Source organism: Pecten maximus, chromosome 10 (assembly GCF_902652985.1).
Source record: "Pecten maximus chromosome 10, xPecMax1.1, whole genome shotgun sequence".
Classification (NCBI taxonomy): domain Eukaryota; kingdom Metazoa; phylum Mollusca; class Bivalvia; order Pectinida; family Pectinidae; genus Pecten; species Pecten maximus.
In genome coordinates, this window is record NC_047024.1 from 26,583,232 (window position 1) to 26,707,500 (window position 124,269).

At 36.3% G+C, this 124,269-nt stretch overlaps 2 protein-coding genes across 7 annotated transcripts; both read right to left on the reverse strand.

Annotated features, from left to right (window-relative positions):
* Positions 1-12,174: 12,174 nt before the first annotated feature.
* On the reverse strand, positions 12,175-22,227 carry LOC117336084. Of its 2 annotated transcripts, XR_004534531.1 has the most exons (7): positions 20,828-22,227; positions 20,400-20,499; positions 19,921-19,971; positions 19,034-19,222; positions 17,525-17,716; positions 14,475-17,049; positions 12,175-13,335 (listed from the first exon to the last, which is right to left on the reverse strand). XR_004534531.1 is itself a non-coding variant. In XM_033896457.1 (6 exons), the coding sequence occupies exons 1-6, from the start codon at positions 22,046-22,048 to the stop codon at positions 15,950-15,952; spliced, it is 2,853 nt and encodes a 950-aa protein (XP_033752348.1). In that variant the 5' UTR covers positions 22,049-22,227; the 3' UTR covers positions 12,175-15,949. The 2 variants fall into 2 exon arrangements, 1 of the variants encoding a protein (XP_033752348.1); XM_033896457.1 differs by having other exon boundaries at positions 12,175-17,049.
* A 7,051-nt stretch (positions 22,228-29,278) lies between these two features.
* Positions 29,279-108,132, reverse strand: LOC117335592 (sodium/hydrogen exchanger 10-like). 5 transcript variants are annotated; one of them, XM_033895693.1, is made up of 30 exons: positions 107,875-108,125; positions 85,513-85,640; positions 84,654-84,914; positions 84,070-84,207; positions 83,650-83,766; positions 79,485-79,646; positions 77,621-77,729; positions 76,726-76,869; positions 76,136-76,307; positions 74,864-74,945; positions 73,819-73,921; positions 73,281-73,359; positions 71,003-71,143; positions 70,447-70,544; positions 70,215-70,275; positions 56,061-56,315; positions 53,469-53,663; positions 52,487-52,688; positions 49,297-49,445; positions 48,936-49,061; positions 48,143-48,241; positions 45,743-45,772; positions 43,727-43,798; positions 41,362-41,538; positions 40,714-40,969; positions 40,404-40,486; positions 39,495-39,677; positions 38,646-38,675; positions 37,016-37,116; positions 29,279-33,172 (listed from the first exon to the last, which is right to left on the reverse strand). In XM_033895693.1, exons 2-30 carry the CDS (start codon positions 85,637-85,639, stop codon positions 31,666-31,668), a joined length of 5,259 nt encoding a protein of 1,752 aa, XP_033751584.1. In that variant the 5' UTR covers position 85,640; positions 107,875-108,125; the 3' UTR covers positions 29,279-31,665. The 5 variants fall into 5 exon arrangements, with proteins under 5 accessions (XP_033751584.1, XP_033751586.1, XP_033751585.1 ...); XM_033895695.1 differs by lacking the exon at positions 43,727-43,798; XM_033895694.1 differs by lacking the exon at positions 38,646-38,675.
* Positions 108,133-124,269: the final 16,137 nt, after the last annotated feature.

Consider the following 124,269-nt stretch of genomic DNA (forward strand, 5'->3'; position numbering starts at 1 on the left):
GCTAGATTTAGGATGTAATGGTACATGTAATTGTTTTACTTGTTATTGTTAACTCAGATTGTCGGAATCGCAAAAATGTGCCAGCTGTATGTGAAGTTGTAAATCTATTGTAAGGCATGATTTATATGCACTATCGAATTCATATCTAAAGGTGATATTCACTGATGTTGATGTCAGATTTGTAAGTAATCTGCTGAGGTAGAAGACACATATCATTTTGTGTTAATTTGTTATATGTACAAGGACATAATACTTCGTTTTATCTGTTACGAGCCAGAGAAACGTTCGAAGTTAACGTATTAACGAATAAATCATTACCGGGATTTATCGAAAAGACAGAAGATAACTGGGTAGGAAAGCAGCAGACAAACCCCTGTGACGTAACGTGGTTGAGTCATACATACCAATATCGTCTATTTGCGGAGGGAGCGGGATTTCACATTTAACATGCATAATAGCGTTAGTACCTTGGTCAAATAGATTCTAAAGACTTCGATCGTATCAATTGTAAGTAGCGTCTTTTGTTTTTACGTTAGAAATGACTATTTTTGACTCATGGTAAAAAGCCTCCGTCTGCCAGCAATAACAAAGCATTGGATTTGTAAGCACGGCGCTGATTGGTCAATAAACCGAAGGGGCATGAAAGCGGAGCGCAGATTAACTGACAACAAAAACTTCTGCATGCGCTACTTTTCCAAGTAGTTCCTACTGTATTAACCCCGAAAATCAGATAAATATTGCCATTCGTTTTATCAAAACGCTGGAGGTATATTGACCCTTCAAACCAACTTGGCAAAAAGGAAATATTGGTAAGCTTTACAGCAACTTAAAAGTAGGTCGGATTACAAAGTATCCACTTTGGGAACTAATGAGAAAATATATTTTTTAAATATACCCTAAGAGAAACATAAAAGTTCCATGTGGCACTGACAGCAGAGATATTGAGATCTCAGGGAAAATAACATTTAAACCCGTTCATATATAGTTATAATGGTTGGATAATACTATCCTTAATATATTGATATACATATTTTAGTCAATTGATCTTGGTGGAAATAGTTTATTCCCAAAATTAAACAAGTAATGATTTTCCCATATCTGGGAACAGGGACGGTTTTTCCCATATCTAGGAACGGAGATAAGTCTCCCATACATGTATTTGTGTATTTGGATAAAAGTAGGGTTTTCCATATCGAGGAATAAATAGCCTATATAATTATCATATCTATTAAGTTATCAAACTCATTCTCTGTACTTAACTAGAACATTTAGCACTGTAAAAAAAATATATATGAACTAATATTTTTATTGAAAGTATAAATAAAATGCTGAATTTTATCATGTGTATTGCTGGTTTTAAATTTTGGTCACGAATGCAAGGCTTGAAACGGACCTTATGGAGTTTATGATAATCAATTTCTCCCACAGGATAAGCTGTGTCAGAAAAACGTAACATATCAAAACATATCATTGGTATAAACCTTCTCTACTTTACTTCATTTTTGCTGTCTCGATCTTGTGTATGTATATGATGTGCTAATTGTGCTAATGGACCGTTAGCCAAAAGTCAATAAAATAAATAAGATTTGATTGAATTGACTGTTGTACAAATTTATGAATTCAGTAGGCAAAGTAATACATATCGTATTTGAACCCTGTTACATGAAATAAAGTAGACCTATTAGACAAACGGGTCATTGTAAAATAAAAACAAAGCAAGTATTTTTCAAACTCCAAAATCTTTAATTTCTTTAGTAAAGAATACAAAGAAATATATTGTAACATACTTTCACAATCTCACACACATCTGCTCGACTAAACTTACCTGCATGGAATACCATGGTCCTGTTCATACTCAGGCTTGGCTAAGTAATGTGGACCGTACTTGGGACTCCTTTAATAAGTGGAGACTACTCCCAGGCATAGGATAAGGAACCCCTTTATCTAGCAGATATTAGAGTAAAGGCTTCAATAACTATCAGGAACTCTGATCGTGTTCCTTTAATTTATATTGACTCTGTCAAGGGTTCTCATATGTCAAAATATATGTACATGTCACTTCTCATGAAATGTTTACTTAATGCATTCTGAGTAAACTAAACAAAACTAAATGGGTGTCCGACGTCGAGATATGATATTTACAATTAGCAAATAGAACAATGAATCTCAATTTCAGCTTGGACGTTTAATAAATAAGTTCTTACATTTTCAAATATCCAATGAGTCTTTCAGACATGATGTAATGCCCAGCACTGTGCTAGATTTTCACCCGTGTTTGAGCTAGCATAGAGGTACGAAATTTGCTATACACTCTGTATAAATTTTGACATCTACCGAGAATGTTAGTTGAAGATATACCAAAGTGTCCGTTCTTAATTGCCTCCTTCAACATCAATACAAACCGCCAAACGATTGGTCGAAATACTATATCAGGAAGTTATAAGGTAGAATCATTGTATTTACTGTCGCCACAGTTCAATAGTGTTATTTTATCAAAATAAAGGGATGTAACTCTTGCAGTAATATCCTCATTGTGCTACATGTACATTTAGGCCAAAAATTGGACATGGTTTCTATTTTGTTTGAGTTATTAATCACATCCGATAAATTGATATATTGTTGATAACCTGTTAAACAATTACCACACTTAGAATGATTAGATAAATCATATATATATCCATGTATTACAACATATGTATTCCCCAGTTGTTGGTGATCATCTACAGAATAACGGGTTCTTATGCTTATGAAGTTTTTATGTGTCATGTGTTTTCTATAATTGCGTAACTTACAAGAAGAAACCATATAAAATCGAATCCTCCACCTGTGGGTCGCGTGTTCGAAACCTACGTGGGGCAATTGCCTGGTACTGACCGTAGGCGGGTTGATTTTCTCCGAATACTCCGGCTTTCCATCACCTCCAAAACCAGGTACTCCGGTTTCCGCCCACAGTAAGACCCCTCGCGCGCTTCTATCAGGGCCAACAGGCGCGATTAATATCAGTCGATATAACTTGTTCTGCAATTTTTGTAAAATAGATAAAGTTTACAGTTGTTAAAAGGACGTTAAACAGAATCAACTAACCGACTTATATCTTGGGCATTATTAAAAATCATATATGATTTATATGAAGAAATATACATTAAACAGACTCGTGTGTTGTTATTACAACAGAAACAGGCCAAATTAAATCAAATTTATTATCCATATACCCATTTACTGATGAAACCACAAATTCAACTAAACCATGCTATCTATCTAAAAAGGTTTTAAATAGATTACATGAGTATCGCATAAACTGCATGTTTCTGCTGCAGTTGGGATTTTAAAAATATTATTCTGATGTAGTGTCGGGCAATACCTTACTAAAGAGTAGTTATGCTTCATCACAAAACTACAAAAATTCTTTGTGAATCACTCTCAATAAACAGTTAAACACCAAGTGTTGCCTTTTCCAGCGAATTTGATGTTCGGAATACAATACAATACAATTCTTTATTAACGAATTCCGGCCCACATGGTGCAATATAGGAAATACAATCACAAAGAGGTAGAGTGGCCAAAAGACAGATGAATGGACATGCATTTATACTAATATAAATTACAAACACATAAACAAAATTGCTTGTAACATGCTCATGTTGTAACCTATGACTTGGAAGTCAGCTAGATTAGCTATCGCAAAATCATTACACAATAGATACAGAAATAGTTTGTTTTATTTTAAATTTGACATAATGAAATTAGACAACAACTTTAAAATATCCCCATCTTCATTATTCATCAACCAGATGTATTTTTGCTCTTGATCTAAACTTGAAAAATAGAGAGCTTTCATACAACATAAATTAAATAGCTCCTTCCTATCAGCATTGTATTTCGTACATGATACTAGAAAGTGAGTTTCATCTTCGATACAGCGAGGTTTCACAGTGTGTACATAAACATTCATTCCGGGGAATGTTTCTATAGCGACCCTGTTCTATCATGAGTCTATACGCAGATATGCGAAGCTTAGCAATATGTTTTCTTGAATGCAAATTTGCTATAATAATAATAATAATAATAATAATATCTTTTATTTAACCAGGGTAACATATTTAGACAATGTCTAGTTTACAACATGGCCCTGCATCAAATATATTTACACAAGCATGGCATAATTTAAAACAACGAATTGCTACAGAACTAGTATAGGATTCAACCCCAAAATTACATTTTAGCTTAAGGTAGCTTACCAATTTCCCATCTAATATTTTTTCCCTATTTTGTTTCCATTTTTCAATGTAATATTTTCTCAGGTATTTTCTTATGAAACCTTTAAATTGAGTAGCACTGGAAAATCCGTTTACCGTGTTCTGCTGTATGTTTAAAGTAGATAACATAAATCTGATACAATTATGCCAAGAGTGATTATTATTTTGGCTTAGGAATTTTGAGCAATTTACAGCTTCTTGCAATAGTGGGAATTTATCTACAGAGTGTTCCAGATGAACCAGTATAAAAGCATATTTTTTAAGATATTAAAATGTACCGGGAATCTTCCAAGTTCAGAACGAACTGCAAAATTAGTACTTTTGGCATGAACTCCCAATACCAATTTACACAGCTTCATGTGGAGAATTTCACTTTCCCACTTGTTATAGATATCATCAAAAGTTATGAACTGATTACGCGTAAATCTAGTTGTAGTAAAACAACCCCATATTTCAGAGGCATACAACATTATTGGATTGATAGTATGATCAATGACGTTCAGGCTAGTTCTTACAGAAGGATCTAAAGTTAAATATCTTTCCTAAGCTTGAAATAAGCTTTTCTTGTCTTGTTGGTACAATCCTTTCTGACTCCAGAAAAACATCCAGAAAAGGAAAATATAATACTTAAGTATCTGTATTGTTGAACACACTCCACAATATGATTGTTGAAGTAGAATGGATATTTGATAAATGTATCAAGACTATTAAATATTGGAACTTTCGTTTTATCAACATTGACTTTCAGGCACAAGTCTTTACATTATTTTTGTAATATGCCAAGTTTTTACTGCAAGCCACTAGCAGATGAGGATAATAAATCAATGTCATATGTATACATTTAAGGATTGAATCTTAATTTGGTCGATTTCATGGGGTCATGAATTGAGTTGCTCTTGAGACAAATTTAATGAACTGCGAAGCAGTTCATGTTGATTTGTCTCAAGAGCAACTCAATTCATGACCCCATGGAATCGACCAAATCAAGATTCAATCCTTATATTTCAATTGTTTTTTTTTTCGAATAAAAAAAGTCGGTCTAGATATTAATGTCTCGAAGCTTGTGCAAGTCCAAATGGGGAAAAGCCCGAGGAGTTCCGGATTGTGCATGTCGAGTCGGTCGAGTAAAATAGTCTGCCATTTTAGGATTAAAAACAGCATTATTTTGTCAAAATAGAAGTATTTAGCACATCTGGTCTTTCATAAAATACAAGAATACATTATGAATTTGATAATTTTAATAATTATTCCATGTTTATAATAACAATGTAGAAAAAGTTAAATCGTTCCGCGGAAGGATTTTGTCTAGGTATTCATACGCACTTATCAGTGTTAATCTGGTCAAATTCATGGGCAAATGAAACAGATTAAGTGTGGTAGTTTCATTGAGTCCAACTTGAGTAGAAATTGAAATATTAAACAATCAAATGGAGATGACTTGAAATACACAGCGTCACGATATTCATCAAAGTAATCTGTAAGGTCATTTAAAACATTCTGGAATAAATTGGGACTCAGATTATCTCCCTGGCGAACCCCTAATTCGCATCTGAAATTATCAGTTAGTGTTTGGTTGACCTTCACACATGATTCACTATTGTTGTACATATCTTTTATTAAATCATAGAACTTACTGCCTATTTTCATATTGAGTAATTTTAGCTTTAGGCCTGAGTGAACAACACTGTCAAAAGCCTTACGACATCCATAAAACAAGTATGTAGCTTCCGCTTCTCTGATTTACAATATTTATATGAGATAAACAAGCGATCAGCAGTTCTAGCTTTTTTTGTAAAGCCTATTTGACCATAGTTTATAGTTTTATTTATTTCTAAAAAAATGTCGAGTCTGTTGTTTAGGATGCTATTAAATAGTTTATCCATGCAACTAGTAATTGTAATGCCTCTATAGTTATTTGGGTCACTGGGATCATTACTTTTATAGACATGTGTAATGTAACCCTTTGTCCATGATGTTAGGTAAACACTATGCGATAGACATGCATTAAACAATTTATGTAGACACGATAAAAGTTTGTATTTAAGGATTTAAAGTGCCTAGCTCATGGAACCAATCTCACACTGGCATCAATATTGTTATGCTTGTTGGATTTAAGTTCTCCTATTCGTATTCGATAGTAAGTCAAGTTGATCCAAGATATTCTTTTTAAATGATCTAAAATTAAATTTCCGGAGTTTATTGTATTCCCTATATGTTTTGTAATAACACCCCTATAAGATAATGCAGTGTAAATGTGTAAAACCTGATTTGCTTTTTTTCAGTAATAGTTAAATCAGTTTTTCATTTATATAATATAATATACCTGTAGATACACTATAACTATGTTACAATGACTTTCCTTGCAATTATGCAACAAACAATGTCTTATAATTATGCACACAGTTTATTAAACATAAACACAGACACGGAGACAGTGACCTGAAATAAAAAGAACAATACCTAGAATACATACGGACACGTGTAAACGATGCCGATAATTACATTATTCAATACCGAACGCATTAAATATTCATTTAGGTATATTTTATATGTTTATATTATATTCTATTTTATTTCATAGTTACTTGGTTTGGTTTGGTTTGGTTTATTTTGTTTAACGTCCTATTAACAGCTAAGGTTATTTAAGGACGGCCTCCCGTGCGTGCGACATGCATGCGTGTGGTGAGTGCGTATGTGTGTTTTGGGAGGCTGCGGTATGTTCGTGTTAAGTCTCCTTGTGATAGGCCGGAACTTTTGCCGATTTATAGTGCCACCTCACTGAAGCATACTGCCGAAGACACCCAGCAGGACACCCACCCGGTCACATTATACTGACAACGGGCGAACCAGTCACTTTTAACATTATACATTATTTTTACGATAACTTTGACCCTATGGAGCCCGACCACGTGTATGTCCTATGTTAAATAGTTTAACATTACGGGCAAGATATTTAAAATGCAAATATATTAGTTTAATGTATTTTATCTATAGTAAATAGCTAAAACATATTAAATAATGTATTTATATTATTTTAAGTTAAATAAGCTTACCTTGAAGCACTGTGACCGTGAAGCACACAGGCTTATCTTGTTACAGGCTTACTGTTGTGGTTGCACTCACCTGGGCAAGGCCCAGGTAAGGTTTTCACGTGCCCAGGTAGAGGGTCATGCAGGGTCAAAATGACACTCAACCAATCCTTGCGCTCACCTCTCATACGTCACAATAACAACTACAAATGTATATACACAGGTACATGGGACATTATATGACACAGGGACTTGTAAAAACAGTATACACGATACACAGAGGAAGTATCTATATACACTTTACATGTACGGATGTACACAAGTTATTCATCTGTCATTTCGCCGAAGCATCTGTCATCTTTCTTTAGTATAGGCTTTCCTTAGTACATACTATTATTAAAGTCGCACATTGATATGAAATAGATTGTCGGAATCAATAGCTAGGTAAGAAGGAATTCGCCCCTTCTGTATCACATATATTTGTCTCTGTGTTTCATCCAGGTTTTGTGATATGGAATAACGTTATCTTACATCATCCAGTAAAAACATAACGAAAATCTTAAAGCAAAAATAATTTATTCGATATACATTAAATGAGATCATAGATATAGAAAAAATATCGATAAAATATGGAACAGCTGGTAACATATAATTGGAACCATTTCTATATAACATAAATTAAAAATATAATGGACAAGCTTACTGATAACTGAGATAAAACAATTAACGTTTAATCGTCGATATATCAAAGGGTATCAGTTGTGTACAGCTAATGACTTGGGGTAAGATACGTTTCGGTACTGACTAATTAGAACGGTAATTTCATTCACTATTTTGAGATTCGCTATTTTTTCAGTTCAGGTGTAAATGATGCGATGAACGAATACGTAATAATTTTGATGCGCCTTTTTCAAACTTCATATTAAAACAATGTTTTAATGAAAAAAAAAATGAAAGACACTTCTTGCGGGTTAACAACGGAAAAATCTGTGTATTCATGTGGTGAGCAGCCCATCAAAACAGCATTGTCTTGTCATGTACAACGGCATCAGGAATCATCACCAAATATTGTGGTACTTGTATGACTGAATATAGAGATATACTTAATTGATTTTCAGCAGTAAACAATTTATCATTCTCTAAGTAACAATAACAGATTAAAAAGTTACTGATGTCGAAACGGTGTGTCAAAATAATGGATTTTTAGGAGATTTTTCGCTAGATGAGAAAATCTTAGCATGCAGAATAAACAAATGTCATAATGTTATTTCTTCCCATGTTAATTTGTATTGGCAGTACAGTTACATATATAATTTCGTTAATTTGAAAATACAAGATAACATAATATATAAGGTATATTGATACACCAATTCTAGTCTAACACTGATTCATTGTGAGATTTATAAGAATCTTCTAAAATAAATTTATGTTCTTAATCTACTCTATTATACATTAAAGTCTAATATTAAATATTAGGCAGGTTTACACAGCAGATATGGGGCCTGCCTGTCATCCAAACACAGTCAATTTAACATACTGCATGGCTTCACTTGAAGCTTTTGGAGATTCATGCTCCTCCTTGCTGACCAGTACAGGTCATGCCAAGGCTAAATAAACTGTATCAAAGGACATCTCATGTCCGCTTGTCAACTGCACACATGTGCAAATATATACTCAAAGCACCTGCTAGTCTTTATGTTCTCTGTCTCTCAGATAAACAAACCTTATCAAAGCAACTTCCCAGTCTGAATGTAATGGGCACAGATAAGACTTGCATGCAGATGTTATCTTGGGGGAATCTAATTACCCTTATCACTCAGTCTTGACCAGTCTGGCTCTATCCATGACCTCCCTGACCCTACGGTTATCTATGAAGGGAGGTTTCACTCCTGCACCTAATTTACATATTCTAATTAAACAGCCCCTTACTAACAAGGTAAGGATGTCAAGAGATCCAATCAGAAGACCACGCTCGGTCACATGGCTAATGTCAATTTCTCCTCAGAAATTCTATCCAAATTGCCATTGTTGTTCTAACTGCTGGAACAAACAGTCATATTCCAAAACTCTGTGTTTTGTTGGCCTCTCATCAGAGACTGCTACAACTTCATCCATTCACCGAAATTGTCACAACTTAACAGACACATCCTCAGCAAGACATTCTTCCAAAACACTCATCAGTTATAGATATGTCAGGACGTGGAAAAGGTCAACCTCGTGAAGACAGTAACGATATACTCTCTATTCTGCTGTCAGTACGACAGGTGGTAATGTCAGCAACTGGGACTCTAATAAGCCAGAAAACTGGACTATAGGTGAAATAAGGACACGACTGCTGGAGCAGAACATCAGACCACCAAGTGGTTTTACCAAAACTATGCTGGTCAAACTGTACAAAGAAAATAATACCAGTGTTAGTGATGGTAACAGTGATGTGCCGCCACCTACAGATAATGACCTTACACAGCCTGGCTACCACAGCAGGAATCCCTCATCAAATGAGGCAATGAAGGCTCTACAAGCACATGTAACCAGGCTGGAGCAATTAATACTGCCAAAATACAGTAGCAGCGGGACAGTCCCCAGCTGTACCAGGTCATGTCCTGACTGCGACCTCAATGACCTCACCAACCTCACCGACCTTAGAGCCCCCAGCTGTAGCAGGAGGCATACCAAACAATTATGTGCCTCAGCCTGATGTCCTTCTCGACAGACAGGAATTTCATCAGAATCTCAATAGAAGTCATACCTCAAGCCATACGCCAGCAGATAATAGAAGGTAAGGACGTCAACTTAGCTCTACTATTACTGCCATCTTATGACTATGATTGCACACGCTACAATCGATTCACTGAAGTTGGGGTGCGTACTGTCCCGCTCCAAACAGACCCATGTCCATGTAAATCTATAGGAGCATCATGTGTGAATATTACCCTAATCGCAGACAGGAGACATAGTAGAACTAGCCACAACATATCCTGGTCCTGTATTCTATGAATACCATAAAGCTTTCGCCACTAGGGCCGCAGCACTTTTACACCAGTGTGGCATTAAGGTCAACTGGGCGATTCGGGACAATCAACTTTACACCACGATATGTTCCGGATTTAGGAGTAACAGCTGCAAACTGTGCAACAACATGAATCATACCGAAGACTTCTGTCCTCTCATTTTGAATGCCCTAGGATCATCAGCAAAAAACCATAAAGGAAACAATAGGAATGGGGACAGCAACACAGACAGTAAAGGAAGGACCAGGGTCATTCACCATGGTAAAGAGGTCTGCAACAATTACAACGACCAAGATGGCTGTAACCGTGACAATTGCCCCTACCTTCATATCAAGAAATCTTCAATTAAATCAACTAAAACACATAAAACAAACGAATCAGCTAAACAATGACAAAAGGCCAACCTCCAGGATTTCAAGGCGTCAACTCCTATCAATATAGCAGCACTAGAGAGAGACCTAAAAAACCACCCTGATAAGAACTTTGTGCAGTCTTTGATTTCTGGATTATCAGACGGCTTTGACACGGGAATGTCTGCACTACCAGACACATCTCTAATCTGCAAGAACTTAAAAAGTGCCACTTCTGAACCAGACATTGTCGATGAACTTATAACTAACGAAGTTAACAAGAAATTCTTAACTGGCCCTTATACAGAACCACTTTTTGATATATACAGGATCAACCCAATTGGAATAACGTCAGGGAAGTACTCTGACAAGAAACGCCTAATCGCGGACCTTTCTGCCCCCCATGACTCCAAAGGTAACAGCATCAATGAATTAATCGCTAAAGAGGAATACTCATTGTCGTACATTAGTGTTGAGGATGCCATAAATCAAATCCAGCATACATGAAGACACTCCAAGCTGTGTAAACTGGACATAACAGATGCCTTTAAACTTATACCTGTTTCTCCAAAACTCTGGCCTTTCTACGGTATATATGCTGGAAACAACAATACTATTTTTATACCAAACTCACTTTTGGGTGTCGTACCAGTCCTAAGATCTTTGACCTTTTATCAACCGCTCTCTGTTGGATTTTATCAAATAACTATCAGATAGAATACATAATTCACTACCTGGATGACTATCTTACAATCGACAGACCAAATGTGGTAGCTGAACGAACAATGGCAGTTTGGTGCTTTTTATGACAGTCAGTGGTTCCACGGTCACTGGCCACATCAAATATCCTTGGACAGTTCTTAAATGTCAATTGCTTTCATGGAACTATATCCTATCGTACTGGCCTGTATGATATGGGGACACAAGTGGTCAGGTCTCAGAATTAGACTACACTGTGACAATCAAGCAACTGTTGATATCATCAGGAAGGGCGTTCCAAATGCGCTTATATCATGCCATTTATGCGACGTTTAACTTGGTGTACTTTTATCCACAACTTCGTTCTCACAGCCATGCATATCCCTGGAAAACAGAATAATATTGCCGATGCCTTATCTCATTTCCAAATGGACCAGTTCCACGACTTGGCACCAGCAGCAGAGAAGAGCCAAAAATCCCATTCCAGATTACGACAATGTGCCTCTATACTAGAACCAGCAGTGCGTGACCTACGGAATGCTGCAGTGGCTCATTCGACTAGAACTACCTACACATCAGGTGTTTCCTGTTTCAAGAACTAAATCATCCTCATGAATGGTATAAACAACCAAGCAAGTGTGTTTACCAATGTTACAGAAGAATTATTAATACTCTTCGTGACTCATTGTTATCATAACCTCAGATTGAAATATTCTACAATTAAGCTGCATCTATACGGAATTAAGTTCCATTGTACTATGCAGGGGCTCAGCAACCCGCTTGTGAATACTCATGGGTTACCACTTTACCGACTCCAGACCATGCCTGCTGTGTGGCCTTCTTCTCGTTCTTACGGTGTGGAGAATTCACATGCACCACTAACATATTTGATTCTTCAATTCACTTGTGTATCAGTGACATACAAGTAGCACCAGTAACAGCATGTCATTGCGCCTCTAGGCGTCCAAAACCGACCCCTTTCGACAAGGAGTCACTATTCACCTGTTCCGCACCCATCACCATGTATGTGCTGTAGCCACTGTCATCAGAATGCTGACAGAAAGATTTACGAACGGTTGTCGTCCTTCGGACCCCCTATTTTCCATTCATTCTGCTGCCTTGACTCGACATGTTTTCATCAACAAACTAAGACAGACCTAATGATCCGACTAGGTCTAAATCATTCACTACACACAGGACATTCCTTCAGAATAGGAACCGCAACTACTGCCACCCAGTCAGATGTCCCCGATCACCTCATCAAAGTGCTCGGACGCTGGCAATCGGATAGCTACTGTCGATACATCCGCACCCCTCATCATATTCTCCGGAAAGCTCAAGCAGAAATGTGCAAGATTTCACCTGATACTTAGTAGCCTAGTGGCTGCCTTCTGTGTTCAGGAGTGTCTAAGTGTGTACTCTTTATAGGGCGAGTATATCTATAATGAGTACTATATATTCTACTGGATTAACAAGTATATTGATGTGCTAATCTGTCATCATTCACACAGGATTTATGTGCATATTCCATTGGATTTATATGTGTGTAAATGTTCTTATCTGTCGCCATTCAGATGGGATATATGTGTGTATTCGTTTAGGGCGAGTATATCTAAACGGTACTATTACGGCCCTCATACTCAACAACTAACAGAAACGAAGGTAACAGAACACTTTCTGTAGCCATGCAGGCCAGCATTCTTGTAAGGATTACATCTGGACATTCCGAATTGGGATACAGAACCAAACTAAGGTTTACTAGTCTTTGACATTAGGACCCTGTTTTCTTTTACACCTAAGTACCTCTTAGGACAATAACTATATTCATTACTGAGGCATTCTGCCAGAATTTGTCTATGACTTGCTGTATATCTTCTCAATTATGTCATATTCTCCCGGTGGCGCCGGGGATAAAGGTGTCTCATACCCTACATTCCCTCTTTGGGGTCCTCGTATCATCACATGCTTATAAACCATGTCTCTCATACTCCTTTGGGCCTATGGCAGTAAACTGACACCATGTAATAACATAATAACATGGACTATTAATGATGCCAGACTACTGCTATACACCACAAATCGGTCAATCCAACCCCAGAACCAAGGGTTAGCTGGACTGCATACATCAACTCTATCTGGCCCAGGGTAAGACAGCAAGTCGAACCCCAAGCCTAAGTGATGTAACTCCCAACTCTTGCCGACTCCTGGACACTTGAGCGACCAGGCTATGGTACCCATGAGCTTCAGGTCAGCCATACCTCCAAGTCATGTTCTCAACGAGTTGTTGGCCATACCTTTTCAGCACCATGCTCTTCAGCATTACGGGGTTCAAATAGCCCACGGCTATACCCCACCCGGTCCAAGGGAGGTAACTGCTAAGGTGATATGCACCCCTTATCTGCAAACTTTTTAATAAATACTGTAAATTTATCTTACATCGTTTGTTATTTTGTTGTGTAAATTAAAGTCTAATATTAAATATTAGGCAGGTTTACACAGCAGATATGGGGCCTGCCTGTCATCCAAACACAGTCAATTTAACATACTGCATGGCTTCACTTGAAGCTTTTGGAGATTTATGCTCCTCCTTGCTGACCAGTACAGGTCATGCCAAGGCTAAATAAACTGTATCAAAGGACATCTCATGTCCGCTTGTCAACTGCACACATGTGCAAATATATACTCAAAGCACCTGCTAGTCTTTATGTTCTCTGTCTCTCAGATAAACAAACCTTATCAAAGCAACTTCCCAGTCTGAATGTAATGGGCACAGATAAGACTTGCATGCAGATGTTATCTTGGGGGAATCTAATTACCCTTATCACTCAGTCTTGACCAGTCTGGCTCTATCCATGACCTCCCTGACCCTACGATTATCTATGAAGGGAGGTTTCACTCCTGCACCTAATTTACATATTCTAATTAAACAGCCCCTTACTAACAAGGTAAGGATGTCAAGAGATCCAATCAGAAGACCACGCTCGGTCACATGGCTAATGTCAATTTCTCCTCAGAAATTCTATCCAAATTGCCATTGTTGTTCTAACTGCTGGAACAAACAGTCATACCATCCACCTCCCCACCGCCACCTTTATCTAATTGGTTGCTTGTGACTTTATCGGTTTCAACCTTTGGGCCTATGGCAGTAAACTGACACCATGTAATAACATAATAACATGGACTATTAATGATGCCAGACTACTGCTATACACCACAAATCGGTCAATCCAACCCCAGAACCAAGGGTTAGCTGGACTGCATACATCAACTCTATCTGGCCCAGGGTAAGACAGCAAGTCGAACCCCAAGCCTAAGTGATGTAACTCCCAACTCTTGCCGACTCCTGGACACTTGAGCGACCAGGCTATGGTACCCATGAGCTTCAGGTCAGCCATACCTCCAAGTCATGTTCTCAACGGGTTGTTGGCCATAGCTTTTCAGCACCATGCTCTTCAGCATTACGGGGTTCAAATAGCCCACGGCTATACCCCACCCGGTCCAAGGGAGGTAACTGCTAAGGTGATATGCACCCCTTATCTGCAAACATACATCCAACGAATATATTTTAAACAATAAAGCAATGTTTAGCACTAAAACTGTGATCAATGGCGGGATGAATATAATGAGGGCTATAGAAATGTAACTGTGCTAATGTTATGATATAGATGCAAAATATATTGCCAATATATTCTCATAGTCGTACTGGGTTTAAACATTGCTGATTGGAATTATTTAAATCAGATACAGGCAAACTTTGTAATCCCGAAATCAGATAATTTTAATACCATGTAAAACTTGAAGTAAAAAATTAAAGTAATTAAAATTATGATGTGAATTATATCCGGTTAACTCGAATACTTGGTATATCTCGATTTTTCATGACCCCACTGACGTCGAAGTAACGTGCTTCGCCTGGTTGTAATTTTAAGAAATTGACAAATCACTTTGTCAAAAATGGAAGCTTTCCACTACTTTGTAATGTGAAAGAACATAACGCAATAATGTTCAAAGAAGAAAAAATACAAACAACTTTAATTAATTACATTATTTAGATATAAAGAAAGACATGTTACTTCAGTTAAGCTGATGTGAAAAAGAAAATAAAGAGAAAAAACAAAAACTACTAAAGCCACATATTCGGACGTGGAATGAAGTCATCAACTTGAAAAATATAAAAGAAAACCGGGCAACGTAACAAAATTGCTATGCATGCTTAAGATAATTGAACACGTCAATTGCACAAGGAAAAAGATTGCTTCCATAGGATATCATGATGGTAGCACAGACATTATACAAAAAAGACAAGGTGAAGAAAGTAGAGATATATCCCTTGAATAAACAACACTTATTTACATGGTCAAGAGATGGAGAGACGAGTGAAGACGAAGAAGAACAGGAATTAAGACAACAAGTCCGGTTCATTTCCGGTTAACTTTGCTAACAGAACTCGGCCATACGGAATTTGCAGGGAGGAAAATGTCGGTGTTTTATTTTCCCCTGTGCATGTTTCATAAAATTGTTTTTTTTAAATCTGTACTGGAGGCCGCGAAGGAAAGAGTTCATTGATCAACCAGCTGGACTTCTAACGTCATTTCCAGAACAAGCTAACGACAGCAAATATTTCTCTTCATTACGGTTATCATATCCAGTAGATTTCTTCTATCCACAACTATCAAGAATATCCCTAGACCAACCAGAATTATGGAACCAGCATACCCAGTTGCTTGGGCTGAAACACGAATGTCCTCTGCCGAAGTTAGGCTGCGTTTGTAACGACTTGTCTGGTTTCGGAAGATTTGTAATTTGGACTTCAACTCTTCTACCATTTTACGGAGTTCGTCTATGCCAGGCTTGTCACAAGAATACCAATTGCAACCACAGAACACAGATGTTGATGCGGTAGAATGGGATTGGTTGGAGACATCAGTCACCGCCGAAATGTTTGAATCAGATGGTATGACAGGTGAGGTTTGTTGGGTATTCGTTATCAAATTCATCGGTGAATAAACAGAGGTAGTCAGTAGTTGTTGGACTAAACCAGACGTCATGGTCGCTGTGGTGCTAGATAACGAGTTAGAAAAGGAAGTAAACAGGTGTGTGTGAAAAGAAGCGGAAACGTCATCAGAATCTAGAAACGATGTCATTGGAGTTTGAGAGCTATCAATGATAGGTACAGCAGCCGACAAGCCATTGGTGTTGATATAACCAGTCGAAATGTCCTCCGAAACAGAATTAGTACTGGGTATGCCATAAACCGCAACTAAAGTAGTAGACACGTCACCATTGGCAATTGTGGTTGTAGACACGTCATCAGCGACAACTGTGGTAGTGGACATGTCACCAGAGGCAACTGTGGTAGTGGACATGTCACCAGTGGCAACTGTGGTAGTAGATACAACACCAGTGGCAACTGAGGTAGTAGACACGTCACCAGGGGCAACTGTGGTAGTTGACATGTCACCAGTGGCAACTGAGGTAGAAGACATGTCATCAGCGGCAATTGTGGTAGTAGACACGTCACCAGGGGGAACTGTGGTGGTAGACACGTCACCAGGGGCAACTGTGGTAGTTGACATGTCACCAGTGGCCTCTGTGGTGGTAGACACGTCCTCAGAGGTGGTTGTTGTAGTGGACACGTAATTAGTGGATATTTCAGTATTGGATACGGTGTCAGCTTGTATGTTCGTAGTGGATGCCACCTCAGCTAAGAGAAGAAAGATGACTTTATAATGCATGAACCTAATATTTCGGATCACCTGATGATATCCACTGAAATCTGCAAATTATTATTTGTTTGCCTGCTTTATACAAAAAACTTAACGCATTTGAAACAAATCATTTTCACTGTGTTAGTCTTCAATACTGATTCTTCAGAGCTAAGAGTAAATCAAATTTACGTGGAAATTTATGTTATTAGCATCAATTATCTTAGTATCAGTAACACGCAGATGAATAATTATTATGACAACATAACGTTATACCTGCTGACTACATGACACCAACACGTCAGATATGTTTTTCAGTTGACATCGAAATGCATTGCATGTTGTCCACTTGACACTTGACATCAAGACGTGATGCATGTTGGGCACGTGCTGTCTACGCGACATTAACACGTAGTTCATATTGTGATCGTTACATAAATACGCCAGGGATGTTTTATGTAAATGAGTACTTACCGGGACACAATGACTTCTGAAGACAACTCAGTTGTTCACTAGTTGATCCTGAGCACGGTTCTCCGTTATACTGAGGACTGGGATTCGTGCATCTTCGTGATCGTACTTTCACGTCCGTCACTTCCGATCCGTCCACTGAACATGTTACTGAGCATGCGCTCCATCCAGACCAATCTGTCCAGCCTCCGTCAACTACAAGTATACCAGTAGAAGAACTAATAAGTTACCGTTAATGCTCAGGAGAGTTAACCCAGCGGTCAAACGTATGGAAATCAAGTATAAGATAGGAAAATTTGTCTAACTTCCATCTACTAAAATTACACCGGTAGAATAACTAATAATTTGTTGTTAATATTTACGTCGGTGAAGCTAGTATGGAAATCAAATATAAGGTTGTTAAATATTCTGTTTATTATATATTATAGCAAAATATACCGAGACAGCTCAATCTCTACCCAAATTCATTGAGGTCCCCTCTCAACGGCTCACAAATCGTGACGTTATGTATTCTATCTTGCATTATGAAGTCATATAACATGACAAAAAAAGGTTTTAACCGAATATCATAAAAAACAAAAAAACAAAAAACAAAAAACCAAAAAAAAACCAGGGAAATCAGATGAGACGTTAGTTACATACAAAATAGAGAAGGATGTGTTGAATGAAGAAATGTAAAAGTTTATCGAAGTAGGACGTATTAATGATAGCCTAAAATAAATATGTTCAGAATTTAACATACCCAGGATTCAAACACAATTCTATTAAAATTTAATCAATCTGAGGTCGTTAAATTCCAAACGCACCGTTTAAAGAGACATTCAATATGCAAGCATTGCCATTTCTTTTACCGGATATGAGTGTATAACATACTAAGCAATAATATCGTTTTAACATTGAAGAGCAAATGCGGTTGTGAATACTATCAAACAAATAGATGACATAATATATCAAAAAATATTATTCAGGTCTTATAGGTTAGGAAATGTAGATTTCTGAAAAAGGTCCAAACACCACAGTCACACCGTTTACATTTCAATTTCCAAATATAGTCAATGAGTACGCTATAATGGAGACATCGCCGTCAAACAAATACCCCTAATGCATTCAAAAAGCACTTATGATTAAGCAAATCAACGTGATTGTTTTGTGCAAAATATGTGATCAACATGAGCTATACATGTTCTTCTGAAACATGCATTTCCCGCACATTTTGGCAAAATACAAAACAGCTTAGAAAATTGCAACGCAAAAGAAATGTCCGCTCTATAACATGGTGGATACTGGATACCAAGAATTGATTAAGATATTGGCCCGAGTAGCAATATAAGTCTCATATAGATTTAACCCTTCTTCAGTTTAGAAACCCCTGAAACATTCCATTGTTTTCCTGTAAAAAGTTGTTTAAATTTTTTTATGTAAATACATATAAAAAGAGATTACTTAAAGTATTCTGCCACATACTAATGTAAGAAATGTATCATTATCTACTTGTGCAGAAATTTTACCTACTTGGACACCGGAAGTCCTCAGGACAAGGTGCTGTTTCGAATACGTCTCCCTTACACCATTTCCCGTCACATGTGGCAGGAGCTGGATTTGTACATCGTCGATATCTACTCTTAGTTCCGTAGGTCCACCCGTCAAAACAGGATCGGGAACAAGTAGTATAATTGGACCACGCACTCCATTGTCCATCAACTGTATAACGGAATATGATCAATCGGAGTTCATCGGTTGTGCCTCAAACAATTTTGTCAAGAAATTGTGCATTTTGTTCACGGAAAAGTATTTTATTCCCAAATGGCACAGAGGGAAAAATGTCGGTGTAGTTTATGAATCATGAATAGAATGAATTTTAAAACAAACCCCATTTCAAACATTAGGATTTATATATGAGAGGAATGATTCCCTGACAGTATTACCACTGAATACAGAACTCGTTATGTAGTTCTCAAGTTACAAAATGGACGTCATCGCGTCATGTGGCGGGAAACACATTTGCGGAGCTCCGAGTGGGAATATTGTGGAAGTTTGTTATTTGTTATACCGTCTCTTGTCCAAATACCAGGAAAACTAAGAGAGCAGTATCTTGAGATTCGAATGTTTCATATATATCAATACGCTTCCCATCATTTATTTACTCATCCTTGATTAAACATGAAAATTACTGTATCTGGTTAAGTAAAGATGAACATTTTTATTTATTTATTTTTTATTATTATTTTAATTTCCAGAACGACATTCTAAAGGAAAAGAAATTTATTTCGTCAAGTTCAAAATATAAAAACGCACCTTCCACGAATACTTTAGTAAAAACCATATGCATATAATTATGTCTATTTGTTTTTGAGGTTTGAAAACAATATAAAATATAAGACTATAGATGACATTCCTACCTTCAGGGATTCCGACACAGTCCTCGTTAAAATGTCCATCGCCGTCAATATCTGCGGCAAATCACAGCATCAATATATTAATACTGGCGTATGTAGGGCAGACAATATATTAAAGTTAAATTCAATGCAATGATAATCCTTGCAAAGGAGTTTCTTTTAACAACAGGTATAAGAAACACATTCTGATCTGCCAGAGTAACGTCCCTTCATGTAGACTTAACAGCCGATGTACGAGAATGAAGAAAAAAATATACATAAAAAAGAAGAAAGATAGGCAGTGCCATAACCAAAAGACAAAAGATTTTTTTTTTTTTATAAATGACAGTTGTGGAGTATTCATTCGTACTTACCCTTAAACGAATACAGCCGTATAGAAAGTGTGCCTCCATTCATCTGTATTCTGTCAATGCTGCATAAAGGCCATGTGTACTTTTCATACACAGAGCAGACATTTTAAAAACTTAGACATGCGCACTTACCTGAAACGTTTCCACCTACGGGACAAAACTCCTCATCGATCCTGCCGTCGCAATCGTTATCTTTTCCATCTCCGATATCAGAATCAGACTTTAAACATAGCTAAAACAGCAAGACAAAATGAGTATCAAAGAAAAAATACTAGCTATTTAAAATTTACAAAATGCGACTAAAATGTAAACAAACATTGCACACCGTTTAAAATGAAAATAAATGACAAGACCAGCTGTTCCTGAATGGGACGCGTCTTCTCATAATACAGAAGTGTGTACGTATTATATTGGCTTATCAAAATCGGAATGGCCGTTTCATTTATTTGAATAAAATTTTTAATTCACTTAAAGAATTAGATTGAATTTGATCTATATATGATTCATGATATTTTGTAGTTAAGATAAATTACTCTAATAATGAAATATTGTGTATTTACACTGTTGATGGCGACCATCCGCATTCCAATTGGAATTCCGTATGTTTTATATCCTTGAGCAGAGCCATACAGGAATCCACCAAACGTCACATAAGGCGAACTATGACGCACAATGTGAGACCCAGTAGATATAAAGATGCTTCCTGTCACAAACTCACTCTCAGGCATGGTCTTCAGATACACAGAGCTGAGTGGAAAATTTCCTCCGTCATACTTCAAACCTTCGTAATCCTCTTTTTTTATCATGAAAACGAAATAGTTAGAAACGCTGTTACTGGGTGTTCCGAACGTGTAAGTGGTGGCGAATTGTTCGATAGGAGGAATTAAAATCATCGTGGGGTTTTTAGACGAAAATAAATCAGTGTAGCCTTGGGAATACTCAAAAACAGAAATCGGCTTGTTTGCAACTAGGTGACCGATACGGCTATACGGAAATTCTATCTGAATCGTGTCCCCTGCATCAACGTCATAATTCATGGATTCAAAATCACCTGTCACCTGTATTGTAGTTCCATCTTCACTTGCTAAGAACAAGAAAAAAACTGATACATAGGTATAAGGGATCGGTGCTAAAATAAACGTTCTCCCCCATGTTTTCACTGGTGTCAGCTGTTCAACAAGGTGTGAACCCAGATGCGTTTTACTTCCGACGTAGGTGTTTATGTTCCCACTGAATACGGCGACGTCGTGGTTCGAGATGATGCGAGTCCCGCTAAGGTCTCCCGAACTTTGCAATTGAAACATTTCGAATCGGTTCAGAGATACATTGATCGTACTTCCGGCAGCATATTCAACCGTGCCATATGTGACCTTAGCATCACCTAGAGCCGATCCCAGGGTGACAGAAACATCTGTATCATTGTTGACGCCTACGACTAAGACTTGACAAGCCTGGACACTAGGAACGAACGTTACGGCAGAATAGTTTGTACCAAGTACGTCTGTCGGTAACGCCATGAAGGAGTCATACGATTCAGATTCAGCGTTTGAACCGCTTACTACCACATCCTTGGTAGAAGTAATGAGAATGCCTTTAGATTCTTTTAGTTCGTCAGCATCAGCTCGAACATTACTTGATAGATAAACCGTTCCAACTGTGTGGCAGGTTACAGTTATTGTTTGTGTACCTGTTACTTGAGACCAAATAGAAACCCTTACGTCGGTAGAATGCGGATTGCTAATGAACAGCTCACCTCCATTTTCAGTACTGGCTGTAGACATGAACCCGACAATGAATTCTGTCCCTGCATTGTCTGGAAAACCTGTTTTTGTTTTTTTAAGAAAGAAAAAGAGAAACTCTTTACGAATGAATATACATCTATTATAACAAGATGGCACAGATAAAGATTAAAACTGAACCATTGAAAAAAAAAAAAAAAAAACAGGCATGGGCGAGGTGTTCCGGAAGACATGCTTCGCTTATATATTTTAGTTAGTGATAAAAGCGATTTGTTAATGGCTTCAATGTGTTGTAAACTTATGATTTATCTCCAAGCAGGTAAAAGGACATCTGTATAATTATTCTAAGTCTAATTATTTTAAAGTATCGATACCGTGGAAGCGACACACGGAACAACAAAAACATGCTGAAAGAAATGTTAAACCTTGATGTGGAGGTGTTATAGCCTAAAGATATCAATAGATAGAATAGTTTGGCTCGTATTCTTTCTACAGTTAGCAAATAATGATGGTCTTGACATGATGAGATGACAACAAGAGTCAGTGGGAATAAAACTTGTGTTTAGATTTAAGAGAAAAGATCATATGAATTTTAATGCCATTTTAAACTATGTGCCATTTACGTCTTTCACTCATATATACCCACTATTGCCTCAATGCTGTTATGCTTGAATTTCTTTTTTTATGGTTGTTGTAGTTTAAATTGTCTACAATCAAATATTGAAACTGTGAAAAATAAAACTAAAAATTCTTGGATTATATAAAAAGTAAGAGATTATGTTGTTGCTCATCGGAAGGCAATGTCTTGGTGCAATGAACGTTCCGTAATATAAAAAATTCCTCAGTATTTCCTTGCAAAGTGTTATTATACATTTGCCGAATGTGTTTCCTACACATTACTTTCATAATAATATTTCTGAACACTACGTTGTACTATAGACAAGAGATTTGAGTATTTTGAATAACAAATATACATTAGTTAATCAATCGAAATCGACATCTATCGTATCCTATAATTATATCAAATCAACGCATACCTGAACCTACCTTATTGAACACCGCGTATTCAAACGTATTCCTGCTGTTTGTTACTATATACACATATGTACCAGCGGAAAAAGATACTCAAGTTCGGTTTTTCTAATATAGCTTTTATACACGTGGTCTAAATTCAATTTAATTTCACACTTCCTCCGTGTAGTTAAAATCTAGTCGACCGTGACCCCGCTCGACGTTGCATGCTTTCAGCAGATTTCTCAAGAAAGCGTGCATCCGAAGTACTCTTGCACTTTATGTACAGAACAGTACAGAACAGTAACACAACATTTCTATTCAAAGCGATTTTACAGCGAAATGCCGCGAATGAGTGATGTCGATAGGGGTTAGGGCCATTGGTCGGGTTTACATGAGACAGCATGTCCCATTTAGTTGGGCGTTTCAGAGTCACAGGGTGATTGGGTGACATCACAGGAGCGGACGCACGCGTATTACGTCTCGACGTCAAATTAGATGCATACGTCTCTCGCACCTCCGTAACCTTTTTTCAGACGGCGACGGAGACAGCAAGTCAAGATGTCAGGCCTCATGATCGGCCAGTGTGTCCAGGAACGGTTAAGAATCGGTTGCGGGAGTATCATTTAAGGCCACGACGTCCCTCAGCTGGTCCAGCACTCGCGCAGAGGTGACACCAACGTCGAATGCAGTGGCTGCTTGCAAATGCATCTAGTCTGTTTCGTTTGGTCCATTTGAGACGCGTGCTGTTCACTTATGAGTCTCGATTTACGCTTTACAGGTATGATGGATAACAACGCGTCTATCGATGTCATGGTAAGCGATTTTCTGGCGCTTGCGCAACGGAAACCAACAGATTCGGAGGAGGGTATGTTATGGTATACATAGGGATATCTTAAGGCGTGAAATCACCTCTCGTGGTTATCCATGGTAATCTTTAAGAAGTTAAATAAACAAAACCTTACGTTAAAACAGGACAACGCGAGACCCCATGTTGCTAGGGTTTGTCGTGACTTACATAGGACCTTATCCAGAGTGGAATAATATCCTTCAAAGACCAATAAACACCTTGATAACATCAATGTTAATGAGAATAGGATCATCGACTGATACCAGGGTGGGTACACACGCTACTGATTTGGATCGGGAAACGCTGTAGGGTAGCCTTGTTTTAACTGTATTCACTCCAGCACCGTGTGTGATAGGACAACACAAATCATCAAAATGTATTCAGCAATGATGAAATAATCGAAAAACCCACACCATGAACACTTCATCAAAGAATCGTGTAAAATAAGAATTTTCGAAAATAAACTTGCGTTTCTTGTTTCTGTTAGTATAGTAATTAACTTTCTGTTACGCTTGGTTGACTTATCAATAACACCACCGGATTATTTTATTGCACCATGCTACAAAATATAAATATATAATCCTATGAAGCGTCAATATAAGGTCTGCTGAAGGTTTATTGGCTTTTTAGATGAAAAACACAGCGACAAATGCTATAATACTGACAGGTTGCAAACGTGAAGCCATGCATATATCTCGCAGTTTAAGTAATGTAGGTATGCGTCTCATTCAGGTAAACATGTCGTGGTATAGGTAACAGGCCCTATTTAATGAAATTCAACGTCCATTTAATGCGGAGACAATTTACTTCCCTCCGAAATAACATCCTTTGTCAACTTAGAAAACGACCCAGATAATTTCACGTATATACAGTGAATGATATATCTATTGATTATAGCCTGACATTTTTGTTCGCTTATTGATGAGGCGTAATTCCGTTGCCCCCATTGTATAATGCGTTTGATACATTTGGAATCTTTTGTTCTCTTTTAAAAACATTTCTTCAAATGTCGTCTTGACACTTTTTGACCATTTAGTTGAGCATTCGACTCTGTGATGACAGTGATGAGATGTGTCCTATGACAACTCTAAGAAAGTCTATATGTGTACGCGCTGCTCTCGACTTGACGCTCAGCTTTAAAGTTGATGGTAGGGACTAGGTGGTCATTGTCAGTATAATGTGACCAGGTTGGGTGTCACACTACCGTTTCGAGGGATAGAAATTTATTGTATTGACATTATAAGCTTCAGTCAGTGTCCCCGTCATTAGTGAATTCCGTCCTTAAAGTCGTATGGTCTAAGATATTCATATGGAAAATATATTACCAGTTTTCAGGGTGACGACTCTCGTGTTGAATTAATGAATTTAAACAAAATGTTTTCACTCTCATAATCGCTATTAAAGAGATATTGATGATTGTGTTCCACCAACTCAGTATTTTCGTACCAATAATGGTTACTTATAGATTTTCAACATAAAAAATATCGTATTTCTTGTATTTCAAGACATAAAAAAACTTCCATACGTTTATTCACTACACATTATAGTTATATCAATTAAAAAAGGACGATGTTTTTGTGAGGATATCGCTTAGGTCCTATACTTTAAAATTAACGTATTGTGCTGAAATGAATATAGCACGATACCAAAGCTGTAGTTAAAGATTTTTGTTATCACCTTTCAAATTCTAAGAAAAAAATCCCTTGCTATGCCTTCGGATTAAGTTTGCTACAATTGAGTCGCCAGAGCAAAAATATGATGCACATTATTTATGCTTTTAAACACTTTTAAATCAAAAGTTAATAGTCGGTTTGTTACAATGAAAACTATAATTCGATTTTTTTGTTTATAACTAAATACTAGTTGGTTTGTTACAACGAACACAATTATTTGAGGTTTTTGTTTATAACTAAATACTAGTTTGGCTTGCTACAATGAACACAATCATTAAGGTTACCCTTCTTGTTGAATATTTGAAAGTTGCTTGTCTTAATGTTTCAAGTTTGTTATATCGAGTAGCTGTCTAAGTGACTTCACGTTATTAATAGCGACGAACTGATTCTATCAGTTCCATCAATTGGAAGCTCAATATAATTGTGTTAAGATGTTAATCTGAAATATCCCGTCTCAATTTTTTTAAATGTGCATAGATATGGTGTAGCTTACCTTGTGAAAGGGAAAACAACAGTAACACAATCAGAAGGTTAAATGTCACTTTAAACGACATTTTGTTGAAATTTACCGCTGATTGTTATCTTTATCATCTGGACGCTGGAATGTTCAGGTCTTACAGTTGTACCACAATATAGGTCATATATATAATGGTGTTACAGATATCTACATCATTTGATGTTCGGTTATGTTGTCATACACCGATGTTAGCCGCATATAGATTCCTGCTTCATTTAATGTCCGGTTATGTTGTTTACACCGATGTTAGCCGCATACAGATTCCTGCATCATTTGATGTACGGTTATGTTGCCATACATCAATGTTAGCCGCATACAGATTCCTTCATCATTTAATGTACGGTTATGTTTACACCAATGTTACCCGCATACAGATTCCTTCATCATTTAATGTACGGTTATGTTGCCATACACCGATATTGCCCTCTTCATCCTTTGCAGAGTCTTTGAAGCTGACATACATTAGTTTTCCAAAGACGTCAAATGACCTTTTCAACTTTTACGGCTGCTGATATTTTTCTATGTTTACCGTATGAAGTCATTTCCGTTTACCTAAGATATGGCGTTCTCGCATCCAGGTGTTATTCCCAACCTATGACCTTCTTACGACGTGCCTCAATGGTGCCGTATACATAATGCATCATAAATTGATATAATCTAGATATCTTTTTGAAACTAATTAATACTAAGCAATGCATAAGGCTCCCGGGATGTAGTCCCTTGTTATATTAACTTACAGGGTAATTTGTATGTAATAATATTAACTTTAATATGACCAATTACGTCTTCATTAAGAAAGATATTGCAAAAATAAGTGATGCCGTTCAGGGTGTTTTAATTGATCCTTATCGAGAACGGTAGTAACAAGCTTCATACAAGTAATCTATTCTTTTAAAATTACTTCTAGGATATTAAGACTAACGGAAAAATGCAAATGACTTAGAATTTTAATCAACGTTACATTATAGCAGTATGACAGTACCTTTATATTGTAGAACTGACTACAAACCGTCCATTAAATGCATACTATCCGCACTTAAAATCTTGAAATGAATATTGAATAGAAATATATTGATAATTCAATAGCAAATCGATATTCAAATGAAAGTTAAATTTACTGCCTGTATCTGAGCCTGCATACGTCGGATGTGAACAAAACAATATAAAATTCGACGTGTTGAAAAGGCACCAACGAGTATTTGCGTTATAAACAAAACAGTTTAAGTGCGTAACATGCTTTTGTCAAGGGATTGTGCAGAAGACACCGTTAATTCTGAATTAAGCATAGCATCGTAGATACAGCAGTTCAAACTCTACCATACAGTTGTTACGTCTTTCCAAGAATCGTGAGTGATGCCAGAGGTCAAACATAAGGAAGTAAAGAAGAGTCTAAACGGATTTTAGAATGTCGATGAAATAGTTCTCTTCACCAGCTTATGACGTTTAACAATCTGAATGTAACGTCCTATTATAATCGCACAACATCGATGAATACATAAATGTACTTGCTACAGTTGATAGTAACGAAAACGTTCATCTGGTAGCATACTTTGTTATTTAAGTCATCCCTAATATGGGATCTGGATATCTGAAACCATACATTTCATCATCTTTTTCCTAAAATCTGCCTCATAAATACCTCGCGCATTTTATTTTCATTTAATTATTTTCTATTGTTAAATTTGACGCAAGTCTTCCATTACAATTGTTTTTCAAAGCTATCTGGGCTGCATCAATGAGTGCATAGGCGATGTCTAGATCACCTGACGTGATTTTTACTCCATTTTGATCAATGTCATAGAAATGCTTCGCGATGCACTATGGATGATTCAAACGTAGCCTTTATTCTGATTGCGAACCATTGCGTTAATATGACGTCAATGTCATACTAAGTTGACCATCTTCATGGTAAGGCTGTGTACTGTTTGTAAAATTGGTTGCGAATATCAATCCCAAAAATTATTTAAGATTTTTAAATTTTATGAAAAATATAGAACAAATATTATAAAGGAAAGACAGAGTTTACCCTATGTAATTATAATAATTGACTGCTTGTTGTATTGAATCTATTAATAATAATTTGAAGTTCCATATTCACAATATCACAGCAATATAGCCGTTTCAAAGCGGTCCACAAATTATCATCTGTTGATATTGGACTTAAGCAACCAGCCATTGTCTTTCTCAACTCCATGGGTAACATATAACCGGAGCTGCTAGTTCAGCGCTAACAGCTTACAAATGTATTGGACTGCGCTACAAAGTACTCATTTACATAAATCGGAGTAAAGTATTTTGTTGAAGACAGCGCCGGTACTGGATGTCGAATTAGTGATGTTTCGGTTATGTAGTCTAAGTTTAGAACAGGAGAAAAACACTTTCCTGTCGAGTTCACATTCATGATATCCGGCGTAATTTCAACGACGCTGAGTCAAAGAAGAATTCTCTGTCAAATGAATGACACTGACTATATTCAATTCTATCACTGACTATCCAAACGCATCTTTCGTGGTTTGAGACATGTGTCGATCGAATGACCTCGAGTCGATCTTTGATGGCTTACAATTCAAGCTCATGTCAATAGCTGCGAACCTGTATGAGTAATCAGTGTAATAGATGTCTTACCTAATTGAGGAAAAAAGTTAACAAAATAAATGCCTGCTCGATTTACGTATGATTAGACTACTCAAATGAACACCCAAAATCAGATCTGTAATAATAGAAATTAGCATTCGTCCATGTAATATCGAATTTAATAAACTCGTTTATTGATTTCTCGTTCAATAAGTTGACCCTCTATAAACGATATAGAGACGAACCCCAAATTCACCGAAGTCGGTGTCGGATTCATTGTCAGAGGTGATGTTAGAAATGTCAAGTGTATAAACGCGCCTGTGAACGGTCCCTTCCCTTGGAATTGGAAGATACATCCATGTATAGTGTTGAAGAAAAACAGATAGGTTATTCTAACTTTTAACAAAGAAACCATTTAACGGCTAAAGGAAATTCCCGTTTGAAAAAAAAATCAATCAATCATTCAAAGTTCATAATCTACTCAGATTATTTTTACGGTTAGGGAGTGGAGACTGACATAGAAAGAGGGGTTTGACGGTTTTCTCTTTAGTTTTTATTATACTTTAAAATTCAGATATTAAACTCGCAAATATATTGCAAAACGACCTTCAAACAGCAATATATATATATATTAATTTACATCACTGTCAATTTTTCATTTGTTTTATTTTGTATTTGCTAGATTGGTTCTTAATAATACACAAACTGACATGAGCTTATTAATGGTGCGTACATGACCTATTTCTTTATTGTATATGTAAATATGACCCATGGGAACATGCTACATACAAAATGTAGATACTTGGGTTCTTAACATGATATTAAAGAAAGAAATCGATACACTTCTACATATATGGAAATATATGCAAGAAATTATTAAGTTCGTACGACTACCTATAACTACTATATTACACAAATTAATCACGATACATGTTAAAAATAATGGTATTAACTTTCATTTATATCAACAAAGTACTATTAATCATAGTAACTATGAAACACATTACTAAATATATAAAGGATATATAACAGTGTCTTCAGTAATACCATATAGATTTCACGAGAAAATACTGTTAGACATTCTGTTTTTTTTTTTTTTACATTTTTAATCAAGATATATTTAGGCTGTTCAATCTCTTCAAAATTCATTGCAGTCCTCTGTCAACGTCAAAAGTACGCCATATCGTGATGCTATGTATTCTATCCTAAATTATGACATCATATAACATGACGGAGAGCTAAATGCAAATCTTAATTTCCCCCAATGTCGTTTTGGGTTCTGATTGGTCAAATGAGGAAAAAAGTGATATCATTCACTTGAGAAAATGTCACATTTATACAATGAATAATTTTCAATATATATATAAATACTGTACAAAAAAATAATAATAATAAAGTCAATCTCCAATAATCAACTGTACCGGATAAAAACTGTATGGCTGAACAGTAACAGACTTTAACGGAAACTTCAAAAACATTAAATCTTTGATATCTTTTATATCAAATATAGGACATTTTACCCTATGATATTGTTTAATTATCTAATATCACAGTCTGACAAATTTGAGTCTCGTATGATTTTCTTATTCATGTAGATGTATAACGTTTAACCATCACTACATGTAACCATTAAGTACCTTTGAAAGTTAATCCATTAAGCACATTTAATGTATACACATGATGCAAATTCAATACAATACAATACAATACAATATCACAAAACGATGATAGGCATTGATATTAAGTAGAGGTTACACAAATGTAATAAACTTAAGCGTACAAAGTGACAGGTGTAAAGTTAGTATACGGTGATATATAAAGTTCCTTCCAAGGAACAGTACAGACATACATACCGGTATCAAAATGTAACTTTCTGGCACCTGGCTTTGTTCATTGTGGATACATATGTATGTAACAAAAAGGATAACGGTAGACAAAATGCCAGACAACAAACAGAGAAAAAGATTTAAAGAAATCACACACAAAACGATAGACGAAAGGACGAAACACAATAAGACACAAACAAAGGAAAGACAAAACAATCTAGACAAAAGGACGTGACGATACAGGCAAAGTAAACAACCAAACAGAAAGTCAGAGAGACAAATACACACAAAAACAAAGACAAACAAATAGTTACATGAGACAGCCAGAGAGATAAAAAGGCAGATATTTCAGATAGACAAACAAAGACATACAGACAGACAGACATCCCCGCCAACACACACACACAGACACAGAGACAAAAGGACAAACAAAAACGATACTTCACTAAAGAGACTGACTAAAGGACGAAGAGAAAGACAGGCAGACGAACGGACAGACAGAACAACTTAAGGACATACACAGGCTTTAGTCAGACAGACAGACAGACAGAGGAAAGACACACTACAGGACAGACATACATACAGACAGACAATACGCTCCATTGAAGTCATCTGTCAAATTGAGACAGACAGACAAAAAAGAGAAAAAGAAAAAGAAGTATACAAAATGACAATCAGAAAAAAACAGACAGACAAAAAGACAGATAAAACAATTCACTGAAGATCCAGCAGTCAATTTATAACAAACTTTCAGGTTTGAAAGGAAAAAGCAAGACAAAGACATACAAACGTCAAAGAAACAGCAAAATGCAGAACAGTTGGTGAAAGAGAATGATGATTAGAAATATATCAGATACATTGTGCCGATATAAAGACAAATGACTGTTTCACATAATCCCAGAAATATAACGCAGACAACAGAATGAAAACAAAATGAACACAAAAGACAGAAGACAATAGGATCGATATATCAGAAGACATAAAAGGTAGGCAGGTAGTTTACAAACCTTAGTAAAGCCACTAGACAATAATGCATACATCTGATTGCTTTGATACGTCAAACAAATGTTATACAAAACATGCAGAAAAACACTCATCGCTCATACTGACAAGAATCGATGACTCTTTTCTTTCAAAACGAGATCAGTATCGTACGTAGCAAAACAAACAGCACTTTCAATCCGTCATGTCTACCTTGTTATAGTATTTTAAAGCTTTGTATCAATGGTTTCACTAGATTCATCGACATCGTCATTCATCGGCGTGCTTGATTCACTGCCTGTTCCGCTGATCTCAGGGATTTTCTCCATTGGAAAAGGGTCACGACTAGGTCGCATACGCTCGATATCGTCATTCAGTGAAGTGCTAGAAATGCTAGTCGACACACTGTCGGTTCCACTGGCCTCTGGAATTCTCTCCATGACAGGAACAAACGAAGTCATAGAGGAGGACCCCCACTCCTCAGCAAACTCATGCCTACCTCGAGCAATTGTTTCGGATACTAAATCTTCATCTAACCGTGCATTATTTCCAGTTGTTGTAGGAACTTCAGCAAGCACACCAACTGGATTAGGCGCACAGCCAATATTATCAATTACTTTCAGCGGTTTGTTTTTCTCTGTAACATGTTTTTCATAAGTAATAGGCGGTGACATTTCATCGGGTCGCTTTAATCCCTCTCGATTCTCCCAATTTAACTCCTTGGAAGACAATGATGAATTTGATTCAGGGAGAACTATGGAACAGGATGACGGATTGTTAGAAAAAGATTCGGAATAAGACTTTGAACTATAAGACCCTGATATTCCACTGTAGGATCCGCGCAACACATCCGAAGAACGTGTTGATCTTGATGACATTGTATCCCGTGTGACAGACGACAGGCTATTAGATTCTGGAGTACCAGTTGACAGGATTTCATTCCTGCTTCCAGATGACACACTCGCTAGTCTACTGTCATCTGAGGCACGTGCATTGTAGGAATCAGTATCCGTACTCCGTGTTCCAGAAGAATAGTGAACGGGAAATGCACCTGACTCGTCTGTGACTGGTGACAGTCGACCGACACCTAAGTAGGTCGACATTCCATTGCTATGTTCATTCCAAACATCTCGATTTCTAGGTGAATTACTGCCTGGTTCAGTTTCTCCTGATTTTCTATATCCGGAGCCTCCTGGTAATTCTTTAGTTTTGTTGGTAGAATGATGTGCAGGAAGTGTCATATCGACAGGGTTGCGTTTTACGGACGAAACCTCACTGGGTATGTGGTGTGCAAGTTGCTCACCAAATGTATCAGTGAGTTCAGACGGTAAGCCATTAGATTTGAATGTATCTGACGGTATAGTACTATACCTACGTCCTGTAGAGGGCTTGTCATAAGTTATGTCCTCTGTTCCATAGTCTTCCCTATAACTCCAAGACGGTTCATGGTAGGATACGCGTCTTTGACCAAGATTTTGAGTCTTTCGTTCGTTTTTAGGGCCATAACATCTACATTTTTTTCTGTCGGCTCCACAGGCTTCACATGCATCCTGACCACTTTCCGAACCACGTACCCAAATAGGATACGCATACTCTTCCCTTAGATCTCCATCCTCATCCTCCTCCTCGTTGCTCATGGTCTCATTCTGAAATGTCTCCAGCTCGTGTTTCCTTAAAGGTTTGGTCTGTACTCGGCCTGGTGTAGAGGCTCTTGCTCCGAGAGGGTAACATTCCCTGTGGAGATAAAAATTGCAATTAATCAATAATTGTTGAAAACACGATTGTTAAAAACTAACCCTTTATTCCTTTTCTATGTCGACAAAGTATGATTTAACATCATTAGCATATTCTCTTTTAGTAAACTTTCGCCCAGTTTAGTGTTTTATATAAATGCTAAGCATGCCGTGTGAACACTCATTCAAAAGAATATAATGACTTACCTGAAAAAACGACTGTACGTTCAAATCAATAGAATCAGAAAAAGCTCATGCTTTATAGCCAATACGCAAATCTAGCTGGCATCTAGTAGCACAGATGACTTAGTCCTATTAAAATTATCTAAAGTAGGATTGTGTGAAATACATGATGTTTAGTCTGACAGCATTATTAAACATCACAACTTTAATTCCATGTCAGACTTTGATCTAACACGGTTTCTAATATTTAACACTATGACGTTGACTCAGGCAAAAGTTAAGATCAACATACTAGAAAACGATGCGATGACGACTGCTGCGATAAAAACAAAATAAAACTAACATTTTTAGAGTTAGAAAGCCGCTCTTCGTATGGTCAGCTTCGCAGTTAGGAAACCACACTTACCCCGTAAGTGCCAACATGAAAGTATCCTTGACCAATTTACGAATTTTTATAACAATTTGCTTTTAAATGAAGTCGTCAGAGCAACGACAAAGATTTTCTAAATATAGGATTGACCTTAACCCTTCCTGAGGCACTCAATCATTCCAGGTATTCTCACACCTGACCAACATATGGAGTTTAATCCGAATCACCTTCAAAATGAAGATTCTAGAGCGATGGTAAAGATTCTGGGTAAATATTAGCTGTGGCCTTGACCTCGACATTTAAACCCAGACACCATGAACGAGTTCAAGGTATTATCATACTTTGATCAAAATCTGTTAAAAAAGTTGGGAGTAATTACAAAAAAATGGCAATTCGTACGAACGGAACGCTAAATCACGTCCTTGCCTTCGTCACGAGGAGATAACATGAAAATCTAAAATGGTAGGTTAATTAGACCAACGTTAAATATTTCTCTCTTTTTGTGAAATATTTGAATTTCAAGCATTACAATTCAGAATAGACTTTTTCGGTGACATCTATCATAATTTCTCTAACACTATAAACACTTTGAAACAAATATAAATACAAGATGGATTTTATAAACTAGAAAATTTAATGTACAGAAACACAAACAAAAGAAACAGTACATCACATCTGACATATACAGGACGAATAAATCAAAACACAAACATACATACAAGCAACACAAATTTGTAAGGAAAACAGCACAAATAGGTGCATGAAAACATTTAGCATTAATATATTTATTACGACGTTTGGTTGAATTTCTGTATTATATAATTGTTAATTTGCAAATGTGAATAAAACTGCACCATAAACATGAAGAAATAAAACAAGCAAACAGTAATTAAATACGTAATATGCTACCGCAAGAGCGTTAATCAATATATTTTGAAAACAACAAATTATCCAAAAAAAAAAGATAGCAAACAATATCAATAAAGAATATCCAAAATAGACGAAAACAATATATAGGAGGAAAAAAGTAAACACTTTATCACAGTTTATATAAGAATAACATCGTAATGGTACAGAGACTAATACTTAATGTAATTGCTTTGTATTATTTATTAACTTAGCACTATCATGTCAAAATATATCTAAGACAGTTTAATGTTATTTAGTCTAGAAATAACAGAAGAAAATAATGCCAATCAAGGAATCATCAAATTGATAAAACATTTCTTGTGTCCAAGTTTCTTTTGTAAAAAGAACATATTTATAGTTTGAGTCATCGCCGTGTGTACGAAATTGAAAAATAAATCAACTAATTATATTTACAAACGATTCTGCTGAAGTTAATTATTTGAGGTTAAGAAATAAATTGAAGTTGCCTTAGATTTCATAAAACAATTGCAACATTCACCTTTAACGTATTTTACGAGGATAGAAATCATATTTCATTCAACCGAAATTGTTGCTTCTTCAAAATAAATATTTTTTTGCTTTCATCGCGACCGATGCCTTGAAATATTTAACCTTGTTTTGCTTGGACATTTGAGGATAATAAAATCTAGAGCAAAATAAAGTAAAATTGGTGAGGTAGAAAGTTTAGTTATGCTATTCAAAAGAAAAACTTTCTTCTGAAATGACAGTAAAATAAGGTAATAGTTAATTTAAATCTTCAGGATTGTCTTTATATAGGACTAAGAAGAAATTGCATATATATAAAAAACAAAGAAAAACTAAAGCTTGTAAAATTTCAGTCTTAACCTATATTGACCTTGTTATTTTCAAAGCAACATAATTGTAATAACATTATGAAAATTATTAATGATTTTTTTTACAAATGTGTTACTACATAAAACGTTTATTCTGCGCTGTTGAAAAGATTGAAATTAGCTTGCTAAATAAAATCAGCTTACAACCCTTAACGACAGATTTAATTACTTTTAATTATTGATTCGTTTACGATATCTTAGCCTATGAAGTTACACTACATTTCATTGTTAATATAAAAAGTATTGTTCAGACCTTAAGCAAACAAATTAGTAGTGACAAAGATAAACATCAAGACAATTAAGATGATATTGTCTTATGTATCTGCAACCAAGTTAAAACATCATTGATTTAAAATACAAAATGTATCTTAAAACCAAAACAAACTGATGATACAACGAAAGCAATAATAAACGTCTGAGTGATAGCATACAAATGGATCAAATAAAATATCAACAAAAATATAAAAGAAAAAAAATCTATAAACAAAACCTATATATACCGTAAGTGTACTTTTATTAGCGAAATCATGTATGTCAGCATCAAACATTAAGCTCAGAAATTAATTTTCTTTTTTCATTTTATTCAAAATTAAACCGTTAATGTTGCATTTACGTTATAAACTGTAAAATATGTGAAGAGAAGATTCTCGCTAGCATAGAAAACCTACGGTATATATACTGTATGCAACATGCATATATTTTAAAGAAAGTAAATTAAAATCCAATATGAAAAGAGTTAGTCTATGACAAGATACATAATAAAAAAATAAATAATGTAAACACGTGAACATTAATGCTTAATTCTCAATTTCGGTATCTTTTAACAAAACTTTGTTTCATGATTAGTATTAGAAAATGATAAGAGGCGACAATCAGAACAAAAACCTAGATAGCAAAGTCGCTATAACACATTGTGACGTCGCACTTTCACATGATTACATCCTAGAAAGAGATTAGAAGAACGGTACCGAGCAAAGAACAATGACATCAAATGAACAGCACACAAGAAGCGACACAGAAGTGAAGCTACTAGCAACATACAAATTACTAGTCGTTAGGTGTCAATATGGAACAAGCATTGACAATGCGCATGCCTCAAAACGTGCAAATAACCAAAAAGGAAAACGGTTTTTTATTTGATTAATTTAACCCTACGGTATTTAACAATGTTTCAAAGATGAACCCTACTTAAGTAGAACAAAATCAAATCTTGACCATGCAGAATGACCTGTCTTGTCCAACGGGGAAAGTATTAAATTAGATGGATACTAACATCATGGATATAACTCTACATTTACTACTTTTAATTAGCTGTCCTTTATGAACCAACATAAGGAATGGTACTTAAAGTTTTTATGAATACATGAACCAGGATGTTCTTAAACACATTGCCTGTCTCTCGGAGGTGTCTCAAATAAAACATGCAATCTGTATATGTAATGAAATGCGAGACATATAGCTGCTTAATTGGACATGCCATTCGATCTAAAGTTTGTCGTCCTCCTCATCCCCATCAGGGCTCACTTGCCTGTTGATGCTTCCATTTGATAATACATTATCTCGTTTGTCACCATCGTTTATCCGACCCTTGCTAAACAATACTCCAAGACTTTTTGCATGTTGAACTTTCTGTGAATTAAAACATAAAGAAGCATGCATGTCAGTAATATCTTTTGCCTCCGGATACACACACAGAAAACTAAATTGTTAGGATACATTTCATTAATGATTATCAATACACCAACTTCACAACAATCAAGACCGTGTAAGTAAATGCTCAAAGTTCGTAAGACTGACCCATATTGTTATTTTTTATAAACAGAACAATTAGTATGACTTCCGCATTCACCAAAACCTTCTAACACCTACTTTCTTACGAAACGTTTTAGTAAGTAAGACATAGAAGTGTATTAGCGAACCTGGTCCACAACAAACAATTGATAACAAAGATCATAGAATATATATGATTATGTAACAATACGCACAATATAACTCCAAACAAGCAACAATGTTTACAGAAATTAAAATGAGCAAAGAGCAAAGACACATGTGTATGTAACGAAATATATTCTATACACGACACACACACTGCGTCAGAGACAAAGAAGGTAAAGATAGCACAAAGGAAAAGCACAAACGAGGAACAATAACGATTCTACACACACAAGTGCGGTGCAACAAAATCATCTCTATACAAATTCTACACCATGACAAACATTAAAATCTTTCTCTTTTTTGGGGGGAGGGGAGGGGGGGGGGGGGGGGGGGGGGTGAATTATGAGTTTAGTAAAATGTGAACAGGGCGAGCCTTAAGCTGCTGGTTAAGCAAATAAAGCCTTAGCCAGTATTTATCGGGAATATCATAGTTATTATTTTTAAGCATGGATATTTCCATTATAAATGCAGGAATGAAGTTAGGTCTTCTGAAATGCATAGTTGTTTTCTTCTAGCTTTCTATACAATATGATTAAAATCTACAGTCATTTTATCATAATTACTCTCGTATCAAGTAGCGAATACAAGTGTACATATGTTGTTCAACCATTTATATATATCTTTATGTAAGAATACAAAAACTATTTCGCTGCAGGATGAGATCGCATTTGTATTTTGATTTTCCGATTGTGACTTTCCCACAACTCTTATAACCTAATGTATTCAAGCTACAGTGCTATTGAAGTGTTGCATTTTACTCATAATTACTTCCGAAAATGTCAAACAGAAAGCTTATATTTGTGTTGATCCTACCATAATCGACTTCGCGAGGTACATGTTGATTTACAATATGAAATAGTTTTAAACATGATTAATGATTGTAGTTCTCTGAAATGTTCTTAGATTTTACTACTTTGAACCACATGACGTATGCCAATATGTTACAATAGATGTTTTAACCTAAGTTTTTTTATGTGCATGTTGATATTTTTAGGCTTTAATGGGACATTCACGCGTAAAAAAATCCAGTTTATAGCTTAATGAAGCCATGTACAAAATACTCATGAATGAATCAAGTTTCTAGACTATTATCAAAAGGGTTTTTAAATTATAAACACAGGCTAACATACATCTTTACATTTGACAGTGTTGTTTTGATTACAAACAAAAACAGGTGCGTAGTAAACAGACACAACTACAGGTGACATTATACATGTTCATACCTGTATTGAACGTTTGCGTGCGAGGTCCTGCTGTAAAACCAAAGTAAGTGTTGGTATTTTTATGTTAATGTGTAGTATATTTAAATAAAGAATTACTTATTGTTTTCATATATTTTGTGTAAATATTAGTATGCTGACTGTTACAATATCTTTTGCTGTGATGCGGCTGTGGACAAAATGGATGTCAATAATAAAGTGTATATTTCGCGTCTTAATCAGTATTCAAATTATTAACGTCTCTTCTGCTTTTGTTTTTGTTCAGTTCTGATAATTTAACAAAGATGATGCCCTTACGTATTATCACATCAATGACTGTCTTCATTTTATCGTAATAATTATATACTAGGTGAATTGAAATGTGGAGAATTTTGAAAATTGAAACATTGTTAATTGATAAAACCGTCATATTCAGGAATATATTTATGATAAAAAATATCCGTTCTCTTCAATTTTTTTATTATTGTTATTTCACAGACATCAGGACAGTTTTAGACAGTAAAAATATTATGATGATAAAGATATAGAAACTCGCAGAAATTTTTTTTGTATTTGAATCTGCAATAAATCCTAGTTGAAATCCATCAGCTTTGCAGATCAGAACTATTTTCAAAATGTAAGAGGTATTTTTTCATTTGCTTTAAATGATATCAAATGGTGATAAAATCTTTAGTGTACAGCATAGATCTAAACAAAATCCTTCTTTTAAGTAGTAATCTAAAACCTCCCGAAAAATGACATCTTGTATATTGTATATCGCATATTGTGCAGAAATAGCTATTTTAATCAACGGATGCAATGTATGTATATTGATCTCAGAAAAATGACTTATCTCTGACGAATTGTTCTTACCTTCCATTTAGATTCTGCATTCTTGCGGTGTTTGGAGGCGTGGTTGAGGCAGAGCTGGGATATGGATGAGATGAAAGCCCCATGACCATGTCGTACATCGTGACTGGACTTATGGTTGGTGTGGTGTGGCTGTCCAACCTCGGTAGGAACTATCAGTAACACTGGTTTAGGTCCCTTATCAGGCTGGTGATACAAAGGATAAATTAGATGAAAGCATATCAATCAGGACAGTATCTCAACCATAACATGACATCTTCTTAGAGAACGGACATCATACATGTTCAAATATTAAACCAAATGTTACTTATGATAATACATGTACAGTAAATATTAGAAGCAGGATTTGTTTTGCTACCACATCTATACATAAAACACTGAAAAACTCATGAACAGACACTATATTTAGATAATTAATATGACATTTCTATGTTTTCCTTGGTTTATCTTTCCCACTACTTTTCATGTATTGCATACCTTAAACATATATATAGGCCTACAAGTCAAGCTTGAATATTTTTTTTTTTTACTTTTTAAAACTGTTGAATGAACAGCTATGATCACAGTAATTGAACCATGAAGCTTTATTTAACACGTTCTCAAATTTATTCTAATGTGTAAAAAAAATGCCCTTCGAAATGATGTAGTCATTCGAACCTCTGACCAATTCAAAAATGCTGATTTCAGGTAGTCTCATAATTAATCATTCAAGAAGAATATATGTTATTTAGGTAATATATCTCCAGTGTTTCTTTCCAAAGTATGTATTCCGTCATTACATTAGTCCTACATATAAACCCTATAGAAGTCTTGACATATCCACAAGACAAATATTCCAGTATCATTTTCAGATACATACATATATGAAACAGTATAACTCTGAAATCTTCTACACTTTTACAATATATTTACCAGCAGTTCAAGCTTGAGAATGGTCCAAGGGATGTATGCTGGCCCAACTATCTGTTCTTGCGTGAAGGCATTCTGGGCAAAGCCTATAAACAAACGATATACCATTCAACTGATACATTGTTTCAGAAAGATTTTAGATGGATAAGACTTTCCTGAATGTTCATTTCTACATTAACAAAAGATAAAACTTCTTTGACATTGTGTTAATCATACACATAATTGAAATATACACAATATACATGTTGCTGACATGAAAATGATTCGTTTCCGAACATTTTCTTGAAATCTCTGTTATATGTATTAAACTAACCGTTGACAAGAACAACATCTGACATTGACGAATCAACGGTGAACACTTCGATATCATCAGAATCAAGAAGGTAGGAATTCTCGAGGCGCAGTTTGATTTTTTCCTTAGTCCATCCCTGGTAGGACATCTGTTTCAGTAACACATTGGTAGCAATACGGTTGGCACAAACATGCCACAAACGGTACTCCAGGGAAGGGTCGCTGTCGTTGAAGTGGGTCAGAGCATACTCCATATCGTCCAAGCTGATAAACAGTAGCTGCAACAGTATAAGGTCATGTTGAAATTGTTGTGTCCTATAACTGACATAACTTAACTGTCTTATTTGATAGATCAACGGATATAAACACATCTGTTTGTATAACATTTATATCTTGTTAGTTTACAGTTGATTGAGAATTTAAGGAAAAGGATTAAGATATCACTACGGAAGAATTTGTAAAGGCATCCATTGACATAAATAGTTCTTCTTCTTTAGTATTACTCTAATCACCTGATGGAAAATACTGATTCCTGAACTTGTTCAACAACGCTTTCAATTAACGTTTAAATGCTAATTGAGCACTACTATTGAAATGATAATGATAGCAATGATTTAATGATACAAATTAACTTAATGATACTCATTTAAATTGAATAGAATATAATTACCTGGACCGCAGTCTCGCAAATAACTGTGGCTGATCGCGGTTTCTTTGTAAGAAATCCCATCTCTCCAATGATATTGCCTGCCGTCAGGAAGTCAATCAAGTTTGATTTGAACTCAATCTGTGAACCAGAGGGATGGTCATCCAGGATCGGCTTACCAGGCTGGGACGTGGACTCAAGCTAAAGATATATGTAGGTATGGCATAACACATCATATATTCAAGATAAAATTCAAGTTTAACAAACGCACAAAAACAAAATATGTTATTTAATTTCAACATACAACATGTATCTGTTGTTTTGTTTTCTAATTTCTTTTTGTTTAATTTCGTCAGGGAGTTTCCTGTCGCGTGAAAAATTTCTTCAGATAACGAAATCCACATCCTAAAATAGTGTCATATAACTGTTCATAAATCAAATATATCTATATGTAAATCTTTCGTTTTTGAAAAAAAAATATGATATTTTGATCACTTACAATTAATACATTTTCACAATATCATATTTCATCCTACCCCATATGAAAACTTTAGATATATAACACGTAGGATATGACAGAGAAAATACACATGCTTTTAATATGATATATTGAGATAAGCATTATGTCTCAGAAGCTTGACATTGGTCTTGCGGTAGGTCACTGTGGTATGTTTATATTGATAGATAAGGTTATTGCTGTTTTCAGCGGATTTGATAATCTTTTTTGAAGTGATTCTTCTTATCATTATTTTAATTTCTTACGTGTTTTCTTCAAAAGTTTCTAATGTATATATCTATTAAAGGTTTTAAAGAGTCTATATTTGGATGTGCATTGTTCGTACTTAAGTTACTTTGTTTCAAAGAAGCACTGACATCTCAAATATTTTGATCTATGGTTTACGTGTGTTCAAAGGGTTACGATTGTGCTTTACAAAATGCTGCAATAAAGTAAAGAACAATTAACATTCTCATGGTAACAATACAAACTGTGTTTTGTTTCAAGATAAGAAATTCTCTTCAAATGAATAGAAACAATGACACCGGTACACACACGTTTTATGGTTCTCGCCATGCAAAAAATAAAACCTACTGAATATTTTGCTATCAAATTAATGAATATTGAAAACTGGTATCTAGCCTAAAGGCGCCCTTGGGAATCAATTTGGATCAGCTGAAAGACTCTGAAAAACAAACAGCAATCAACGCGTAAATCAGGTTATTATGGGATCAAAAATACAATGATTACGCTTGTAAAAGTATATATGTATTGCATTTCATATTGATAACGAGTATGGTAGAGCTCTCTAGAATATACGGACTATACGATATGTTTCATCCATCTGAGGACACCTGTCGCGGCTCTCTACGTATTGTGCACACAGATGTGTAAACATGCTGACGTCATATTGTTCTATTTCAGAGAGTGCCCTTCCAATCAAACCCAACCCAACCCTAAGCTGTCATTAAAGTCTTATTATGTATAGTAACGTATATTTATGTTCTTAGCATATCTATTATTCAGAGTTAGATGTAATTATAGTGTGGCCTATTTACCTGTATACATAGTGAAATATCGATTGATACAATGACATTTTGTTGTGTGTTGTTTGATGCCAATCGATATCTAAAGACATTTAGAGTATTACAGTGCTAGATGTTAAGGAAAAACAAAGAATATATTTGGTGGAATACTGACTTTGAGAAATAGACACTCTGATGCGATGATAGAGATACGTAGATCAGTGATCACTCAGGTATACAGAAGACATATGTAATATATCCATATAAAATAATCAAATAAGCTTTATTTTACTGTTTCCTCATCTTCACCAATATAAAAGCCGAACAGTGTACGTTAATTAGTATTCAGCATTCAGTTTAAATTAGGGTAAGTAAAATAAACAGCAACATTTTTTTCAAGGCCATCTGCCTGTTTTTAAGCGCAGTGAAACTGCCCATGCATGTTGATAAGTAGGCATTAGTAATTATGCTCGGTGCAAAAATCAATTTTCTATGAGGATTCATCTGAAAGTTACCATAGCAACAAACAACCGTATAGTGCAATACAATATTATTTTATGAGCTATGAAAATTAATAAACAAAACATACAATATATATTCTTTGATTAACATATTCGAAATATTTTTCTCCAACAACCCTTAGATTAACACAAAAATTAACAAAAACCATTTTGGTTTCATGAATACATGATAATGGGTTATGTTATCATTTGATATGAATTCATGGATTGAACAATGTAATGCATATAAATATATCATAAATTGATTTTATGTAAAGGCATCCACTAAGGAATCGGCAAGCATGGTTACAGCAAAGGCAGTCATCCACCATACCCCATACATACATAACTGACAATTGGTATATTACCCTGGAATGACGGGTGGCGCGTTTCTTACGCAGGATTTGTCCAGTAGGTTGTGGTGGACGATAAACAAGAGCCTAGGCGTCAAAATCATATGTTAAAGTACTACAGAAAGATACTCGTAAATGTTTAAATCATATATATAAATATTGTTTCAGTATGTACTTTTAATTAATCTAGAGACTTTTAGGTCTCTGACTAATATAACAATGAAATACATGTTGCATGTGGTAGGATTTCATTTACATACATGTATAGCATAAGTAAACTGACGTATATATACATTGTTTATATACGGTCACTAATGACAGTAAGAGTACATGTACATCCAGTAGATTATATATAGTTACATGTTCTAACAACACTTTACATGTATGTAGTCATTAGTGTAAGTACAGAGTACAATGTTGAGTATCACACATAGGTAATGACAACCACATTGTGCTATTATAGGGCGCAATATATGTGAGTATTAAATAGGTAAAGGACACGTGAGTGTTATACAGATACAGGGTACAGATATAGAGTATGTGAGTGTTATACAGATACAGGGTACAGATACAGAGTATGTGAGTGTTATACAGATACAGGGTATGTGAGTGTTATACAGATACAGGGTACATATACAGGGTATGTGAGTGTTATACAGATACAGGGTATGTGAGTGTTATACAGATACAGGGTATGTGAGTGTTATACAGATACAGGGTATGTGGGTGTTATACAGATACAGGGTACAGATACAGGGTATGTGAGTGTTATACAGATACAGGTTATGTGAGTGATATACAGATACAGGGTATGTGAGTGTTATACAGATACAGGGTATGTGGGTGTTATACAGATACAGGGTATGTGAGTGTTATACAGATACAGGGTATGTGGGTGTTATACAGATACAGGGTATGTGAGTGTTATACAGATACAGGGTATGTGGGTGTTATACAGATACAGGGTATGTGAGTGATATACAGATACAGGTTATGTGAGTGTTATACAGATACAAGGTACATATACAGGGTATGTGAGTGTTATACAGATACAGGCTACAGATACAGAATATATGAGTGCTATAGAGATACAGGGTATAGATACAGGGTATGTGAGTGTAATACGGATAAAGGGTAATTGAGTTTTAAACAGATACAGGCAGATTGTGTTACACAGGGTAGCGACAATTAAACACGTTCAGGGTACGTTACAGTTAAAAAGATACAAGGTATGTCACAGTTAAAAAGATACAGGATGCGTGAGTGTAATACACATACATGGTACATGAATGTTGTACAGATACAGGGTACATGTGTACGTTAGTGTAACACAGATACAGATCATACAATGTTATATACACAATATACACGAGTGTCATACAAATACTGGATGTGTGAGTAAGTGTCAGTGAGTGTTCTCGTGACAGTTAAACAGATACATAATAAGTGAGTTTTAGACAGATAAAGGCTACGTGTGTGATATACAGATACAGGGTATGTGGGTGTCGTAGAGGAATGTGGTATGTTAGAGTTGCACAGGTACGTGGAATGTTGGTGTTGTACATGTACATGATTAGTTAGGGTAACAGATGCAGCATTATATCACACAGATCGACTGTTACATATTTATTAAGCAATGATGTACTATTCCATCGCATGATATGACAAGTCTTTGGTAGATTTAATCAATATTGTGGAAAACTTTGTAAATCATATATCTGGAACAGTTACTGTGTCCAGTTTGGGTGAATCACATTCCCTATTCAGGATCATACAATAATAACTAAGGATCGTACAACCACTACCATTTCATACGACATTTATGACAGTAGTGACATTTTCCCCATACGCTTCCTAAGTAAGAAAATGTTTAGAATCCTTTTTTAAATCTCAAATGAAATGAAAATTCAAGCAAGTTCCTATATCAAGACCGTTTAGTGTTATGGATATGGTGTTTGTTACAGATGACATTACTGTGGGAAACAACAACAGCATTATATATCACAAGCTCTATATTGGAAGCCATCTCACCTGATCTTTGTTGGACATTAACTTTTCCAGCTAAACAAAAGCATAGTGAATATGATAGGGAATTCACATAAGGTATTCACATTATATGGTGTACATGTACAAAGTCTTCCCTAGTATATCATATAAGCTTTTTATTGACAGCTAAGGAGACGTAAGACATATATATATAATATATATATATATTGATGTCGACATATAGAGGCCACATTTCTTTCCGCTACATAATGTAGGTCTCTGGTTTCCTCTTGTACTGTCACATCTTCATTTTCCTCGCAGATATCAAAGAGATAATGCCAGGTCTATAAATATTTACTCCTAATTTGGACAACACTTGTGTTGCACTGTCCTATAAATAAGCCCAGCTGATATACTTATCACATTAGTGATTAATTAAATTGAATATACACAGTAAAGTATCATATAGCAACTGACAGTGGTTCATCCATCTCTTGAAAAATGCATCTATAAAATGAATTTGAAACAAGCCTCTGGATTCAAGCATAAGGCAACAAATTAAGCTGACAGCTGGCAATGAACATTGGGTAAAAATACCAATACTAAAATAAAATGTTCATATTAGATGTGGCTAAAAACCCTGGTGCAATCCAGATGCATTTCTAGTATAGAGTTCAAAACGATGACGGGATGCAAGCTGAATGGCATTATGTTAAGTAATAAAATAATGTTGTCACCTGATTGTCTTTCAACTCCTTTGATGACCAATTCAATAATTGAATTGAATATTCAAATTTTGAATAAAAAAACATTCACATATAAGTTATTCTCAATACAATAGAAAAAAAATATTTGTATTGTTTTCATTTACGAGTAATCATTCAGAACAAGTACGCGTAATTTTACTTTACATCAGAAAGCGACCGACCTATAGTGTTTGTGTGCATTGCTGATAGAGCAGACCAATTGCACATTCTGTTATTATTTCATGATATATAAGAGATGACTAAAATTGGGATCTTATCTCTTCTTTCTCTTGACACTGCCTCATTTTTGGTCTTGAGTTGAACATTCATCCCAGTGAGAGAGGATAGAGTTCTGTCCCCTGGTCAAAGTCTATAATTGTCCATTGGCCAAGGCAAATCAAAGTCTACTGTAGCTTTTAATTTGTCTTGGCTAGATGACAGAGCCCCCATAGCCTTTCTTAAATAGGTGAAGGCTCACCTGGGTTATTGCTGTTCTCTGCTTGACTTTCAGCTTCAATTCGAATGTCAGTAAGGAGGCCAGTTTGTCCGTTGTCAGTATAATGTGACCAAATATCATGCCACGTTTTATTCATTTTTGGACATAATTACAATCAAAAATTAAGAAATCCAAAGTAAAATGCAAAAACAAAGCTACCTATTAAAGGTATCGATCATGAGTACAAAATTTTATACAATTAGAACTAGAACAATCAAACTTAGAATATGAGCAAAACATTTCAGTCTAAAAAAAAGCCATCTAAATTCTAAATACTGTATTTTGAAATCAACAGCACATAACAACATATACCTAATAAGAGACTAACGATGTTGATCAAATTACATACATATCAATTAATAATTCAAATAAAATATAAAGAGCATTTCAGAGAGACAGCATGTGGACACCCTGACTCCCATTAAACATCATTATAGAAGCTATACTCTTTCATAATTGGTTCTAGACAATTATTTTAAAAAAATTTTACATTTAAAGGGTAAGGAGGTAGGAAAGTTACTGACTGGGTGAATTAATTTGTTCCATGTGGCTGACAAAGAATGTTGTAAAATCAATAAACAAACAAACAACAAACTTTTAACAACGAAGCAAACAATTTAGATACCACCTTACATGGGATCGAGAATAATGCTGGTAATGTCCGTGATGCGAGTGTTGTGAATGATGACGGCCTGGTAATATCTTCATCTCAAACTAATAATTATGAAATATTTCTTAATTTTTTGTGGCATGCTGTGGCATTTTTTCAGTCAAAAATGTCATTTCTTCGCATCACAGATAACAGTGTAATGTCTTTCAGAATCTGCTTCTTTCTTTCAATTAAGGAAAACAAAATAATCTATCTTCTGTTGATTCAATAGAAACTCGTGGGTATTTTAGAAGAGTAAAGAATGGGTACTTAGTATATATCACTATATGAAAATTTATTTATAAAATCTAATTACCATAACCAGCTAGTGCTATAGTTTTATATAATGAATTTCAAAAATATTGAAAAATAAAAACCAAACTATATACAACTTATATATTCAACATGCTCTTCTGCATATAAAGATATAAAAACGTGAAAAAAAAATCTACAAGAAAGATTTTTTTTAATGGACGGACTTTAAATACATGGTTCAAATATACAGTGTACCATAAGTATCCAATCAGCTCTTCATAATTTTGTGTATTACCTACCCTGACCATGCCCGACACGATGATGTAGATTCCACCAGGGGGGTCTCCTTCCGATATTATGATATCTTCATAATTGTAAGTCAGAAGCTTTGCTTTTTCCTGAAAATCAACATTCGCCTTAAAATATTTGGCATATAACATATCTACTTTATGATTAAGTATACAGGAGAAAGATTCAACTTAGTTCATATTTGGCCTTTTCTGCTTAAAAGTAATGTAGTGATAATTAGAAATACTTCAAGTATTATTGTAATATATGAGGCATTTTCTGATGTATATATATGGAACTTCATGTAATGCTTTTGCTACAGGTATGTGTAATTGCAAGATTATAGTCATCATTGGGAGACACTGTTTATATAATGGTATTCTTTGTAGATGTTGTAAGAACTCATAATGATAAAACATAATTTAAACAAATAATGAACCAATATATGCACGTTTATTGCCATTTCATTTGTGTTTCGAAATTATTTAAATTATGTTGTAATACTATGAATGTTGCTCAATCCTAATTGATCATGAACTCATCTAAAATTCTAGAGAAAGAGTGAATGAGCCTTTAAGGATTTTGTTAACGCTATGAATTATTGATAATTCCAGTTCAATCTTCATAAATTGTATTGACCACGATTTCCAGCACAAAGAAAGAACCCCAAAATCACCAAAAAAGATAATCTTTGATATTTTCCTGATTTTTTTGCTACAATGATGTATTTGGCTATAAATGTCATAAGTAGCATTTTAATACACATATCAGATACGTTCAAATAGGTATTTGTATACTCTTTACCTTGATGTATGCAATAAGTTTGTGATCGTTACGGAGCCAGAAAACATTATTGAGCATCCTGTCTGGAGGTGGCAGAGGAAGACTAGGTGGCGCGTTCTGTAATCTTTTCATTTTCTCTTCTACAATCTGAAACATCGAAAGTACAAGGGTATGAAATACACACGATCTTAAACTTTAACCACTGTCTTCAACAATTTCATGTAAATTACATTGTAGACATTGCGATTGATTATGCTACAACCAATGCACAACCTTCATCGGATGTTGAACTGGGTGACAATCAGCTTTATCCAAAATAATCTAGAAGCAAGAAACCACTTTTACCCAAATTAAAAGAAAGTTTTATGCGTATACAATCAACCTTTTCCAGCTTTATTCCTTCTGTTTCTTCAATAATGCCATCACTAAGCAGTTCATGTATGCCATCCCGGAGATTGTTGAGAACGCTACGAACAGCCTGTCGAGTTTTAATGGACAGGGCAATGTCAGGGTGTTGTTTCTGTAGCATACCTGTCAAGGTGAAATGTAGATTGCAGAAATATGTAGATTGTGAAAAATAAAAAAGTAATAATTTCTTTTTTATGCATTGGAGCTTTATTTTCTGGCGTTATCAATGGTAAAACTAGTGAGTAAAACTAGTCAATTATTCACATCTTGTTAAAATATTTTAACATTCAATTGTAATACCTCAGTAAATGTCCTAAAAATAAGCCAATTTCTCACCCAATATATGCTTGTCTACAATTTTAGAAATTAGTCAATTTATCAATTAACATTTCAACCTAGTATCTGCTTATCTTTCAGTTATAGATATAAATGTTATATTTATCATTATACATCATGTACATATTATACAATCATTTACTTCATTTATGTTTAAGGTGGTGATGGTTGAGTTAACAGTCATAGGAAGATAAAATGAATGAGGCCATTGAATGGAAGCAGCAGAAATATCAGCGGCTAGTGGAGAAATATCTACAGCGTAGATGGAGGACATTGGAGGTCAGCCAGTCCATCTAGCAAGCTTTATGACTACTGCGAAGTATAGGAGCAGATTGGAGGGACCTGATAGAGACGTAAGTAGGCAGGCAGAGATTGCTTCTACCTAGATACGGAGGAAGAGGGAGGAAAGATGGAGCGGTCACCAGATAGTGCTGGCCACAGTGTGAAGAGAGGCAGACAGGCATCACTGCCCGAAGTTATGAAGCAGATGAAGAGAAGATGGTCTGAAAACAGCCAGCACAACAAGCATTAGCGAGAGACGACCAGCCCAGAATTGACAACTGTGAAAAGTACAAAAGCAACCTGAAGAGACAGGAATTAGTTGGGAGAGACCGGCACCTGGGCGTTAGGCTTGGCCCGCCAAAGCTAATTCCTTTTAGATAGATATATTCTGAGACAACCTGGGTCACATTAGATTATGAGAGGATGAACGACCCATCGGACAGGCTTTAGACATGACACCAGACCAGAGTAAGTACATGAGTCAGAAACAAGGAAAGACGGAGGAGGAGAATATGCAGTTGTGGAAAGATCTGCATATGAGAGAGAGCTGAAGATTCACCGCACGAAGATGGGCTGTCTTCCAATTCTCAATCTGGTCAACGTGCAGAGTAATCTGGTGGGACGGAGGAGGTTCAGGTAACTACAGTGACCACGGCCTCCAAGCAACAGAGGGAGAATAGGTGCAAAGCGTTATAGACCCACAGAGGAAACTGGCATGTTTCTCACAGGACAGGAAGAGAAACGGAGAAAGAAAGTCAAGTTGACTGCTAGATCATGCAAAACAGCATGGAAGCAGTTCGACGAGGATGTTCGGAGAGGAACATTTTGGAGGCAGTTTTTGCCGGGAACGTAGAGTAGTAGAGTGAAAGGAATGTCCGAGTGCATCTACACAATGTGTTTATAGAGGTTTGGCATGAAAACAAAGAAAGGAAGATATAGCGAAAATATCACGGAAAATAGGAAGGAGGAAGAGATTGTTAATGCCAGTAAAGAGCTGAGGCAGCTACAGAAATAATACAGGGAACCGATCCCGGATTAGAGGGATGGTCTCAGGGAAATGCTCAAAACACTAAGAAGGACAGAAACAAACTGATGGAATCATAAATAGAAGAGTAAGGAGAGTGCAAGTTTTGTTGCAAATAAATTCTAGTTTTTGAAGTGACTTTTAGAAGAAATGGGTCTAGACGAGTGGGCTACTCAAAAGAGGAAGTGGGAAAATATCTGATTAATTCGCTCTGTGACATTAGTATTTTATTATCCAAGATTTTGAAGAGCCTTCAGAGCTCATGATAAGAATGAACCCCAGCTTCCTGTGTTCCAGGAGGTAGTCAAGAAGGCGATGTTAGAACTTGGACCTAATAGCGTAACTGTTAAGGTTTAAAATAACTGCCCTTGGCTGCTTAGAAGGCTTTGAAATCTACAAAGAAATTGGAGAAGGGGGCGATTTGCAGACAGCGTGAGTACTGCAGATGGATGATTTATACCAAAAAGATGAGAGCCCCAAGGAAACATCAGCCAGTTCTCTCCTGAATGTGAAAAGGAAGGACATGTTTGCCATCCTAACGAGGCGAATGACCAAGTATATGCTGGGAAACAGGTAGAGATATCTTGGTACAAAAGAGAGTTATACCCGAATTATCTGGATCTGTGAAACACACCAGCGTGCGGACTCAGCTCTCTGGTTGAACCTGGCCCATACAAATTAGAGGAGCTGACCATGCAGATATATCACACCAGAGAAGTTCATGCGGTTTCTCAAGGACTACTTTGACAGATTCTACAACGGATTGACAGAGGTTTAAGGTTATTATAGTCACCGGGTCACCGTTATACCCTCCGCAACTGCCGTGAGCTTGATTGTCAAAGCTGTCAAGAAGAAAAGCAGAGGGCTTTTCAAGGCGGTCGACACCAAACAACCACCAATTGTTGTGTTCATGGATGATATGAGGGGAACAATGAAAACTGTCGTGGAAGGAAGATGAGGGTTCAGAGACCTGGAGAAAATGGTATCTCATAAAATTCAAGTCCTGGAGTCTCAAACTCAAGGCAGGTAAGGTGAAGAAGGAAAAGTTCAAAATCAGGAAAGAAGACATGCAAACAGTCACAGAGAAGCCAGTGAAGAGTATCGACAAGTGTTTTGTCGGTTCAATGAACGACAGGAACAGCGTTGTTGAGGTGAAAAGGCAGGCGGAGGAATGGATGAAGGCATTCAGTGATAATGGACACCCAGGAAAGTTTAGAGGTCACTTCCAGCTGGATATGAAGTGAGAGGGAAGAAAGATTGAAGGGTCAAAAGACACAGGTCTAGCAACCAAGTGAGAGAGACAGACAGGTGTGATGATGCTGGTGAAGAGAAAATGTCGTTTAAAAATACCCAGCACAACAAGCTGCAGAAACAACAAGCGCTAGCAGGTTTGGAAGGAGGATCCGCCTGATTTTGTCACTGGCGAGCATTAGATTTAAGATTTTTTTGAAACCTATTGAAAGTAATATTACTCAGGACGACGGTCTCACCCAGATATAGTATTACAAAAGCTTTCACTTACCCAGACACCTGATGACGTCCAGCCTACCATTGTCGCTGACCTGTTTAAGGGTTTTGGAAATTTCTTTCTGATCCACCATGTGATCAACAAGTTTTCGGACCTCCTCTTCCCCTGCTACATATCCTCTGCCTACATCATAGCCATAACTAAGGTGCTGGCTGATGACATTTTTCACCAGAGACATAATCAATGGCATTGTCGGCTGAAAACAACCAGCAGTTTGGTGATTTTTATAATGCATTTCAATATCGCTTATTTCAATAAATATAATAGAACTTAAATATCAGATACCTTTTTAAATACTGTAAAAATTGTTGTTTTCCTTTATTTTTGCTATTTTTGAGGCAAAAATTAAATTACACACAGTATCAGCCTATCAGGTTGACAATATTCATGAAAATATACATCCTTTTGCCTCAACTTTTGGTGAAACTGTGATTTTATCCTATTATTCCACAATGTTTTGAGAGCACAGCTCTCTTTTTCAAAAAGAAACATACTTTACAGTATAGTGTACCCAATGCTATTGCAGAGTCCCTGAATATAAATTGCACTTTAATCACCTTAGATACCAAAAATGAATTTGAATCGTTATGCAGAGAATATACGGAGAATGCAGGAAAATTGACAAAATGTAACGTGTAGAATTGTAAAATTCACTCAAAACAAGATCAAAACTGTGAGTGTATAATATGAAATTTTTCAAAAAGAAATATTTTGTATGTATACATTGATACATAGAAACATATTTTCCTTCCCATTTTCCATTTTCATATTTTCTCCACATTTTTGTCTCAAAATACAGAAAATGCAGAGATGGTGTCCAAACATCTCATCCCTTTTTTTCTGCACTTTTTCCGCATTTTTTCTTCACCATTTTCACATTTTTTCTGCACCCTTTTCAATACTTTCTGTGCAAAATTGGTAATAGCCATTACTCGTATCCATATTTCTATGGAGAAAGGTAGTCGTAAGTAGTTACCTCAAGCAGTCTGAATATCCTGACAATACGTAGACATATAAACACTGTGATAACAATATTGGTCAAGTTGTTACTTTCTCCGTAGACAGACGGCAGAGCAAAGCTGAGAATAACATCAATGATCCCGATAAAGATGATCGATAGGCAGAAGTTGTGCCAACAGTTACTCAGGTATTGTTTCTTCTGGACCAGGATCTGATAAGGAAATAACATGTGCCTAGATTCATTACCAGGGAGATGATTGTATGATTTGGGAACATACACTACAACACACCTTACTGTTTTTGTGGGTAAGCAATTTTTGGTTCAAAATCTAATACCCAAAACTTCTAGTGTTTATCCATACAAAAAGGACGCAACATGCATCCAAACTAAAAAAAATATTTTTGATGGTTTTGAAACAAATGACAAGGACGATAAAATATCTCCTTTAAATGCTGGGCATAATTTCAAATGTACAGTGTATTGGGTGGGCCTATATTGCAATAAAATCTTAACAAACTAGTGTCAATTACCAAACTAATGATCAGGGCACCAGCACTATATAATAAGAAACAATATACAAAAACTGCAATTATATATAATCTGAAGCAATGCCTTTACTTTAAGTACAAAAAACTACTAAAATATCAATATCTCAGCTAAAATATGCAGATTAACAGTAAGTAATTAATTTTACAATTTTAGACAAGAGGCCCAGAGGGCCTGTATCGCTCACCTGGTTTCATGAGATATGAAACAAGAATGATGCTTAAGTATATTTGTCGCTGGTATTGCTATGTCAATATATATCATAAGCATTTTATATGGGTACATGTACATTGGTTTTATTTTAATACTAAAAATGCCAAAAGGTGCATTAATCCATGAAATGAAATTGACTTTTGGCGCGACCCCATAGGGATGCTACCACACAAATGTGAGTGATATCCATTGCTTAGTTTCAGAGAAGATCTTGTTTAGACCAATTGACCCCTTTTGACCCTGCCCTCTGCCCCCTGGGGGGTCAGCTCCTTCCTTTATACAATTTTGAATCCCTACCCCAATAGGATGCTAATAGTCAAATATGAGCTGTTTCAGAGAAGTTGTTCATATCAATTTAGCCAAATTGACCCCTTTTGGCCCAGCCCCTCAGCCTCCGAGGGGTTGGCCCCATCATTTGTACAATTTTGAATCCTTAACTCAAGGGAATGCTACCAGTCACATATTAAAAATATCCATTGCTTAGTTGCAGAGAAAAAGTTGTTTATATCAATTCTGCCAAAATAATCCCTTTTGGCCCCGCCTCTTAGGCCCCCTGGGGTCAGCCCTGTCATTTGTACAATTTTGAATCTCTACCCTAGGGGGTTGCTACCAGGCAAATATGAGTGATATCCATTGCTTAGTTTCAGAGAAGAAGTTGTTTATATCAATTTAGCCGAATTGACCCCTTTTGGTCCCGCCCCTCAGCCCCCAGGGAGGTAGACCCACCATTTGTACAATTTTGAATCCCTACCCCAAAGGGATTCTCACAGTCAAAATTGAGCAATATATATTGCTTAGTTTCAGAGGAGAAGTTGTTTATATCAGTTTAGCCAAATTGACCCCTCTTGGCCCCGCCCCTCAGGCCCCCAAGGGGTCAGCCACACCATTTGTACAATTTTGAATCCCCACCCCATATTGTTGCTACCAGGCAAATATGAGCAATATCCTTTGCTCGGTTTCAGAGAAGAAGTTGTTTATATCAATATAGCCCAATTGAACACATTTGGCCCCGCCCTTCAGGCCCCTGGGGGTCAGCCCAATCATTTGTACAATTTTGAATCCCCACCCCAAAGTAATGCTACCAGGCAAATATGAGCGATATCCATTGCTCGGTTTCAGAGAAGAAGTCGGTATTATCAATATAGCTATATTGCCCCATTTTGGCCCTGCCTCTCAGGTCCCTAGGGGGTCAGCACCACCATTTGTACAATTTTGAATCCCCACCCCATAGTGATGCTTCCAGGCAAATAGGAGCGATATCCATTGCTCAGTTTCAGAGAAGAAGTTGTTTATATCAATATAGCCAAATTGACCCCTTTTGGCCCCGCCCTTCAGGCCCCTGGGGGGTCAGCCCCATCATTTGTACAATTTCGAGTCCCCTACCCATAGGGATGCTTCTGACCAAATTTGGTCAAATTCTGATCAGTGGTTATGAAGAAGAAGTCAATTGTTGACGGACGGACGACGGACGACGGACGCCACGGTATGGCATAAGCTCACCATGGTCCTTCGGACCAGGTGAGCTAAAAATTCAGAATGTGTTTTCTATAGTTTTCCTGTTATGATCAATACAGAGGTTTCTGAAGTACATATCCTCTAGTACCAAATCAAAATACTAAATCAAATTCTAAAATGATATCCAATTTTCAACTTTCAAACATTTTTATCCTCTAAAATGTAGTCAATTATTTGACTTGAAACATAAGGCTTCAATACATTTTTTCAAATACCAAGAAATGATATGAAGAGCAGAAGATATATTAAGCAGAAAATTCTCAGTTATTGACCTCTAGCTTACATCAGGTGAAACAGTGATGAGCCTGTACGAGAAGTTCACATAGTACTTACTACAACAAGAGCTTCAATGATGTAGAATGAGAGGTAGATGACGTTGATGATACGGAATATGAAGGCCTTGTCTGTCCAGTAGATATGGAATTGGCTCAGTAGGGCAAAGGCAAGGTTGACCATGTCGAGTAGGATGAGAATATACATGATGATGTTGAAGGCTCGATGGTTCGATGTTGTGTACAGCAGTTTCATTGCTGACTGCTTGGGACACACTGTGTTGTCCTCAATTATAAAGTTCTTGATCATTTGTCTCTTTAAAAAGAAAGTTAAATAAAAATTCAAATAAAAAAGTTATCAAATTCATTTCTCATTATAAACATTTTAAATTTCATAAGTCACATGTAATATACGAGTCTCCTAAGGTTTTTAACAATTTTTGTAACTCTCCTAAAACTCCAAATCAATCCTACACCTATATGTACCGACATATACAGTAACTATCGTTGCATGTATTTTAAATCAGAACTGTTGAATGATTTAAGCTGTGTCTAACTTTCAAAGCTAACATTAGTTATAACATGAAAATACTAGAACTGTCGCCAGGATGGCTAACTAATACCCCCGCAATCTGCATGAGTCAATGGTGAATTGGAACTCTTTGTTAGAGGCTAACTAATTAATATATAAGATAACCCAGTAATATAGTGACCAGTTGCCATAGCAACCATAATTTTGAGAAAAAGAAAGTGGCATGAACATCTACACATGGTCCTCTATACTTGTGTGAAGTTTCATTGAAATTGGCCCTTCGATTTAGGAGGAGTTGTCCAGACAACTTAAAGTTATGGTTCTTATCAGAAAACCTGTTTATAGTGACCAGTTGCCATAGCAACCATAATTTTTCAGAAAAAGAAAGTGGCATGCACATCTACACATGGTTCTCTATATTTGTGTGAAGTTTCATTGAAATCGGCCCTTCGGTTTAGGAGAAGTTGTCCGGACAAACTTAAAGTTATTGTTCTTATCGGAAAACTTGTTTATAGTAACCAGTTGCAATAGCAACCATATTTATGAGAAAAAGAAAGTGGCATGCACATCTACACATGGTCCACTATATTTGTGTGAAGTTTCATTGAAATCGGCCCATCGGTTTAGGAGGAGTTGTCCAGACAAACTTAAAGTTATGGTACTTATCGGAAAACCTGTTTATAGTGACCAGTTGCCATAGCAACCATAATTTTTAGAAAAAGAAAGTGGCATGCACATCTACACATGGTTCTCTATATTTGTGTGAAGTTTCATTGAAATAGGCCCTTCGGTTTAGGAGAAGTTGTCCGGACAAACTTAAAGTTATTGTTCTTATCGGAAAACCTGTTTATAGTGACCAGTTGCCATAGCAACCATAATTTTTAGAAAAAGAAAGTGGCATGCACACCTACACATGGTCCTCTATATTTGTGTGAAGTTTCATTGAAATCGGCCCTTCGGTTTAGGAGGAATTGTCCGGACAAACTTAAAGTTATGGTTCTTATCAGAAAACCTGTTTATAGTGACCAGTTGCCATAGCAACCATAATTTTTAGAAAAAGAAAGTGGCATGCACATCTACACATGGTCCACTATATTTGTGTGAAGTTTCATTGAAATCGGCCCTTCGGTTTAGAAGGAGTTGTCCGGACAAACTTAAAGTTATTGTTCTTATCGGAAAACCTGTTTATAGTGACCAGTTGCCATAGCAACCATATTTATGAGAAAAAGAAAGTGGCATGCACATCTACACATGGTTCTCTATATTTGTGTGAAGTTTCATTTAAATCGGCCCTTCGGTTTAGGAGAAGTTGTCCGGACAAACTTAAAGTTATTGTTCTTATCGGAAAACCTGTTTATAGTGACTAGTTGCCATAGCAACCATAATTTTTAGAAAAAGAAAGTGGCATGCACATCTACACATGGTTCTCTATATTTGTGTGAAGTTTCATTGAAATCGGCCCTTCGGTTTAGGAGGAGTTTTCCGGACAAACTTAAAGTTATGGTTCTTATCGGAAAACCTGTTTATAGTGACCAGTTGCCATAGCAACCATAATTTTGAGAAAAAGAAAGTGGCATGCACATCTACACATGGTTCTCTATATTTGTGTGAAGTTTCATTGAAATCGGCCCTTCGGTTTAGGAGAAGTTGTCCGGACAAACTTAAAGTTATTGTTCTTATCGGAAAACCTGTTTATAGTGACTAGTTGCCATAGCAGCCATATTTATGAGAAAAAGAAAAGTGGCATGCACATCTACACATGGTTCTCTATATTTGTGTGAAGTTTCATTGAAATCGGCCCTTCGGTTTAGGAGGAGTTGTCTGGACAAACTTAAAGTTATGGTTCTTATCGGAAAACCTGTTTATAGTGACCAGTTGCCATAGCAACCATAATTTTTAGAAAAAGAAAGTGGCATGCACACCTACACATGGTCCTCTATATTTGTGTGAAGTTTCATTGAAATCGGCCCTTCGGTTTAGGAGGAGTTGTCCGGACAAACTTAAAGTTATGGTTCTTATCGGAAAACCTGTTTATAGTGACCAGTTGCCATAGCAACCATAATTTTTAGAAAAAGAAAGTGGCATGCACATCTACACATGGTCCACTATATTTGTGTGAAGTTTCATTGAAATCGGCCCATCGGTTTAGGAGGAGTTGTCCGGACAAACTTAAAGTTATTGTTCTTATCGGAAAACCTGTTTATAGTGACTAGTTGCCATAGCAGCCATATTTATGAGAAAAAGAAAATGGCATGCACATCTACACATGGTTCTCTATATTTGTGTGAAGTTTCATTGAAATCGGCCCTTCGGTTTAGGAGGAGTTGTCTGGACAAACTTAAAGTTATGGTTCTTATCGGAAAACCTGTTTATAGTGACCAGTTGCCATAGCAACCATAATTTTTAGAAAAAGAAAGTGGCATGCACACCTACACATGGTCCTCTATATTTGTGTGAAGTTTCATTGAAATCGGCCCTTCGGTTTAGGAGGAGTTGTCCGGACAAACTTAAAGTTATGGTTCTTATCGGAAAACCTGTTTATAGTGACCAGTTGCCATAGCAACCATAATTATGAGAAAAAGAAAGTGGCATGCACATCTACACAAGGTTCTCTATATTTGTGTGAAGTTTCATTTAAATCGGCCCTTCGGTTTAGGAGAAGTTGTCCGGACAAACTTAAAGTTATTGTTCTTATCGGAAAACCTGTTTATAGTGACTAGTTGCCATAGCAGCCATATTTATGAGAAAAAGAAAATGGCATGCACATCTACACATGGTTCTCTATATTTGTGTGAAGTTTCATTGAAATCGGCCCTTCGGTTTAGGAGGAGTTGTCTGGACAAACTTAAAGTTATGGTTCTTATCGGAAAACCTGTTTATAGTGACCAGTTGCCATAGCAACCATAATTTTTAGAAAAAGAAAGTGGCATGCACACCTACACATGGTCCTCTATATTTGTGTGAAGTTTCATTGAAATCGGCCCTTCGGTTTAGGAGGAGTTGTCCGGACAAACTTAAAGTTATGGTTCTTATCGGAAAACCTGTTTATAGTGACCAGTTGCCATAGCAACCATAATTTTTAGAAAAAGAAAGTGGCATGCACACCTACACATGGTCCTCTATATTTGTGTGAAGTTTCATTGAAATCGGCCCTTCGGTTTAGGAGGAATTGTCCGGACAAACTTAAAGTTATGGTTCTTATCAGAAAACCTGTTTATAGTGACCAGTTGCCATAGCAACCATAATTTTTAGAAAAAGAAAGTGGCATGCACATCTACACATGGTCCACTATATTTGTGTGAAGTTTCATTGAAATCGGCCCATCGGTTTAGGAGGAGTTGTCCGGACAAACTTAAAGTTATGGTTCTTATCGGAAAACCTGTTTATAGTGACCAGTTGCCATAGCAACCATAATTATGAGAAAAAGAAAGTGGCATGCACATCTACACATGGTTCTCTATATTTGTGTGAAGTTTCATTGAAATCGGCCCTTCGGTTTAGGAGAAGTTGTCCGGACAAACTTAAAGTTATTGTTCTTATCGGAAAACCTGTTTATAGTGACTAGTTGCCATAGCAGCCATATTTATGAGAAAAAGAAAATGGCATGCACATCTACACATGGTTCTCTATATTTGTGTGAAGTTTCATTGAAATCGGCCCTTCGGTTTAGGAGGAGTTGTCTGGACAAACTTAAAGTTATGGTTCTTATCGGAAAACCTGTTTATAGTGACCAGTTGCCATAGCAACCATAATTTTTAGAAAAAGAAAGTGGCATGCACACCTACACATGGTCCTCTATATTTGTGTGAAGTTTCATTGAAATCGGCCCTTCGGTTTAGGAGGAGTTGTCCGGACAAACTTAAAGTTATGGTTCTTATCGGAAAACCTGTTTATAGTGACCAGTTGCCATAGCAACCATAATTATGAGAAAAAGAAAGTGGCATGCACATCTACACATGGTTCTCTATATTTGTGTGAAGTTTCATTGAAATCGGCCCTTCGGTTTAGGAGAAGTTGTCCGGACAAACTTAAAGTTATTGTTCTTATCGGAAAACCTGTTTATAGTGACCAGTTGCCATAGCAACCATATTTATGAGAAAAAGAAAGTGGCATGCACATCTACACATGGTTCTCTATATTTGTGTGAAGTTTCATTTAAATCGGCCCTTCGGTTTAGGAGAAGTTGTCCGGACAAACTTAAAGTTATTGTTCTTATCGGAAAACCTGTTTATAGTGACTAGTTGCCATAGCAACCATAATTTTTAGAAAAAGAAAGTGGCATGCACATCTACACATGGTTCTCTATATTTGTGTGAAGTTTCATTGAAATCGGCCCTTCGGTTTAGGAGAAGTTGTCCGGACAAACTTAAAGTTATTGTTCTTATCGGAAAACCTGTTTATAGTGACTAGTTGCCATAGCAGCCATATTTATGAGAAAAAGAAAGTGGCATGCACATCTACACATGGTTCTCTATATTTGTGTGAAGTTTCATTGAAATCGGCCCTTCGGTTTAGGAGGAGTTGTCCGGACAAACTTAAAGTTATGGTTCTTATCGGAAAACCTGTTTATAGTGACCAGTTGCCATAGCAACCATAATTTTTAGAAAAAGAAAGTGGCATGCACATCTACACATGGTCCTCTATATTTGTGTGAAGTTTCATTGAAATCGGCCCTTCGGTTTAGGAGAAGTTGTCCGGACAAACTTAAAGTTATGGTTCTTATCGGAAAACCTGTTTATAGTGACCAGTTGCCATAGCAACCATAATTTTTAGAAAAAGAAAGTGGCATGCACATCTACACATGGTCCACTATATTTGTGTGAAGTTTCATTGAAATCGGCCCTTCGGTTTAGGAGGAGTTGTCCGGACAAACTTAAAGTTATGGTTCTTATCGGAAAACCTGTTTATAGTGACCAGTTGCCATAGCAACCATAATTTTTAGAAAAAGAAAGTGGCATGCACATCTACACATGGTCCTCTATATTTGTGTGAAGTTTCATTGAAATCGGCCCTTCGGTTTAGGAGGAGTTGTCCGGACAAACTTAAAGTTATGGTTCTTATCGGAAAACCTGTTTATAGTGACCAGTTGCCATAGCAACCATAATTTTGAGAAAAAGAAAGTGGCATGCACATCTACACATGGTTCTCTATATTTGTGTGAAGTTTCATTGAAATCGGCCCTTCGGTTTAGGAGAGTTGTCCGGACAAACTTAAAGTTATGGTTCTTATCGGAAAACCTGTTTATAGTGACCAGTTGCCATAGCAACCATAATTTTGAGAAAAAGAAAGTGGCATGCACATCTACACATGGTTCTCTATATTTGTGTGAAGTTTCATTGAAATCGGCCCTTCGGTTTAGGAGAAGTTGTCCGGACAAACTTAAAGTTATTGTTCTTATCGGAAAACCTGTTTATAGTGACTAGTTGCCATAGCAGCCATATTTATGAGAAAAAGAAAGTGGCATGCACATCTACACATGGTTCTCTATATTTGTGTGAAGTTTCATTGAAATCGGCCCTTCGGTTTAGGAGGAGTTGTCCGGACAAACTTAAAGTTATGGTTCTTATCGGAAAACCTGTTTATAGTGACCAGTTGCCATAGCAACCATAATTTTTAGAAAAAGAAAGTGGCATGCACATCTACACATGGTCCTCTATATTTGTGTGAAGTTTCATTGAAATCGGCCCTTCGGTTTAGGAGGAAGTTGTCCGGACAAACTTAAAGTTATGGTTCTTATCGGAAAACCTGTTTATAGTGACCAGTTGCCATAGCAACCATAATTTTTAGAAAAAGAAAGTGGCATGCACATCTACACATGGTCCACTATATTTGTGTGAAGTTTCATTGAAATCGGCCCTTCGGTTTAGGAGGAGTTGTCCGGACAAACTTAAAGTTATGGTTCTTATCGGAAAACCTGTTTATAGTGACCAGTTGCCATAGCAACCATAATTTTTAGAAAAAGAAAGTGGCATGCACATCTACACATGGTCCTCTATATTTGTGTGAAGTTTCATTGAAATCGGCCCTTCGGTTTAGGAGGAGTTGTCCGGACAAACTTAAAGTTATGGTTCTTATCGGAAAACCTGTTATAGTGACCAGTTGCCATAGCAACCATAATTTTGAGAAAAAGAAAGTGGCATGCACATCTACACATGGTTCTCTATATTTGTGTGAAGTTTCATTGAAATCGGCCCTTCGGTTTAGAAGTTGTCCGGACAAACTTAAAGTTATTGTTCTTATCGGAAAACCTGTTTATAGTGACCAGTTGCCATAGCAACCATATTTATGAGAAAAAGAAAGTGGCATGCACATCTACACATGGTTCTCTATATTTGTGTGAAGTTTCATTTAAATCGGCCCTTCGGTTTAGGAGAAGTTGTCCGGACAAACTTAAAGTTATTGTTCTTATCGGAAAACCTGTTTATAGTGACTAGTTGCCATAGCAACCATAATTTTTAGAAAAAGAAAGTGGCATGCACATCTACACATGGTTCTCTATATTTGTGTGAAGTTTCATTTAAATCGGCCCTTCGGTTTAGGAGAAGTTGTCCGGACAAACTTAAAGTTATTGTTCTTATCGGAAAACCCCGTTATGGACATTCCAACAGTTGGGAAAAGTGGATGAATTATACGGGGCCATATTTTTGGGGTTTCATTGAAAAGGGGTTGGGGTTGGGAAAAATTAAGTTTTGGTCATGGGGAAAAAATGAAGGAAGGAAGAAAAAAGAAAAAAGAAAAGTGGTTGAAATTAAATGGGTTTTATATTTTTGGGAAGTTTTGAAAAAGGGGCCCCTTGGGGAGGGGGAATGGGCAAAATTAAAGATTTTTTTGGAAAATGTAAGGGAAAGGATAGAATAAAAAAAAAAGTGGGGTAACCTAACCATGGCCTCAAGTTGGAAGTTAGAAGGGGTTTTGGGGGAATTGTGGACAAATTAAAGTTTTGGTTTTTTTAAGGAATGCCCTGACAAATTTTTGAAAGAAAAGGGGTGAAAAAGGGGGAAGGGGGGGTTTTTAAGGGAGGGGTTTTCGGCAAAAAAGTTTGGTTTTTGGGGAAAAGGGGAAGGGGAAGCAAAAATGGAAAAAGGGAAAAGGCTGCCTCTAAACAAAGGTTTTTTTTTGGGAAGGAAATCGGGCCCGGTTTGGAGAAAGGGGGCCTTAAAAATTTTTCTTTCCGGGGTTTTTTTGGAAAGGGAGAAAGAAAAAAAAAGGGGGTTACCCAAAGGTTTAAAAGGGAAATTTTAGAAAGGGGTTTGGAGGAGTGGGAAAATGGGGGGGTTTAGAAAAGTTTTTATGGGTAGGCCAAAGAACCACATTTTAGAAAAAGAAGTGGGTACTCACACATGGGGGCCCCTAATTTGTGTGAAATTTTTTGAAAAACGGGGCCCTTTTGGGGTTTAGGAGAAATTTCCGGACAAAATTAAAGTTATTGTTCTTATCGGAAAACTTTTTATGTGACCCTTTCAAAAGCAAAATATTTTAGAAAAAGAAGTGGGAGCACTCTACACATGGGCCCCATTTTGTGTGAATTTCATTAAATGGGCCCCTTCGGGAGGGAGTTTCCGAAAACTTAAAAATTTTTTTTATCGAAAACTGTTTTTTAGTGCCATTGCCGAAATAATTTTTAAAAAAAGAAAAGGGGAATTAAAAGGCCCCAAAATTTTGTGTGGCAGGGAAAAGGATGGTTTAGGGGATTTTTAAAAAATTAAAGTTATTGGGTACTTTTTGGGAAAATTTAAGGGGTTTTGGGGGAAATTTTTTTTTGGGGGCTGAATCTAAAGGCCAATTTGGGGGGAAGTTTTTGGGGGCCCCGGTTTAGGAAAGGGGGGAAAATTAAAAAGCTTTTGGGAAAAGAAAGGGGGCCGGAGGGGGAAATAATTTTTGGAAAGGGGTGAAAACAGGAATTTTTGGTAAGTTTCATGAAAGGAAGGTTTGGGGAAGGGGGAAAAAAAAAATTTTGGATCAGAAAGTTTTGGGGAAATTTTCGGAACCCTATTTTTAGAAAAAGAAAATGGATGAATTTAAAAAGGCCCTTTTTTGTGAAGAGAAAAGGAAAGGTTTTAAGGCCGAAAAAAAGATTTTTTTTGGGGAAAACCGTTTTTAAGGGAATTGCCTAGCAAAAAATTTGGGAGGGGTCAATTTTAAAAAGGGCAATGGGGTTTCATTTAAAGGTGGGGGGAAATTGTGGCAAAAATTTAAAAAGACGGAAAAAGTTTAAGTGAAGTTCCAAGAGATATTTTTAGAAAAAAAAAAAGGCAGCCATCAAAGGTTTAAATTTTTGGGAAATTTTTTAAAAGGGGCCCCCGGTAGGGGGGGATTGCACCTTTAAAATTTTGGAGGGAAAAAGAATTTCATGCCATCCCATTTTTTTAAAAAAAAAAAGGGGGATTTCCCCCTAAAATGGCCCTTTTTGGTGGGGGGGGAAATTTTTTCCGGACAAACTTAAAGTTATCGGTTCTTATCGGAAAACCTGTTTATAGTGACCAGTTGCCATAGCAACCATATTTAGGAGAAAAAGAAAATGGCATGCACATCTAGCACATGGTCCTCTATATTTGTGTGAAGTTTCATTGAAATCGGCCCTTCGGTTTAGGAGGAGTTGTCCGGACAAACTTAAAGTTATGGTTCTTATCGGAAAACCTGTTTATAGTGACCAGTTGCCATAGCAACCATAATTTTGAGAAAAGAAAGTGGCATGCACATCTACACATGGTTCTCTATATTTGTGTGAAGTTTCATTGAAATCGGCCCTTCGGTTTAGGAGGAGTTGTCCGGACAAACTTAAAGTTATGGTTCTTATCGGAAAACCTGTTTATAGTGACCAGTTGCCATAGCAACTATATTTAGGAGAAAAAGAAAGTGGCATGCACATCTACACATGGTTCTCTATATTTGTGTGAAGTTTCATTGAAATCGGCCCTTCGGTTTAGGAGAAGTTGTCCGGACAAACTTAAAGTTATGGTTCTTATCGGAAACCTGTTTATAGTGACCAGTTGCCATAGCAACCATATTTATGAGAAAAAGAAAGTGGCATGCACATCTACACATGGTCCTCTATATTTGTGTGAAGTTTCATTGAAATCGGCCCTTCGGTTTAGGAGGAGTTGTCCGGACAAACTTAAAGTTATGGTTCTTATCGGAAAACCTGTTTATAGTGACCAGTTGCCATAGCAACCATAATTTAGGAGAAAAAGAAAGTGGCATGCACATCTACACATGGTTCTCTATATTTGTGTGAAGTTTCATTGAAATCGGCCCTTCGGTTTAGGAGGAGTTGTCCGGACAAACTTAAAGTTATGGTTCTTATCGGAAAACCTGTTTATAGTGACCAGTTGCCATAGCAACCATATTTATGAGAAAAAGAAAGTGGCATGCACATCTACACATGGTCCACTATATTTGTGTGAAGTTTCATTGAAATCGGCCCTTCGGTTTAGGAGGAGTTGTCCGGACAAACTTAAAGTTATGGTTCTTATCGGAAAACCTGTTTATAGTGACCAGTTGCCATAGCAACCATAATTTTAGAAAAAGAAAGTGGCATGCACATCTACACATGGTCCACTATATTTGTGTGAAGTTTCATTGAAATCGGCCCATAGGTTTAGGAGGAGTTGTCCGGACAAACTTAAAGTTATGGTTCTTATCGGAAAACCTGTTTATAGTGACCAGTTGCCATAGCAACCATAATTTTTAGAAAAAGAAAGTGGCATGCACATCTACACATGGTCCACTATATTTGTGTGAAGTTTCATTGAAATCGGCCCTTCAGTTTAGGAGGAGTTGTCCGGACAAACTTAAAGTTATCGTTCTTATCGGAAAACCTGTTTATAGTGACCAGTTGCCATAGCAACCATAATTTTTAGAAAAAGAAAGTGGCATGCACATCTACACATGGTCCACTATATTTGTGTGAAGTTTCATTGAAATCGGCCCTTCGGTTTAGGAGGAGTTGTCCGGACAAACTTAAAGTTATCGTTCTTATCGGAAAACCTGTTTATAGTGACCAGTTGCCATAGCAACTATATTTAGGAGAAAAAGAAAATGGCATGCACATCTGCACATGGTTCTCTATATTTGTGTGAAGTTTCATTGAAATCGGCCCTTCGGTTTAGGAGGAGTTGTCCGGACAAACTTAAAGTTATGGTTCTTATCGGAAAACCTGTTTATAGTGACCAGTTGCCATAGCAACCATAATTATGAGAAAAAGAAAGTGGCATGCACATCTACACATGGTTCTCTATATTTGTGTGAAGTTTCATTGAAATCGGCCCTTCGGTTTAGGAGGAGTTGTCCGGACAAACTTAAAGTTATGGTTCTTATCGGAAAACCTGTTTATAGTGACCAGTTGCCATAGCAACCATAATTTTGAGAAAAAGAAAGTGGCATGCACATCTACACATGGTTCTCTATATTTGTGTGAAGTTTCATTGAAATCGGCCCTTCGGTTTAGGAGAAGTTGTCCGGACAAACTTAAAGTTATGGTTCTTATCGGAAACCCTGTTTATAGTGACCAGTTGCCATAGCAACCATATTTATGAGAAAAAGAAAGTGGCATGCACATCTACACATGGTCCACTATATTTGTGTGAAGTTTCATTGAAATCGGCCCTTCAGTTTAGGAGGAGTTGTCCGGACAAACTTAAAGTTATGGTTCTTATCGGAAAACCTGTTTATAGTGACCAGTTGCCATAGCAACCATAATTTTTAGAAAAAGAAAGTGGCATGCACATCTACACATGGTCCACTATATTTGTGTGAAGTTTCATTGAAATCGGCCCTTCAGTTTAGGAGGAGTTGTCCGGACAAACTTAAAGTTATCGTTCTTATCGGAAAACCTGTTTATAGTGACCAGTTGCCATAGCAACTATATTTAGGAGAAAAAGAAAATGGCATGCACATCTACACATGGTCCACTATATTTGTGTGAAGTTTCATTGAAATCGGCCCTTCGGTTTAGGAGGAGTTGTCCGGACAAACTTAAAGTTATGGTTCTTATCGGAAAACCTGTTTATAGTGACCAGTTGCCATAGCAACTATATTTATGAGAAAAAGAAAATGGCATGCACATCTACACATGGTTCTCTATATTTGTGTGAAGTTTCATTGAAATCGGCCCTTCGGTTTAGGAGGAGTTGTCCGGACAAACTTAAAGTTATGGTTCTTATCGGAAAACCTGTTTATAGTGACCAGTTGCCATAGCAACCATAATTATGAGAAAAAGAAAGTGGCATGCACATCTACACATGGTTCTCTATATTTGTGTGAAGTTTCATTGAAATCGGCCCATAGGTTGAGGAGGAGTTGTCCAGGCAAACTTAAAGTTATGGTTCTTATCGGAAAACCTGTTTATAGTGACCAGTTGCCATAGCAACCATAATTTTGAGAAAAAGAAAGTGGCATGCACATCTACACATGGTTCTCTATATTTGTGTGAAGTTTCATTGAAATCGGCCCTTCGGTTTAGGAGGAGTTGTCCGGACAAACTTAAAGTTATGGTTCTTATCGGAAAACCTGTTTATAGTGACCAGTTGCCATAGCAACCATAATTTATGAGAAAAAGAAAATGGCATGCACATCTACACATGGTTCTACTATATTTGTGTGAAGTTTCATTGAAATCGGCCCTTCAGGTTTAGGAGGAGTTGTCCGGACAAACTTAAAGTTATGGTTCTTATCGGAAAACCTGTTTATAGTGACCAGTTGCCATAGCAACCATAATTTTAGTAAAAGAAAGTGGCATGCACATCTACACATGGTTCTCTATATTTGTGTGAAGTTTCATTGAAATCGGCCCTTCGGTTTAGGAGGAGTTGTCCGGACAAACTTAAAGTTATGGTTCTTATCGGAAAACCTGTTTATAGTGACCAGTTGCCATAGCAACCATAATTTATGAGAAAAAGAAAGTGGCATGCACATCTACACATGGTTCTCTATATTTGTGTGAAGTTTCATTGAAATCGGCCCTTCGGTTTAGGAGGAGTTGTCCGGACAAACTTAAAGTTATGGTTCTTATCGGAAAACCTGTTTATAGTGACCAGTTGCCATAGCAACCATAATTTTAGAAAAAAGAAAGTGGCATGCACATCTACACATGGTTCTCTATATTTGTGTGAAGTTTCATTGAAATCGGCCCTTCGGTTTAGGAGGAGTTGTCCAGACAAACTTAAAGTTATGGTTCTTATCGGAAAACCTGTTTATAGTGACCAGTTGCCATAGCAACCATAATTTATGAGAAAAAGAAAGTGGCATGCACATCTACACATGGTTCTCTATATTTGTGTGAAGTTTCATTGAAATCGGCCCTTCGGTTTAGGAGGAGTTGTCCGGACAAACTTAAAGTTATGGTTCTTATCGGAAAACCTGTTTATAGTGACCAGTTGCCATAGCAACCATAATTTTGAGAAAAAGAAAGTGGCATGCACATCTACACATGGTTCTCTATATTTGTGTGAAGTTTCATTGAAATCGGCCCTTCGGTTTAGGAGGAGTTGTCCGGACAAACTTAAAGTTATGGTTCTTATCGGAAAACCTGTTTATAGTGACCAGTTGCCATAGCAACCATATTTATGAGAAAAAGAAAGTGGCATGCACATCTACACATGGTTCTCTATATTTGTGTGAAGTTTCATTGAAATCGGCCCGTCGGTTTAGGAGGATTTGTCTGGACAAACTTAAAGTTATGGTTCTTATCGGAAAACCTGTTGATAGTGACCAGTTGCCATAGCAACCATAATTTTTAGAAAAAGAAAGTGGCATGCACATCTACACATGGTCCTCTATATTTGTGTGAAGTTTCATTGAAATCGGCCCTTCGGTTTAGGAGGAGTTGTCCGGACAAACTTAAAGTTATTGTTCTTATCGGAAAACCTGTTTATAGTGACCTGTTGCCATAGCAACCATATTTATGAGAAAAAGAAAGTGGCATGCACATCTACACATGGTTCTCTATATTTGTGTGAAGTTTCATTGAAATCAGCCCTTCGGTTTAGGAGGAGTTTTAAAGTTATGGTTCTTATCGGAAAACCTGTTTATAGTGACCAGTTGCCATAGCAACCATAATTTTGAGAAAAAGAAAGTGGCATGCACATCTACACATGGTTCTCTATATTTGTGTGAAGTTTCATTGAAATCAGCCCTTCGGTTTAGGAGGAGTTGTCCGGACAAACTTAAAGTTATGATTCTTATCGGAAAACCTGTTTATAGTGACCAGTTGCCATAGCAACCATAATTTTGAGAAAAAGAAAGTGGCATGCACATCTACACATGGTTCTCTATATTTGTGTGAAGTTTCATTGAAATCGGCCCTTCGGTTTAGGAGGAGTTGTCCGGACAAACTTAAAGTTATGGTTCTTATCGGAAAACCTGTTTATAGTGACTAGTTGCCATAGCAACCATAATTTTGAGAAAAAGAAAGTGGCATGCACATCTACACATGATCATTAATATGTGTGTGAAGTTTTATTGAATAGGCCCATCAGTTTAGGAGGAGTTGTCCGGACAAAACGTGTCTACAGACAGACGGACGGACGGATTGGACGGACAACCTGATTCCAGTATACCCCCCCCCCCCCCCCCCCCCCCCCCCCCCCCTAACTTCGTTGCGGGGTATAAAAATCTGAAAGTTTCCAAAGTGTTTACTTCATTCACAATTATCTGTAATAGGTGTATCGCTGAATTGCTACTTACAAACCGCATGTAGACTGAGGGTACCTCCCAACTTTTCTTGATCTCTTCTACATCCAACGACCTAGTAAACAGTTGTTTACAGTCAGCACAACAAAATAGGAAAAATTGATATAAAATTAAAAAAAATATCTTAATTCTTTTTTTTTCATATAATTATTTTTCAAGAACAACCTTAAACAGGCCATGATCTGTTTTTCAAAAATATCTTCATACCTTACTTTGTAATACTTACTTTCCCTTTTTGTCTGCAGCAATGTCTGCACATTCCTGGAGTTTCCGCACAGCCTCCCGAGACAACATGCCTTGTTCAAACTGGCGCCAATAGCTCATCTGAGAAAAAAGTCAATAATATTTTACTTAAGTAGTGAGAGATATCAACATTGAAAATAATATAAAGTGAGAACAACATAAGTTAGTCAACAAGACATTTTCCTCTATTGATCAGCTATAGTACATGTAACTATGGTTAAATTCTTTATTAAAGTTCAATGGTTTTCGTCTGCTACAATGATGATGCATGACCACCATGTAGGCATTTAACTTGATGATTTATTTTTTTCACAAGGTTGCTTTAAAACAAACGTAAACAAACTTGTGATTCTAACTAAAATCCAAAAAAAAAAGAGTGAAAAATTACCAATATGACACCTGAGAAGTAAAGAGAACAAGTGTTCCATAAGGATATATGTAAGAATCTTGACTACTTCATTGAACGATAATAACAGCTGTTTAAACATTTTTTTTTAAGTTTAATGCATAAAAACATTAAGTGTTATTGTGATGCTTACTTTTTCTGCTTTCAGCATGCGTAGGATAGCCTCGTTAGTCATGTCTCGCAGCTCCTTACGTGTGTAGGTAGCGGGTAGTTGGGAATCACAGTCTGGACACACAGCATTCGCTCGCATGTCTAGTGACTCATCCACAAGGGCCTAAATCATCATATACAATGTAGATGCCAAATCAGAAACAGACAAATTATTCACTCCAAAACAGTTATTTTGTTCTATGGCAGCCTACTACAATATCTTAATGCCTTAAAGACTGCAAACATAGTTTCATGTCCTTGAGAAATATAAAAAATGGCTGACAGCTAAGATGAATAAAAGAATATAGCTGATATAACAAAAGCTAGGATTTAACAGAGAATGGGTGATATAGCTAAGGATCCTTGATATATAGCTTTTTAGGATTCAACAGAGAATTCCTGATATATAGCAAAGTATTCAACAGAGAATTGCTGATATAGCTTAACATTCCTAAGAGAATGGCTGATATAGCTAAACATTCCTAAGAGAACCACTGATATAGCTTAACATTCCTAAGAGAATAGCTGATATAGCTAAACATTCCTAAGAGAATGGCCGATATAGCTTAACATTCCTAAGAGAATAGCTGATATAGCTTAACATTCGTAAGAGAATAGCTGATATAGCTTAACATTCCTAAGAGAATAGCTGATATAGCTTAACATTCCTAAGAGAATGGCTGATATAGCTAAACATTCCTAAGAGAATGGCTGATATAGCTTAACATTCCTAAGAGAATAGCTGATATAGCTTAACATTCCTAAGAGAATGGCTGATATAGCTTAACATTCCTAAGAGAACCACTGATATAGCTTAACATTCCTAAGAAAATGGCTGATAAAGCTTAACATTCCTAAGAGAATAGCTGATATAGCTTAACATTCCTAAGAGAATGGCTGATATAGCTTAACATTCCTATGAGAATGGCTGATATAGCTTAACATTCCTAAGAGAATAGCTGATATAGCTTAACATTCCTAAGAGAATGGCTGATATAGCTTAACATTCCTAAGAGAACCACTGATATAGCTTAACATTCCTAAGAAAATGGCTGATAAAGCTTAACATTCCTAAGAGAATAGCTGATATAGCTTAACATTCCTAAGAGAATAGCTGATATAGCTAAACATTCCTAAGAGAATGGCTGATAAAGCTTAACATTCCTAAGAGAATGGCTGATAAAGCTTAACATTCCTAAGAGAACCATTGATATAGCTTAACATTCCCAAGAGAATGGCTGATAAAGCTTAACATTCCTAAGAGAATGGCTGATATAGCTTAACATTCCTATGAGAATGGCTGATATAGCTTAACATTCCTAAGAGAATAGCTGATAGAGCTAAACATTCCTAAGAGAATGGCTGATATAGCTTAACATTCCTAAGAGAACCACTGATATAGCTTAACATTCCTAATAGAACCACTGATATAGCTTAACATTCCCAAGAGAATGGCTGATAGAGCTTAACATTCCAAATAGAACCACTGATAAAGTTAGACATTCATAAGAGAATGGCTGATATATCTAAACATTCCTTAGAGAATGGCTGATAAAGCTTAAAATTCCTAAGAGAATGGCTGATTTTATTAAAAATTCCTAAGAGAATGGCTGATTTAGCTAAACATTCCTAAGATGAATGGCAAATAAACGTATAGACATTCCTTAGAGAATGGCTGATATAGCTAAACATTCCTGAAATAACAGCTGATATAGCTAAACATTCCTGAAATAACAGCTGATATAGCTAAACATTCCTGAGATAACAGCTGATATAGCTAAAACATTCCTGAGATAACAGCTGATATAGCTAAACATTCCTGAGATAACAGCTGACATAGCTGAACATTCCTGAGATAACAGCTGATATACATGTAGCTATACATTCCTGAGATAACAGCTGATATAGCTAAACATTCCTGAGATAACAGCTGATATAGCTAAACATTCCTGAGATAACAGCTGATATAGCTAAAACATTCCTGTGATAACAGCTGATATAGCTAAAACATTCCTGTGATAACAGCTGATATAGCTAAACATTCCTGAAATAACAGCTGATATAGCTAAACATTCCTGAGATAACAGCTGATATAGCTAAAACATTCCTGTGATAACAGCTGATATAGCTAAACATTCCTGAAATAACAGCTGATATAGCTATACATTCCTGAGATAACAGCTGATATAGCTAAACATTCCTGAGATAACAGCTGATAAAGCTAAAGCACCCTTCATCCAAAGTTTGAGAATGATAATCACCTCCTCCTCTGTAGTTTTGTAGGGATCTTCCAACTCACAAGCTTTCTCTACTGTATCCCAGTCAGCATCAGCCAGAAACCTGTTAACAGATAATATAAATGTAATATATACAGCTTTTAGTTATGATAATTACAGGATTCAGAGACTACACACACAACAGAGGGGTTTATATTGGAAATGACCATGTAGATTTGATATGCCAGATTTATTTTTCACATCCCCTAATTATATTGAAAATAAGGCAAATCTTCACCTGTCTGGAGTCTATGCAAACTGAAAATATTATTTAAACTTTACAGAGATAAAATGAAATTAGGTAAAAACTAAACACACTGAGGATAGAAATTAAGTAAAAAATATTCAGGAAAACTATGAACAGTTCAATCAATGAAAATGCCTAGCTAGCTCTCACAGTGCTGTAATACCTGTCTTTTATAATAGATTTCTCCTGCCTTAATCAATCACCTGTCTGTGTTACTTGTATGTAATCATATTGTTAAATATCAGAAGTCAAGATTTGTTTTCCTTCCATTTTTACCTGTCTGTTTTGAGCATGTTGAGTGTACGTTCCCTCATATCATGTAGGTATCGGAGGGAGTTGGCCATGGCCATTCTCTTGGCAGGGGAGATATCACTCATTCCTGCAAAAATAAAAACAGTTTACCACAAACTGTGTCTAATTTACTTCTGGAGATCCAACTGGACCATGGACCAGTGAAGTGTTTGCCATGTAAATAAGCTACCACTGAATTTGTTCAGATATACAGTACATGTACATGTACACTCAAATAATAATTTAGAAATGCATGATAATTGATTGTGAGAATTTAAGTCAAACATGACTAGGAATAGTTGGCTAGCCAGAGATTGGTGCCCTAGGAAAGAATTGCTGGACATCGTGAGTGATACAAAATGTTTATAACAATAGATTCTCATTTCCCCCTGTATATATATAAATAAAAAGTACAATAGGTATTTCTTATCAGCTGTATTTTTGTTTTTTAATGGTTAATACGAAGTAAACATTTCTATTCAAATTTCTATGTTTCTACATGGACAATCTTATCTAGTAATATAAACTATCATTATGAATCTTTCACATGCACATATATATATGTTCACTGCATATCACCAAAGATGATAAAATGTAAGAATGCTATATGTTATACATATAATATTATTAAAATGCAAAAAAAGGAGAAAATAAACGAAGATTAAAAGTGACAATTTCTATGAACTGAAATATATTATACCATAATTAGAACAAAATGTCAGATCATCTTCAAAATAAAAACTGACAAAAAAATTATAATTTTTCAATTGATTCAGTTTTCAAGGCTGGTTAAAATATTGATGATAAAATGTTATGATATTGCTAATATAACATTAATTAAGACATGGTACTTTTATGGTCCCAGTAATGCCAGGTAGCATTTGGCCTATCACATTACATGTAGATACTTTAATGTTGTCTGTTGTAAGGAAGAGTAGTCTATCTTGAATTGCTTTACTGGAACGAAAAGCTATTCATTTTCTGAATAAACACAGTAGCTTAAGGGGGTATGTACCATCCTAATACTTACCTAGAATTTGAAGAAGAGCTCCAGTAGTAGAGGCATTTACCAGCAGGGTTAGGAACACTATTCCAGACACATGAATGAGAACCTGTTAATAAAACATTTTGAATTAAGGTTTGTATAGCAACTATCAAACAATGTATTGATCAATCTTGTTGGCCTTGATGAAAGTGTGGAAGTGATATACCTTTTCATTCCCTACTATAGCATCAAACTCAAGCTGTCTTAGTGAATTATTTTAGATGAGAATGTTATCTACTGCAACATCCGACACTCCCAAAAATATCAGGTCATTTAGGTAGTACTTCAGACAAAAACTTTCTAACAGACATCAGAAATTGAGTACAATTCTAAAAAATAACAATAAAAATAAATGAATAAATAAACGGATGCTAGCTACATTGTACCCTACACTAACACTCTTCTGTTCTATTTTTTCAGCTCCTACTCACCCTGATACCAACACTCTCCTTGTATATTTTCTGGCCCCTACTCACCCTGATACCAACACTCTCCTTGTATATCTTTCTGGCCCCTACTCACCCTGATACCAACACTCTCCTTGTATATCTTTCTGGCCCCTACTCACCCTGATACCAACACTCTCCTGTTCTATTTTTCTGGCCCCTACTCACCCTAGTACCAACACTCTCCTTGTATATTTTGCCAGCCCCTACTCACCCTGATACCAACACTCTCCTTGTTTATATTTCTGGCCCCTACTCACCTTGATACCAACACTCTCCTTGTCTATTTTTTCAGCCCCTACTCACCTTGATACTAACACTCTCCTGGTATATTTTTCTGGCTCCTACTCACCCTGATACCAACACTCTCCTGTTCTATTTTTTCAGCCCCTACTCACCCTGATACCAACACTCTCCTTGTATATTTTCTGGCCCCTACTCACCTGGATACCAACACTCTCCTGTTATGTATTTTGACCCCTACTCACCTTGATACCAACACTCTCCTGGTATGTTTTTCAGCCCCTACTCACCCTGATACCAACACTCTCCTAATCTATTTTTCCGGCCCCTACTCACCCTGATACCAACACTCTCCCTGTCTATTTTTCTGGCCCCTACTCACCCTGATACCAACACTCTCCTTGTATATTTTTCCAGCCCCTACTCACCCTGATACCAACACTCTCCTGGTCTATTTTTTTCTGGCCCCTACTCACCCTTATACCAACACTCTCCTGGTCTATTTTTCTGGCCCCTACTCACCTTGATACCAACACTCTCCTGGTATATTTTTCTGGCCCCTACTCACCCTTATACCAACACTCTCCTGATCTATTTCATCATGGTGGGCCACTTGTAGGGCCAGAGCTAACCCCACAGCCCCTCTGAGGCCTCCCCAAGTCATTATGATTCCTTCCTGCCATGACATTCCATAACCTGTGTGTCGCAGTATCGGACTAAAGATGGCGATCACTAAACCTCTGAAGACAAGGAACCAATAAAATCAGTTATATTTTTATCAACACCCTATTCTACTGATATGTTGCCTAAGCACAAGTCATTTGAAATCTTTTTTGAGGAAAATTTTACCTAATATTGATTTATTGCTGGTTACACAAATAAATTTATGTATTTTTTAGATTAAAATATGATTATATTCTGGCATGTTTTTGATATTGTTATTTTTTATTATCATAAAAAAGACGATATAGAAGTTAGCATTCGATATTCTTGTAACTTTTTATTCATTTATTTTATGTTATTTATTCATTTCTTTTTTTTTTAATTTCTTTATTAATGTTTGTATATGTTTATATCTCAATTTTTATTATAAGAAATGCAATTATTAAATATGTTTTCTGACTTGACCACATTTTTTCCTGCATTCAAACGACTGACCTTATCACAAATATTCCAAAGTAAAGAGAAAACATGAAGAACCAGTCTTTTCCGTGAATCTCAAAAATAGCTGTTTCTGATATTACCATTCCAACAATGATAAAGATGAGTGTGTTTGCTATATAGGCCATTGTCTCCCAAAACCTGAAATAACAAGCATCAGTTTTTTTTAAGAAAAAGTCAGAACAATATTGAAACTGGAGATTACATTTGTGAATGTTAACAAAAGCATACATGTGTATATCTCCCCTTCTATCTTACATGGGGCAAAGAAGTAATTCAAACAGTGTAAACAATAAGGTTTGTTAAATTTTCTTCAATAAGAATAATGTTTTAGTAACTGGAGAAACCACAATGAACCCTTCGGCAAACGTGGGCCGAAGGCGGATACTGCTAGTATCCGCCTTCGGCCCACGTTTGCCGAAGGGTTCATTGTGGTTTCTCCAGTTACTAAAACATTATTCTTATTGTATTATATTGTATTTCCAGTACTTCTTATATATATTATGTGATTGTATTTGTGATTTTTTGTGTTTTGATAAAGGGGCGGATTGCCTCGAAAATTTAACAAACCTTATTGTTTACACTGTTTGAATTACTTCTTTGCCCCATATAATCATTACAAGTAATTCGTATCCTCCATACATTTATGTGAGGATCCAGTGTTATCTGGATTATACTGTTCATATTACTTCTTTGACCCTTATCCCCTTCTATCTTACTATATACATTGATATTTTTATTTTTTTTGCACTCCATTGACCTTTGACCTGTAGGTCAAGGTCGTACTGCACTTTGTTTCAAAAATGTATTATACAATGAACAAAAATATACTGAAAAAAAAATTCTGCATGAAATAAACATTATCATGTGGGACACACAAACATTTTACTACCTGTGTAGGAATTTCTCCACCTCCGGACTGATCATGGTACGCTGAGCATTCATAGCCACACCCAGTACAACAACGGACAGTACCCCTGAAACTCCAAGGAACACTTCACCTGGAATAAATAAACAAAAAATAATTAGACTAATTAATAGCACATATTTCTTATAAGTGAAAACAGCAAAAACTATGTTACTTTTTTTTATTGGTAATTTACATAGAAAAAAAAAACATCCATTTCCAACAAAAACTAAATTCTTCATTAAAATTTTCATTAACCATTATCATGGTTGAAACTAAATAATTTTATATACTTATGTACAGTATGTATATTTATGACCATGTCCTCATATAACAAAACAAGAGGCCCATGGGCCTTAACGGTCATCTGACTCAAAATTAAAGACCCTTATACTATTGTAGTATGCATTCTGTGTAGCGAGTAAAGTGGCACTGTTGGCCATGGTGGCCATCTTGGATTTCTGACTGACCCGATAAATAACAACACTTGGCAAGAACCATCTCAGGATCATTTCTGGTAAGTAAGAGCAGAATCACACTGGTGGAATTTGAGAAGAAGTTTTAAATAGGTGTAGTTAAGGAAGAACCATGATTGCGCAATCATGTTACAAAATAGCCACCATGGCTGCCATGTCAAAGTTTTTACGGGGCCGAAAAATAACAACACTTTGTTGCCTCTCCTTCCTTAACATCCTCACCAATTTCCAGCTCAATGGCACCAGTGGAACTGGAGAAGAAGTTTAAAATGTGTTTTTCAAGATGGCTGCCATGGCGGCCATCTTGGATTTCTGACCGACCCGAAAAATAACAACACTTGGTCAGGACCATCTCAGGATCATTTCTGGTAAGTAAGACCTGAATCCCACTGATGGTATTTGAGAAGAAGTTTGAAATAGGTGTTGTTCAGAAGAACCATGATTGCACAATCATGTTACAAAATGGCTGCCATGGCTGCCATGGCTGCCATGTCAAAGTTTTTACGAAGCCGAAAAATAGCAACACTTTATTGGCTCTCCTTCCTTAACATCCTCACCAATTTCCAGCTCAATGGCATGAGTGGCACTGGAGAAGAAGTTTAAAATGTGTTTTTCCTGATGGTTGCCATGGCGGCCATCTTGGATTTCTGACCGACCTGAAAAATAACAACACTTCCTCAGGACCATCCCAGCATCATTTCAGGCAAGTTTCAGCTCAATCTGACCAGTGGAACTTGAGAAGAAGTTTCAAATGTGTTTTCAAGATGGCGGCTGTGATGGCCATCTTGGATTTCAGACCGACCCGAAAAATAACAACACTTGGTCAGGACCATCCCAGCATCATTTCAGGCAACTTTCAGCTCAATCCCACTGGTGGAACTTGAGAAGAAGTTTGAAATGTGAAAAGTTTACGCACGGCGGACGGCGCACGACGACGGACGAAACATGATGACTATAGGTCATCCTGACCCTTCGGGTCAGATGACCTAAAAAACAAAACAAGTAACATTTTCCAAACTTAATTTAGCGCTCTACCACTATACTTTAGTGTTTCTGAGGTGGAACACAATACTTTGAATTCAATCCACAAGAGAAAACATCAGAAAATATCAAAAGTCATTAATTTTTTCAAATTAGATGAGATAACCATGATCTTACCATTCTGAAAACAAAAATATCTTTACATGACAGCAACAAATAAGAAACATTTTTCCATTGCTTTATTTGATATGACAGAGAGCCAAACAAAACATTGACTCCATGTACCAGTAATAGATTGGGTTATTGCAGGACTCATCATGCACAGGGGCTTAATGCTGCTATAGGTATGATAATTTAGATCTAAGTGTGATGGTTATGTAAACTACACTTACCCATGTAGTAGGTGATATATGTGGAGGCCAAAGTAATGGTGATCTCCGTCAGGGCATCATTGAATATCCGTGACAAACAAAACAGGGTTATTTTTGCCATCAGATATCCCCACAAAGGGCCACCTACTGCCACACGTACAAACTCCCAAACGATTTCACCACCTGTAGACAATAAATAACAAAAACATAATCAAATGTGGTCATCAAATGCTGTGGTATCAGAAAATTAATGGTTGAAGACTTATTTTCATTGATTTACTGTATAATAAAACTATGAAAATGAAATGAAAAATATGAAAAATTAAAAAAATTTAAAGCCCACTAAAATTTCATCATTCAAATGTATACATACAAATATGTATTACAAGCAGTGATGAACCAGAAAAATATAATTTATATCATATCAATTTAATCAATGTTGTATGTATTTGTTTAATGCACATTCACAAAATCATTTAATTCATTTGACAGATTTCTAATCAAAAAGTTAAATACTGATATGAAAACACAAAACTTTAAGATTTTTTCTACAGTTCTGCACAATGAAGTGGGACTTCAAAATATATATAAATTAATTAATGTCTGAGGATGGAAATGGCTGCCAGCTCTTCTAAATAAATTGGTGATATTAAAGTAGTTACAACATAAGAAGCAAATAAATATAAAATGTTGCTCGGACAAGGATACAATAATTCTCAGCAGTTACAAATGTACCTACATTTGTGTACAATGTACATAGGTAATCAAAGGGGAGACAATTACAGAACATTAATGTTACTTTACAACAGGACATATGAAAAAGCAATTAGTAATAGTAAAAAAATGATGAATCAGCATTAATAATACACCTGTATATATTTATTGTTTAACTTAAAAGAAAATGACAAGATAAAAAAAATGATATTGTTTTTAACAAGTCATTGCATTAACAGTATATAAATCAAAATTGTCCCATATTAATATGAATTATATATTCCAAATAAATGACAATAAGGAAGATCATTTTGGTTTGACTATATATAGTAATGTCTATAAAATCACAGGGTTAGGAGTAATAAAGGAGTAAGGTGAACTGAGACTCAGAAAAGGAAGAGAGAAAGATGGATTAGCAAAGGACAAAAATGAAGACTAGAAGGAAAAGGAAATAACCAGTTTCAAGGATGACTGGATAAGCAAAGAAAAAGTAAGGTTTGCAACAGGAAGCAAAAGGATGAAGCTGATATATACTAGATTATCTAATGAAATGTACATGTGTTGGTTTAGCAAAAGGTATCAGTATGGTTATTTGAGTTGATACATTGCAGTTTTTTGAAATCACAGGTCAAATTAAAGATAGATTTACCATGAAAGATAAGCTGAGAGAAATATATGTAATTCTTGAAAACAGAAAAACAAAAAATTTCAGAAAAAAATGGCAGATGGATTAAGCATTAGATTGACAATCAAAAGGAAAGAAGAACAGACAAATTAAGGGATAATCATTGATAAATGGTAGACAGATGAACAGGCAATCACTGATAGAGTGATAGCTGGAAAGAATAAACATGTAGTAAAACATGAAAATCATTACAACATCGAGCTTGTAGGATTTCACAAACCTCCTTAACTTTGAGGAGAACCTAAAAGCTAATAAAAAAGACTTAATTGAAGACATGTATTTTTTTTAAATTCGATTCTAATGCAGGTATTAAAATATGATGTAGTTTGGCTTCCAGGTTAGTAAGGAACACAAAGATAGTTGCAGAAATTTGGTAATATAGCTTAGAACTTGCTAATTTTAATGTTAGGAGATAATTAAATTACCCTAAGGATCTCAAAAAACCAGGAATACAATAGAAGGGGGAGTAATAAGTAGGGTTCTACAGGATTCTGAGCTACATAGGATCCTTACCAACTGAAACTGTGAGGAAACAAGAGGTACAATAATACAGGATGTTATCTTATAATTAATCATCGAATTAGTTACAAAGACACACTCTCCAGCAAACATTGGAAGAAACAGATTTTTCATTGAAATATTTTGACGACATTCCAGACTCATTCTCTGAATTTAAATGTTAGAAAAAAAAAGATTTCCTGATTATCCAATAACTTGATATCAATGTCTAGATATCTTTAAACATATACAAAAAACTTTGTAGCCGCATTATAAAGTATGTTATATTTTGTACTTCAGAAACTGCTAATTAAGAATTCCATTTAAAAGCCTGGTGGTCTATACTGTACTCCAAAAGATGCCACATTCCACAAAACTGAAAAGCATTAAATGACATAGAAACAATGAAACCATAGAAACACATTTCATAATCAAAAGTATCATAAGATCATAAAAAAAATTGAGGCATACAAATCATTTATGATACAACATTCAAGTATACAAAATTTTAAATGATGCCACATCGATGTTAAGTATTTAGTTTTTACCAAGAGGCTACATTTTAGTATACAGTTTTTACCATGATACCACATTTATGTAAACAGTATTGCATGTTGATGCAACATTTTTTTTAAATCTCTGATGCAGTTAAAAAAAAAAACAGCAATGGTCATAACTCCACACTGAGTTGAACAGTACTGCCAGTGATACCATATCCAAATACTAAGGATCGATCATGCCATATTACAAAATATGGCAAAACAGTTATGATTGACAATTGAAATAATTTGATTATAAAAGTGATGCAACATTTATGTTAACAGAATTGACAGTGATGTCACGATGATGTTTGCAGAATTGACAGTGATGTCACAATGATGTTTGCAGAATTGACAGAGATGCCACAAAGATGTTTGCAGAATTGACAGTAATGCAATAAAGATGTTTGCAGAATTGACAGTGATGCCACGATGATGTTTGCAGAATTGACAGTGATGCCACATTGATGTCTACAAGAATGACAATGATGCCACATTAATGCAAACAAAATCAAAAGTGATGCCACATTGATACCTGCAAAAATGATTGATGCCACACAAATGCAAACAAAATCAACATCAATGCCACATTAATGCATGCACAATTGACAGTGATGCCACATTGATATATTCAGAATTGACAGCGATGCCACATTGATGTATTCACAAATAACAGTTATGCCGCATTGATGTATTCACAAATAACAGTTATGCCACATTGATGTATTCACAAATAACAGTTATGCCACATTAATGAATTCACAAATAACAGTGGTGTCACATTGATATATTCAGAATTGACAGTTATGCCACATTGATATATTCAGAATTGACAGTAATGTCACATTGATATATTCAGAATTGACAGTTATGCCACATTGATGTATTCATAATTGAAAGTGATGCCACATTGATGTATTCAGAAATAACAGTGGTGCCACATTGATATATGCAGAATTGAAAGTGATGCCACATTGATTTAAATAGCATTAATAGTTATTCTACATTGATGAAGAAAGCATTGGCATATGTGCCATATTGAATTATAAAGCTTAACAGTAAGATGCCACATATTTATTCGGCATTGAGAGTAATGTCATACTAAAAGAATTATAGATCTGATAATTCAAGAATACAGCATTATAAGATAGGGAGGTCACTATGAAGAATACAGATTGCGCGTGAGCCCACATTTGATAAAGAACTTTACTGCAACTAGATAGGCCACCATGAAGAATACAGCATTGATAGTAAGGCCACATTGAAATATATTACATTGGTAGTAATTAATGCTACATTTATGCATAATAAAAGCATACGTGATGCCGCATTATTACAGCATTGATGCACGCCACATTGATGTATACAGCACTGATTCTCAGATCACCGTGAAGACTACTACACGGACACAACTGTGCTAACATCATATCTAGTTAGATCATTAATAGTGATGCCATGTAAATACTGATGCCACATTAATAGTGATGCCACATTAATAGTGATGCCAAGTTAATAGTGATTCCACGTGAATAGTTATGCCACATACATATTGATGCCAAGTTAATAGTTATGCCACATACATATTGATGCCAAGTTAATAGTGATGCCACATTAATAGTGGTGCCACATTAAACAATAGAGCACTAACACTGGTTAAGTATAGTAAAGCATCGTGTGCAATATCACTATACACAGTGTTGTTAATTAATCATATAATATTCTGATATATATTTCTGATTATAAACATTACCATCTATTTCTCCCCCTGAGGTTGAAAGCTTCAAAAATATCTGGAAGAAGACAATGGCTGCTCCATCGTTCAGTAGTGATTCCCCTTCTATTACCATAGCCAGTTTTTTAGATGCTCCTGTTGAAAAGGGGAAGTTAATTACACAATCTTGTATTTCAACATCACAAGTTAAATTTTCTATCATAATTAAAACCTATCTCAATGAAACAACTGACCATTAACATTGTACAAACTGACCAAGATTACCAGTGTGGATAACAACCAAGATTGTTTCTATATCATTGTGAGAAATGTTATGTAAAGTACAATACAAACTATGGACTTCATTTTGTTACCACACAAAAGTAAAGAAGTTTGAATAAGCTGTTTATAACTGAATAAGGATGATTGCTTCATTTATACAACAAAATGTTAGCTTACCTAAATCTCTGAGCAAAGCCACAACTGCTACTGGATCTGTGGCACTGAGTATAGCACCAAACATCATCCCTGTATTCCAATCCCAGTTGTAGGTGAAGAGGTAGCGAGCCAGGATACAGGTAAACAGTGATGCCAGGGCTGTAACACAGAATACAGGTTAAAAATTATGTCAGGGCTGTAACACAGAATACAGGTTAAAAATTATGTCAGGACTGTAACACAGTATACAGGTAAAAATGACGCCATGACTGTAACACAAAATACAGGTAAAAGGGATGTCAGGGCCGTAATACATCTTAGTTAAATCTGTGTCCTTATTAATAATTTAACAGTTTCATATCTTTTCATACAGATTTTCCCCCCATAAAGAATAAAAATTAAACAATGCATAATTAAACTAATCCAAAAGAAAATGTCACTTATGTTAAGTATTTCCCTGAGATTTCTTGAGACTCTCTGCAACTAATTAAGTTTGAAAAAACAACAAAGACATAAAAACAAAAAGATGTACATGAAAGTTACCTATTAATATTAGTAATTTGAAATGTTCTTTCAAGAAGAATTTTCATTCATATGCTACTTACCTAGACCAGGTATAGCTAGCAGGACAACTTGAATAAAAGTCTTCAAAAAAGTGTGCACCTCCATAGCAAAGGCTGATTCAAAGATGAGTACAGGAAGAAATATGTTGAGTAAGAGATGAGGGTCAATGTTGACTACACTGGCATACTCGTGTATGCTTTTGTTTTGTCCAGATAGGAGTCCAAACAATACTCCCAGTACAAGGAGTACCACTGTGTAAGGCATTCGAAGGTTGAGACTCTGGATAACTCTTCGGACCAGAACTAAATGGAAAGTATAAAAGGGAGACAACTCAATTTATTGAAAATGATAATCAAAACTATAAAAGTGTATGAGCTCAGGAAAAATTTCAATTAAAAAAAAGTTTGCGGCTGGTTATTATTTTGGAAAAATCACAAAGCATATGGGTTGTTTTTATCATATTATCAGACTTTATGTTAAAGACTTATTTCAAAATCAATAAAAGTCAGTAAAAAAGACACTAGATTAACATGTTTATATAATTTCAGAATATAAAGTAAATTCTTCATAACAATTTTTCAGACAATAAAATTATATTTCGTGTTAAGACTAGGTACTTAAAATAAAATTTTACAGTATTTTTTCTATCTGGACTGGAGGGGAGACAACCACATGGTAATATATATGCGGTTATCTCCCCTACGATGTGTGACATTGGAGAAAATTATGGGGGTATTGTTTGCAGATAAATCATAGTTGATATCATTAACATTAAGTAGAAATGATATGAATACAGTAAATGACAAATCAGGTTTAAATGCAATCACGTTTACTGTAGGGGAGACAACCACAGTCAATCCTGACTGAATATGGAACGTTATCATCATTGATTAAGCCTACCTCCGACTGCACAACTGCAGAATATGAAGAAAATAATGGCAGACTCATGTTCAACAACGTGATACTTTTTGAGGTGGTCTGTAACATTGCTATGGCCTATTGTCGTTGGTTCTACAGTGGAGTTCATTCTGAAACAAATGTAACAAATATATTACTAATCATTTTCATAATGAAAGTAATATCCGGAAGTTGTCTGCATCGCCATATTGGTCACCATGTGACGTCATAGTGACGTAATGTTTTGTTAACGTCTGACGGACTTGGTTCGTAACTTTGTGACAGAATGATTTTTTAAACTGACGTGATAGTAATTTATCGCACTTTGGTCTCAGCCATGTGCAAATATTTATTTGCCAATAAATAAATAAAATGAACTTAATTTTGGCCTAAATGAAAAGAAAAGAAAGAATCACACGAATAAAACATCCATTAATAAATCGGCCTTGTCTCAGTGTGTAAATCTTCAAATATTGATTAAAGATCAATGCAATTAATTGTTCTTTACACATTGTAGGCTGGAATTCAGCATCCCAGATTAGTTATTACGTGTGAAAAGTCTTCAAATCACAGTCACCGAAGTCAAAACAAACTGCGACTTCGATTGGCTTGATTAGATTGTACCAAAACCATCGGGTTTATTTATTTATTAGGGCTTTTCACCAAAAGTGGTGAAAAGACCTATTGTTTCTGTTCTGTTTATTATTATTATTATTATTATTATTATTATTATTATTATTATTCTTCTTCTGCATTTTATTTTGTCACACAAATTGTGGGAAAATGGTAAAAGGTATGCCAAGTCAGTTATGCCTATTGTATATGGCATGAGTTGAAGGGGTGACAGCAACATCTTCAAGTAGGTCAAGAAACCAAGATGGCCGCCATGACGTCATATCTCATTTTGCTTAAGTGGCCATAGCTCCAAAACGGTAACAGTTAAAATAATTTCAAAGATATATTATTGTAGGACTAATCAGGGGCCAACTTTTAATAATGCATTGTTTTGAGGTCAGAGGTCAAATGAAAAAGCTCGCCTGAGGGTCAAGTTAGTCTATTTTTAGAAAATCTTCATTTTTCCTTCTTTTTCAAAAATTCTTTCGAAATATGATACAGATTGTCATTCTAATGAATTTGACGTTTTCAGTTTTTCTGTGACACATACGGTTTCTGTTGTACGCCATTTTGAATTTCCCCCTATATATTTCAATAGAAAAGTGTGTACATTTCAAACTTCTTCTCAAGTTCCACCTGTGGTATTCAGCTCAATCTTAGCTGAAATAATCCTTGGATTGTCCTGGCCAAGTTATGTTATTTTTTAAGTTGGTTTGAAATTCAAGATGGCCGCCATGACGTCATGTATTGAAAAGTTTAAAATGGCCATAACTCTAAAAGTATTCATTTTACAAAGGTCATGTAATAATGTTATTTGTAGATTATGACTAGCGCTAACTTTTACTCACCAAAAGTTTTAAGGTCAGAGGTCAAATAAAAGAGTTCGCTATGGGGTTAAATTAGTCCATTTTTAGAAAATCTTCATTTTTCAATCTTTTTCCAAAAAAAGTTCTTAGTATGATGTAGAATGTCATTCTGATAAATTTGACCTTTTCAGTTTTTCTGTGACACATACGGTTTCCGGTATACGCCATTTTGAATTTCCACTATATATTCTATATTAAAAATAGTTTTACATTTTAAACTTCTTCTCAAGTTCCACCTGTGGTATTTAGCTCAATCTTAGCTGAAATAATCCTTGGATTGTCCTGGCCAAGTTATGTTATTTTTTAAGTTGATTTGAAATCCAAGATGGCCGCCATGACGTCATGTATTAAAAAGCTTAAAATGCCCATAATTAAAAAAGTATTCATTTTGCAGGGGTCAGGTAATTATGTTATTTGTAGTTAAAGGCTGGCTCTAGCTTTTACTCACTAAAAGTTTTAGGGTCAGAGGTCAAATAAAAGCGTTCGCTATGGGGTCAAATAAGTCTATTTTTAGAAAATTTTCATTTTTTAATCTTTTTCCAAAAAAAGAAATTTAAGTATGATTCAAAATGTTATTCTGATGATTTTCATGTTTTTTGGTGTTTCGGTAACGTTTACCATTAACGCGGAACGCCATTTTGAATTAATTTGGCATCAGATATATAACGGCATCTGAGATATAACGTTAGTTGGACGAGGGGAGATAACTCGTACAAGGCTGTACGAGTTACCTCCCCTCGTCCAACATTTGTTGAAACGTTTTATTTCAGATGCCAGATTAATTCAAAAACTAGAATGTGGATGACCTATCAAGTGTTCTAAAATAGTTTTTTATGTTTGGAAATACCAAGCCTTTAGGTCATTTATGCTAAATAGTGAAAAGCCCGTCAAATTGTTCCGAAACAATTTCTAGTTTTTTTTTGTTTTTTTTTATTTAGACATGCCTTTTATCTAACGGCGGTCCATATCTCTACATTTTAAGAAAGAAAATGTCCATTTAAGACATTTCACATGGTGTAATTGTGTTTAATAGATAAACTTATCTATTTAAAAAAAATATACTTGTATGTTTCAAGTCATTTTACTTTTTCCACGAAATATGAGGAACTGGCACAAATCGTCAACCGACATGATACACAATACCTATATTCTTAATGAAGTTGTAAGTTGATTTTTTATGTTCACAGTGAGTTCACACTAGCATGGTACCGATCGATAAATTAATGTGTTTGAAGGAAAGAAACCATACTGAAATAAGAAAATTCGAATAAACTACGTAGACTTACTTTTAAACACGATATATCCGGATATGATGAAAACCATCCACGTGTACAATAACTATAACACTGTAATATATTATTATCAAAATTCAGAAAACACGATGGGCCCCTGGTGATAAATGACGTAACCTTCGAGACCTACTGACCTAACAACTTAATCTTAACTTTCCCATCCTCACGTGCTAAGTCTCCGTTGCTGTAAATCTATTTCACGAGACGCATTCAAGGGTACAGATCAGTGTACACCAATCACGACTCCTTGCCATGGGAGCCTGTCGTTGACTTGTGCCTGGTATTATATCATTGGTGGTGTGTGGAAGTTGCGGATAATTTGTTTTTAAACCATCTGTGCGTCCGTACTCAGATGAACTTGTGGGATGAATTCGCTGTACCTCAGTAAGACAATAGAATACAACCCAAGTCAAACCCGTCCGTACGCCTGTTTGATAAAGGTGATAGTTTCAATGTCAGTTTGTCCGTATTTCTGTCTAATCAGATGTGGCTGATTTCATTATTCGTCCGTCAGTCTTTCGGTTTGTCAAGTGGAGTAAACTACTACGTGTGAAGATTGTGACGACCATTGTCAGTCATCCTTCATATCTTAGTGAAAGGCAGAAAGCGGTTGCAATCAATGTCCGTCTGTCCATATTTTCTGTCCGTCTTGTGCAATGAAGGTGACAATATCATTGGCCATCCGTCCGTTATTGCCTGGAACGATAGTGCTAACCAGTAGTGATATTTCATTGATAAGATCACACGAGATCTGTTGGTACATTATTAATAAATTTCGGCGATAAATTGCACGCCGTTTGAATAATTTAGTGACATCACACCTAATTAGGGTTTGTCACACGCGAGGCCACACGTGAGACAATGATTGTCCGTTTCGGTGATGCGTACTTCCTTCAGGGAATTGTCATTTTTCATGACCTAACCCTCAACGACAACTCGTAGATGTGTGAGGTGCAAAACATTGATTGTACTACTTCACTTCACATGTTACAGCAGTTTATTGTGAAATATTAATAAAAATCAGATTTTAAACTTAATCTGGTTTTCTTCCACTTCATGTTTCCCAAGACACACCTGTTAAAATCGGTATCGATTTAATACAGAACTGTGTAGTAACAGTATTTCTGTAGGTCACACGTGCTGTAGACTTCACAGGTAAATTTTTTGTGATAACATGAATGGATGGTACATTGTACATCGCCGGAAGAAACAAACTACATTAAGATTGTATTACTGTGGTTTATTTAGGGCCATGGTCGAGAGAATTATCTCCCTTGTTCGCCTGAAATATACGAAAATACGCACCGTATAACCTTGATTTCCTATTATTTTGATTTCGTAGAACTTTAATTTCACATAACCTTAGTTCTGCAGTATTCCCTGAAACGTTTTCTGGTACAACGGATATTCAAATAAATGAATACGTTGTACGTACTAGCTAATAAATTAGAATGATGTTTTCTGGTGTAACCTTTTTAAGGGGTGGGGAGGGGGGGGGGGGGGGAGCGGTTGACTGCTAAAACATCAGAGGAAAAATTATTTTTATTAAATTTTAAACACGTACGGATATATATTTTGAATGCTAATATATTAAGCGGACTGCAGCAAAAGATTTGGTAAGAATATTCTTTTATGCACTGGACAAAACGATATTTTAATGTTTTCGAAAGTACCAAGTGACCCTCTTTGTAAGAACTGGTGACGCCTGAGGTGCAAAGGTCTCACTTGGCACGACGCAAGCAAATTGACAGTGACAGTTAAAACCAAGAGCCACATCAAACAGGTTTATTTCACTGCACGTGACCTGGCCACCGGCACGTGACCTGACCACTGTACCCAAACTGGCCGCTCTAGGCCGTTCTTTTTAAGTACGTAAATAACAGCACGTTTTTAATGTACACGCGGTCTATCATTTTTCGGATTAAATAGATTATATCATACGGTTGTCACAAGATTTATCAAATCAAAGGTCTCGGTGTAAAGCTGGATGTGGTATGTTTATCATTGGGCTATATTTCTGGTTAAGTACCGATTGGTCGAAACATTCAGATTATTTTGTAACTGATTGATCGAAACATTCAGATTGTAACTGATTGATCGAAACAGTCAGATTGTGACCGATTGGTCGAAACATTCAAATCGTAACCGATTGGTCGAAACAATCAGATTATAACCGGCCGTTTTGTAAAAGCAGTCAGATTGTAACCGAATGGTCGAAACACTAAGATTGTGACCGATTGGTCGAAACACTAAGATTGTGACCGATTGGTCGAAACACTAAGATTGTGACAGATTGGTCGAAACAGTAAGATTGTGACCGATTGGTAGAAACAGATACAAAGTGTATATCATAACCGATTCGTCGAAACAGATATATTATCAACGTTTGGCCGAAACAGACAGATCATCATCGATTGGTCAAAAAAGTCAGATTATCACCGATAGGCCGAAACAGTCAGATTGTAACGGATTGGTCAAAATAGACAGAAAGTCACCAGTTGGTTAAAACAGACTGATTGTCCCCAATATAACGTAACAGCCTGATCGTAATGTAACACTGTATCAACGCCGGTCTACATCCACAGCAGGTATTAAGCCTTTGATGCTCAGTGAAGGGCAAGGGGAAATATCTAGGAAAGAAATTTACATGAAAAATCCATTGAGGATAATACCAGGATTTTCGGAAAGTTATACCAAATGCAGACAATGTCACGTTTTCAAAATGGGAAAAGGGGTAATAACAACGGAACCATCAGGACTTCCTTATTATTATCTTTATCTTAACTCAGTGAAAGGTTATGTCAGAATATATTGTGAAATAAAAACTGTGTGTGGTCTTACTTTTGAAAAAGATACATTGAGGGATAAGACGTACCGGGTTTTTTTGGAAGTTAGACTAAATGCAGGGAATGTCACGTTTTCAAAATGAGAAACGGGGTTGTAACTGCGGAAGATTCCTATTTCCCAACGAGATCCTGATAAGGACACGAACGTCGTTGTCTTCATTATTTTTGCTTTAGCTCCACACGGGTATTGCAGTGATGTCAGAACATATTGTGAAATAAAAAAAAACCTGTGTGTGGTCTTAATGACGAACCCGGGACGTTGTATTGGAAGGGGAGCGGATTTTGATTGTTATCTAACGAAAAAAAAGGCTTATAAGAAGACGCCCAATAAAACTCGATTTCACGATGTCTGTGACAAACTGTACAGCCTAATGTTATATAGCCTCCAATAAGGTCGGTTTTATTTTCGGTCGATTAGATCAGGTCATGATCCCGCTAAATTAAATTGTTATATTATGGCACCGTTAAGGGTGTCATAATATATCAACATCTCATAAAATTCCTTTTGGCGCGATGTAGCTTGTAATATACATATACATTTCTAACGACAAAGTGATGTTTTTTCCCCGTTTAATCGACGCTCTAGTGAAAACCATTCGATAAGAAATTGTTTGTTTGTTTGTTTGGGTTTTTTACTCCTACACGAGATACTACATTCTCGTAAACACGTATACCGATAATAATCGGCCCCTAGATATGAGACAACTATAGGAATGCTTGATTTGTTATAAATTGCCTCCTTTTTACAAAGTACCATTTGAGAGAGACTATGAATTGTTATTTCTCGAGAAACAACACTGACATATCGCCTACTTTAGCTACGCTGTCTAAAAATAAACATTTAAATGATTTGTGAGACAATATTGAAAACAGATACACATATAGTCCTACATAGTCCATCCCAGAGAAGTCCGCTTTATCCTCGGCATCATCTTCAAGACAATTTATAAAATGTCAGAAGACGAATGCCATTTTACCAATCAGCTGTCACGTGTGCGCCGGACTGCAGCAAAGTGATTTGTCTACATCTCTGTATGTCAAATCCCTGCTTACATCGGCTTATCCTGTCTCTACAACCATAACTTGTCATGATTTATATTCGGGTCACAGATGTAGTATATACTGTTGAACTGCCGGTCAGTATACTATAGAACTAGTTATTGTGTATTCTGAACCTTATGATACCGGTCAAACCCACAGGGGCTTGGCACAAATCCCCAGCCATGCCAGCGGTCTATATATTCGTATACACCATGAGGGAGGAGAATTTGCGCCAAGTCCCTGTGGCTAAAACACTTTCCAACTCCTGGACCACATATATATATACATGAATATGAAGAACTGGTTAGTTGCTTAGTGGGTTTTTTTTGTGTGTATTTATTTTCAGTTTGCTTTTGTAAATTGTTTTTTGTTATCAAATATCAACAACAAAAACAAAACAAAAAACAAAAAAAACAAAAAAATGGAAAGTGATTTGATGTTGTGGATAATGCACTTCCTTCGGTATCTTAACATTTGTTTTAACTGTTTTCCATTCTTTTGGCCCCTAACAACACAGACGTGACGGGGATCCAAGGAGGACGAAGGACAGTCCTTGTTGGTATGGAGGCATATTTTACTGTAATTTCGTGTCAAAGACAAATTGGCATGACATCTTCTCCGGTCCATGTAATTATAATTAATATAATGTCCGGGAGCAGCGTAACAAACAATAAAGCTAAACTACATAGTAAGCTAACTGTGTATAATATACATTTAGAAATATTTTCTTTTCTATTCTATTAACAACACGTTTGGTTGTTTGTTCGTTTGATCACCCCTTGAACGGCCATGGTCATTTTGAGGCGGGTCTCCTTGTAGTAGTTAGTGACTACCTCACTGAACAACATACGGGAGGCCTGTCGTATGTCTTCCAGAGCAGTAAGGGTAAAGTGTCTTGCCCAAGGACACAACCGTGGCACGACAGTACTGACCGACTTGTTTCTCAGCTTCCTGAGAAACACAGACAAAAGCTTTTGGACATGCTATGGCAACTTCAAATACCAGAAACTAAAGAAAAACATTAAAATATAATTATATACATATAAATAACATACATGTCATATTGATATGACGATAGGTAACTTTATGTTTATATCATATAATTATACATGCATATCATTCGTACATCGTGTATATGTATACACATACAATACAGCGGTATGATGTATCATTTAGATTTAGACTGTATAAATCTATTAAGTATCAGAGAGGGCCTGGATAAACTAAATGCACCTGTCCACAGAATAAATTGCCTTTATTATGGTAAAGATAATTTTGTTTTAACTGGTGGAGGGGGAGAATTAGGTAACTATGAGGGGATCCACCTGTATTTTTCTTGCTTTTTGTTTGTTCATTGTTTTCTTAATTAAATATCATTGTAACTCAGTGATTCCATCTTTTATAACCGGAAGTGGTCGAAAGGTCACCGCGAAAAGTTTTTTTCATAAATTGATGCTATCGATCTCTTTCTTTCTCCCTTTCTCTCTTTCTCCCTTTCTCCCCTTCCTCTATCTCTCATCTAGCATTTGATACCACCCGAGTGTCTATATCCTGAAAATAGCCCCAATAATGACAATGCCGCGAGTACATACCAAAAACAGGTAAACCGAGGTAAAAAATGACATGTTGGGACATAATTCAAGAAAACGTCATTATTTAATGATCTAATAAATATTAATGCATTTGGTAATAGCTGATATTTTCTTTCCAGCAATACCACATTTAATAATAATGAGTGTCAATGAGGCTCCTGAAGAGGGTGTCAGCATGATTAATTCGACGTCGGAAAGACTTCAGTACAAGAGTTTCCGAACACCTAGTTCATTCGTAATAAGGTCACTATAAACATTTAAATAATTCTCATTTGGTTTTACATATAAAAGATGCTATTTGAATTTAAAATAAGTAGGAAGATTGCTTTCTCCATCTCCACATTTACCTAGTAGGTAATTAATTTGTTTCTTTTTTCTTTTCTTTACGTGTTAACTATTAGGATGGTCTGGTATTACGTTATACAAGCTACCTCAAACTTACGTTATATAAGCTACCTCAAACTTACGTTATACAAGCTACCTCAAACTTACGTTATATAAGCTACCTCAAACTTACGTTATATAAGTTACCTCAAACTTACGTTATACAAGCTACCTCAAACTTACGTTATACAAGCTACCTCAAACTTACGTTATATAAGCTACCTCAAACTTACGTTATATAAGCTACCTCAAACTTACGTTATACAAGCTACCTCAAACTTACGTTATATAAGTTACCTCAAACTTACGTTATATATGCTACCTCAAACTTACGAAGCTACCTCAAACTTACGTTATATAAGCTACCTCAAACTTACGTTATATAAGCTACCTCAAACTTACGTTATATAAGCTACCTCAAACTATTGTCATTCTTGTATTGAAGTGTATCGTAGAGGATCGGAAATTACAAGTCTAACTCTAATTAGATTAATCTCAATCCAGACCATATCAAAACTATCAAGCTTATTGTGAATTCTAAAACACTAGATTTTTCATTGAACGCGAGTTGAAAATCCCAATAAAATACGATAACCTTAGTATATCATGTGCATTTCTATATGGTTCTTCTGTCATTGTAAATGAACAGTTGTTTATTTATGTTAATAGAGCTTTTGTAGTGAGCTAATGCTTTGATATTGTATAACATTACATTTTCGTGGGAACTTTCGTTCGCGGTTTCAAGCTAACAGATATTTTCGTGGTACATACCACGGTGTATGTCCAATATAAACATCCAGTGTTCCAGTATTGCGACAAATGTCGTTAGATTTATTTTCCTGGTTCCTTGTCTGTCTCGCTACCAACCGTCTCGTTACCAACCGTCTCGCTACCAACCGCCATGCGATCCCAACTGTCATGCTACCAACGTTAACCATCTCGCTATCAACCGTCACGCTACCCTCACCGTCTCCCTACCAACCGTATCGATATCAACCCTCTCGCTACCAACCGTCACGCTACCAACCGTCACGCTACCCTCACCGTCTCCCTACCAGTCGTATCGATATCAACCCTCTCGCTACCAACCGTCACGCTACCAACCGTCACGCTACCCTCACCGTCTCCCTACCAGTCGTATCGATATCAACCCTCTCGCTACCAACCGTCACGCTACCAACCGTCACGCTACCCTCACCGTCTCCCTACCAGTCGTATCGATATCAACCCTCTCGCTACCAACCGTCACGCTACCCTCACCGTCTCCCTACCAACCGTCTCGCTACAAACTCGCTATATATATAGAGAGAGAATCTTAAAATGAGTTTTCATTTCACATGAGACTTTATGAAACGAGTCTTAGGGGTTTATAAAATCGCATATTAGATGAAATTAGGTACTTTTTATCGCACAACTCTACATTTTGACTGGTTTTAAAGTCAACATGTCGAGGGCAAAACCAAACTGAGGCAGCCATTTTGTTGCGCCATGTATGGTTCATGATGTAACTGTAACGTCATTGTCCATTTTATGACGTCACAATCGATTTCTAACTTCGCAGCCAATGAAAATCACCCCAGGGTATATTACACTATTGAAATACACGCAAAATAATTACATGAACAATTCCTTGGATAATAACCGATTATGTGAACTTATAAGCTTCGCACTATAAGGTACATGTGAATGCTAGTGTACTTGTCGTAAAACAGATTGTTACTTTATCCACTCCAAGCAGTCCACTGGCAATCATATAACCTATAGGGTAATGTCAGTTAATGTGTATTCACTGTATATTATCGGGCAATTTCCATTTGTAACGACAAGGTGATATTTAAAGCTACCAGAAATCAACGGCAACATTTAATGAGACATAAGTAATCGCACCTTAATAGAATGTATGCATTTCAAGAGTTTTTATGAACCTGATGTTGCATAATAATATGGACAGGCATTTCGTTTTGCCCGTATAAAGTATAATGTCGTTTTAAATGTTTACCGTCTATTATTCATTGGTAATGTCTATGAGCATGGCTACCAATTAATATACGCCTACAGTTATCACGACGAATGGTCTTATGACTTACATGTATATAATGCTCTTGCCCGAATTCAGAATGTTCTTGAGCTTTTGTTTTAAATGCCATCGGACTTATTCTACAGTATTAATCCTGACATGGAATTCAGACCAAAACGTAGTTAGCACTATGACATGCCGTATAATCATAAAAACACCCACTTGACTCTATTCTGTGACCACTGTTTCTGCTTTGCGGCTTTGACATGGCAATACAGTTTCGAAAACATATCGATATATAAACATTAAACTATCCATAGATTAGCCTAGACAGGGATATATGACGGACGAACCGACGGATGGATCGAGTTCAGTCCCACGGTTTCACTGGAGAGGACAGAAGAGGAGAAGTGAGTTGATATTAGAGGGAACATCCGAAACGCTTGAAGCATTTCTAAAACTAAAAGTTAAAAACTTCCTGAAATGACAATAAATGTTTTAGTCTGGATTACTGGCCTTCAATTTCTCTCCGCTAGGCGGCGCTCATGTTTTTCGAAGCATAACCTAGCGGAGAGTTAAAAAAGTACTACACAACCGTGTCTCTAAAGCATTCAAAAGTATGATCGGTTTCTCCTGTTGCTTTTTGACCTCCAATCTATATTCAGATATTTCAAGTACCAATTTAATTAAGATAGAAAGTATTTAAATAATAAGCATACTGTTAGGTTACTACACATACTTAATTAAAGATCAAAATTTTGACCTTTTGCGTGTATTTGCTTTTACATAATTACAATCTCTCCCAGAATGCATCGTGGTTTTCTCTATTCGTGACGTAGTGTAGCGCAGAGAACCATGGGACTGGTTAACATAACACCGTCACAATAAAGGGAGATAATTGAAATAAGAGGAGGAATAATTTTCCAGGCCGTCCCCGTCACTATTCGGTGATAATGGGGGGCGTGTCGCTCGCTAGCTGGTACGCAATAATTGCATGTTTATTACGTGAGAAGCCACGCCCCCTCACTTTGATGTGTCAGGTCTCCTTGGACGATGATTTGAACTTGGCGATACATGTATTAAGGTGGTGTCCGCCGATGATGGGGGTCTATCTTAGGTCATTTTTAAGTATCATCACATTGCAAAGTCATAATCTAGACATGGTCACATGCACTGTAGTGACAATGGCATTCCTATTAAAGCTGCTCATTTACCAGTTAACTTTTTGGGGATTTTTTTTCGCTTGGTCGATCGCTAAACTATAAGACTAAAATAGAGCGTGTAAAAGTAGTCAGTTAGTAGAAAGAAAATGACGAAACAGATTGTTTTCAGTTTTCCCTTGCCCTCCAAACAATAGAATACAAAAGAAAATCCCAGTAATTCTGCAGGGATTTATAAAGATTAGAAATCCCAGTCAACATGTAGTGTAACAAGTAACAATTGTATCATATACGACCTAGAATGTTATATTATAGCCCAGACACGAGAATTTATTTACTAGTCCCACTGGTCTCGGCGAACGACTATTATATATAACTAGATTCTTGGGATTTCCAGGACGTTGCTCAAATTCGAACCATTATTTATCTTCTCCTCTCGAGTCTGATCAGGTCATAACAAAAATCATCGTAAATGACAACAGCTATATAATAGGAAGAGGTTATCAGAAATAAAAAAAAAAAATAAAAAATAATGCCAACCTAATATGGAAATCGCGATTCCAACTCAAAATCGATAAAACTAGAATGAAATATAAACAGTAATATGAATTCGAATGGAGAGTCGTGTACAAGGAGTTAAGGTGCTCCGGTAGACCTTAGCTGTTAATAGGACGTTAAACAAAATAAACCAAACCAAACCAAACCAAACCAAACCAAATGCTCCGGTAGAGAAACCGTTAACAATAAGGGAATTGAAATAATCACGTTTATAACACAGCTTAGTTGTAATCTTTCACTGTTTGTTACGTTATACAGATAATGGAAGTAAAAGTTGGGATAAGCTGAGGAGTCTGTATAAATAGCTTTAGTGGTGGAGACCATCCCGTAATGTCGGCTTCATCCTGGACATTCCTCTTACATTGTTCTTAAACTACAATGGCCGATGTTAAATACCATGCCACATGTTCAAATGTTGTCCTTCAGAGTCTCCTTATTATTAGATTAGTATAAGAGTACTCAAGCCGACAGAATAAAACAAATCTTAAAGGCAGATGACATCTGTATACTGTAGAAGTTTATATATAAATTGTCTTACGTTTTGAACCGAAACGGATGGCTCTTCATTTCAGGTTTTTGTTAGGTACTTTTAAGACAAGTTTGATTGCATACTAAATTGTGTTAACTGTGGCTTAGTAGACGAGACCATAACACTGAAACAATAAACTTTGAAACTTTGTTGAAGTTATATATAATTATTTAGGATTGCCTGTGTTAACTGTGAATGAAAGTACCTCGCTATGGAAACGCTTGGAATAAAGAAACGCTTATGCACAGTGACTAACGAAATCTGTTTAAGGAACATGTTTAGAGGCAGAAATATAAATCTAGTTTTCTCATTGCACAAATGTTCTGTTCATATCCTTACTGTACAATGCATTGCCTTGTCAAGCTTGACCAAGTCGTGATAAATAAGCTTCGTGTGTTAGTTCACTCGACCGTGTCGTAATAATAATTAATTATGCCATTCATCGCTGAATCAATGTCCACTCCTACCTCCGACAGGTCGGGGAATGAAAATACCATAGGATGCTATGATCCTTTCGAAGCATCACAACACAGCCTCAACCACCGATTCCAACTCCCTGCAGAATTGGTGATTTTATTTAGTGTCCTCATTTTCTCTCTCTTTTAGATAGTTTATAAACCAAAAATGCGCCTCGCATTGTAATATCAAGATTAAAGCACATAAAGAGTTATGTTTACTAGATGTCCCATACAGAAGTCTAAAGGTAATCTTTCCTAATTATCTAGATGGCAACGTTGTTTGAGTATTTTCTTGACTGTCCACGAGGTTTTTTTTTCTTATGCGGCAAGATCGAACAATACTTCCACAAGTTCGGATCATACAGCCATTCACAAATAGGATTTTTTTGGATCAATGAACTTTAATTGTTTTTTTTTAAAACAAAGAAATGAATTCATTACCTAAATTTAATTGTTTTTAGTCACTTCCTATCAGTAAGGATCTTGGTCAATTGAGATTTTGATAGCCTAAGCTAGTGTTAGCCACGCCCTTCATTTTAGAGCTATACTCACCATATGTGCGAAACATGTTGGGTGACAGATGTGACCCAGTTATTCCACTTCTACGTTCAAATAGTCAGTTCTTTAAACATTGATACGTTTAGTTTATATGTAAATGATGGTGTAAACATCTCTTACACCTATTTTTATATAACAATATTTTTTGATAACGCATACCACCAAATATTTACCTTTTCAATCACAGGGACACACTTGCCTACCTGGAAGTGCAAGTACAATTTGTAGTACATTTTTATTGACATGGAAGCTTCTTAAAGGTTTAAATAAACAATATGTAACCGAAACCATCCCGTGTTATACCATCAATAAGGATGAGTGTGTGTGTGTGTGTGTGTGTGTGTGTGTACCTTTCTATGATTTACCATCAGCAATAAGGATGGGTATATACCATAAATAAGGATGGGTAGGGGGCCCGACCTTCCTATAATACACCATCAATAAGGATGGGATAGGGGATCCCGACCTTCCTATAATACACCATCAATAAGGATGGGTAGGGGGTCCCGACCTTCCTATAATACACTGTCAATAAGGATGGGTAGAGGGTTCCCGACCTTCCTATAATACACCATCAATAAGTATGGGTAGGGGGTCCCGACCTTCCTATAATACACCATCAATAAGGATGGGTAGGGGATCCCGACCTTCCTATAATACACCATCAATAAGGATGGGTAGGGGGTCCCGACCTTCCTATAATACACCATCAATAAGGATGGGTAGGGGGTCCCGACCTTCCTATAATACACCATCAATAAGGATGGGTAGGGGGTCCCGACCTTCCTATAATACACCATCAATAAGGATGGGTAGGGGGCCCGACCTTCCTATAATACACCACCAATAAGGATGGGTAGGGGGTCCCGACCTTCCTATAATACACCATCAATAAGGATGGGTAGGGGGCCCGACCTTCCTATAATACACCATCAATAAGGATGGGTAGGGGGTCCCGACCTTCCTATAATACACCATCAATAAGGATGGGTAGGGGGTCCCGACCTTCCTATAATACACCACCAATAAGGATGGGTAGGGGATCCCGACCCTCCTATAATATCATCAATAAGGATGGGTAGGGGGTCCCGACCCTACTATAATACACCATCAATAAGGATGGGTAGGGGGTCCCGACCCTCCTATAATACACCATCAATAAGGATGTGTAGGGGGTCCCGACCTTCCTATAATACACCACCAATAAGGATGGGTAGGGGGTCCCGACCCTCCTATAATATCATCAATAAGGATGGGTAGGGGGTCCCGACCCTCCTATAATATCATCAATAAGGATGGGTAGGGGGCCCGACCTTCCTATAATACACCATCAATAAGGATGGGTAGGGGGTCCCGACCTTCCTATAATACACCATCAATAAGGATGGGTAGGGGGTCCCGACCTTCCTATAATACACCATCAATAAGGATGTGTAGGGGGTCCCGACCTTCCTATAATACACCATCAATAAGGATGTGTAGGGGGTCCCGACCTTCCTATAATACACCACCAATAAGGATGGGTAGGGGGTCCCGACCCTCCTATAATATCATCAATAAGGATGGGTAGGGGGTCCCGACCCTCCTATAATATCATCAATAAGGATGGGTAGGGGGTCCCGACCTTCCTATAATACACCATCAATAAGGATGGGTAGGGGGTCCCGACCTTCCTATAATACACCATCAATAAGGATGGGTAGGGGTCCCGACCTTCCTATAATACACCATCAATAAGGATGGGTAGGGGGTCCCGACCTTCCTATATAACCATCAATAAGGATGGGTAGGGGGCCCGACCTTCCTATAATACACCATCAATAAGGATGGGTAGGGGGTCCCGACCTTCCTATAATACACCATCAATAAGGATGGGTAGGGGGTCCCGACCTTCCTATATAACCATCAATAAGGATGGGTAGGGGGTCCCGACCTTCCTATAATACACCATCAATAAGGATGGGTAGGGGGCCCGACCTTCCTATAATACACCATCAATAAGGATGGGTAGGGGGTCCCGACCTTCCTATAATACACTATCAATAAGGATGGGTAGGGGGTCCCGACCTTCCGATAATTTACCACCAATAAGGATGGGTAGGGGTCCCGACCTTCCTATAATACACCACCAATAAGGATGGGTAGGGGTCCCGACCTTCCTATAATACACCATCAATAAGGATGGGTAGGGGGCCCGACCTTCCTATAATACACCATCAATAAGGATGGGTAGGGGGTCCCGACCTTCCTATAATACACCATCAATAAGGATGGGTAGGGGGTCCCGACCTTCCTATAATACACCACCAATAAGGATGGGTAGGGGATCCCGACCCTCCTATAATATCATCAATAAGGATGGGTAGGGGGTCCCGACCCTACTATAATACACCATCAATAAGGATGGGTAGGGGGTCCCGACCCTCCTATAATACACCATCAATAAGGATGTGTAGGGGGTCCCGACCTTCCTATAATTTACCACCAATAAGGATGGGTAGGGGGTCCCGACCCTCCTATAATATCATCAATAAGGATGGGTAGGGGGTCCCGACCCTCCTATAATATCATCAATAAGGATGGGTAGGGGGCCCGACCTTCCTATAATACACCATCAATAAGGATGGGTAGGGGGTCCCGACCTTCCTATAATACACCATCAATAAGGATGGGTAGGGGGTCCCGACCTTCCTATAATACACCATCAATAAGGATGTGTAGGGGGTCCCGACCTTCCTATAATACACCACCAATAAGGATGGGTAGGGGGTCCCGACCTTCCTATAATACACTATCAATAAGGATGGGTAGGGGGTCCCGACCTTCCGATAATTTACCACCAATAAGGATGGGTAGGGGTCCCGACCTTCCTATAATACACCACCAATAAGGATGGGTAGGGGTCCCGACCTTCCTATAATACACCATCAATAAGGATGGGTAGGGGGCCCGACCTTCCTATAATACACCATCAATAAGGATGGGTAGGGGGTCCCGACCTTCCTATAATACACCATCAATAAGGATGGGTAGGGGGTCCCGACCTTCCTATAATACACCACCAATAAGGATGGGTAGGGGATCCCGACCCTCCTATAATATCATCAATAAGGATGGGTAGGGGGTCCCGACCCTACTATAATACACCATCAATAAGGATGGGTAGGGGGTCCCGACCCTCCTATAATACACCATCAATAAGGATGTGTAGGGGGTCCCGACCTTCCTATAATTTACCACCAATAAGGATGGGTAGGGGGTCCCGACCCTCCTATAATATCATCAATAAGGATGGGTAGGGGGTCCCGACCCTCCTATAATATCATCAATAAGGATGGGTAGGGGGCCCGACCTTCCTATAATACACCATCAATAAGGATGGGTAGGGGGTCCCGACCTTCCTATAATACACCATCAATAAGGATGGGTAGGGGGTCCCGACCTTCCTATAATACACCATCAATAAGGATGTGTAGGGGGTCCCGACCTTCCTATAATACACCACCAATAAGGATGGGTAGGGGGTCCCGACCCTCCTATAATATCATCAATAAGGATGGGTAGGGGGTCCCGACCCTCCTATAATATCATCAATAAGGATGGGTAGGGGGTCCCGACCTTCCTATAATACACCATCAATAAGGATGGGTAGGGGGTCCCGACCTTCCTATAATACACCACCAATAAGGATGGGTAGGGGTCCCGACCTTCCTATAATACACCATCAATAAGGATGGGTAGGGGGTCCCGACCTTCCTATATAACCATCAATAAGGATGGGTAGGGGGCCCGACCTTCCTATAATACACCATCAATAAGGATGGGTAGGGGGTCCCGACCTTCCTATAATACACCATCAATAAGGATGGGTAGGGGGTCCCGACCTTCCTATATAACCATCAATAAGGATGGGTAGGGGGTCCCGACCTTCCTATAATACACCATCAATAAGGATGGGTAGGGGGCCCGACCTTCCTATAATACACCATCAATAAGGATGGGTAGGGGGTCCCGACCTTCCTATAATACACTATCAATAAGGATGGGTAGGGGGTCCCGACCTTCCGATTGTTTACCACCAATAAGGATGGGTAGGGGTCCCGACCTTCCTATAATACACCACCAATAAGGATGGGTAGGGGATCCCGACCCTCCTATAATATCATCAATAAGGATGGGTAGGGGGTCCCGACCCTCCTATAATACACCATCAATAAGGATGGGTAGGGGGTCCTGACCCTCCTATAATACACCATCAATAAGGATGTGTAGGGGGTCCCGACCTTCCTATAATACACCACCAATAAGGATGGGTAGGGGGTCCCGACCCTCCTATAATATCATCAATAAGTATGGGTAGGGGGTCCCGACCCTCCTATAATATCATCAATAAGGATGGGTAGGGGGCCCGACCTTCCTATAATACACCATCAATAAGGATGGGTAGGGGGTCCCGACCTTCCTATAATACACCATCAATAAGGATGGGTAGGGGGTCCCGACCTTCCTATAATACACCATCAATAAGGATGGGTAGGGGGTCCCGACCTTCCTATAATACACCATCCAATAAGGATGGGTAGGGGGTCCCGACCCTCCTATAATATCCATCAATAAGGATGGGTAGGGGGTCCCGACCCTCCTATAATATCATCAATAAGGATGGGTAGGGGGTCCCGACCTTCCTATAATACACCATCAATAAGGATGGGTAGGGGGTCCCGACCTTCCTATAATACACCACCAATAAGGATGGGTAGGGGGTCCCGACCTTCCTATAATACACCATCAATAAGGATGGGTAGGGGTCCCGACCTTCCTATATAACCATCAATAAGGATGGGTAGGGGGCCCGACCTTCCTATAATACACCATCAATAAGGATGGGTAGGGGGTCCCGACCTTCCTATAATACACCATCAATAAGGATGGGTAGGGGGTCCCGACCTTCCTATATAACCATCAATAAGGATGGGTAGGGGGTCCCGACCTTCCTATAATACACCATCAATAAGGATGGGTAGGGGGCCCGACCTTCCTATAATACACCATCAATAAGGATGGGTAGGGGGTCCCGACCTTCCTATAATACACTATCAATAAGGATGGGTAGGGGGTCCCGACCTTCCTATAATTTACCACCAATAAGGATGGGTAGGGGTCCCGACCTTCCTATAATACACCATCAATAAGGATGGGTAGGGGGTCCCGACCTTCCTATATAACCATCAATAAGGATGGGTAGGGGGTCCCGACCTTCCTATGATACACTATCAATAAGGATGGGTAGGGGGTCCCGACCTTCCGATAATTTACTACCAATAAGGATGGGTAGGGGGTCCCGACCCTCCTATAATATCATCAATAAGTATGGGTAGGGGGTCCCGACCCTCCTATAATATCATCAATAAGGATGGGTAGGGGGCCCGACCTTCCTATAATACACCATCAATAAGGATGGGTAGGGGGTCCCGACCTTCCTATAATACACCATCAATAAGGATGGGTAGGGGGTCCCGACCTTCCTATAATACACCATCAATAAGGATGTGTAGGGGGTCCCGACCTTCCTATAATACACCACCAATAAGGATGGGTAGGGGGTCCCGACCCTCCTATAATATCATCAATAAGGATGGGTAGGGGGTCCCGACCCTCCTATAATATCATCAATAAGGATGGGTAGGGGGTCCCGACCTTTCTATAATACACCATCAATAAGGATGGGTAGGGGGTCCCGACCTTCCTATAATACACCACCAATAAGGATGGGTAGGGGTCCCGACCTTCCTATAATACACCATCAATAAGGATGGGTAGGGGGTCCCGACCTTCCTATATAACCATCAATAAGGATGGGTAGGGGGCCCGACCTTCCTATAATACACCATCAATAAGGATGGGTAGGGGGTCCCGACCTTCCTATAATACACCATCAATAAGGATGGGTAGGGGGTCCCGACCTTCCTATATAACCATCAATAAGGATGGGTAGGGGGTCCCGACCTTCCTATAATACACCATCAATAAGGATGGGTAGGGGGCCCGACCTTCCTATAATACACCATCAATAAGGATGGGTAGGGGGTCCCGACCTTCCTATAATACACTATCAATAAGGATGGGTAGGGGGTCCCGACCTTCCGATAATTTACCACCAATAAGGATGGGTAGGGGTCCCGACCTTCCTATAATACACCATCAATAAGGATGGGTAGGGGGTCCCGACCTTCCTATATAACCATCAATAAGGATGGGTAGGGGGTCCCGACCTTCCTATGATACACTATCAATAAGGATGGGTAGGGGGTCCCGACCTTCCGATAATACACCATCAATAAGGATGGGTAGGGGTCCCGACCTTCCTATAATACACCATCAATAAGGATGGGTAGGGGGTCCCGACCTTCCTATAATACACCATCAATAAGGATGGGCATGAGATCCCTAATTTCGGGGGAGGGGTTAGGGATTGGGACGTCCCGACCTTCCTAGAATATAACATCAATAAGGATAGGGGTCATCACCAATTGACTTAAACGACTAGAGGTGGTCTATGAAAAAAGTTGATCTTCACAGAGATCAGACATAATTCAATCGTACACGCGCACTCCCGGTAAAGGCACTCTTTTATCAGAAATCAGCACAATTTTCACATATCTGAACAATTCCTCATCATTAACCAGTATCAGTTTTACATCCAGGTACACCCTTATCATTGTCCAGATCAGTACAAGTCACACATCCGGGTACTCCTTATCATTAACCACCGTACTCCTTATCATTAACCAGATCAGTACAAGTCACACATCCGGGTACTCCCTTATCATTAACCAGATCAGTACAAGTCACACATCCGGGTACTCCCCTTTCATTAATCAGTATATCTTTTACCAATACAAGTCACACATCCGGGTATTTTCTTATAACTATTCAGTGCAAGTCATACATCCGGGTATTCTTTTATCGTTCACCAGTGCAAGTCACACATCCGGGTACTCATCATTATTACTAATCAGTTTAGATAGTTAAACAGCTATCCAAGCGCACCTAAAGAATCAACACAGTTTACTATCGGCGTCTACAACTATATGAACTATGTAAAGTACTGTACAAGTCATAAATCCGGGTACCAAACCACTAATTAATACATGTGTAACAGGAGAGGAGAAAATGTAGCGGCCAGCCGGGGTTCGAACCCGGGACATCCGAACACTAGCCAGATGCTCTACCGATTGAGCTACCTGGTCACCGATGCACATGCATACTTTTAATACAAATCGATCTCTAGCTCTACAACTGTTCAGAACTAGGATGTATATTCATTACTATAAACTGACTAAACTACATTAAAACGTTTAACTGACACATCAATTTTGTCTCGATTTTTTTTCATTCCTAAAGTGGTAGTAGTCACGAATCGGATTACCGAACTTCAGAAGACGAAATATATTCATATATGGTCATTACAAAAAGTAGATTATCAATGGGTGTTTCGAAAAGGCAAATTGTATCACCCAAACCTGACGTGATATATTTAAAGAATGCTCCCACACCAACTAATGTTTTTATGACATTCTAATCAACGTAGAACAGTTCAGACATTGAAATATGCGTATTCTAGTGTCAAAAAAATATTCAACTGATCGACTGTAGACATGTTTTTCCGTCCTTAAAACAAGCGTACAGTATGTAGACGATGGCGAACAGACCACGTGCTGTATATTATATCATTATATGTCAAACAAAGACTTTTTTTCAAATGCCGTCTCACGGGACTCGATCATAAGCGCGGAAAGCAAATGAAACCGATATAGTTAAGGTCAGGTTAAGGCATTACATATAGTAAGATCTGTCAGTTTAATTAAATATGGATCATTGTTAATAAAAGTCTATGTTTACTACAATTTAAACTATTTACAACAATGGAAAGTATGTTTTAGTATGTTTCACATTTGGTGGCTTTTTCCCCATTAAATTGAGCATTTAGACGAATGTTATATCAAATTACTTCACAAATGTTTTTTTTTATCATATTTTTCATGACACTGAAAACAGCGTAATATTCTGTTCATATTTTTTTCTGAAAAAAGATCATCTTCAATTTTTTCATTTCTCTTTGAAACTGCAAAAAAAAATTCACTGTAACGTTACGTTTTTGATAACCGACAAAACTGTGACGCTATTTATTATGACGTTACACTAATAATGTTATTCCGTATGTGCTGTACGATATTTAAATCATGGACGTAATTAATGGAATAATTACTTACTTAAAGTAATGGTAAACGTAGAACGAGCTATAGTATGCATATTACCATATAACATAAAATTAATTTGGATTAGAACACGCGCAATGGCAGTTAAAACACCTGAGCCGTCATTGAGGACACGACAAAAATTAATTTTTGATTCACCTTTCATGAAACAAACAGTGAATCTCTCTTACCTTGGTTTGTGAAATTCAGGATTACTTCAGCAGCTAGCACGTTGGCAGATTTGAAAAAGCCAGCAGGTTCCTTACTTGTTGAAAACGCTTGTATTATATAAAACTGACAGGTATATTCCTTAGGTTAAATACAGATATGTCCCTGCCCACGCTGACATTTCATTAGGTGTTTACATCTGAGAGTTTATATTGTAGTTCTGAGCCTGTTATTCCCGTGTGTGAGAATCGTCCGCACTTGCACTGTGTAATACCTATCTCCACAAGCAGGTAAATATATCAGGTAAGTACATGCAGATACAGGTAGGCCTGCTCGGTCAGCTTACATATATCACAATACACCGGCCGGCTGTCACTGACAAATGGCTGGCTGCTGGAGGGGATCAAGTCAACGAAAAGTTAATTCTCAGCAACATCTTTTTGGTGGCCATTTAACTTAGCTGCAATTAACCCTACACTGTAGAAAAAAAACAATGACAAGATTTTATTACTGTCTCTCGTGGGAAAATACTTAAAAATAACAAGTTTTGTCTACGGATTATTGATGCGATTTCCTTATTGAGACCGACGGCAATCTTATAGACTTAACTTAAATCCAACTCACTGCTATATTTTATCGTCTCATCTATATATCTACAGTTCTGAAAACTATACCTAAAACACAAAATAAATGTTTCTTCCTCTGTGCAGTATTCAGGAAGATAATGGCATTATATTATACATGAAATAAATATGATATTCCATTATCAGACGATGATTCGCCTGTGTAGGAGGAGTGTTAGATTCTGAAGGGTTGTACAAAAGACACTAGCTATAAACGTTACAATCACCGCACACCTGCCTTATAAAGACATGTTTTAGATATATTTATGTACCCTAGTGTCATTAAAACCGTTTTATGCTTTTGTATAATCTTATGTTTTATTATAACAACTAGGTGTGTCAATCGATATATTATTTTCATTATAATCTTATGTTTTATTATAACAACTAGGTGTGTTAATCGATATATTATTTTGATTATAATCGTATGTTTCTGTTTTCATTTGTTGTTTTCATTATAACTCGACGTTTTTCTGTAATATTCAATGCTTTTCATTATAATATGATATCATCTTACAGAGTTATGTTGATTTGTGGTCGGCGAAATTTGATGTACAATTGATGTTATCATTATAATTTCATATTTTAATGATAATTAGAGTATTTCATTGTTTCGTATATATATAGTTAGATGTTAAAATTGCATGTACAGTTGTTCATTTTTTCCTAGTTCACACATTCACTATAAAGGTATGTTTTACTCATAATGAAATTTAACCTTTTACCTATTTAATATTCCAAGTAGAATTGTTGTTTACGTTTCGTAATAACAGGATGTTTTCTTTAAAAAATACATTGTCAATATTACCGCATGTCCTGCTCGTACTATCTTAAGGTTTCACAACACATTGGTTATGTATGTGTTTTTTCTGTAATAAATTTTTTTTCATATTTTAAGTCTGCTAACTCAAATTTATTCAGTAAGCAATGTCGATACATATAATTCAGCATTCAGAAAATTCGATGAAAAATCATAGCGTGCATGAAATATCTTATATTGCATAAAATATCTTATATTTCTTTTAAAATATCTTATATATTATGGAAGATATCTTCTGAAAGTTATGAGATCTGATAACATTAAGATAAGATATTTCGTATAATTTGATCAGATATAGTACAAGTCACACATCCGGGTATCTACATTGCCAATGCTATGTATAAATATTTATTCCTTTAGATAAGAACAGAACAGTATTGCATTCCACGACATACAATTATGTTTGAAAAAAAAATACTATAATGTAGGAATACATACTTTTCTTTTCACAATATACCCTGATATTGGCACCAGGAGAACTGAGTGGTAGAAAACATTTAAAAAACAAAACAGCGAATTGTTTATTATTTAAGTATTGTTTTATTTCTTTTTGACTCGTGATTAAAAAAATTGAACTGAAGAAACCGGATATCAAAGTTTATACTTAATCCTAGAACAGAAAAAAAATATTCAAAAAAATTAAACATAACCTCGAAATTAATGACCCGAAAGTAACTACCTATATACAATAATAAAAAAGATGTAGAAGTCCAGAATGTAGGTAAAACAAATATGGAAGCAGAAACAAGTTGTTCATAAAGGTAAATAGTTGAAAAATGAAAAAAAAAAAAAAAAGGGAATATGGTGTGAATGTAAGGGGGAGGGGGGTAACGAAGGAAACGTTGTTAAAGTAGGTAAAAGGTATAAAAGTATGGAAAAGGGGATTGAAAACAGTAAAAGGGATGTGATTGTAGGAAAATGGGTGTGATTGTCGGAAAAAAGATGTGAAGGGGGTGGGTGCAGGCGAATGTCGTAAAAAGATGTGAAAGGGGATGTGACTAGGAAAAAAGTTGTTTTTTAACTTTAAAAAAAAAGCTTGAATGTAGGGGAAACGTTCTGAATGTATGGAAAAGTTATGTAAGAAGAAAGGCAATTATGAAACAAGGAAAAAAAATAGTGAAAGTAGGACAACACGAACTGATGAATTGTTGAACATTCACTAAAGATAATTGCTTTTTATTATGGTAATAATGTGCAGAAAGACCTCTCGAACATTCCCTGGTTATCATACAGGACGTCTCTGTATATGGAAATACGTTTCTTATGTCAAGCCTCATTTTAATTCTATCAATCAAGACTTTTGAGAAAAGACATATTGAGTGTGTTATATTTCATTTTAAAATGACGAAGCCAACCATAACTTTATGCAAATAAAGGTAGCTTATCTATACGTTACTTCGTTTAGTTTGTTCAGAAATTTAAATAAGAAACCCCAATAACATATTTTTTTCGTGCTTTAATGGTATTTTGGGGTTTAAAAAAATTATTTTAAAGAATCATAATCATGTTAACAGGCTATCTGACATCTTGCCTAGCAATTGTTATTCCTGTAGACGTTTGGGTTCTTTTACAGTGTAAATATCCATGTATTACAGGGTTTATCTAAGAAAAGACAATACAATTCATCTGGTAGCGAAAACATGAACTGCTGTAGAGTCGAATATAATAATCTCTAAATGCACTTTATGTTCCTCTAAATATCTGTTTTAAATCATTATTACTTTTATCCATTGTATGCATGCTACCACATCATTTATATAAAACGTGTGTACATTTTGTCTGTGGTATATAACTTTACTATTGGCATCCTGTTATCTTTTATCTGTGTTACGTAATCTTGTAGATTATGGTTACCAAAAGTACGTCTGTGGTTTTTTTTTCCAATTGAACATATTGAAATTGCTCATTTAAGTGTCATTGTAACGGCTAAAATTGTTCGAGGTCTGATTGCGTTAAGGACTAATTAAAACAGGAAACCTTAAGGAGGCCTCATTTGTATACTTTGTTACGGTTATTTGAAAATAGATTGTAAAATACTAACTCAAAATACAGGTCGGAAGATATCGTTTTCATAAAAAATGTTCTCATAGAAAATAAAGTACAAAGGGAATTTTCTATTTTCTATTTGCTTCCAAATGTAAGGTGAACGTTAATATACGTATGCTATGGAACCCATTTTTATAAATTTTGAAATGTACACATTTTGCTATTACATGTATATACATGCCCTTTGTCTGATTTTCGTTTAAATTTGTAAATTCGTGTATATCTTAAATCGATAGGTTTGCAATTAAAGTTACATTGTATTTATAAAACTGTGTTAATTTATCTTTCTGTTGACTAACGAACGCTTATGACTATTTTGAAATTGTAGGTAGGTGCTCATTGTGGCCACTAAATCAAAAAGAATTTTCAAAATAAAGTTAAATGTTTAGTGACGTGATTAAGTTTACAGTGAAACACTTAGATACAGAAAGGTATACAATAATTGCTCAAATTGTGACATTTGAGTGGAACATTGTCAACATTGTTTGACCTTAATAGTGTTTAACAAACGTCTATCAATACAAATATGTGATATACATGAAGCATTAAAATGCAGTTCTTAACACGCATTATGGTATGGACTGCATGCATACATAGTTCACGATGAACATATATGTTATCATGGTTTTTCGGATCCACTATGAAATTTTAAAAGGGAAAAAGACCATGTGTGTTAAAATGATAACCTGTCATGTTCAGTATTTAGAGTAAAAATAAATATTTCACGGAATAATTACTGTTGTAAAATAAGTGTTCCTATATATATCCTTGGTTCCCTTGGTGACGTTGTTCTAACCTAAGAGACACCGCTCTCATGGCAGTGAAATCACGATAGTAAGTGCACTGGGCATGAATCTTTCGATAATTAAACTTTCAACACTGCTAGAGAACAAACGCAGAGTTCAAAGGTGAAATATAAAGCTAAAGACAAAATATCTGCTAGGTCTGTTGTTCCCTCGGGGCCTTTATGTTCAACCGGAAGCGACACCGAGCTAGTTATAGCCAGAAGAAAATGATAATATCCTTCCACTATCCTGAACATCCTCAATTAAATATCTTAATTGTTTGTATTCAGTTGATTATATCCTTGATTATGTATCTACAGCCAGAACTGGGTGACTGACAAGCAATTAAAGTTCGAAAAAGTTTGTATTAGGATGATTGCATCTTGTATTGTTTACCTACAGTTAGAACTGGGTGACTGACAAGATCATGGGTTTATTGTACAACCTACAACACAGATCACGGGGCTATACATTGTCAATAATACTATTATATCTGTCTGCTTAACTGAATTTTATGCAGTTTCCTCCTTTAATGCCTTACAGATAGCTGTATTATTGGCACAGATCGCTGGGAACCAAAGAATGACTATGGTAGATTCAGTTCATTTAAAGAAGATACTTAACAAGTTCCCATAACATATCATGTTTTTATGAAACCATGTTCAACAAAGGCGGATAAAAGCGGACATTTACACCCACACACACAAATAAAAGAGATGTCCTACCAGTTTTGTTTATTTATCCCTAACATGTCGAAATGGTTGATATACGTGTATTATGTGTTAGGTAAATAAATTTATATATCATGGAGGCGAAGATCTTTAGTTCGACGACCGGAGGGAAACCATCGATACTTGTCTTCTTTCATAATTAAGTTTTATGTTAAATATCTAACTTTTAAAACAAAATTCATGATAGTTTGTCCTCACATAAGAATAACAGTTATGTTTAAATGACGGAGTTGTCTGTTTTTATATATCCAAATATAGGAAGAAAAAATGGAACGACACATTTTTGAGTATAATGAAACGATAAAAGAAAGAGTAACGAAAGAAAATTCGGTGATAAAAGCTACCATTGCGCATTTTATATGATTTGTTTATGATTGAACAAAGCCTTCGATGGAATCCAGTTGTTACAATACTTAGGTGTGAGGTATGCGATTAAATGTATAAATAAATGCTTATGTACATACAAGAAACATTCACGTGGAAAACTTTAAGACTTTTTTATTCTAATTTTCGTTCAAAGCATAATAAACAACACCTACGCGACAGTATTTCTTAATGTTTCAAATAAGACCGAAGAATGACATCGAGGGTTATGACTAGTGAATGTTTGTATTCAAAGAAATAATATCAAAAATGGTATAATAATATGAGGGGGACATAACTTATCACCAATGATGTTTTTCTCGTTAGTATAATGTACTCGCGTCACTAACTGAGTTATGGACATCAAGTAAATCCGGGTATAAGAACACTATGTGCATTAAATCTAAATTACTGTATTGATATCTATAGATTTGGGGGCACAAAGGTGAGAGGAAATGGGATCATGTTTGTATTTATGTGGAATGCGTGATAATTCTTTTATAAGTCGTATGTGATGAACGAACACAAGAGTCCTATTCACGAATGGTCACCATGTATAGTTTTAATATATCGAATGCTGCCTCTCTAAGTCCAATAGAGTTTCCCTTCATGACTGCCATTCTCTCCGTACATATGCAAAACATATATCCGAGAGGTTTTGAGTGTCGTGGGAAGACTTCTGGAGAATAAGAGGTGAAAAACAGGTAGGAATACCAGTTGAAAGAGGTCGGAGGGGTCATCTTTCCTATACCTACATGTCCTTGTTCGACCAACCATCGTGGCGCTAGGAGAGCTTTACTATATATTGATTCAGGAAAAATCAATTTCCAATCCCATAAATACAATTTAAGTGATCCTCAAACATAATCCAATGATCCGACGAATAAGAATCCGATTTATCTGTCGCCGTTTTAACCTACGTCTTCAATCATCCGTAAAACGATTATTGTAAAATCGTCCTGAATAATAGGATGTTCGCTCTGCTTGACTGATATTGAGGTGATATTAAATGCACGTGAAATATCTCATGATTTAGGAAGTCACGGGCTTGGTAAGTCACATACCAAAAGTCTATATCTATATCAGCCAATACTCATATGAAGATTGTACGCTTTGGGTGTGCCTTAATAAGATATTCAAATTATTTCGAAATATATTAAAACTACAGGTATATTGAGTGCTTCATCGCTACAGAATAATGTTTAAGCGTAGTTTTTGTATTTGTATATTCTTCCTGATTTTCGTTTCATTACATTGAACAAGTCAAAGTACAACACACGGTATTTCCAATACCACAGATGGCAAAGGAATGGTATCGTAAGTTTGAATAAACATAAAGCATAATGACACAAGCAAGTACAAGCACACGTAAATATTAATGCAGACACGTTGCCAATCGTGCGTTGATATGATAGGGTCTTCATCCTAACCTTTTTAAATATAAGTGTTATACAGAATATTTTGTCAACCGTAAAAGTTCCAAAGAATAAGTTGATTGCACCAAAGTATAAATCTATCATTCTTTCACCGACATTTGTCAAATATCACTAGCAACATAAACCCACAGCGACAGAATAGCGGAATTCAGGACGAAAAATAACAACATTCATTAAATTTAAAATTAACATAGTTGGTCATGCTTTGTTATATAAACATCTTTTTGAATTATTTGATGAAAATCTTTTTCAACTTCTCTTTATTGGAAAGTCTTATTCGTTTCTGGATTTCCCTACTTTGAGAATTGCCATCTTGATATTCAATAATTTTTCATACATTCTTATTCATCTGAATTTTTTTTATTAGAAATCAGCAGTTTGATCCTTCACTGTGTTGAGGGTATAACTTAGGGAATGGAACACCCGTGGACAAGTATAACTTTTTACCCTTTTCCTTCTTGTTTAAATTCCAAAATAAATTGTTATTATTGTCGATAAAAATTACACATTGAATAACATTGAGAACTTAACACGGATTACACTTTGATATCTGAACGTGATGCTTGTCTCCTGACAAATTTTAAGGGCTCCTTTATGAGTGTGGAAACATTGAAAAATACTTCTATGCTCTGTCAGGGCCGTTATAGGTATGCTTGTTCTGGGCATGTACGATGCACGAGTCGAACATTACACGTCCTACCATTTAAAACCTTATTGTACTGCGTACATATGCCTATTCAGGGTCGTTATATTTGGAAACGGGACGTTTCTGTTTTATGCATGTTAATTACGCAGAAATTATATTTCAACGAAAACATAGAAAAGTGACTATGTTATATTCGTATATAATTTATACAACATGATAGCGATGGACTAGTTCCGGGACTTGTCTTTCTTTTATGGCCACTAATAAATAAATAAAACCAACAAGACATGATGACACAGTAATTGATGTAATACGGTATTTTAATACCGTATAGCGGGAAATTTTAGCGGGGCTTTAATTTGGCGATTTGGCGGGTCCGTATATAGATCGCCAAAATTTAACCCGTCAAATTTTAACACCGCCAATTAAAAAGACGCGAAAATTTCAATTTTGCCAATATTTCCGTTCCGACCGCCTTTGATAACTCCCGAGAGCAACGACTAGTGCGTAACGTTGGTTGTTGCCTGGCACCTGTCGGCCAAAATGCCGAATAGGTATGAATAGCTAATGAACAACTACTCACGATACATATATAGCTATACAAGTATGACATATATGAGATATTGCATCATAATTAATTTTTGTGAAAACAAAGCCATCTACCCATAACATCCAATGGACTGGTGTTAACACTTTACCTGTAGACTCATTGTTAAACTTACCTGTATGTAAACATATCATACAATAGATGACCACGTCGATATCATACGGTTGATTAAATTCTCTTTGTCTGTTGCTTGTACACATACTCATATAAACACAAATTTGACAAATCTACATGTATGTGTTCGTCTGAAATTTTTGGGTAATAGTTTCCGGTTTCGAGACAGAGGATTGATAATACACAACACTCTTAATCAACCCGGATAGGATGTATGGACATAACATAATTATATATACAGTATTTACCGGTAGGTAATATTTATGCTCAACGCCAAATTAAAACCCTAGATTTAAGGAAAATCGCTAAATTTTAACCCGCCAAAATTTAACTTTCACTTTTCATCACCAAATCGCCAAATTTTATGACCGCTAAAATTTCCCGCTATACGGTAACAACCACACTAATGTTATCTACCTGAATGTCAATGGATGTTACTTTTCATAACAAAATTACATTTTTCTTGTTTATTCAGGCCCGGTTTCATCTACATTTTTTAACTTGAAATTTTCCATAGGAATGCATTATAGAATTTAAGGCGGAAATCTTTTGTAATGTTTTCCTATGGAAAATTTTAAGCTAAGGATTTTTATGAAACCGGAGCCAGAACATCTAGTAACTACTTTTTATAATATTAACAATTATTACATTTAGACAGACAAGTGAGTGGGACCTTCAATAATAAATAATTTGATGCAATATTTTCCGAATATTGATTATAAACTGTATAATACGTGTCAACCTTGTAGTCAGCGATACCAAAGTTGAGGAAACCCAGAAGGGAAATGGGAAAGTAAAGCTTCTTATATGAGCCACAATATAACGAATTTCAGAAAATGAAAAATATATTAAAGGCATGTACGATATTTACGTGAAAAAGATATTTCCTGTTTAATGAATTTTAAGAAATACTTTATGTTGTGTTTTTTCAGCCATAAACGTAATTAAGGAGATACTGACGATTGTTTTCCGCCAACTCATTATTATTATGATAACTACCGACAAATACAATAATCGCGGTTCTAGCAAAATATGCAAGGTAAAAGAAAGTTCACTACGTTTTATTTTTCGTTACACAGTTTATACGAGGGTTGGTTGATATGTGGTGAGCTTCGTAATGAAGAAGGTACTCAAGGATGTCCTACTATTCTCTGACTATATAGAGCCGTGTATCCAAGGACTGGTCTCATTCGGTAATTGTATATCGACGGGGTAGCACTCTAAAGTAAACAAGAAAAGCGGCTTTTGCAAAATGGACAAAATCGGTTAGGGTTAGGGTTAGGGTGAAAGAGTCTGTCATTGCCATGGCTGTCATTTACGATTGTGGCTTTAAATTGATTGAGCATCCGCCTTATTCACCTTATCTCGCTCCATCAGACTTTCATCTGTTTCCAAAACTGAAAACAGCTATTTCAGGCACCTAAACCCTAACCCTAACATGCAGTGGGTGACTTTCTGAACAGCAAAGAAAAAGATGTTATATAAAAGTGACATTGGGGCCCTTAAACACCACTGGCAAAAGTGTATATATACTGAAGGGAATTATGTTAAAAAATAAAACAATATGTCCGGCAAAATTCAAATCCTTTAATATGAGGCTGACAACTTATCAATCGGCCCTCGTAGATATTAATATATCAATTAAAACGGGCGGTCTTCTTATATAGTTTTTAGCAGCATGAAAATCGTATCTTATAAGTGATTTTTTTAGACTCACGAATACATGGCCGAACATTATTGTAATATGCGTAACCATTGAAAGATGTATTTTAACTATTGAAATATGTCTTTGGTACATACTAAGAACAAGCGACATCAAGTGTAACACAGTCATTCATGAGAGGACAAAATTCGTGAAAGCTATGTTAACATCAGATATAAACATAACATGTAAAACGTTTTGATGTATAAGGTATCAATCTGGCCTATATTTAGAATATCGGTTTTTTTATTTCTTTATATATGTTAAATGCTATTAGCATTTCAAAATTCAAATTCTGTCGTAGTGAACCCGTGCATTAATTTTTGCATCATGAGAACCACACACTTTTTTTTTGTAATTATCTTTTTATTCAGTTTTTCAATGCAATATACATTATATTTTCATATTATGCTTGCTCACACGTGCACATATACATGAAATATAGAAACAAAATACTTACAAATCATCTAATTCACACACACACAAAACACCCAGCTCACAAAAGCTATATTGAAGTACACACATGAAACAGCATCATACACACATACACCAGACACACCCTCCCATGCATGTACCCCTTTTATATATTTCAAAAAGCATGTATAGCATGTATATTCGAACACGCACACCCCCCCCCCCCCCCCCCCCCCCCCACCCCCCACCCCACCCCCCACAAAACACCCTCACACACCACACACCCTCACACACATTGATATAAGCATGTATATTTTCACAATCAAGATTGTTTACATACGAATACCTAACCTACACAAACACTCTTACCAGCAAATTTTACAAGTTACAACATACAAACATTAATGGATCGAAATTTCAGTATTTTGTTATCTTTCAATAGGGAAAAACGAAGTGACATCATGATTAAGTACATTGCATTGATTTTGTAAAAAAAAAAAAAAAAGGGGGAAGTGACTAGAGATTATACTAAGAAAGAGGACTGTAATCACAAAAGATAAAGGAGAGAAAGTATAAGAGAGAAAGAGAAACTAAAAGAAGGAAAAGGTTTGGGCGAGATGGAGGAACTCTATGTAGGCAACAAACAATACTGGAATAAATAATAATTTAAAAGCATTTTTTTTTTCCGGCCAATGAGAAAAAAACTGTCAAATTAAGAAAATGACAAAAGGATATAAAATGAAATATATAACAATGGATAAAATAAAGTATGACACATTATAGTTTAACTAATTTATCCCATTTCCTCCACTCATTTTCAAATTTATATTTAGCTGTTTCACCTTTGCCAATTGCAATGTATTTTTGAATCATGTAATTATCTTTTATAATATTGACAAGAGCAATAATGTTTAATGAATTGTGTAAGCATCTAGTTCTATAAATATATTGTTTAATAGTAATTATAATTTCATTATCTACTCTATTACTGGGAAGGTAATTTTCATGCAGAATGCCAAAAAGAAAAGATTTCTTATTCACTGAAAATGGGATCAAAAGATCTTCTAATAATGTGTCAAAACTTTCCAATAATCTTTGTACTTCTTCACATTCCCACAGTAAATGAGTAATTGTCTCTGTTTCAGTGTTGCACAAAGCACAAAGAGGGGAGATAACCATTCTAATTTTAAACAGGAAAGAGTTAGTTGTGAGAATATGATGGATTACTCTGAACTGAAACCACTGTAATTTTGTATTTCTTGTAACAGCGAAAGGCATTTTGTAGATTTTACTCCATGTCAGATTGTCTATGTTGTCAAAAATTAACTACACACTTGGTATATTTACATAAAATAAAGATTAGGGTTTACACATTTATTTTCAGTGGCAAATCACACATTTACGCCACAAAAGAATTGTTGTCTCCATCCCTTAAAAATAATAGAGAATACCGACATATCAACAAAACCGTAATCCTAAATAAACACCAGAAACACGAGGGGAATCTATAAACAAAACAAAAATACAAATCTTTATGGAAACCATTGGAAAGGTACAAGGAGAGTAAGATCAGGTGACTATATACATGTACATTGTATATATATTCACTATATGGTTATATACAATATACAAGGATTTATTTCGAAGACTTGACAATTAAGAAGCAATATATTGTTTGTTTGTTGCCTGTTTGTTTGTTGTTGTTTTGGGTTGTTTTTTTTCTATATATATTATAACAGAAAAGAATTAATTTAAAGTTATTTTGATGGTTCAAAATGTTCAAGTGCTCCTTTCGGAAAGGGACGTTAGAATCTTGAAAATAAAATCATGTATTTTATTGTACAGAAACATGTTATTAAGGCATTACCAATGAAATGTGAATGTGTGACGTGATTGTGATTTATAGAAAAGTTTTGAAATGCTAATAGCTTTTAAAATCAGGGATTGATCAGAGTAATGTTCAGCTTCTGTAGCCTAATGAAGCAGTACACTTTATAAAACATTTATATAATGTTATTTACGTATTGAACATATATCCATTTATTTGTACATATAATGAAGTAAAGGAGAGGTCTGCATCACAAAACATTCATCAGGATCATGTGACATGTATACTCTATCTGTATTATATGCAGATTAAGTAATAGCATTTTTTTGCATTGAAATAATGAAATTTGGTTTGGTTTGTTTTTGTTTAACGTCCTATAACAGTCAGATTCATTTAAGGACGTGCCAGGTTTTGGAGGTGGAGGAAAGCAGGAGTACCCGGAGAAAAACCACCACCTTCAGTCAGTACCTTGCAACTGCCCCACGTAGGTTTCGAAATCGCAACCCAGTGGTGGAGGGCTAGTGATGAAGTGTCGGGACACTTTAACCACTCGTCCGACCCCGGCCCCTCTATAATGAAATTAAAAAAAAAGAAACGTATGCCGCATAATAGCTGCATAAAGAAAACAATAAAAGGGCTGACCTCCATCACAAAATCAAACAAAAACACACGCACAGAAATTTAAAAACAAAACATGCACACAAAAACAAACAAAAACCAAAACACTCGTAACGGAAAAAAAACATTAAAGGGACATAACTCCAAAGAAATTTTAACAAGTGCAATCAATGATACAACAATTTTAGTACCTAAATAGGATATAAATTCTCAATGCAAAATAAAATGGCTCTGACACACAAACATATGGTATTTTTGTGAACTTGATTCAAGTAATCTCAACAAACTTCAATCTGATGAGCAATTAAATCCAAAAATATGAAAATTCGGGGAAAAAATCAAATATTTCCAACACTAAATTGCCATTTTATCATATCTAGATCTATGATGATTGCATACACCAAATGAGAACGTTATGAGATGATAAATAATTATGGATTTGGAAGCCTTTTAAAAACAAACAAAACAGTCCAAAATAGGGCAAAAATTTGAACAAACAATCCAAATGTTCTTGTCTCTTTTTTGCAAAAGAATATATTTTTTTCTCGATTTTCAAGTTTTGATTGATACGGCAGATGTCTCCTGAAGAAGACGTGATCTTGTTTTATTCGATATGTTCTTTTCAAAGACTGTGCATCTATATACTGCTACTCTCATTACACGTGGTGGTAATAAATGTTTTTTTTTTACGTTTTCCCCTCGACATAGCGTCATGTTTTCCCTCAGCGTATGTTATTTTACATCAAAGCACCATCACCCTGAAGGCCAACCATTGTACATTTCAGTCATGACATCTCAAATTTAGCACAACAAAATATCATAAATATCCTATCAGCTGTCATTGCATCACATACATATACAATTTTCACTGATGACTGGCACGCATTGTTACTTTATGATGTAGATAAAATTTAAAATGTTTTCAACTCTCCGCCTTTCCAATACCAGAAAGTATGCTGCTCTATCTACATCAAACCACTTCTATGATGCTTCAAATAGATACATTATATAGTCTATTATCCATAGAAACACATATTTTATCAATAGATTTTAACTACCATTTTAGATCTAGCATCAATCATCATAATTTATACAAGTTACTCATATGACAGGGCATCTTTGTAGATGAGGAAAAATCTAAAAGACTTAGTTTCCCTTCATTTTCTACTTACAATCGATAACTTGTTTAATAAAGCAAACACATTGAAATATATTCCAGCTAGAAATACATAAATTTCACACTTAATGTGTTTTGAATGGTTTAATTTGAGGGGGAAATTATCGCAATCAAATAGCACAATAATCGAAAGTACACACAAAGATTTCACAACGACTGTAACGAATATTTTCAGGTAGTCATTCTTTGAAAAAGGTTGTATAATAAAACGAAGCTTAATGTTGCATGATGACGGCTAAAATATGGATATGATCGAATTAAATACGTTTATATCATGAAAATTCGATATAATCCTAAAACAAAGGTCAAACAGGAGTAACATATTTTCTAACTTTAAGGTTTCAAATATTAACCAAAGCATGTAATTATGAAGATAAATTGCAAGCATGAATGAAATCGTTTTGGATATGAAATGCAACTTTTGAAAAAAACAATAACTTTAGATTACCCTCTAAAGAACATTTTATATTACCCTATTAAAGAACAGTTTAGATTACCCTTGAAAGAACATTTTAAATTACCCTTTAAAGAGCAATTTAGATTACCCTTTTAGAGAACATTTTAGATAACCTTTTAAGAACATTTGAGGTTACCCTTTTAAAAATTCGCTGTGACACATTTCAATGACTTGTTTATCAATTTTAATCTACCGCCAAATTTAGACGATCGTCACAAATTGACTTAGTTATTTGACTTACCATACTGAAATATCTCATATAGGGCAATAATATAAGTATTTCCCATTTTGCGTTCCGTATCTCAGAATCAATGAATATGAAATGAGTATACATTTAAATCTGTTTAGACGATGATCAATTTCAATATACTGCACAGTATAGATATGTTCTTTGTACAAGATACAGTCACAAATTCACTTAGATATTTGACCTAGGCCTATTACAATATTACACTAAAAACTGAAAATATTACATATGGAATATATCTCGTTTTCTGTTCCGTATCTCATAAAAAAGAAAAATACCAACATATAAACAAAACTTAAATTCTGACATGAAATACGTAAAATTACACTAAAATATAGATATAATACAGATATATCGGAAGTCCTTTGATACTGTACAGGGATAATAAGACCACGTGTTCCGGGGGTAAGCATCTTCTGCTCCATCGTCGACAATGTTTGTAAATTCCTGTCGGAGGGAGTACATCCAAGTCAGAGGGTATAATGCATATCATTTTACAACAAATCTGTTTGAAATACAAGCGACTGGTCAAAAAGAGTCAATTTGATTTCAAAAGATAGCATGAATGCTTTTTTTTTTTTTTTTTTGCTGTGCCAAGCTTTTGTTTATGTTCTGAAAGTGCGCGGATAGCATTTGCTTCCGTCTATTGATTCAAAACATTTTGGAAGCATGAAGGTTTTAAATCTTATATTTACATACATGATACTGTACTTATTTCTTATTTCACAGAAAAAGTATACATAATTTAGAATGAAATCACATTTACAAGACGGTTTGCAATAATTTACTGCATGAAAGTAATTGTTTCATACGATTGGCAACTGCATGAGTTAGATCTAGAAAAGAATTCCATTTTCTTCATTAATTTTTGTTTATATGCACTACAAATTAGATAGGAGCCAGAAATGGAAATCCAAAGTGGAAGGAAGGAAGGAAGAACGAGATGAGTTTCACCAGATGTTAAAATATAGATCGGAAAACAAGGATAAAAATAGATACATTCCTAACAGCTGAATATTTTAGCATTTTAAGTGTGTGTTTGCACGCGTGATAATAAATTTAATTACCTTGTATGATTGTCGTTGACGTTTGGGAAAGCCAGTTAATATATTTATATTCTACTTAACAAGCTTCACTACAAGATGGTAGTCGGGAGGCACAATGATAACACACTTGCCTTTCACTTAGGCCGCCGGGGTTCGACTCCACGATCGAGCGGGAGAAGGTATGGGTACTCTGGTTTCCTCCCACAATAAAACCCTAATCTCCCCCAGAGTGCATTACTGCTATGGAGGGTAACCGATAAGTTAATATACGGAATTGTAACTTGTTTCGAAATTGTTGTAAACTTACTTAAGTTTACATTTAAAAAAAAAAACAGATAATGTATCACGCGTTTGTATGCATTATGCACTGCTTCGTCTTTGTTGTAGTTGGGAATGGGGCGACTGCAGGTTGGCCCGTTGTCAGAGTAATGTGACTGGACCTGGTGTCCTGCTGGGCGTCGTATAGGTAGTATACTTCAGTGAGGTAGCACTACGAGACAAACAGCTTTCGAAAAAACGCGCCCACATCCATGCGTACATCTGGAGACCGTCCTTAAATGGCCATAAGCTGTTGATAGGACGTGTTGGTGACTTTATTAAAGGCTGTTCTATAATTATCACATGAAATGTGTTTTGAAAGTACTATAGAAGGTCAGAGCAGTTAGAAATATTTTTTTCTGTATGGAAGTGTTCATCTGTACATAAACTCTATTTCCCCCCATCTTATACGTATTTTTACTTGCTCGGACGAAAACTAC

Coding starts and splice junctions, on each gene's coding strand:
- LOC117335592 (XM_033895693.1), bottom strand. CDS start 85,639: ATGAACTCCACTGTAGAACCAACGACAATAGGCCATAGCAATGTTACA. Junction 84,208..84,653: donor GCTAGCTATACCTGGTCTAG/GTAAGTAGCATA, acceptor TCTGTGTTACAG/CCCTGGCATCACTGTTTACC. Junction 83,767..84,069: donor GGCTTTGCTCAGAGATTTAG/GTAAGCTAACAT, acceptor CCTTTTCAACAG/GAGCATCTAAAAAACTGGCT.
- LOC117336084 (XM_033896457.1), bottom strand. CDS start 22,048: ATGTCTACAGCCAGTACTGAAAATGGAGGTGAGCTGTTCATTAGCAAT. Junction 19,972..20,399: donor CGTAGGTGGAAACGTTTCAG/GTAAGTGCGCAT, acceptor GATTTGCCGCAG/ATATTGACGGCGATGGACAT. Junction 19,223..19,920: donor CTGTGTCGGAATCCCTGAAG/GTAGGAATGTCA, acceptor TCCGTTATACAG/TTGATGGACAATGGAGTGCG.